Genomic DNA, 142120 nt, shown 5'->3' on the forward strand with positions numbered 1-142120 from the left:
TATGGATAAGGGGTCAGTTGTTGCAGCAGAAATGACTCAAAGACATCACCAAAATCCACCCTAGAATAGGTGACAGATCACAGAAGTTGGGAACCGGGGACACATTACACAGCCCTCAGGCAGTTCAACAGGTTGGAGAGTGTTCTCTCCAGGTAACGCAGTTGGTTTAGACTCTGCCCAGGCAGCTTGGCTGGTTTCTGCTTCTGCCACGCAGCTCCTTGAGTGCCGAGGTCCAGCTCAGCATGGGGAGAGCCCTGAGGAAGATGGGAATGGGAGTAGTGTTGATTCAATAATGACTCGGAGTCAGAAGTAGATGCCAGCTGCTGGTTCAGGTGCTCTTGCTGTTCCCTGACAGTTCTCACTATTCTTTATCCTTCAGTTTAATAACTCTTCAGCTTAATTGTTCTTCAGCTTACTAACCACAAAGAACTTCAACCCAGTTTTTTTTTATTTACTAAAGCTACATTATCAAGGCTTTGATCATTGTTAATAATCATCAAAAATTCTCAGATTTACATAAATTCTATAAAACCCAGATCAATAGTCCCTGTTGCCTTAGAACAGAAACTAAACTCAAAGCAAAAGCACATTTCCTTATAGGTGGACACAGCCTGTTCTTCATGGGTAGCTCTTGTGGTTTCCTGGTACCGCAGACAGCAGTCTTTAGTAACTATCTTCATGTGAGAACAGAAAAGTAACAGACCACTAAAATTAAAATGATTCCTCACAAAGTTTTGAATTTATGTAAATAAGATGGTTAGCTCTCTCTAATATATTTCCAAGCATTATCATCTCCAATTCTGCAAATAGCCAGGAGAATGAACACTAAATTTTTATATGCTTCTATAACATCTTTTAATTCTCTAATCTTCATTTCTTCATCCCAGCAATTCCATAGCCTCATTCACTCTCCTTCTAAATCATACATAAATTCCAATTTTTTCTCTCTGTATTTTTTCTCCCCGAGACCACTTTAATTCTCTATCTTGATGTCCCCAAGTTCACCCTGGCTAATTAATGCAGCACTAATTGGACCAGAGGGTACGTGAATCTCCTCATGATTTCAAATTCAAGGCCAAGTCTGGCAATGAACTGTGTCTACAAAGGACCATGTAGGCTTTTATGGCCTCTGTGGTTATGTTGTCTAGATACTTTCCTATGTCCCTGAAGGCCAAACAGAAGGCCTGTTCCTCATCCTCCACAGCCTTAGGACCATCTCCATTCCTCATTCCTGAGAACCACATTTGTTTCAGTTACTGTGGCGTGATTAGCTCTGAGGAATGGGGGAAGTATGTTCTCCAGAAAGAAAGATTGAAAGTAGAGTAGTAAAGACAACAGATCAGCTTCAGGGCAACCGCAGCCATCAACATATGGCTATCATAGGCATCAGTGGCCTGGCGATGCTCCAGGGTCAGGAACTGCGTTATACTTCCCCTTTCGCATTGTTGCCCAACCTGGCATTTGAGTCTTCTTTGTAGCTTAGCTTTTTTCCATCTGAAAGTGACTCTCAGCCTTTATCATTTACTCTGTCAGATAGGTAGTGAATCCTGTCCATTTCAGGGACTTCCTGAAGCTATTCCTTACAAGGTTTTGAATTTATGTAAAACAAACAAACAAACAAACAAACAAACCTGAAAAGTTGTTTACTTTTGTTTAAGGAGCTTCCTGCAAGATGGAATGTTTCAGTTTTGGAAGAAACTGTTGCACACCGTATACTCACTAGGTCGTAAATTAAAATTATTAGCACTTTTGAATTAAAAATCTTTGTTCTTCAAATACAATAAAATAAAATTTGAAAAAGGCCAAAGATTTGTGTTCCTTCTTCTCCCAGCCCTCGGTGATTGTGAAGGTGTCTTCTGTCTTTATAGATTTACCAGATCTGGACACGTCTTTTCTTTTTTTAATTTAATTTCATGAGTGTGAATGTTTTGTCTGCGTGTACATTATGTGCGCCACGTTTTTGTGCTTGGTGCCTGTAGAAGTCAGACGTTGTTAGATCTTCCAGAACTTGAGTAAAGGAAGAGGGTACACGTGGTTCTGATGTTAAGATCCTGCTTCCCAGTTGTTTCTTATCGATACAGATACCAGCACCTACTGACTGAAGACTGGGTGGACACTTAGAGTCTGGCTGGAGGACTCAGGGAGATTAGGGAGAACTGGAAAAGATGAAGGAGGAGTAGCAGCTGGAGATAAAGCCAACCAGCCTTGCGAGTTTTTGTGTGGAGTGTTGGAGTGGCCAATGGCCGCTTTATCTGGTTATGCCTGGGATGGCAGGGAGTTTTAGGAGTGCTCAGTCTTTGTTAGCAAAGGCATTTTAAGATTAACGTGTGTGTGTGTGTGTGTGTTGTTGTTGTTGTTGTTGCTGTTGTGTATCTGTGGATCAAAGGGAATCTGGGCTGGGCTGGTATAGAACAGTTCCCTCCCTCACCCCAGCTAAAAGCAGAGTAGTGAAATCTACAGGACACAATGTAACTACTGGGAACTAAACCTGAGTACTCTATAAAAGCGACAAGTACTTTAACAACAGAGCCATCTTTGGATAGCCCTGGACATTTCATATAAGGTCTATACACTAAATTTTCTCTAAAATCTATTAAAGCAAGTGCTTACCCCAGGTAGTCGTGGCTCACACCTTTAACCCCACCAGCACTTGTAAGGCAGAGAATCTCTGAGTTCAAGACCAACTTGGTCTACAGAGTCGACTCCAAGAAAGGCAGGGCTACACAGAGAAACCCTGTCTTGGAAAAACAGTAAAATAAAACAAGCACAAACAAAAAAACATGCTTAGCATACCCTAGACAGTGGCTTTAATCCCCTGAACAACAAATGTACATACACACATATATACATATAATACATGCAAAACCACAAGAACCAGTCCCAGCCTCAGTTGAAGACAGTATTGTTTAGGGCTGGGCTGTTGTCTTTTGCAGTCCTCTTTCCCCAGCCTGTGAGTGCCTGGGTCACAGGTCTGTCACTGAGGCTTTGTGGCTGACATCTCCCACTGAAGATAACCTTTTCAAGGCATAGCCTGTGTAAATATCCAACCCTAAAAGGGGTTGAACAGTTTTCCACAGCGTAGGAAAAGCTGTATACAGTTCTGTTTACGTATTAGTCAGGCAATGGTTATTTGGGTTTGGTCAAGCTCTTGGCTGTTATTAATTTTTGAGTGTGAATTGTTGATTTTCATTGTTTTCATACAAGACCTAAGCTCAAGCCAGCCTCAAAGTCACTATGTCCTATAAGCTCCCAGGATGCTAGAAATGTGGACATGTGGTGCCGTCTCCGTCTGAGGAAGTGCATCTGTAAAGTAAATATGCATGAATAAATAGGCTATATATGTATGCATTTAATTTTGTTTATTGAGGTAGAGTCTCAGGAGTTCAAGCTGGCCTTAAACTTATATAGCTGAGAATGACCTTGAATGTGTGGTCCTCCTGCCTCCCCTTTCTAAGTGCTAAGATTACAAGCATGTTTCATTGTTTTAGAAATTGTATATTTATTTTATTTTACATTTATATTTATTATGAGTATGTATGCTTTCTCTATCTGTCTGTATGTGTACCACTTCCATACCTTGTGCCCAAACTGAGCAGAAAAGGGCATGGGATCCTCTAGAGTTGGAGTTATAGGCTGTTGTGAGCCACTATTTGAGTGTGGGAATCAAACCCATATCCTCTGGAAGAGCAGTCAGTGCTTTTCACTGCTGAACCATGATTCTCTCCATCATATATATATATATATATATATATATATGTGTGTGTGTGTGTGTGTGTGTGTGTGTGTGTATATATATATATATGTACATATATATATATATATCCATTTTTCAGTACTTGAGATTATACCAGAGCTCTGTGCATATTAGGCCAACACCCTAACATTAAGTTATACACTAGTCCTAAGATATCTCTTCAGCTCAGGCTGGATCTGGCTACATGTATGCATGTCTATATGCTGTGTGTGTGTGCAGTGTGTGTATATATTGGTGCTAGAAATTGATCCCAGTGTCTGATGCATGCTAAACACCATGTTTATGGATTTTAGAGAACTCCTATTATACATGTCCTTGATATATACATACTATTTTGTTTTACTTAAACGTTTGACAGTGTGAACTCAGCAGGGATGTACGGGTGATTTCACTTGCTTTTTCCTGATGTGCATTGAACTTTGGTCATTGTTTACTAGGTAAATAGTAGCTTGTACTAGCCTAAAGCTTAGAATATGTGAAGGATTCTTTTTTTTCTTGCTTGCTAGGGACCAAACCAGCGTCTTTCCAATGCTAGACAGGGATTCTACTGTCCCGCGCTTCCGTCTCGCCAGCAAGAACGACGCGGCACACTCAGGATCCTTCTGCAGAAAGCTTTAATGCATCTTGAGAGGGAGAGCATAAGCTTACATGGCGGAGACCCCGAGGGAGCGTGAACCCAAGTCTTATATAGGCAGGTCCTCTCGCCTTGGACGTGGCGTACCCTGGTTGGCTGCGGCTCATCACCCCATATGACGCCACGAGGTAGGCAGAGACTCAGTGGCGGGAAATTCCGCTCGGGCATGCGCACTCAGCCTGTTTACGGCTCAGCAAGAACAGGATGTAGGCGCCATCTTGTAATGGAGGTCATAGGAGCGTTCGGGCGGCTCCCGACATTCTACCATCTGACAGACTCTTCCAATACCCCAGCATGAGCACTGACAAACCTCGCTGTGGATGTGCCCGCTGACAAGGTGATTATGTCTTGCTCAACTGTGTTGGTACCAGGCACCATTCTTTTGGAAAGGGTGACCTAAGACCTGTTTGAGATTTTGGTTTATTTAGGGACCAGACATGGAGTTAGGCTTGGTGGTCCCAACATTCAGGAGGCAGGCACATGGGAAACAAGTTCTGGGTCAACCTGGACTACACAGAGATTGCAAGGCCAGGCTCGACCACATAGAATCCAACAAACAAAAGACAGACTTTGGCAGGAATTTGCTTTCTAGGCTGAAACTGGAACCGGCTTGCTTTCGGGCTGTGCTAATGGATTCATCCTTGCCAATTCTTGATGCTGTGCTTGGGCCCTGTGATGGGAGGGAGGCCTTTTCACAGATCACAGAACAAGCACTTGTCTTGGAGATTTCTTCTTGCACTTAAAAGATGACTAAGCCCAATTTGGTTGCAAACTTCTGTTGGGAGAAAAGTATCTGATTGATTTGTGACATGTGAATGTTGTATTTTATTAAATTTATTTTGTGTGTGGTACTAGGGATCAGACTCAGAGCCCCATGTATGCTGGAACACTCTGCCACTGAGGCACACTCCTAGCCTGATGTCAAGCTTTTAAAAAGCCCTATGGTAGAGGCCTCTCCTTTTCTGAGAAAGGAAGGAGGAGGAGGTGAGGGGGAAGGGAGGTAAGAGGGAGGGACTGGGAGGAGAGGAGGGAGGAAAAAGCTGTGATGTAATGTAATTAATTTAAAAAATCCAATGGTAATGGCAGTGAGATAGATCATGGCCTTGCAGGTCTTGTGAACTCAACTTTGCCTTATTTTGATTTCCTTGTTTGTGTTGGAGCCTGGAGCTATTTTGGAAGGGAAGCAGAAGAATTAGTATCCGTATGAAATCAGTCTTCACCCAAACATGCCTCATACTTTTCTTCAGCACGGATTTGATCAAGAGAGGAAACAGCGCATCTGCTCCTTGGTTGTAACTGTTACTTCAGCTTTAGGGTCCTGGTGTCTTCAGAGTTTTGTGTATACAACAAGCTGCTTAGGAGAAGCACCGTTAAAGCTACCATCAAACTACCATAATAAGTCATTTGTGACTCCTCCCCTCTCCTTTCTCTCTATTTGCATGGCTTGACCTGATTGGAATAACAAAGGAATGAAGAATGGATGCACAGACCCAGACGTGAAAGCTGGGGTGGGCGGGCTGTGCTGACCATGGTGGAGCAGCACCAACCACTCGCTGACTTGAAAGCTTTGGCCCTCCCCTGGGTCTGAGGCACTGACCCTTGACATGGCTGGACCCATATCAGGCAATATACTTGGGACCTCATGTGCCTGTTATGCATCCGTTCAGGACTTCTTCAGATCTCCACACTTTCTCCCTCTCCCCCCTCTCCAGTTCCATTTCCCCTTCTGAGACAAGGTGTCCTGTGGCTCAAGATGATCTGCAACTTCTGATCCCCCTGCCTCTACCTCTGGAGCAGGAACACAGATGTGGACACCTCGGCCAACTTAGTCAGTGCTGGACATTGAGCCCAGGAGTTAGTGCATGTGAGACAAATGCTCTCCAACTGAACTCCATGCTTGGTACTATTATCACATCTTATTTTGATAATAAAAACTCCTCCTACATTACTCCCTCCCCCCAAAGACTCCAGCGTTAAAGGGGAAGGGCCACTAGGAATGCAGTTCATAAAGCTCAGAGGTAGTGTTGGTTTAGAATAAGCAAGGCTCTGGGTTTGATCTTTACCAACATAATATAGACAATAGATAAGTAAATAAATGAAGCACCAGTGTTTGGACTGTTGCGATGGGTAAAGGGGCCTGCCACCAAACCTGACTAGTTGGGTTCGATGCTCAGAAGCTACTTACCGGAAGGAAAGAGCCAACTCCTGAAAGTGTTATCCTTAGACCTTAGCAAGTATGCTATGGCATGAGGGTGTGTCCCTTCCCTGAAATAATTAAAAAAAAAAAAGAGAGATGCATGTATAATAATCTTGTGGTCTGCAACCTGTCCACCACATCCATGAGCGTTCACAGTTAGTTTTTGTGCATGGGTTCTTTAGACTTTTCTAGGTACAAGATCATGAGATCTTCGAATAGCCATAGTGGTAATTTTACTTCCTTCTTTTCTACCTGCATATATTTTCTGGTTCTGACCTGATTGTCTAAGTTCCCATTTCTTTTACCATTTTAGAGGAAGTGGCCGGGCAGAAATCCTTGATTTGTTCCCGACTTAGCCCCTTAGTGATGGTGTCAGCTCTGTCTGTTTATAGGCATCTCGGACCTTTGAGGAAGTTTCCGTCACTCCCAGTGTGCCCAGTGCTTTGCCATGGAGTGCTGTTGGCTGCCTTTCCCTTGGAGCAGGACTTTTATTTTTAGTTCATTCTTATTTTGGGTGCATCAGTGCCTCAGAGGCCAGAAGAGGGTGTTGCATCCCCTGGATCTGGAGTTACAGATGGTTGTGAGCCACCCTGTGGGTGCTGGAAATTGAACCCTGGACCTCTGTAAGAGCAACCAGTGCTGCTAGTAACAGCTGAGCCATCTCTTCAGGCCTCCTTTTTTTTTTTTTTAAACCAATTGAGGAGTCATTTATTTTTGTGTCCCCAGTAAGGCAGCTCGCTGATGGCTTTAGGCTACACACTATAACCTTTTGTGTTCAGCCCTCAATTGGGACTTGACTTGCAGTCCTAAGAAATCTGCATTGATGTTGAGTTCCTGCTCCTTCTAGCTTATATTTCCCATGTCATTTTAAAGTTGCGTTAAACTTGCACACAGCAAACTGCACTTTTTTTTACAGTTCTATTAGATTTTTCTCTCTACTTTTTGCGATTATAATATAATTACATTTTCTCATTCCCTTTCCTCCCTCTTAACCCTCCCCATATCCCTCCTAGTTCTTTTTCAAATTCATAGCCTCTTCTTTCTTTAACTGCTTTTGTATGTGTATGTGTGCACGAATGTGTGTGTGTGTGTGTGTGTGTGTGTATCCTGAGCTGTAACCTGCTCTTTCTCTATGATTTTACTCACACGTATGTTTTCAGTGCTGATCCTTTGGGACTGGATTGGTCTGTTCTTGCCTGGAGATGACTGTTCCTTCCATTCCATCCTTTCTTCGTTGCCCGTAGTTCTTTTTTTTTTTTTTTTTTTTTTTTTTGGTTTTTTGAGTCAGGGTTTCTCTGTGTAGTCCTGGCTGTCCTGCTGTCCTGGAACTCACTCTGTAGACTAGGCTGGCCTCGAACTCAGAAATCCAGCTGCCTCTGCCTCCCAAGTGCTGGGATTACAGGTGTGCGCCACCACTGCCCGGCCTTAAGTTATTTTATTTTATTTTAATTTTTATTTATTTATTTATTTATTTATTTATTTATTTATTTATTTATTTATTTGAGATAGGGTTTCTCTGTGTAACCCTAGCTATCCTGGAGCTCACTCTGTAGACCAGGCTGGCCTCGAACTCAGAAATCTGCCTGCCTCTGCCTCCCAAGTGCTGGGATTAAAGGCGTGCGCCACCACCGCCCAGCTCCTCCTGTAGTTCTTTTGTATAGGGTTGAGGCCTCATGGGCTTTCTCAGGTCCACTTTGGCATGTCTACCGGGATTGTCCTTGATCAGCTCAAGTTTAGGCAGTCATGTTGGTGAGAATTTGTGGGTGTAGCTTATCACATTTCTAGGAGACACAATCTTACAGCAAACTGCCCGATCCTCTGTCTCTGAGCATCCATCTCCTCTTCTGACATCTTTCCCAAGCCTTAGGTGCGGGAGTGTTTTATACTTGTATCCAGAGGGACTGGGCTCCACAAGTCTGCAGTTTGATTGGCTATAGTCTGCTGTAATGTCCTCTGTCTGTCTCAAAGAGAAGTTTCATTGCTGAGCGTCGAGGACAACCCTTATCTGTGGGTATACAGACAAATGTTTAGAATGCAATGAGAGATTAGGTTGGTTTTGGGAAAGTGGTTGTAGAGTCTCCGCCAAGATCCATGACTCCAGTTAACAGGCATGGCTTCCTTCTTGTGGAGTAGGTCTTAAGTCCACACAGAGAACTGTTGGTTACCACTAAGGTAACCATGGGCTACCATACCATGCTGGTCATCGCTGTGGTTCCTGGGCACCATAGCTGGGTAGGACTGATGGCTGCTTCTCACTTTCCAAGTTTGCATGGAGCCTTCTGATGGCAATCAGGGAGGAGGGATTTAGGTCAGCTCCAGCTCAGAGGCCTTTGACCCCTGTTTTGGAAGTGTGTGGTATGTTCAGTACCTGGGTCTTACCTCCTACCTCTGCCCCCACCCCCTTTTTGAGACAGAGTCTTATGTAGCTTAGGCTGAACTCAAACTTTTGTCATATAGCTAAGGATGGTATCAAACTCCTCCTGACTGACCTGCCGCCACCTCCCAAGTGCTGAGATTACAGGTGCCACCGTCGTATCACACCGGCTTCTTTCAGAACAGTTTTAAGAAGGGTCTCCTGACAGTAACACATCCATCCCATCCGAGATCTGCAGGTCCAGAGCTGTGTGGCTGCTCCTTGTTCCCATTTCACTCCCCTGACTCAAATTCTGTTATTAAAATAGTTATGTATAAAGGGATTGGGTACAAAGGATTAAAAAAAATCCATGGCCTGTCGGTAGAGACAAGGTCTTCCCCTTCAGGCTCCGATTCCTTTCCTCTGGTCAGCCCTGCAATACTCTTTTTTTTTTTTTTCAGTCAAGGTGCTTTCCAGGGACAAGGCTGTTTCTTATACTTGTTACCAAGAACTTATAGCCCACAAATCCTAAAATTTTGCATAGTCACTACCACCACCACCACCACCACCACCACAACCACTACTATCATCATCATCTCGTAGTTATCATTTTGAGGGTCTTACATAGCTCAAGTTGGATTCCCGATTCCTTGTCTAGCTGAGGACGATCTTGAATACCTGGTCTAATTTTTCCACTTCCCATGTGTTGAGATTTCAGGCCAGAAACTTTTAAAGAACTTTATCATATTATTATTATTGCCATCATTATCATTAGTGTGTATGTGGTGGCCACACGTGCCACTGGGTAGGTGTGGCGGTCAGAGGTCAGCTTTGTGGACTTGAGTTCTCAGCTTCTGTCTGCTTTCCCAAGGGATGTGTGGGGACTGAACTGAGGTGGCCACGCCAGATTTTTATTCTATTTATTTATTTATTTTTGAAATAGAGTCTCTCTGGTGGTCAGGGTAGCTGAAGACTCACTATGTTGTCCAAGCTGGCCTTGGGCTTTCTATAACAATCCAGAGCGCTGGGATTATAGGCTTGAAGCACCACACTGGCCAAAATCCTGAAATATTTCCTATTTGGAACTTTTGCACAAATTTGCCAATTCCTTTCAATTACTTTTTTTTTTTTTTTGGTCTTTTCATGGTTTCTTAAGACTTATGTCATGATGTCATCATGTCATTTTGAAGCAGATTTTTTATATCTAATGTGTGTGTGTGTGTGTTTTATCTAGAGTGTGCATCTCTGAGCACAATTGCTAAGTCTTAAGGTGTTCACATTTGTCATTTTGAAAGGTATTACCAACTAAAGAAGCTGAGCTGGCTTATACTCTGTCCAAGGTCCGCGTGCCTCAGCCTGTGGCCCCACAGCCTCCGCTGTTAACAGCCCGACTCTTGCCGATCTGATAAAGGAAACACAGTACTCATTGTAGCCTGAATGTGCTATTCTCTGATTACAAGTAAGAATTAGCATTTTAAGTCTAAACAGTTATTTTTAATTAACTAAACAACAAATAATCAATAAACAGATTTAGGAAACAGGGTCCCAGTCTAGCCTGGAACTCACTATGGATGGAGCCCACACTGGGGATCTGATCTGGAACTGCTGTCCATCCTCCTGATCCAGCGTCCTAAGTGTTAGGACTACACCACCACTCCTGGATTATTTTACTTTATTGATTTATCTTTGCTGTGTTGGGGATCGAATCCAGGGTCTCCAGCGTTCTTAGGGAAGCATTCCATCATCGAGCCACTTTTTAAAATTCCTCCTGAGCAATTTCCCCCTGTCCAGTCCATTCAGGAAGCTGGACCTGGCCTCAGGCTGAGGACTGGCAGCGGGATCAGGGCGTGGCTCGCCGAGAGGCTGAGGCACTGGACCCCCTCCCCCCCCCCCCCCGCCCCACATCAGCCCTCCCTCTTCCCACTGTGGTCTCGGAGCTCCGCCCAGAGTCTGCCTGGGGCTGTCCGGGGCGGAGCCCTTGGGCCAGTGGGCGGAGCTGAGTGCCTGATTTATTCCCGAGTGAGAGGAGCGGGCGCAGGAACTCTCGGGTCCCAGCATCGGAGCGCGTGGACCCTTTCCCGCGTCCAGCAGCATGCAGCTCTCCCGTGTGCTGGCCGCGCTGTGCGGCGTGCTGCTCTGCGCCTCTGGCCTCTTCGCCGCGTCTGGTGAGTCCCTCTGGCCTCGCCCTTGTTCTGCCCGCCGCTCGGAAGTTCTCTGTGGCGCCCTCCCTTTACCCCTACTGTTGACAAACTTAAGCAGAGCCTGGAGGGGGACGCTCTGGGGCCGCGTCGGGTTAGGAGAAGCGAACGTGCCTCTGCGCGCTCTGCCTTGGGGCCTTGAGGCTGTGATAGTAGCTTTTGCACTGAGCAGTGACCCTGGACACCCGGTGACAGCCCTGCCTCCCCCAGGGATGTGACTTACACATAACAAAGGAATCCGCTGCGTTGTGCCTCTTTTCTTTACCGCGTCTGTAAAGTGAGGCCACCGAACTGTGTCTGCTTTCCAATCCAAACAATTTGGGAGAGTCTAGGACTCTTGTGCGGGTAGCCGGTGCTCCAGCTAACTTCATCCTAAATTCTCTCCTGAATCCGCCTGGCTAGAGAATCCAATGAACTTTTGAGCCTCACTATTCGGTGTTTGATCAGATAAGGGAAGAAAGGACAGAGGGGCTGGTGCGAGACGCTAGCTGTAGGTGGGGCGGGTCTGAAAGTTAGAAAAGGGCTTCCTGCCCCGGCTGGCCTTGGCCGGCTGCCTTATCTCCCCTAACCCTCCTCCTCCGCTCTGAGGTCCCCGGGTAAAAGTGTGGGCCTCTTGCGGGATGCTGCTGGAGAGTTCATCATGAAAAAGCAGTGCCCACGTGGGGCTGTTGCGCTCTGCGGCTTCAAGCAGCCTCTTCACCGTTTCTCATAGAAATGGGACTAGCGCGATCACAGGCAGGAGAGATCACCGCTGTGCTCTGTCGCCTGGCACATGATCTGACCTGGCGGGGTTGGAGCTGAAGGCATTAGGTACCCCAAGCTTCCACGACCTGGGAACTCCTGGTCTGTCCCCTCAACTGGGAAGATGCTTGGGTCTCCACTGTCCCTTTCCACCCCTCCTCTTTGCCCTCCCCACAACCTGCACCCTGGCCAAAATGTTCCTGGAGACACTTCCCAGAGCAGAACCCTGAAATCCCATAGGATTTTTAGAGGAGCTGGCCTCTCCCGGCTTCATATACAGGTGGCCAGCCTCAGTCCCAGTGCAGCTGCTGTCCACCTTCGACTTTCTGATTTCCTCTCTGGACCCTTGGTCAGGTTCCAGGTGCAGCGGTAGGGAAGGCTGGAAGCCGGGCCCTCGTTGGTATGGGGTGCCCAGGCCTCCGCAGATCCGGAGCCTCAACATGAGGCTGTGACTGTGCCCTTCCAGGTCAGAGGGGATTAACCTGCTATTTAAAGCAAGTGACTAATAGGTCTGCCACAGCGCCTTAGGATCCCCAGGCCCTTGCTGAGGCGGAGCTGTGTGGGCTGGTGCTCATTAACGGTGTTGCCTGCCTCCAGCTTGGGAGCCTGAGCTGGGGGTGGGGGGGTGGGGGGAGGCTTGAGCTTTCAGGAGGGCCCTTGTGCCTAGGGTGGGCAGCTGTGGGGAGGAGAAGAGATCTCTTAGGTCCAATTCCGGTGCCTAGTTTGGGGTGGGGTCTAGTAGGACAAAGGGCCCTCTCCGGTAGTACAGCAGACCTGGGGTGTGGCTGTTCGCTGGCTGGTGCCAGTGTCAGGGTCCCCGGGACAGATGGGAGTAAGGTAAGTGTCTGAGACAGCGTGCTTCCAGTCCCTGTTTGGACATGAAGATGGGGTGGGGTTTGCCAGCCACTTGTCTGAGCTGCATATAGTCCATCAGATCTCAGGCCAGGTGATCTCAGCCCCAGCTTACCCCGCCCCTCTTCCTGTGTTCTCCTGTTCTGGTTGACAGTGCACATCTGTCACCCAAGGCACCCCCAAAGCTCCAGTGATCTCTCCAGCCTTCTTCCATCTCTTCAGTCCATGTTCCACGAAGCCTCTCAAATTCACCTGCTCATGTTCCCTTTGCCGTAACGTGCTTCCTTGTCGTTCAGCCTGTGAGCTGCAGCCGCCGCCACCGCCAGACCTGGCTTCGTAGCCTGCCAGCCTTGTGTGTGTGTGGGGTTTTCAGCCTTCCTCTGTTCAAACTTCAATCTGGCTTTAGTGAGAGGGAGAGGCAGAGACAGAGAAACACACACACAGAGACACACACACAGACACACAGAGACCCAGAGAGAGACATACATACACAGAGTGACAGACACACACAGAGACACACAGACACACAGACAGACAGATACATACAGACAGACACACACACAGAGACACACAGAGACCCAGAGAGAGACATACATACACAGAGTGACAGACACACACAGAGACACACAGACACACACACAGACAGATACACACAGACAGACACACACACAGAGACACAGAGAGAGACACACACACACATACACACAGACCATCAGACATAGAGAGGAGAGACACATACACACACAGAGACACACAGACAGACACACACACAGAGACACAGAGAGACGGACACACAGACTGACAGACACAGAGAGAGGAGAATGACATTACACACAGACACACACACACACACGCATTCACACACACACAGAGACAAACACATACACACACATACAGAGAGGCAAACACACACAAACACACACAGAGACACACACACACATGCACACACACAGAGGCAAACGCACAGAGAGACAAACACACACAGAGACACACACACATACACACATACACAGAGACAAACACACAAACACACATACACACATGCACACACACATAGAGTCAAACACACACACAGAGACAAACACACACACAGAGACACACACATACACAGAGACAAACACACACACAGAGACACACACAGAGACACACACATACACAGAGACAAACACACATGCACACACACACACACACACACACACACAGTGGTGAGGTGTCTGAGACTTGTCAGCCAGTTCCTGGGAGACTTAAGGAAGGTTGAAACGCTGTTGACAGACTGCAGCATACAAAGTCTAAACTTGTCAATCTTAAGGTCCCTCTGTTCTGAGTCCAGGCACACCTGACCCGTTCTCCTACATACCATGTCCTCAGTGTCCTCAGTGTCTACTTCTCTCTAGAATATCATCCCTTGCCATCCTTGCCATTCTGGCTTTTAAAAAATGTATTTGCTATAGTGTGTGTATATGTGTGTGAGGGTTTTCTGCTACAGCAGTCCGTGCTCTTAATCTCTGAGCCATCTCTCTAGCCGCACCTATAGAGTTTAAGATTTGTTTTTATTTATTTATTTAGTTAGTTATGTATTTATTTTACAAATTATGTGTGCATGTCTCTGTGTGGGCACGTGCACCTGAGTATAGGCACCCAAGGCTCTGCATGTGCTAGACACGTGCTACCATTGAGCTGTATCTCACTGGCTTCTTGAGGACAGGATAACAGCTAACTTCTGTCTTGGGAGCCCAGCGTGTGCACATGATAGCCGGACTCTTCAGTGCTTACCAGATGATTGTGTTTGGTCTGCGGTTGCAGGTGACTTCTGTGACTCCAGCCTGTGCCTGAATGGTGGGACCTGCTTGACGGGCCAAGACAATGACATCTACTGCCTCTGCCCCGAAGGCTTCACAGGCCTTGTATGCAACGAGACTGAGAAAGGTACCTGCTCCGGTGGCCTACCCGCCCTGTCTCTTCCCAAGTGGGTAGCCCTTGTTCCAGTAGAAACTCCCGGCCACTTGGAAAAGCCAGCGATTTCAGTATGTGGGCAAATTGATCCTCGCAGAGGCCCTCTTGGGTCCAGGATGATGGTGGGAGGGAAGAAAAGAGACTCGTTTGGACGGATGGTTTGAGGCTGGCTCACGTGCTGCTTTTTGCTGTGTTCTCAGCCCTTTTCAGACCACCTCTCCATCTGATTTGTCTCCTTGCTTCCAGGACCGTGCTCCCCAAACCCTTGCTACAATGATGCCAAGTGCCTGGTGACTCTGGACACACAGCGAGGGGACATCTTCACTGAATACACATGTCAGTGCCCCGTGGGCTACTCGGGCATCCATTGTGAAACGGGTAAGCACTGGGGGCCTGTTGCCGAGCGTGGGCACTTGTGGTGAGGCTGCCTCAGTGAAGACTGAGGAGTGGGCAGAGGTCAGTGAGCTTCCCATTACCCCGTACCAGGCTTCAGGCCTAGCTTTCTCTCGTGGGACTTCCGGTCAGGGCTGGTGGTGTTTGTGGGGAATGAGAGAGTGTGGGGACCAAGGTCATGGGAATGCCAGGTCCTGGAGACATGCAGTGTCACAGTTAAGTCTTGGGACTCTTTATTCACCAGTAAGAAGAAACAGGCGTGCTGTTTAACTTAGAGCTCATTCATGGAGGTCAGGGAGGAGGGGGAGGCTGTGCTGTCCTGAGCTATAGGAAGGCTAGAAGCCTGGTATGCAGGGAGGAGCTGACCTGTCTGACCTGTTTGGCTCTCTCGCCGGGGCTCCAGAGTGGCCTGGGTGAGTGCCAGCTAACATTGCTGGTGATAGTTCAACATACTGCCCCCAACTCTGCCCCAAGCACACCAGGGCTTTTCTTACCCTGTGTCACATGGGAATGGCTGTGTTTAGACAAGGGAGGGAGGAAGGTGAGTGTATGTGTGTGCATGCGTGTGTGTGTGTGTGTGTGTGTGATAGGGGCCCAGTTTTCAGCTATCTAAGTCAGGAAGTAGACATTCTGGAGGGCATAGCTGGGCCAGCTATGTGGGGCCTGGGCCCCGCATGAGAGAATATAGGTAGAGTGCCTAAGAGGAGACAGAGCAAAGGCCTGGTCTTTGAAGGCTGGACTAGAGCCAGGTGAGCTTGAGAGCCTTAGGGGGAGCATGGCGGAGCTCCTGATTGCTAAGACAGGTGGAAGGCTGGGTGGAGCCAGGCGAGCCTGCTAATTACCGAGTGGGAGCCTGGCTAACCATGGTGTATCTGGGTGTGAATTAGCTACGTAGTTTTCTCTGGGCTGCCAGCTCTGGAGCTGGCTCTAGGCTGGATGGTAACACCTGGAGCAGAGGGTAGGTGGTACCCACACAGGCTGCAGGGAGGGAGCGGGGCAGAGGAACCGCACTCTTCTTTGTTACACTGTTTCTGGTGCCAATGTCCAGCCTGTACCTTTGGGTCCCTTGGGGTGCGAGGCTTCAGGAGGCTGACCTGGCCCAGACCTCGGATGTCCAGCCCCATGTGACAGCTTACCCTCTCTGTAAGATTGGTAGTACCTGCTCAGGATGAGCCTTCACTATGAGAGTCCTGCAGGTTATCCCTGGGTCCCCTGTGGTAGCAGAAGCCTGGGCACCCACCGCTGGTGTGTGTGTGGGGATGGAAAGGTCCTCTTGCCAACCTTGATCACTATCCTGAGTTTCTGGTATCACGTTACTGGTTACGCAAAGGTGATGGGGCTATGGCTGGGGACGTGCTAACATGGGTGGGTGAGTAAGGACTTGGGGGTCAAAAGTGCAAAGGATACAGAAGAGAGCAGAATGGTCCTCATATTCTCCTCGGGAAACTGCTGAGGGGATTCTACAAAGTACCATGTCCAGTCAGGTGTGATGCCAAAAGCCTCTTATTGGAGCTGAGGCAGGAGAATTCACCGTCCAGCCTTCAAAGACGCTAGCACGGGCGACTGGGAGGGACCCTGTCTCAAAACAGTAAGGACTGGGGATGTAGCTCAGTGGTAGAAGCTTCACCTAGCTTGTTCAGGTTTAATCCCCAGCACTACACACACGCTAAGAAGATGGAGAACAGCCTGCCTTGTGTGGAGTTTCTGTAATGTCCAAGGCAACTCCTCTCCCAAAGCCACCCCTCCTGGGTGAGCCAGGGCTAGGGATGTGGAAGAAGAGGTTATCCTGCTTTTCTCTCCTACCAGAGATCATCTACTACAACCTGGATGGAGACTACCTGTCCACCACCGTCGTCCCCACCACCGCTGTCCCCACCACCGCTGTCCCCACCACCGTCGTCCCCACCACCGCCGTCCCCACCCCGGCCCCCACCCCCGATTTTTCCAACAACCTAGCCTCCCGTGAGTTAACTCTGCTGGCCCCTGTGTCTCCTGTGTCTCCTGTGTCGTCTTCTCTTCCATCTGGTGTCGGTGTCCCTTGGTGCTACCTGCTCTGAGTGAGGGTCTGAGGTTCTCCCTGTCTCTAGGTCCTCATCAGAGGCCACGTTGTTTTTTCTTCTCTTGTCCTGTGGACATAGCTGGGATATAGAACTTGGGGTTAGGTCCCTGATGGTCGCTTTTTCCCCCTGCAGGTTGTTTCACGAAGCTGGGCATGGAAGGGGGCGCCATTGCTGATTCACAGATTTCCGCCTCGTCAGTGTACATGGGCTTCATGGGTTTGCAGCGCTGGGGCCCGGAGCTGGCTCGTCTGCACCGCACAGGGATCGTCAATGCGTGGACAGCCAGCAACTATGATAGCAAGCCCTGGATCCAGGTAGGTAAAACACAGGGCAGGGTGATAGGGAGCACAGGGAGAGGTGACCACGAGTGAAGTGGCTGTATATGGAGGGCAGCCTTGGGGCTGGAGCCAGTGGGCAGATTATGAGAAGAGATGGCTTTCTCTGACGATGGGCTTTGGCTCCCACAGGCCTCTTTGGGTCTTGGAACTCAGGGACTTTTCAGAGCATAGGCTGCAGAACCTCAGGAGAGAAACCAGCCCCTTGGAGAAAGAACTAGTGAGCTAGCCAGTTGGATTTGAGTGGGAAGAAGTGGATGATGAGGAGACCACCTTTCTCACCCCGGGGTCCAGGTGAACCTTCTGCGGAAGATGCGGGTATCGGGTGTGATGACGCAGGGTGCCAGCCGTGCCGGGAGGGCGGAGTACCTGAAGACCTTCAAGGTGGCTTACAGCCTCGATGGACGCAAGTTCGAGTTCATCCAGGATGAAAACGGTACCGGAGACAAGGTGGGTCTAAAGAGGACTCTAAAGTCAGGGCCCCTGAGAGTCTAGCACTGATTGAGAAGCAAGAGAAACCTGAGTTGCTAGGGTTGGGGTGAATCTTCAAGTGTCCTTTGGTGTGTAGACATGGATAGACCTTGATCATATTTATGTTCTTTTGTTTTGTTTTTTGTTTTTTTGGTTTTTGGAGACAGGGTTTCTCTGTGCAGCCCTGGCTGTCCTGGAACTCACTCTGGAGACCAGGCTGGCCTCGAACTCAGAAATCCACCTGCCTCTGCCTCCCAAGTGCTGGAATTAAAGGCGTGTGCCACCACCGCCTGGCCATATTTACGTTCTGTGGTTGCAGGACGTAATCTCACCCAATAGCAACTCAGAGTAGCACCATGCCCTGGAAGGGGTGGTGGTTGTGGTGGATTTGGGCTCCATTCTGAACATTTCAGGGCTATAGTGTACAGCTGTGAAGGTGTGATTAACTAAGTGGGCACCGTTTACAGCACAGATGCCATACAGGTCTGTATTGCTGTTATCGTAAAGTCTTTTGAGGGTATACGCAGAGGCCCTCTAGATAGCCCCGGGTGAGCTGGGGTTTATGCCCGGGCCCTGTGATGACCTAGAGGAAGGTGACAAGGACCCTGTCCTGATGGTGGTGGTGGATAGTCAAAGCAAGGACTGCAGGCTGCGTCCATGTGGGCTCGGTGGAGCCGTCCACCCTTTGATGGCCTTTCAGGCGTGAAGAGGAAGAGGCAAACCCACTTCCTCCCCCAGCCCTACTCCTTCTCTTCTAGGAGTTTTTGGGTAACCTGGACAACAACAGCCTGAAGGTTAACATGTTCACCCCGACTCTGGAGGCACAGTACATAAGGCTGTACCCTGTTTCCTGCTACCGTGGCTGCACCCTCCGCTTCGAGCTCCTGGGCTGTGAGTTGCACGGTGAGTGTCCAGATGAAGCTTCGTCGGAGCTGCTCGGGGCTACTGTGGAGACTGACCCCTTGTGTCCCGCCTGGGGGTTCCAGTTCTGCGCTGTCTGCTGGTCCACTGCTCTGGGCGTTTTGGATGCTCATTTCACGTCTCAGTATTTCTGCTCATTTTGGTTCCTAGAACAAACAGGTTTCTAGAATAGGCAGTGAATTCCACCATTGCATGGGAATTGTCTGTTTTCTTTGTTGCTGGGTTCCCAGGGCCTCAAACACGTGGGTGCTTAGTGAATCTTTGATGAGGGATGAATGAATGAATGGAAGGACACCTAGCTGCATTATTCATCCAAGATGCCCAGCTGGGAGGTGCAAACCTAGTGCCTTCCCTTCTAGCAGCTGCCACCTGCATTGTGCCTTCATGCAGGTGCTTCTAGATCCATAGAGCTTGGAATTTGGTGCTTCTACAGACAGGGGCACTAGAAAGGGACAGATTTGCTGCCAAACCATAAAGATTACTCTCTGAAGAGTCCTGACCAATACTGCCATCTAGTTAAAGCCCACTGTCTTTTTTTTTTTTATTTTTTATTTTTTGAGGCCTGTTTCTCTTTGCAGCCATAGCTCCACCTGCTGGCCACATAGGGTAACTACAAGGCTGGCTCTGCTGGACTGGAGATCTTTACAGATCTGACAGAGTACCCTGCTGTGCCTTCTTTCCTTATCTATGGCACTGTTTCCTGTTTCTGCATTTTAGACCCCACCTAGAGCTGAGTTCTGGGTCTCAGTGTTTTTCCCCCCTTAAGTGCTAGCAACTCAGGACTTTGTGAATACCAGCCATAGGTGTCGCCACTGAGCCACACCCAAGCCCTGGTCTATTTTGTTTTGTTTTGTTTTTGAGACAGGATTGCTCTACATAGCCCTGGCTGTCCTGAGATTCACTGTGTAGACCAGGCTGTCTTGAACTCACAGAGATCCACCTGCCTCTGTCTCCCGAGTGCTGGGATTAAAGGCATGTGGCGTCATCCACTACTCCCTTCCTCTTTAAAAGTATAGATTTAGGCTAGTAAGAAGTCAAACTTGGCGCTCATTCTCAAGAAGCCAACTGAAACAGCTAAATTAATAGTCGAAAGTGGAAAGAGATTTATTCAGTGAGGCCATATAAGGGAAGTTAGACAGAGATCCAGTGGTTTCCCCCCACCACCACCAAGTCTATCTTTGGGGTCCTGAACCACATTGAAAGTTTAAATAGAGTACCAGGGACACGCAGGTCTAAGCAGTCCCGAGTTGTTGCCCCGCCCACTGCTGACTCATCATTGTCTGGGCTTCTTCTCATCCTGGACTGGAGTTGTTAGGGTGTATAAAATCTTCTGGGAGGCACATTCCCCTCTCATACCCTTTTCTGGGCATGGGATTCCTGGGTAAATTGGCATCTGTTGGTACCCGTTGTTTCAGTGGTCTGATAGTCAGAGGGAGAGAAACAAGCATCTTTTAGAATATTGATTTTTTGCCAGGAAGGTTTTCCTTCTCCCTGGGCCATTGCTTTTTGCATCATGTGACGTAGTATCCGGCAAAGGGCAGAACTATGTCTGGTGTGGCCACTGCTCCTTGGCCTCACCCAGCCTTCACTGCTGAGCTCTAAGTTGCCAGGAGAGTGAAGCCCTGAGTGTTTTAAGTCTTGGGGTGGGGCAAGCTGAACATTTTACCAGAGAGCAGAGCTGTGTCCCCTGCCTCCTTCCCGGCCTGGCCCACCTTTCTCTGTAATCCGGAGTGTGTACGTGCCTGTGTGTGTGCACATGTGCCTGTGTACTTACGTGTGGGTGGGGTGAGGCCCAGGTGTCCTGGGAGTCCACCAAACTTCCCAGACCAGGGTTGTTATTTTTAGTAGTGTCTTTGGTGAGTTAACTGTTTAATTTAGACAGTTTCTAAGTTTCCCCTAAATACTTAGATCTAAGGAACAAGTGAGACCTTTGACCTCATGAAATTTTTGTTCTTTCAAGGGAGTCAGAGAGAAGATTAGCAAATAAAAGGAAGGTCAGGGGGTGGGCAGGGCGGCTGAGTAGTTCAAAGCACCTGCTGCTTTCCCAGAGGACTTGGGTTGGTTTCTGGTGCCCACATCAGGTGGCTCACAGCCACGCGGAAGGCCAGTTCTGGGGGTCCCAGTGCTTTCTTCTGGCCTCCATGTCCTAACGCATGCAGTGCTTCTACAGCAACACAGGCAAACACACAAACAGTAAATGTGGTGTTTAAACACTCAGGCACATAGTATAAAGGAAGAAGAGAAGGAAGAAAGGACGATAGCAGCAAGAAGTCTGAAGGAGGAAGTGGTGGAGTTGGGGGGGGGGGCAGGGCGGGCGGGGATTCGTCAGCTGGAGAGCCAGTGCTAGGAAGATCTTGGAAAGAGTATTCTAGGTAGAGACTTGTGAGGACCAAGTCCTGGGCTTGTTGAAGGATAAGCTGGGCTTATCCTTCACTGTGGCTGTGTCCTAGAGTGTGCAGTGGGCTTGGAGAATGGCGATCTCCACAGACCAGCTGTGTCAGCATCTTCCAACTCTACATTGGACCTGCCGGGGCAGAGTTTTTTAATTTCCAGTTCTGGTGATTTCTTTTTTTTAAAAAAAATATTTATTCATGTGTTTTATGTGTATGAGTGCTGTCTGCAAATATACCTGCAAGATAGAAGAGGGCATCAGATCCCATTACAGATGGTTGTGAGCCACCATGTGGTTGCTGGGATTTGAACTCAGGACCTCTGGAAGAGTAGTCAGTGCTCTTGACTGCTGAGCCATCCCTCCAGCCCACTAGTTCTGGTGATTTAACCCAGGGTAGATACTCTGTCACTGAGCTAAATCTCCAGAGTCTGTCTCTTTAATTTTTAAGAGACAGGGTTTTGCTATACAGCCCAAATCACCAAAGATACTGTCTGTTAAAAATAACAACTCTTGTCTGGGGAGATTTATGACCTCCAGGACACCAGGACCTCATCCCAGGTTGGCGGAATCTTGCAATTCTCCTGCCTCAACCTGCTAGGATCGCAGAAAGGTATACCATGTGGAGAGCTACAGAGGGTCTCACTTCACAGAGGTGGGAGAAGTTGACCCCCAGAGAGGCAAGGACTTGTGCATGCATATCCGGAGGCCAAGGCCTTCTCTGCGAGGCCCGTGACAGGGATAGTTGTACAGGGTCCCACCCCAGGAGATGAGGAGAATGAGTAATGTCTGCAAAGTAATCCCAAGGTAGTGGCTGCCTCAGAATGTCCCTGTCCTGGACCCAAAGGATGAATGAGCTCACAGCCCAGGAACCTCTTTGGAAGCAGGGTGATGGCTTTCTGCCTTTTGTATTGGATAGCTCAGCAGGCACCTTTAGCAAGTTTGGGAGGCAGGCATCTGGGGGAACATGCTTCCCAGGTGAAAATGGGGCTCTTCATCCCCTCCTCCCAACTCTTCCACCTGTTAGGGGACTCAGTTAGTTGCGGGGTGGGGATGTGGCCAGGTATGAGAGACACATTATGAGCCTAGGCATAGGAGGTTTGCTTTCTACCTCGCATTACCTGTGCAGCCGCGAGCCGTATGAGTGCAAACTTGTCAGCCATTCCTGAGAGTGAACCTGGAGGCGTAGGGAGGGGACAAAGGCTATTCTCCCGGTATACATCCCAGCACGCCAGAAATGTTGGGGTGAGCCAAGGCCCCCCACTAGGTCTTAAGGAATGCTCTTGGGAAGGGCACCGAAGCAGTCCCCAAACTCCAGGGATCCCTGGGCTTCCGTAGCCTTTAAGGCCTGGAGGGTAAGGGTGATTGCTCTACGTTGCTGGCTGGCTTTCTCCAGGGCTTTACAGGTCCTGCATGGGGAGATGATGTCACATTTGGTGTGGCAGTCAGGATCAGGTGTGTGGGATGTGGGCACAATCTCTCTGTGGTTGTGGGCAACACTTCTCAGCCTCCTTTTTTTCTCATGCATAGACCGAGGTTGCTGATAGCGACTTACTCGTTCAGTGTGTTCTGTGGCTAAAGAACGTTGGTGATACCAGGAAGCACCCAGTTGTGTGAAGTGTCCTGAGAGGAAGGGAGAGGGTGCTGGGGGTCTGGCTGTGTCAGAGGGTCTCCGTGATCCTCTAGGTGCAAGTTGGGGTAGGGGTGGGGGTGGAGCTGAGTTCTGCTGACTGCAGTGAAGAGACAGTGGGGAGCAAGCGAGGATAAGCGAGCGCTTGGCCTTGGAAGGCAGGTAGGAAGTCCAGGAGGATGCCAGGCTGACATCATGGCCTAGACCGTGTTAGAAGCTGAGGCTGGAGGATCTTCTAATAGGTTTCGTTTTGTTGTGTTTTTGGTTTGGCTTTTTTTTTTTTTTTTGGAGACAGGGTTCTCTGTGCAGCCCTGGCTATCTTGGAAACTAGAGGATCTCTTGAGTCCAGGAGTTCAAAGGCCAGTCTGGGTGACACACAGCTAGACCCAGCTAAAAAAACAATGAGGCTGGGTGTTCACTCTGTTGGTAAGAGCACTCATGGGAAGTATTCAGCACCACACAACCTAGGTGTGGGGTGTGTGGCTGAAATCCCTTCACTCCGGTAGTATAGGTGAGGATCAGACGTCCAAGGTTATCCTTGACTGCATAGTGAGTTTAAGACAGCCTGGGCTACATAAAATACTGCCTTAAAAACCAAACCAAACCCTAAACCAAAAGAAAGGCCATTTAGGACCCACAGCCTTTATTGTCTTGTACCTTGTGACAGCCCCTTTTTGCACACAGGATGCTCTGAGCCCCTGGGCCTGAAGAATAACACGATTCCTGACAGCCAGATAACAGCCTCCAGCAGCTACAAGACGTGGAACCTGCGTGCCTTTGGCTGGTACCCCTACTTTGGGCGCCTAGACAATCAGGGCAAGATCAATGCCTGGACGGCTCAGAGCAACAGTGCCAAGGAGTGGCTGCAGGTGAGAGTGGGTGTGACCTGCGAGCCCTGCCCAGCCCCGCTGCTCTCCAAGGGGTTTCCTGAAAAGCCTTGGCTTTCTTTGTTTCTCTTTCTTCTTCCCAGGCTACCCTTTTTCTCTTGATCCTAGTTTGATGTGCTTACACACACACACACACACACACACACACACACACACACACACGCACATATACAGACACACATGTATATACATATACACATACACTCATACAAACATACTCACAGGCACATACATACTCACCCACATACATACTCACAGACACAAACACCTCCACACACATACATATACACAGTCACACACACTCATAAATATACATACATTCACATACACACACATGCACACATACATATTCACACATATACATACATACACATAACTCTTGCAATACATAAACACATATACACATAGACACACATATATACATGCACACATATATTTGTACACATGTGAGTGCACACACACACACACTCAAGAGTAGCACCACCCCATCAGCTGCCACCAAGTTGGCAAGGCTTGCCTGTGGGCATCAGGGCAGGATGGCAGAGGACACTTTAGGACTAAACCACTTCAGCAAAGCACGTGCTTTCCCACTCAGTGTAACTGGGAAATCTCAGAGAGAATGGAAAACCAGAGGTAGAGAATGAGAGAATGGAGAATGCAGATGGGGAAACTGAGTCCTGGAAGACTGTGTGGTGCTTACCTGCTGGTTGAGGGTGAGCCTAGATCTGGGGACTGCCTTTCCAGGGTTCACTTTCCAGAAGAGTCAGGGCAGGGACAAACCTAGGCCAGAGATGCTCAGTCGGAGTTGGGTTTATCAGGAGCCACTTGCTCCTGGACCTTGGGCTCTCAGGACTGTGTAAGGCTCCGGGCAGCCTGACAGGTTTCAGAAGCAATCCCCACTCCTAGAGGCCGTGGTCTCTTGGCCTGCTCATCATTCCCCAATACACATCTGATGCAGGAGCTGGCAGCATCGGCCGAGGCCTGGACCTCTCAGATGTCCCTCACCGCGCTTTGTTGTGCTGGAGTTTCTGGGTGTCAAAGTAGATTGTTTATGTGTCTTTATTTTTTACTTCACATTTTTGTGTTACTGGAGACAGAACTGAGGGTCTTGTGCGTTCCAGACCTGTGCTATGCCACTGAGCTGTTTCCCCTGTCCTTGGGATTTTGAGGCAGGGCGTTGCTCTGTAGCTGGGCTGGCCTACAGCTCCACTCAGCCTCCCGAGTGCTGGGGTTACAAGTGAGCACCACCATACGTGGCTTTATGCTTGTTTTATGGAAGCGTGTCTTAGTCAGGGTTCCTACTGCTGGGACGACACACCGTGACCAAAAAGCAAGTTGGGGAGGAAAAGGCTTTTTCAGCTTACACTTCCACGTCACTGTTCATCACTGAAGGAAGTCGGGACAGGGGCCTACCTAGAGGCAGGAACTGATGCAGAGGCCATGGAGGGGCGCTGCTTATTGGTTTGCTCCACATGGCTTGCTCATCCTCTTTCTTATAGAACCCAGGACCAGCAGCCTAGGGCTGGCACCGCCCACAGTGGTCTGGGCCTTCCCCCACAGATCACCAGCTGAGAAAATGCCTTGCAGCTGGGCCTTATGGAGACATTTTCCTCCTCACTTGAGATTCCCTCCTTTCAGATAACTCCTAGCTCGTGTCAAGTTAACGTCAGACTAGCCAGCAGGAGGAGGAAGCAGACTAACGGTCATCCCCGGTGTGTCTGCCTCTACACCCCGTTGAAGACGCTCCAACCTAGAACAATGTTGTTTTTTTTCCTGTAGGTTGACCTGGGCACTGAGAAGCGAGTGACAGGGATCATCACCCAGGGGGCCCGTGACTTTGGCCACATCCAGTATGTGGCGTCCTATAAGGTAGCCCACAGTGACGATGGTGTGCAGTGGACCGTATATGAGGAGCAAGGAACCCCCAAGGTGGGTGTCGGCCCAGCTGCAGTTCCTGGGATGGGTGGGGGGAGGTGGCAGACCGTGGGGCACTTCTGACACGCCGGTCGTTTCCAGGTCTTCCAGGGCAACTTGGACAACAACTCCCACAAGAAGAACATCTTTGAGAAACCTTTCATGGCTCGCTATGTGCGTGTCCTTCCGGTGTCCTGGCATAACCGCATCACACTGCGCCTGGAGCTGTTGGGCTGTTAGTGCTCAGTCCTTCCAGCCCAAGTGACGAGGACGGCCAGAGGCCGAGGGGCCTCCCGGGCCTGCCTCCCAGGCCCTGCTGTCTCCTGTGGCTGATGGCCTCCTCCGCCCGTTCTCCTGATTGCACTGGGGCTGGAGGCAGGAAGGGCAAGGGGGTTTCAGAGTTGCCCCTCACCCTTTTCCCTCACCCTGCAGCGCCCCTCCCCCCAGGCCTCCTGCTAGCCTCTTCTCTCAGGCATTCTGGGGGAGTTGGACAGGTCTGAGATGACTAGAGAAGAAGAGTGAAGATGGGGTGTGTGGTCTGTCTGTACCAACGACCCCAAGTCCTAAACTTCCTGCCAAGGGTTGACTCAAGACTGAAGAGAGCCTCTGGTTGCCCACCCCTCTCTGCAAACCACACATTCCTCCACCTTCCATTCCAGGAAGGAGATGCCCACGGCCGCTTGCTGCCCCTTGGGTCACCAGATCCTGCCTCTGAGCTCCTGAGACCCACCCCTCTTGCCCCTTGGTCTGGAGCCTCGGTTGACAAGGAGACGGGCAGGTCTGCAGAGCTAGGCGGGCTCTGGGTGGTTGGCAGGCTGGCTGTGGGTCTTCTGCTGGCTCGCTACCCAAGTTAACAAGCAGATTCCAAAATACATTTGTGCTCTCCACTGGACCTTCTGTGCTTCCTCATTACCCTGTCCAAGCCAGACTGCCCGGTGCTGCCCCCTGCCCTGACCCTTGCCCCTGTCCTCTAGAGCCTGACACTCTTAAGTCACTCACCAGACCGCAAATAGTTTAAGAACAGGAGACTGGGGGTGGGTACAGTTAGGAGCAGGCTTTCCTGTCCTCCGAGCCTGACTCATGGCTTCCCGTCTCTACCTCTATACTGCTCTGGGAGGTTCCATTTTCTTTGTATTGGGGAGTGCTGCATTGGGAACTTTTTTTTTTTTAATAGAAACCCAACAAACCTGGCTTTCAGAGAAAAAGGGCCATAATAGACTGGGCATGGTGGGTGGGGTGGGGGAGGGGGAGGGGAGGGTGCTGTGTGGAAAGGAAGGGAGGGGGAGGGGTTGCCAAATAGGATTGTGGGCAATAGCATGCTGCTTCCTTGAGTCCATTGGTGGCAGGAAAGGGGGGCTGTGCCCTGCTCTGCAGAAGTGGCCAGTAGGAGCTATGCGGGCCCGTGCCTTGGTCGCCTTGGAGAGGGGTGGCTAGCTGGCTGCGAGGAGACTGCATGAAACAGCCTCCCTGGCTTTCAAGGTTTAAGTCCCAGCCAAGCTCCGGGAGCCACACGATGGCTCTCTGGGATGCAGAAGGGTGGCTGCTAGGCTGCTAAAGGGAGAGCCAGGAGGTTTGTCTGGAAGCACAGCAGGGACACTCCGCTGAGAGTGCTTCTTCCTGAGAGCTGTCCACTGTGGCCAGGGCCTCTTGTGGGTAGGGCAGAGTGAGAGGCTCAGTGGTGCTCTCACCTTAAACGAGAGATGGGAGACTGCTGGGCCCTGTGGGCATGTCAGCCGGAAGAAGCCTTCCTTGAGCATTTCACTGGAGTTCAGTGTGTGGTTGGAACTCAGGAATCTAGTCTTCATAGCCTTTGCTGGCCTCTCTCCTGGGGGGGGGCACTACCCCAGCCCTGATCCTGGCCTTCCCTGGGGACCAGCAGGCAATGGGAGAAGCATCCTTTTAGACATACTGTTTGGGACGGCTTCGCCTCCTGGGACCCACTACACAGGAGAGGAAGTGACACCTCTCCCCACCTGGCTCACACCACACAGTCTTTTCTGTGGGCCAGACTTTTTATCTGGGCTGCTGGGCAGGTGGGTGGATGGTGTGGGAGACGAGTACTGCCCAAGCTTGCTTCTTGGTTTCCTCTATGTCATCTTGTAAGTGTTGGCTACAGCCTTGGCAACGGCTCCTTTCTGGGACCCTAACTTAGAGTTCCTCACTTTGACTTTGTTTTGTTTCGTTTTTTTTTCTTTCCCTGTCTACAGTCTAGACGGCCATACTTGATATTCTCTCTGCTTACAGACCACTTGCTGTGACAATAGAGACCCTTCTGGCTGACCACAAGTCTGCTTCCAAAACCAGAGGCTGTTAGCTCTGAGCCTGCCTCCCCTCCTCTGTTCCTGGTTGGAATATGGGCGAGAGGCCTGGAACCTAAAGCCTCAGGACGGACAGTCTGCTTGTGCCTTAGTTCAGAGTGACACTGGGCCCTGGTACCTATAAAGTGGAAACAGGAAGGCTGAATCTGTGACATTGCTGGGACCACAGGGGAGTACACAGCACAGATGCCAAGCCTGGCCCAGCCACAGCCTCAGAGGCTCCTGGGAAGTTTCCTCATTGGTACTCTTATCCTGTTTATTTCCTCATTAGTACCTCCAGGCCTCCACTTCCTCCCTAACCTGCTGGGGGACAGCTCCCTTTGCCAATGTGCCTGGTATTCATTTTAGAGGCAACTTAGTTTAGACCACAGAAGTGGTGTTTTGGTTTGTTCCTGGCTGGGACACACACATACATACACACACACACACACACACACATTCTCTCTCTCTCTCTCTCTCTCTCTCTCTCTCTCTCTCTCTCTCTCTCTCTCTCTCTCTCTCTCTTTCACACACACATACACACACACACACACACACACACACACACACACACACACACACACACGGAGTCAGGGCTATCTGGAGTTGTGTTTAGAAAACCCTGGGCTCCTGACCCTGCGACCTTTCTCTCAGCCCTCGCTGAAAGACCTCCTTAGATTTCTCTGTTGAAACAACTAGGCCATGCAGGCCAGGACCTGGTCATTTTGGACAGGAAAGAAAACACCCTGTCCAAACAGAAGCATCCTGAGCAGTGGCTGCAAGAGGCCTCTGTTGAGGAGCGCCCCTCCTATCCTTGCTTACCCCCTCCCCCAGGACCTCCTGGGGTCTGTGTGTGTGGCTAGCCTTTATCTCCGCTCAGCCTCTGGCGGAGGTGGTCCCTCAGCTCTGGAGAAGCAGGCACAGATAACTCACTCCTGAACTATCCTGGGCAGTCACAGGCCACCCGCAGAGTGCTGAAGGGGCTTCCCTTTTTAGAAGCCTGGGTATTTTAATGGGACCTCCCACCTCTATAAACAATTCTCTGCCATCTCTCTCTTTCAACTCCTCCTCCAAGATGTGACAGCTACGACTCCTGAGTCTCCATTTCCTTCCAACCAGCAGCTCCAGGTTTCAAGTCTGGACTCCAGCTCTAACAGCAGCTACTCCCTGGGGGCCAGGCCTTTGGGATTGGAGGGAAAGGGACCGTGTACCTTTAAGGGGCTGGTCCGGTGGGAGCGCGGTGTTTGTTGGAAGCAGCTTCCTCTGGGCCATTCAAGATCCCAAATTCTTCTGCTGCATCAGACCTGGATAGCCTGTGGCCCCAAGCGTTTGAGCCTTCGAAGAGCTTGCTGGGGACGGTACACGTGGCTGGGGGTGGCTGTGTTTCGGGGATCTATGCATGCATGTTTTTCATTTCTCGCCTAGGGGACCCCGCGGTTGCCGAGAGAAAGGTGGGGATAGGAGACAGGAAACAGAGGCAGAAGGGACTGAGGGACTCATCTGCCGTGTCACCAACAGCGTAAGGGTGGCTGACTTGCGAGCGACCCTTTTGGGAACTACCAAGAAGTAAAACCGCAGCGAACCTCCAGGACCTTGAGGTCTCTTACCTTCTTGTCCTTGTCCTGGGTCGCTGCTCGCAGAGCTGATACGTAGATCGTATCAGCTCTGTCCAGGCATCCGTGGGATGCAGCAGCAGCCACCAGAGACCTTGGCGGGTGAAGTGGGGGAACTGAGTCCAACCTGCGTTGGGCTGAGCAGAGGATGCAGTGCTTTTAGTCTATTTTAAATACTTGGGGATAAAAATGCAGGATGCCTGGCAAGCACCTGGAGCACGCGCCTTACGTCCAGGAGTGCACTGGGGCAAACTCTGGGTGCAAGCTGGTCACATCCAAAGAGAAGGCCAGGGAGGAAAGGCATAATCCCTTGGATCCAGTCCTACCCCCACCTCATTGGGTGGTCACCAGACACCTGCGATCCTGCTGGGACAAGGGCCTCCAGGGCTGACCCAGGGAGCACCTCTGCTTGGTCAGAAAGGGTGCTGACCCAAAGCGATCTGCTTCCCATCAGCGGCTGGCACCAGGAGGCCTGGAGTGCTGGTGGAAAACGCCCGTTCTGGCGGGTGATGGTGGCGGAACTTCAAAGGTTTGGTAAAGCCTATTATTCTTAAGGGGGCGTTGATGTCAAATTTCATCCTGAACTAGCCTAGTGTATCTGGGGGGCAATCCTGCCCTCTACCGGTGTCTAAGGGACTAATACTCAACAGTGGCTCAGTCGCAGCGAGACTAAGGTAGAGGTGGCATCTTGTCCCTTCCCTGTCAAGACTCAGTTTAATTTTGTTCTCTTTGGACGCTTCTTGGGCAGCAGTGTCCCAAAACGGCAGAGGCCTGGTGATCATGGCTCCCCGAATTTCCTCTACACCTCAGATAATAGCCAGAGATAAAAACAAAGCTGTGGATCCACAGCTTTTCCTCAGCTGTGAAGAGAAGCTAGCGTGGCTGCCTCTCTCCCAGTTGCTCAGAAAGAAGAAAGATCACCCGCTGTTAAGAACAGTCACTGCTGCTGAGGTTCCAAAGAGTGTTTTCTGAGTGGCAGTGTGGACCCTTTTATGAATGAAGAGAACGAGGCTCAGACACTTGTTCAGGGGCAGACTGGTTGTAAGTGCACAGAGCCAGAACAGAATCCAAGTGTCGAAGCTTTGGTGTCAACGTCAGAAGGAGCTGTTCGCTGAGACAGGGTGGAGTAGCTGCCTATTCCTGCAGTGATAGAGGTGGTTAGACATTGCTTCTGACGCCCACCCAGGCTTCTGCTCTGTGGTTAATCTTAGCATTTTGGGGCCACCCTTGTCTTCAGCCTCAGAATTGGGGAGGCCCCACACATTCCAAGAGGCCAAGTGACTTGCCCAGGTTTACTCAGAAGGTAGGAGAGCCTCAGTTCAAAGCCAGTAAAATGGAATCTTCGGGTTTTATGAATTCTCCCCTGCCATGTGGTTTTTGGGCGCTGGGCACATCTTCTCTTGCTAACTTCTTTTATTGGTCCTGACACCTCCCTGGTGGAAGAAGGCTGCAGGGTTAGCCTCAGACTCTCTTACTTGTATAGTGCTAATAAAGCCAGACTGGAGTGGGGTCGGGTGCTCAGGGAAGCTGAGGTCAGAAGGGCTCAGGGGAGACTGTTCTTTGTGTTTGGTGTGTGTGTGTGTGTGTGTGTGTGTGTGTGTGATTTGATGACACACATTTGATTGGAGGTCAGAAGTCACTCAGAGCCATCCTTGAAGGGTGTAAATAAGATTCACACAATGCCTCCTCTGAAGATTCTTTGTCCTTCCTTTTTAAAAAGTCCAAGGGAGAGATATATGACAGGGCGTCTGGCCACCACATCGGCATTGGTTGCTCCAGCCTCTTTGGCTTCTGAGCTCTCCCTGCAATGCTCTTCTCCCAGAATCCTCAAGGCTCCCATCTTCTTGGAAGTCTTCCTGACTACTGGTCAAGGAACACCCAGAGCTCAGATGATGGCTCAGTCGGCAGAGTGCTTGCCCGGCACTCACAAAGCCCTGGCTTTCATGCCAGGCACCCCCAAAACAGGACATGGTGGCACACACCTGTGATCCCAGGCAGAGTTAGGAGGATCAGAAGTTCAAGATCACCCTCAGCAACATGAAGAGTTCAAGGCCAGCCTGGCCTACATGACACCCTATTTTGAAAGTAAATAAATAAGTAAGCACTCATCTTCCTGCTCCATCTTCCCCTGTCACTTGCAGTCCCACCTGTGCCTGTCATCACCTTTGTGACTCCGAGGCCCAGCAGCACTCTGATTTCTTTATTGCTTAGAACTCTACCTAGCTTGTGGTGGTGACACAGGCAATATTTGTGTTCCTAGCTCTTCCCTAACGGGAGCCTTAAGACATACATCTCAGCTCTACTGAGCTCCAGTTTTCTTGTCTGTACCGTGGAGACGATGGTTTTGACACTGGTGTTACTGTAGTCAGGAAGGTGTGCTGACAGTCAGAGGACAGGTCATAATTCACATCAGACAAAAAAGAATTCTACTCTGTCATTTTCTGGCTGTGTGGCCTTGGGGTAGTTGATTCATGTCTCTGTTTACTTGTGGAATGAATGGAGAGAATAAAAATTTCCTCCACAGTTATGGTTTGGGACCTTTTAGGAGAAGGTGCTAGATGAGAAGTTCATTTAAAAAACCAGGGAGCTTGTCTGGGGCTCAGGCTGGAGGCTGTGAGTGTTTTCAAGGTCTCCGAGGCTGGAAAAGAACTCATTCTCTGTGTTATTGGAAGGGAAAGCTTGTCGTAGAATTCTAGTGTTTCTGAGCTGTGGCTACCTTCTCTTTGGCTGAGAGAATGAAGGGTTACCAGGTCAGTGTAGTGGGGAATCGCACTGGCGCGGGAGTGGCTCTCCCCAGTACTTGAGCCTCTGGAAATTTCTGACTTTTGAGGTACTCCTCAGATTGCTGTTTGTTGTGTGAATTCTGATAAAGGCTGGCACAAAGCACCTAACTTCATTCAGCACATCCTTAGGTGTGCCTCGGCACCCGGACTCTTGTGGGTTGCTGTCCAGAGCTCAGAAAGCAAACACATGGGACATGTTTCTGAATCCTTGCTAAATCGAATTCCCAAATCAGCTTTCACCATAGCAACACAAGGATACAGGCAGGGTGAAGGGTTATGACCCATGTGACTGGCCCAAGGGAGTTTAGCACAGGAAGCCGTCTCATAAACCCAGGGGTCAGATGAAGAAATTCCAAGGCAATCCTGAATTTAAAAGAAAAAAAAAATAGAGGCGGGAAGTTGAACCTAGGACATCCTGCATGCCAGGCGTGTGGTCTACCTGGACCTGGGCACACATCTCATTTGGACAAATTTAGCTCCTTCTTTTCCTCCTCCTCCTCCTCCTCCTCCTCCTCCTCCTCCTCCTCTCCATCTTCTTTTTAGAGATCTCTTTATTTCAGGTGTGTGAGTGTTTTGCTTGCATGTATCTCTGTGTAGCACATTTGCCAGAAGAAGGTGCTGGATTCCCTGGAGCTGGAGTTGTAAGTTACCATGTGTGCTGAAAACCGAGCTGACTTTTAATGATCTTAGAGCGCTTTAGGGAGTTCATCAGGAACGAGGAAGCCTTGTCCCATGACAGAAAGACCTGCCCTCTGTCCCCGAGTCCTTCGAGAATGTGATACTGTGGGTCTTTTGCTTGCTTGTCTAACCTTTTGACATGGAGATACGACGTGGTCATCTACAGAGTTCATGTTCGAGAACCATGCAATCAAATGAAAAATTAAATAATTAAATACATACATAAATAAAAGTCACAGGCCTGGAGAGATGGCTCATCAGTAAAGAGCACTTTCTCTCTTTCCAGAGGACCTAAGTTCAGTCCCCAGCACCCATCTTGAGTGTCTCACAACTTGAGTTGTCTCACATCTTGAGTAACTCAAACTATAGGGGATCCAACACCATCTCTGGCCTCCATGAACACCTGAACACATACGGCACAACAAACCCCCAAATCTCATAATGTCTTCAATTAGTTTTATGATTTTGTGCTTGAGCTTCATTCTACAATCTCCTAAGACAGCACCATCAAATGGGGACCAAGTATTTATACACAGAAGCCTATAAGATAATGTCATAGAGTATGAAGTTAAGAATCTTCAACACAGGACCGGGCAGGGGTGGCGCACGCCTTTAATCCCAGCACTTGGTAGGCAGAGGCAGGCGGATTTCTGAGTTCGAGGCCAGCCTGTTCTACAGAGTGAGTTCCAGGACAGCAAGGACTATATAGAGAAACCCTGTCTTGAAAAACGAAACAAAAAAGAGTCTTCAACACAGCAAGGCTGAACTGTGTTCACAGATACTCAGAATGTGGTGGTTTAAGTTCAAGGGGACTTGTTCCTAGACCATTGTAGGTAGAGGATGTCCAGGCTGGAGGGGGCTGTGGTTCCATCTCTACCTGCTATGGTCTTAGCAGGTTGGAGAAAGAACATCAGGACACGGCCTCTCCTGGAGTTCTCACTGCAGGCCTGGACATTGTTGCACAGGGTATTTCTGCTCTTAAGCTGGTTTGCCCACATCTAGAAGCCCATTGCTGCAGGAGGAAACTGAGACCTGCTGGGAAGAAGTAAGCCAGGTGAAGATTATCATGATCTCCACTTCACAGCTGCAGACATAGCTCAGACTCACACAGTGAGGAGCAGTGAGCCTCTGATACCTGCATCTGGACACTCAACCAACCACAGAGAGATAGCCAGGTGGAAAAAAAGGATAGACCTTTCCCCCCTTGTCAGTAGTCCCCGAACGACACAGTATAACAGTTATTATACAGAATTAGAAATCAGTGATCTAGAGAAGACCCCGCGGTGTGCAGGAGAATATGTAGAGGCTATATGCCAGTGTGATGCCCCTTTATCTCAGAGAGTCCTTGCATAGTGGCACCCATGAGGGTCCTGAGAAAAACTGTCCACTAATACAGAGGGATGGAGATGGTTTGGAACAGGGCTCTTCCAGGTCCTGATCAGGAGGCTTTGTAGGTGTCAGCCAGGGTCTGTCTGGCTCTGGTGCATAGCATAGCTGCCTATGTGGCTCATGCTTTTAATCCCAGCACTTGGGAGGCAGAGGCAGGCAGATTTCTGAATTTGAGGCCAGCCTGGTCTACAGAGTGAGTTCTAGGACAGCCAGGGCTACACAGAGAAACCCTGCCTCAGAGGGAAAAAAAAAAAAAAAAGAGTGGCTTTGATCTTCAGCTCCCTCTGCATCCATTCCTCCTTTCCAGCAGGAACTAATAGTTCAGGGACCAAGAATGTTCCCTCCAGAGTCTGATTGCCCTCACAGGTCAGTATTTACTTTGCCTGCCCCTCTCTCTCCTCTCTCCCCTCTCTCCTCTCCCCTCTCCCATTTCCCCTCTCTCCCTCTCTCCCCTCCCCTCTCTCCCCTTCCTCCTCTCCTTTCTCCCCTCTCTCCCCTCCCTCCTCTCCCCTCTCCCCTCTCTCTCCCTCTCTCCCCTCTTTCCCCTCCCCTCCTCTCTCCCCTCCCCTCCCCTCTCCCCTCTCTCTCCCTTCTCCCCTCTCTCCCCTCTCTCCTCTCTCCTCTCCCCCCTCTCTCCCCTCTCCCCCTCTCTCCCCTCTCCCCTCTCTCTCTCCTCTCCCTCCTCTCTTCTCCCGTCCTTTCTCCCTTCTCTGTCCTCTCCCCTCTCCCCTACCCCCTTCTTTTTGGAGCCCCTGCCTCCTCTGGTCTTGTACACAGACATTCCCATAAGGCCACATGTTTGCAATCAGTGTGGCAATTGTGTCTTGCTTTGTCGGCACAAATAACACCCTGAGCATCCTCCCACATTCCTCTGCTATAATCACAGTTCTATTTGCAACAGCCTGGGGGAACTCTGCACTGAAGCCTCCTGCCTGCCTCAGGAAGGCTGGCTCTAAGACGTGAGTCTGACCCTTCTGAAGCCTTTCTTCTGCATTATCGGGGTGGAGAGCAGGGCGTCTGGGTTCACCTCCTCCCAAGGCTTTCAGACAGCGTCCCTCTCAGCTCCTTCTTCTCCCGTGTCAGTTAGCGGCTGGGCAGGAAATAGAATCCACTCCAGATGGTTGCAACAAGGAGATTTTAATCAAAGGGTCACTACTAGAGAACTATTGGGGTAACAGAGAAGTTGGAGGCTGCTGAGAGACAACGAAGGATGTGATCGCTGGGGTGGGAGGGGTGGCATCTTCTTTCTTCCACATCTCATCACCGCCTCGCAGAAGGCTGGGGGAGGGGCAGGGCAAGGGACCCACCGGGACAGATACATGACAACAGCGGACCTGGGATGCATGGGAACAAGTGGAGAGCATTCCTCATGCCTATCCCTGGCTACCTTCTAGTGTCCACGCCCTCCTAAGAGGACCAGTCTGTTCATTCCACCTCAAAAACTTCCCAGCCCCAATGTTCCTTTGGGTGTTCCCATCTTTAGACAAGGTCTTGTGTAGCCCAGGTGGCCACAAACTCCATTTATGATCTAGGATAGCCTTGAACTCTTAATCCTTCTTGCTTCTACCTACCCAGTACTGGGATTATAGGTGTGCACAAAACAAAATAAAATAAAACAAAATAACCAAACAAACAAACAAACAAACAAACAAACACTTTTGGGGAACCATTCATGTTGGTGGGTACTCAAAAGATGCAGCTGGCCCATGAGCTGTAGGTTGTTTATTTTGTTTTTAAAATATTATTCTTTGATTGCTAAGATTTTTTGAGGTAGAGGTAGGAAGATCAAGAGTTCAAGACCACCCTCTGTTACATGCTCAGTTTGAGGCAAGCCTGCGCTGTACGAAACCCTGGTGTGCTTTCTATTTTTTGGTTTGTTTTTACACTTCTTAAAAGAGTATGTGTGTATGTGTTGATATGTATGTGTGCATGTGTGTGTGTTTGTGTTCATGTGTACATGTATGTGTGTATGTGTGCATGTGGAAGTATATATGTGTGTATGTGTGTGCATGCCCATGTGTTCGTGTGTATGTGTGTGCATTGTGTTTGTGTGTATGCATGTGCACCTGTGTATGTACCTGTGTTAAGGTTAGAAAACATTGTGGAATAGGTTCTCTTCCACCTTTGTGCGGCTGCCGGAGATTGAACTCAGGTTGTCACATCCACACAGCAAGCATCTTTACAACTGAGCCATCTTACGCCACAAATGATTTTTGACCTTGATCTAGTCTTTAAAGTAGACTGCCACAATGTTACAGTCCTCCCCTCTGAAGACATCAGACATTTCAGTGTTGAAACAAAGTTTCCAGTGCAGACTTATTGTTACTAAACATGAAACTCGCCCTGCCCTGTTCTGCTCTGGTCTCTGTTTTCCTTAAAAAGTGCTTGCTATTCGCAACCTTTGAAATTCAAACAGCTTGGGCACGCTTCTCCTGCGCTTCTGTCCATGGATGCAGTTTTCCCCACTAGGCAGACTCTCTTCTAGCTTGTTTTTGCTGCGTGCTGCACTGTGTCCTGGCACACGGAGCTGCTCTGTGATGTGCTATTGAGGGTGTGTGTGAAGGGTGCTGAACAGAGGGATCCTGGCCCTATAGAGCAGGGCTTCTCTAATTGGCTTGTTTTTCTTCTCTCTGCAGTTTTCCCAGGGCCCAGCCTTATTCAAGATACTCTGGCACTGCCACCATCCTGGCCAGGATGGGCCTGCTGTTCCTTGTCCTTCTCTCGCCACTTCCCTGGGTTTGGGGACTTCCATTCTACAATGGCTTCTACTATTCCAATGGTCTGCATGGCAGAACCCTGGGCAATGGCTATGGGGAAGGTGGGTGGCTCGTAGGCCTGAGTCCTGGCTTCTGCTGTGATATGCAGGTTCTAGAAAATGTTTTTCCTTCCCCCAGCAACTAACAAGTGCCAATAGCACCTCAATAAGGAGTTGGGCCTGGAGATCATTTCCTGCATTTATGCCAGAATTCTGGCTAGGTTTGATCTTGTGCAGGTGGCTCTTTTTGCATCCTACCACACTTGAGGCTTGGGAAGAGGGTATGGGTGGCTTTGTAAGACCATTGTCCCATCTGTTCCCCACCTTGTCCCCAGGCCTATTCAATGGCATGAAGTTAGTGGTGGAGACCACCGAGGAGTCCCTGTTCAGTCACCAAGGAGCCAGCGTGACCCTGCCCTGTCACTACCACTATGAGCCAGCCCTGGCATCCCCGCGACGTGTGCGTGTGAAGTGGTGGAAGTTGTCAGAGAATGGCGCCCCAGAGCAGGACGTGCTGGTGGCTATCGGGCAGAGACACCGCTCCTTTGGGGACTACCAAGGGCGAGTTCAACTGAGGCAGGACAAACAGCAGGAAGTCTCACTGGAGCTTCGAGACCTTCGACTGGAGGACTCTGGGCGCTACCGCTGTGAGGTCATTGATGGCCTGGAAGACGAGAGTGGCCTGGTAGAGCTGGAGCTTCGGGGTGAGACCCTGAATGGTGCCTCTGGGACCCGAGGGAGGGGGAAAGGACCCAGAGAAGGCATATAGGCCTTTGTACTTTACACAGGTAAGCATGGCTAAGTCTTAAAACAACCCTGAGAGGAAGCTGTCGTGGCATCATGACCCTTGTTTTTCAGAGGAGGAAATGAGGAGAGATCAAGGAATGTGTTTAAGGTCATGTAGCTGCTAGGTGGAAGAGCTGGGGTTTGAACTCGGGGAGCAACTTCCAGAAGCCACTGCGGCCTATTCCCTGTCATTTAGTCCTGTTCAGAAAGAAAGAAATAGGAGCTGGTTCCATAGCTCATAGGGACCAGAGCTGAGGTCCCAGTAAGGTTAATCAGCAAGACATATGAACAAGGCACTTGTCAGGTCAGGTGACATGTGGCACTTGGCACTTGTCAACAAGGCAACTTTGTCACCAGGGGTTGACAGTGTAGGGACTGGTAGAGCCTGGGGTACACTGCTGAACCCCAGTCCATGTAAAAGAATCCACTTAATTTAGGCTAGTTGTGATATCAATTAAAAATGCGGGCCTGTTGCTGTTAGATTTTCATATTTAAGTATGAAATTTTGTATGTGTGGTGTGGAGGGTAAGAACCCAGGGTCTTGGGCATGCTAGCTAGGTACATGGTCTATGGGTGAACTATATAACCAGCCATTGGATTCTCTGGATTTTTATGTAAAACCATGTGCTTTTAGAAGAAAATGTAGTGCTTTTTGAACCAGCCAGACCCAGTGAACCAGGTATCTGGTGGCCCCAGTCTGAGACCTCTTTGTAGCCTGGGCTCCTTTGTATCTTGGGTGGGGGAGCAGTGAGCTCCTTTAACTCCATTTCACCCCACCCCAACTTTGGCCCCTAAGCAGGGCTCATCCCTGGAACCATGGTTCCAACAAACAAGGAAATAAGTGGGCAAGTGATAGCAGTTCTTTTGTTACCTGCCTTTAGAACTGAGAATGAATTTGCCTCCTGGAAAAGATCCCCGCCCCTGCCACTTGCAGGGCCTAGCAAGGGCTAATCTGCTCATTTAGACGGCTGGGTTATCAGAGGGAACAGTCGTCAGGGCTAACCTAGAGAGACAGGGAGCCCTCATCCCTGGGGCTGCAAGGAATGAGAACTCAGGGTAGGACCAGGTGTACAGTCACTAACTGTTGTACCGTCCAACCCCCACCCAGTTGGGGCCCATGAGCTTCAGTGCCCCTCAGCCTGGCTGTGTCAGGTGTCTGGCCACAGGGTCACATTTATTCAAGGTTCTGCCTCTAAATAACATGTGCCAAGGAGGGTCTCCTCCTGGCCCCTTAGCTTCATCTGTCTTGATATGGACTGAATGATACTTATACATTTTAAATTGGGCTGGGGATATATACATCAATGGTAGAACGGCAGCTAGTGTGAATGAAACCCTGGGTTCAACCCAGCTCACAACAAAAACAAACACATAACTTTTTATAAAGTAAAATTTCAAACGTGCACGATAACATGTTTGTTTCGTTTGTTTCTTTTTTCTTTTCTTTTCTTTTCTTTTTTTTTTTTTTTTTTGAGTAATGTTTCTCTGTGCGGCTGTCCTAGAACTCACTTTGCAGACCAGGTTGGCTTTGAACTCACAGAGATCTGCCTGCCTCTGCCTCCTAAGCGCTGGAATTAAAGGTATGCACCACCACAGCCTGCTCTGTGTTTTTGTTTTCTGAGACAGGATCTCATGCTGTAGGCCAGAGTGGTCTTGAGCTCATGGTAATCCTTCTGCCTCAGTCTCCTGAGTTCTGGTATTACAGAGATGAACCATCACATAGTAATTTTTGAGGGGAACGTATGTGACTTTCTTTTTGTTTTTGTTTTTGTTTTGTTTTCTGAGACAGGGTTTCTCTGTATAGCCCTGACTATCCTGGAACTCACTTTGTAGACCAGGCTGGCCTCGAGCTCAGAGATCCACCTGCCTCTCTGCCTCCCAAGTGCTAGGATTAAAGGCGTGCGCCACCACAGCTCGGCTGTGTGCGACCTTAAGAAGAAAGCCCTAGGTGTCTGTTCTTGGCCTCAGGCTTCTTACTTAAGAGCTTTCCCCACCCCTTCCTGCAGTTTTTATGTGCCCCTCTATATCCTAGGATGACCTTAAACTCATGGCAATCCCCAGTCTTAGCTTTCCGACTGCTGGGATTCTAGGCATGAGCCACCATACCCGGCTTCTTTTATTCTCTTAAGACATTTCCCCATTAAGAAGCCAGGCTTGGTGGCACAAATCTCAATACTTTGAAGGCTGAAACAGGAGGGTTTCAAGTTTGTGGCCAGCTTGGGTGACATGGGAAGACTCTGTCTTTGTCTTAGTTAGGGTTCTTATTGGTCAAAAGGAAGGTGGGGAGGAAAGGGTTTATTTCACTTACTCTTCCATAGCTCTGTTCATCATCCAAGGAAGTCAGGACAGGAAGTCAAGCAGGGCAGGAACCTGGAGTCAGGAGCTGATGCGGAGGCCATGGAGGGTGCTGCTTACTGGCTTGCTCCTCACAGTTTGCTCAGTCTGCTTTTTTCTCTTTTTCATAGAACCCAGGACTGCCAGCCTAGGGGTGGCCCCACCCACAGTGGACTGGGTCCTTCTCATCCTTATCACTAATTAATAGATGCCTTACAGGCCTGATTACAGCCTGATCTTATTGAGGTTCCCTCTTCTCAGAAGATTTTAGCTTTGGTCAAGTTGACACGAAATTATTCAGCCCAATTCTTCAAAAACCAACCAACCAACCAATTAACCAACCAACCAACCAACCAACCAACCAACCAACCAACCAATGTGTGTTCACTAAATGACATACACAGCTGGCCTTTTCTGTCAGGTCTGAAAATGAAACTGCCTCAGAGGGGCCTGGGAGATGGCTCAGTGGGTAACGGTACTTGTGGCTAAGCCTGGTGATGTGAGTTCAATCCCCAGGACCCATATGATGGAAAGGGTAACTGATTTCTATAAGCTGTCTCTCGATTTTTATACATATGCCCTTTCCCCAACAAACAAACAAACAAACAAACAACAAATACAATTAGAGAGATGAACCAATTCATAAATCAAAAGTATTCACCTGTGTCCCAAATGCAGAACGTTTTAAAAGACTAAGCCTTGAGCTCACTACAGGCCCAGTACCACACAAAGCCATGAGGGTGAAGTGATTTATGGGCTTGGTGTCGGGAACTTAAGCAGTTAACAGGTAAATTAATGTATACTTGAGGATGTTCAGATGTAGCCTGCGGACACAGACAGCCTGTAGGACTGTGAGAGGAGCCAAGCCTCCCTCCTGGAGCCCAAAGCACAACTGCATGGTCTTGTCTTCTATCTTGTTCTACAGTCAGGGATGTCGCTTGATGGATTAATTGCAAGTCAATATATACTTTCTGGGAACTCTGCTCACATTTAGGAGAAAGGTGAGAGGCGGGGGAAGGCTCCTCTTGGGCTTAAGTAGTGGACAGGAACTCGGAGGTTTGCTGAGCTATCTGAGCCAGCAGAGTCTGTGTTTTGGATGCACAGTGCATCTTGGTGGGGGTGAGAAGCTCCTGCCTCTTCCTTCCGACTCCTCTGAGACCTTCCTTCCTTCCTTTCTAGGTGTGGTTTTCCCCTACCAGCCCCGCGAAGGTCGCTACCAGCTCAACTTCCACGAGGCCCAACAGGCCTGCCGGGAGCAGGGTGCTGTGGTAGCCACTTTTGAGCAGCTTTTCCGAGCATGGGAGGAAGGCCTAGACTGGTGCAATGCAGGCTGGCTACGGGATGCCTCCGTGCAGTACCCTATAGCGCTGCCCCGGCAGCCCTGTGGAGGCCTGGGTCTGGCGCCTGGAGTTCGCAGCTATGGCCAGCGCCATCCCCGCCTGCATCGTTATGACGTCTTCTGCTTTGCTGCTGCCCTTAAGGGTGAGTGGAATGGCCGGGCACAGGCCTGCCCTGCCTGAGGGAGGGCCTGTGGAGCTTCCAGAACCCTCTGCCCTTCTCTGCCTGCCTGACCTGGCCTGACTGGTTCACTTTGGGTGGGTGCCCACTCAGAATGCAATTGGGGCGTACAGAAATGACTAGAGCAACCCCAGTCCTACGGCCGGGATGATGGCGGGATGAGGCCTGCAAAGGTAGCCCTTCAAAGTGTCCAGTACAGATTCCCATAAGGCAATTCCTCCCTGCCCGTGGCAGGCTCTGCTGCTTTCTGTCCTGTATAGCAGCACTTAAATGGTCCATTTCCCACAGGGCAGGTGTACTACCTGGAGACCCCTGAGAAGCTGACTCTGCTGGAGGCCAGGCAGGCCTGTCAGCAGGATGACGCACAGATCTCCACGGTGGGCCAGCTCTTTGCTGCTTGGAAGTTCCGTGGCCTGGATCGTTGTGATGCTGGCTGGCTGGCAGACGGAAGTGCCCGCTACCCCATCGTTCACCCCAGACCTAACTGTGGCCCCCCTGAGCCTGGAGTACGGACCTTTGGCTTCCCAGATTCCCACACCCGCTATGGCGCCTACTGTTACCGCCAGCACTAGCATGGCGGCCAGCTGTGCATCTGTCCTGCCGCTGACTTCCTGGGCTGAGTGTTTATCAGGTGGACTGTTGTTCCTTCTGGGTTGGGGAATTGCTTGGATAGTTTTATACTTCCCGACTTAAACATTTTAAAAGTTATTATTATTATTATTTTAATAGATCCAACTCTTAATTCTCTTGGCATCCTTCTCTGGGGTATTTGAGGTCCACTGTGCCATGTTCTGGCACAGCTGACATCCCTACTTAAGAAAACTGATGCTCACCGTGGACAATGGCTACGACTAGCTCTCTTTCCTCAGCTTATAGGTGGCAGAAGGCTGAGCATTGACTCCTTAAATTTTTGCACAGGATCTTCAGACTTGTGGGTGAGGACTTAGGCAAGAGAGAACTTTTGTTCTCCTGGTTCCAAAGAGTCTAGGTATCCTTTCCATGTCCCCTGCTTGGGGACTCTCTGGGTGTGTGTAACCTTATCAGGCCAACAAATGGTGCTATGATTCCCTTCCTTCCTTTCCAGCTGAGCCCTGTATCTGACCCTTTGTCTCCTTAGTCTCAGGGACTGGGGATGCCAGCCCTGGGTCAGCATGGGATAACTTCTGCCCTCTGTCTTCCCCTGGGCTACCCGTGCATGCTAGTTTGGTTTGGCCTTGTCTAACCTACAGCATACCTGCCTCAGGTTGCTGGCCCAGTCGCTGGAGATCTGGTTCCCTTCTTCACTTTCTCCACCCCATGATGGCCCAGTTTTGAGGGTCTCAGGAGAAGAGAGTAGGAGGGGCCTTTCCTGAAACAGGGGCTCTTGTGCTTTTCTAGAGGATCTCAGAGGCTGAGGACCCGAGGAGTCTTTATTTCTCTCCCTCACAGTGCTTCCGGGAACCAGACCTGTATTTCATCCAGATGTCTCCTGGCGCTTAACCATCAGGGGATTCGTCAGTTTTTATTTTCTTCTTTTTTAAAATTGGTATGTGTGCATATGTGTATATATATCTTTTTGTGTGTATATGTGTGTGTGTCTCTGTATGTGTGTGCCTTTTTCTGTGTATGTGTGTGCATGCATGCATGTGTTTGTGTGTATGGACAAGTGTGTGCAGAAGCCTGCAGAGGCCAGAAAGGGCACTGGATCCCCGGGAACTAGAATTACCTGTGGGTTGTGAGCCACTTGACACGGATGCCCTGCGGGAGCAGCAACGCCCTCTTAGCCCCTTAGCCATCTCTCTGGCCCCTAAGTCGGTTTCCTTTTGGGGAAAGGGAGAGGAGCAGGGATTAAGACAGTCTCACATAACCTGTGCTGGTCTTGAGCTCTCTGCATAGTTAAGGATGGCCTTAGACTCCAATCCTCTTGTTCCCCAGTGCTGGGACTACATGTCTACACCATCATGCGTGATTAACAGCTTCTGGGAATTTGTTAAAAATTCAAGTTCCCCTGCCTCACTCCAGTGTGTTATCTCAGCCCTTCAGGCAACATGCTACCCCATTTTGCTCGTGGAGATCGAACCTAAGGTCTTACATATCTGTTAGTCAGGCACTCGCCCACCAAATTATTCAGACTATCTCACCACCCAAGTAGCTGGGATTACAGGCTATTTAAGTCTGGTGCATCTAGTCTCTCTGAGTACTTCTTTTGTTGTTTTGAGACAGGGTCCTACTATGTAGCCTAGGCTAGCTCCAGGCTTTCAGTCCTCCTGTCTCAGCTCATTGAGCCTCATGGCTTATCTTAAGTTTCCAGTGCGCCCATCTGCAAACCTGCTCCAAACCACCGAATAACACAGGGGGACAAGCACGTTCAGGCACACACACAAATAGGTCATATGTGTTCACACAAACACTCTGTATTCACACACTCTCAGAGTCCGAGAGAGGATCCATCAAACGTGTCATTTTGACAAGGCAACTAGCTGTTACTGAGCACACACACTCAGGTGTGTGTGACTCACACACCACTCTGGAGTCATGTGATCCAAGTGTGACTCCATAGAGGTCCCAGATCATGGTCACCTGTCGATTAAATAAGATGTAGAATAGATTTTATTTTATTTTATTTTTTTTTTAAAAAGGGAAAAGAAAAGAAATAGATCTCTTCCAATGTCTTTATTATTATAATTATCATAATCTTTAGTTTTCAAAAATATAAATAGGTGCACGGAACACTGGTGCCTGCACCGTCCCGGGGTGGGGAGAGGGAAGGGGACGGCGGAGCACCCTGGGAAGGAAGTGCCCCTACCCAGTCCAGCCGAGAAATGACACCTGCTAGGGTGGTTGACCCAGATGAAAGGTCCCTAGGAGAGGGGCCGGAGGGACTATGGCGTCCCTTCCCTTTGGCCAGCCTGCTCCCTGCCCCAGGCTCCTTCCCTCATAGATGGCACAGACCTCTGTTCCTTTTGTCCAGCACAATAAGCGGTACTTTGCCTCTTCTGAGTTCTTCAAGCGCTGTGGCCCGCCCTGCCCCTCCCTCCCTGGCCTTGCCTCCTTCCAGCTCCTCCTCTGCCCCCCTAGCTCTCCCTAGAGGAGAAGTAACCAACCGGTGTACTAATCTTGGGTAAAGTCAGGAAACAACAACAAAAAATAATCTTCTTTATTTAATTTAACCCCTTACTTCTCACCCTGTCCCTGCACTGGTCTCTGGAAAGGCACGGTGGGAAATCAAAGAAATGTCTCTAAACTCAGTCCACGGGTTACAGTGAATTTGCTTTGGCATTTTTTTTGGGGGGGGGGAGAGGGGGATAAATTAGATGCAGCTTGGGTGATACGGGGAGTGGGGCACACACAATGTGGGGTTTTTTCCTTCTTTAATGGATTCCTTATATGACAAAAAGCGACAAGAAGACACCATGTGGGTGGGATGCACGGTCAGCCTGGCTGGCCGCTGGGCTCAGCATCCTGGGCACATTATGGAAGCTCGTCTCAGTGGCCCATGCTGGGGCGGCTCCTCCGTGTGGGTCTCAAGCTCCGCTTCTGTAGCCTGTGCTTGTAGGTGTTGGCTGTAGCAAAAGGGAGGTGGGAAGAAAACGGTGAGAGGGGAGGAGGCAGGGCCAACCTTAGACTCTGCGCACGCACGCACGCACGCACGCAGCCTTTCCACGTGGACGGGAGCCCCTCCCTGTGCATTGTGGGCTTTGGAATGTAACTCAAAGCTGCTACCACCCTGCTCCCCTGGGATGAATTTCTCACTAAACCTCCTTAGGCTCAGGAGACAGTCCCAGCCCAGGCTACAGCTTTCTTATCTCCTGTCAGGGAACAGTAGCATTCTCTGTGGTGGGGACCAGTGTTCTTTTGATGGAGAGACCCTCCATACCTGCCCTGTGTGGCTTAGCCCCTAGCATGGTATGGCACCTGCAGAACAGTGCCAGCTCCCACTCTGCTCTGGGGAGAGCGAAGAAGGCCCTGTCGGTGGAACCTGACTCTGTGCCATGCGAGGGACCAGGGGGACAATGCTCACGGTCTGTGCAGGTGATTCGAGGCTCTTCCCAGTGCCCACTGGGCTGGCACCGGATGGTGGGCACGTGGCGCTGGACAAAGCCCTCAGTACACTGATACCGCACCAGGGAGCTGATCTCATAGCGATCCTTCTTCTGCCCGAGGGTTCTGGCATGCTCCACCACTGGGGGGTCTCCACAGGCCACTGGGGGCACAAATGTCTTTTAGGAAGGGATCTCATGAGATCTTCTGTGATGACCCGTGTAGGCAGAGACAAGGTTATCCCAGAACCCATGGTATGATGAGAAAGGAATTAGGTTGTGCTACCCAGTGCTGAGTCTGGTCTGCTGGAAAAATGCAGGACTAAGAATCCTGAGATACTCAGTTCTAGCATCTGGATTCCTTGGTGGCACTGGGAGGCAGGAAGAGGGTATAAAAGTAACCTTGAACAATGGGGAGAAGATGGGGAAAGAGGACAGTCCCATGAGACACCTGTGACTTCTTTATGAAAATGTCTAAAGCTGGGAAAAGTGGGGCCCAAAGGAGGCCCGAGGACACAGGCTGTGAGGAGAAGCCCCAGGCCAGGTTCTCTAAGCACTGTGATGCCCGTGGTCTTAAAGGGCAAGCATCCAGGCTTTGATTCTGTGATTAGCAATTGTGGCGCCCCAAAGAAAGGGTGGTCCACCCAGAGGCCATTATGGGTGACTTTCTGTTGCTGACATCTGAGGGACTGACATGCTGTGAGGAGCCTGCCCTCTAGCCCAGGACTCTCATCTCCTCTTTGTCCTCGTGAAAGGTCCCCAGGAGTCTCCTTGCTCTTGCCAGTGGCCCTAGGATGCTGATGCCATGAGAGGCCCTCACATGGGCATCCATGGGCCTCTTGAGGATGCTCCCACAGCCCCCAGTATCTAGGGGATGAGAGAACTCGCTCAGGTCACATAGCGAGCAGCTCCCTTGCAGCCGGGGTCTTATTCCTCCCCCCTCCTCCCGAGCCTTTCTTACCCGTGCCCTTTTTACACGTGAAGGGCAGCTGGTAATTGCAGGGGACGTCGTTCCATTCGCCTCTCTCATGCCAGATCATCACCACACAGTCCTCTCCGGTGGCAAAGAAGTTGTCAGGCTGGTTTGGACGCCACTTCTCAAATTGCTGTGGAAAGGCGAGGCAAAATGGTAAGGGAAGGGCTGACGTAGTATGGCTTGGCTTGACCACCTCACTTCCTTCCCAATCAGCTCCCCCATCTCCTTTTTCCTTTCCTTCACCGGACATCTGGGTTGTAAGGCACCCGCAAAGGCTGCTGGGAATCTGATCTGATCAGGGTCATCCTGGATGCTGTGGATCCTAGATTAGGCACCTGGTCACATAGCCTGACTCTGGTCCTTTTCAGGAGCTCATAACCCCCAAGGCTTCATTCCTCATAGGGTTCAGTGTTTCACTGACATTTACTGATTTCTCTTTTAAAAAAATTTTTTTTTACTTTATTTACATTTCAAGTGTTATCCCCTTACCCCGGTTTCCCCCCTCCCAGAAAAACACCTATCCCATCCCCCTCCCCCTGCTTCTATGAGGGTGTTCCTCTACCCACCCACCCACCCACTCCTGCCTTCTTGCTCTCAATTCTCCTATGCTGGGGCAGCTATAGATCCTTCATAGGACCAAGGACCTTTCCTCCCATTGATGCCTGACAAGGCCGTCCTCTACTACATATATAGCTGGAGCCTTGTGTACTCCTTGGTTGGTGGCTTAGTCCCTGGGAGCTCTGGGGGGGGGAGGGAGTCTGTTTGGTTGATATTGTTGTTCTATGAGGTTGTAAACTCCAGCAGTTCCTTCTGTCCTTTCTCTAACTCCTCCATTAGGGACCCTACACTCAGTGCAATGATTGGCTGCGAGCATTCTCCTCTGTATTTGTAAGGCTCTGGGAGGGCTCTCAGGAGACAGCTTTATCAGGCTCCTTTCAGCAAGCCTTTCTTAGCATCCACAATAGTGTCAGAGTTTAGGGCCTGTAACTGGGATGAATCCCCAGGTGAGAGAGTCTCTGGATGGCCTTTCCTTATTTACTGACTTCTTACACTGTCTAGTGATCTATATATTTTATGCTTTGAATAGATACTAGTCCTTTGCCCATAGGAAACTCAAATGTCACACACTTTTCACAGTGGCTTGCTGTCACACCTTCATTTCCTTCTGGCTCCTTCTCCCATCTTATACCTTCCTTCCTGAAGTCCTATCCTGAACCCATCCTATGGGTTCCTGCTTGCGCTCTCCTGATAGCCTCTGCACAGTGGGTTTGCATCAAGATTTGATGCATGTTGTTCCTGGGGTCTTCCTCCCACTCCTTATTCTCTGGGAACTCACCAGGGAGTGTCCGTCAGACCAGCGAAAGTCCCCTTCGATAGTCCTGTCATTCAGACCGATCCACTGGTAGTCTTGAGCATTTTCTGAAACAGGAAGATAGGCTTGCACTTGATGTGAGGTACTCTGCACTGTCTGGGGACTGGAACTCACGGAGAGAGAGAGGAAGGAGGCAAGTGGTTCCTAGCAGCATGCCACTAGCTTCTAGGGACTTTGAAAGGGCCTCAGGACGTGCATGTTTGTGGTATATATTGGAATACCTCCTCAGGCTGGTATAGACAGGAGATAGCTACAGGGTTAACCTGGGGTGGCTCTGACTGGCAGGGCCTGCCCTCCTGGGTCAGCTGGGACTGCTGTCTCAGTGACCTGTGCCTTTTCTGAGGAAAATGTGGGAACATTTGACCTTCTTCCAGCTCCCTGCCCCGCAGTGTAGCCAACCTGCACCCTCTTTCTCTGGCTCTGCCTCCCTCCCTCCCTCCCTCTTTTTCTGCCATGCTGGACCTTGTACATGCAAGGTTCGCGCTGACCACTGAGCTATGACCCTGACCTCCAGTCTGCTCAGTTCTGACTGGTAAGGTTCTTTTCTCTCAGTGCTGTGTCCCTCAGCCCCTGCCACACTCACTGTTGACGAACTCCTGTTCCTCAGGAGTGACAATGCTGCTCAGATGTGACTGCTGCTCCCGACACCGCCTCTCCGCATCCACCCAGGTCTCGCGGTCAGGAAAGTGGCGGTAACAGTGGCCCTGGAACTTGGTCCACCCCTCCTCACATTGCTCCTGGTCTGCAACACAGGTCATGGACTTGAACAGGGGGCAAAGCCAGTTGGGAGTGTGGTCACTGCCGGTCTTGTGGCATGGACTTCTATGTTTAGTATGCTGTGCCCTGGGTCTTATGTCATAGACCTTTCTGTTTAATGCCCCTTAAATGCTGTGCCCTGGAGGGACATGACGGGCTCAGCTAGAGAGAGGCTCAAGTAGGAAGCCAGTAGCATCTGAGTTTTGGAAGCCTCCGTGTGCATGCCACCTGGGAAAGGATCTTTTCTTTCTCTGAGATAGCGCCTTGGCTCCCAAGATTTCCTCCCATGGATGGATTCATGCCCTGCATGGGTGGGTAGAGGCCTGGCAGGGTCGAGCAAGCTTGTGGGGACAAAGGGACAGTCTGATGAGAGGTTTTGAAATTTCACTGAGGGGTTCTGGGAAAAGGAGCTGTGGGTGTTAGGGGGAGGTCAGAGAAGAGGATGGGCATAGAGGGGCTGGTACCCTCTTCCCCACAGAATCTTGTGTGAGGCCAGACACCCTCAAGAATAACTCTTGGGAGTCTAAAGAAGACCAAGCTTTAGGCCGCGGATCTGAGCTGGTTGCCGTTGTTATTAGTTTGATTCTAATTATTTTGTGCAGTGCTGGAATGAAATCCGGGACCTCAGGCATGCTTGCTAGGCAAGTGTTTCTGCCCCAGGTCCCTGAGTTGGCTCTTGCAGAGCTCCACCATGGTCTCATCTGGAACAGATGCTGTGTGCTGGAGGAGGGCCTGGTTTGGAGTCTTGGAGTGGTCTTTAGGGACAGAGGTGGGGACATCTTGGGGCAAGCTCATCAGGAGCAGAAGAGGAGATTGTGAACCAACTGCCTTCAGTGGCACATGGGTGACTGCAGGCTGGCCCTGGTGGAAGAGTTGCTACCTCAGGCCTGGAAAGAAGCCTCCTCGTTAGGACTCCTCCTCCTCTGTGAGAGCCAGTAGTTAAACATCTGTCAGTAGAACACTGGACAAAAGGAACTCTAAACCCATCTCTTGTTCCTTCTTTGCCTGGAGCTCCATGGAGGAGAGGGCCCTGGGACTCAGGGAGCTCATAGATATCTCAGGGTGAGAGGCAGCTTCCAATCTAGGTGGTTTCAAAGTCTACCTGTTCCAGGAGGACAGGGATTTTCCCCAAGGGGAAGGGGTCTTCTTGGGCAAAGGGGTACGTGCTTGGAAAGGCTGGAAAGGGAAAGAGGGGGAGCAGAAGGTTGGCCGTTGGAGAAGAAAGAGGCAGAGTAGGGGCCAGGAGGAAGAGGGTCCCCTTATACCAGTGCCTTCCTCAAGAGTCAAGATAAACATTTGGAAAGAGGCCAAGGAAGCCTCAGAGGATGCCCAACACTGAGACAGAGACACCATCCCGGGCCTGTGGGCCAGGACTTGTGCCACCTCAGAACCTGAGGGCTGAGCTGGGCATGTAGGGCTATGAAGGAGCTGGGCATGGTTGGGAGGACCATGCCAACACAGGCAGTGAACATAAGACAGACTTCCAAAAAGGCTGGAAAAAGCAGTGATACCCAAGACAAGGCACAAGATTCCATGAGGCATTGCATCCGGGTTGTGATAGAGCCTTGTCCTGCTGGGCACTCAGGCCTAGGGCTCAGGTGGGTGGCCCTGGAACCACTTTCCTGTCTATAAGGAGGTCTAGCCCGGCCCCTGCTGTTTCCCAAATGAGTTCCAGAGCTGTTGTCTGTGTGGATGTTCCAGACCTTTCTCCCAAGTGGCATCTTGGAGGGAAAATCCTTGTACTCTCTATTTCTGCCCAGCTGAGACCTCGTGCACCTGACTTCTTGGGGTGTAGACAGAAGGCAGGAGGCTGCAGGGAAGATGAGTGTCCCAGCCTTACCACAGAACCCTAAATTTGTCCATCAGACATACCCTCGGCAATGCCTCCAAGGAATGTGTAATTCTTATTACCCCCTCACACTGTTCAGGATCAAAGGGAGATTTACCAGGAGTTTCAGCTGCTTTCTGGAAGTTTCTCTAACAAGAGTTTGTTGAAAAGGGTTTTGAGTCCATGCACACTGCCAGCTTTCTGTGAACCATTTCCGCCAGTACCCTAATGCCCCAGGCTTCCTTTTCGGCACTGGGAATGCATGAGGCCAGAGAGGCTGGCGTGAACTTAGAAAGCACCAGCAGTGAGAATGCTGGGTGTCAGCCTGGTCCTGCCTAGGGCTCCTGGCTCACAGACTCAGAAGCAGAGGTGCTGACAAGGCCCATCAGAGGAAACTCAGCCCCTGAGCCTTGCAACCAGACTGCTCTTCCAGGCTAGCCTTTTGCTTTGTACGAGGGAGCCAGAAAGAAAGCACAGACCGGCGTAGTACTGGGAAGGCAGCCGCCATGGTGTGATGGAGAGAGAGTGACATGCACAGTCCCTGTTCATGCACGATTGGAGCGTACTGGTGACAGAAGTCCTCTCAGGTTGACCAACCACAGCCTCATGCCAGGAGAAGAGGAGGACATCTTGGTTAGCATGGTATTGTGGCTCCCCAGGGTCATGGAAAGGATGTGAAACTCCCACAGAGAACACAACGAGACAGTGCCCATGATCATGCTGAGAAGATCTGTGGCCATCAGTAGAGCGATAACCCACTGAGCCTACCCACAATTGTCTTCGGAACTGATGCTGGGTTGTTCTAGTAGGATGCATGCACTGAGCTCTGTGACTCCGCCTGCAAGTCTGCAAGCCCTGGAAAAGGTTAGTATACACAAGGTTCCCGAGCCCCACTTCCCAAATATACATGTCTCCTGCTGTCAGACCAGACAACATTTCAGGGGAGGGTCCCAAAGGGGAAAAAGCAAGAACAAGAGTTAAAAATCGGGAATGGGAGGCAGGCTTCTCAGTTGTGTCCCCAGAATGACTCTCCAGGTAGACGTGTGGGCCCCAGCCCAGGCCTGGAACCTGTGGTTAGAAGGAAAGAGTGAGGGATTAGGACTTGAGCAGTTAGTAACGTTAGCTGAAGCCGAGACGGCCGTACCGATCTCACACAGGTCCCCTCTGTAGCTCGGAAGGCATAAGCATGTGAAAGTGTCCAAGGTGTCCACGCAGGTGGCTCCATTCAGACAAGGGCTTGAGAGGCACTCATCAATGTCTGCAAGAAACCAAGGGCCGCCATTAGGACCTCTGCTGGCAATTCACGAGCACCATGGCTTCATTATGGGTAGCCAGCCCTGCTGCTCCCCAGAGGCTGGAAGGGGCCTAGCTGGATCTCCTGAGAACTGCTGCTGCTGCTGCTGCTGCTGCCGCCACCGTTGGCGCCACCATCTTGGACTGTTGAACCAAAGAGCCAGACAGTTTTCCTTGGATGTGTGTCATTCTTGATGGGCAATCTTGGAGCTTTGGAGCCATTTTTCTGGGTTGGAGAGAAACCCAGAAAGTCATTTTTCTGGTGCTTCTGAAGCCAAATGCCGTTTGTGAGCCCAAGCATGGAGTTCCTTCAGGATGCCGTCTCTTGTGAATATTTCAAGAAGCTGGGCATCTGGATTGGCCATGGCCATGGTAGTAGACAAAGAAGTTGGAAGTGAAATTCTTAAAGCTTGGTGAGAAGTCTTGCTTCGCCTGGTTTCCTCTCATGAGACAAGGACAAGCAGGCAAAACCATGTTCTGGAACGAACCATCTAGAAGTGGTCTGAGGGTATATAGAACTACAAGAAAAATGGCCACATGGGACTTTTGCATGAAATTCATTAGAATTCCCAAGTTGTAGATAGTGTCTTTGTCTTCAGTGAATAAGATTTGAGGGTATTTGTAAAAATGAAGCCTGAGCGGTTTTTTGGGGGTGGGGTGGGGTGGGGTGGGGTGGGGTGGGGTGGGGTGGGGCGGAGGAGTAGAGAACAAAACCTTGCCCAACATTTTCTCTTGTGATCTTCCAGCTTAAAGCCTCAGGTGGGCGTCTTCCATGAGTTCTGCTTTCTAGAGGGGCGTCTGGCTAAATGTGGGAAGCTGGCTGAGACTCGCTGGCTCCTCAGTTAGTGAATGCAGACTCTGGGATTCAGTTGGGTACCCAGGCCTCTTTGTCAGCGGCAGGCTCTTCCTCCTTTTGCTCTTCTGCTTCCAAGGCGTTCTTTTTGGATGAACTTCTTTGCAAGACCCAAATTAGTAAGTCATTAGCTTTTTCCTTAATTTATTAACAGCCACAGTGAGAACCGAATCTCTCAGACTTGTCTTTCTACACCTTTCTGGGAAGCCAGGAGGCCTGGGGTGGGGGTAGGGCTTCTGCTGTCTTCATTATATAAGGCTCCAGAGCTGCCCGTGAGCTTGCTGCATAGCCAATCTTGAGCTTCTGATTCTCCTGCCTCTACTTCCTGAGATCTGAACTTACAGGTGTGCATCTTCACGCTGGTGTATGTGGTGCTAGAAATCAAACTCAGGCCTTTGCAGATTCTAGGCAAACACTCTGTCAACTGAGCTACAGCCCCAACCTGGAGGAGCCTAATTCTTGGTATATGCAATTATGTTTACTTGAAATCCAGGATCCAATGGTATGCTGATGGGTGGCCTCCTTAGGATCAATCAGAGCCTTGGCTTCAGAATAGAACTTTAATTCATCATAGGATTTAGGTTTTGCTGACCATAACAGCAATCTAGACTTTTACATCAGTTCTATGCTAGATAGCAATGCACTTTCCTCTGGGTCTTCTTGGCCAACTCCATGCAGTTTGTGTTCTGAGCATCCCTGATTCTTAGGTACCTTGCTCAACTTGTGCTGCACCTCATCTCCATATCGCTGGCATCTCTTCTCTTCTCACGAAGTTCTTAGCTTCATTTCAAGAAGCGCACGCCATGGATTAGAAACTCACAGTTCCAAGCAACCCCAAAAATGCATGGAGGAACTGACTGAAATCCCGGCATGCACTTGGTTTCCCAGCATGCACCAGGATTCCCAGCAGCAGCAGTAGCAGCAATAGGTCAGGTCAGTTGGCAGGGTGGAAGCTGGGGGCAGCTCTCCAGCTTCAGGAAAGCTAATTGTGTTCTCTTTTGTCCATTAGCTTCATTATGGGGGACCGGAAGCACTAGGGCAGGGGGTTAAGCAAACGGAGGCGCTAAAGCAGTTGTATAGAGCAGGGATGGGGGTCACCTCAGAGGAAAAAAAGCCAGACATCAACTCTGGGGTCCTTGGCCCAATCTTGACACAAAGGGCATGAAAGGAAGAGGTCTGGTGGAAGTCAGGGCAAGTGGCTTCTGGTTGTCCCAGAAGCTTAGAGAGGGCTCTAGTCTGGCCAGGGATATAAGAAGTTGTGTTATTTTCCTTTTGTGTTTGGCCAGGGCATGAAGTTTGAGAATTGTTTCAAACCTGGATACCAAGATGAAGAAGAGTCATAGTCCCGAGAACTGTACAGTACCAGGGACTTCAGAGATGCCGTGTGAGCTTTACATTGTAGAGTGACAGCAATGGGGGAGGGTGGTGCCCCATGCACGGTTTGCTCAGAAGCACCTGAGCACCTTACTTCTCTGCCTCTTTTTGCAAGAACCATGCTGAACCTGATTGCATAGCTCTTTCCTCACCAGGCATCTGGGACATCTGTTGGTTATTGGGACTAAGAGGTAGCTGGGACCTTTAAGGGTGGAGTTTCTCAACCTGTGTGTCATAAGCCTGTGGTGGTGGTGGTAGGGTTGAATGATCCTTTGTTACAGGGGTAACAAATCAGATATCCTGCACACCAGAGATTTACATTACAATTCATAACAGTAGCAAAATTAAAGTCTTGAAGTAGCAATGGAAATAATTTTATGGTTGGGGTAACCATAACATGAGGAACTGTATTAAAGGGGTCTCAGCGCTAGGAAAGTTGAGAACCACTGCTCTAGGGGGCTCTGGACAAGGCAGTAGCAGATGGGGAGGGATGGCTCTGGGTAATGGCAGCCTCTATAGAATGAGAGGGAATGAGGGGACTGATATTTGGTGAGATTGGATGCTGTGGACCCCCCTTTCGGTTATGATTCTCACAGTGTAGTAAGATGGACACTATCATGCTGCTGGCAGGCAGAGAAACAAGAGGCTTGCCCACACTGGCAAGTTTGGGAGACAGATTGGAAGAGATGGAGAAGAGACAGAATTGAAACAGGAAGCTGAGTGTCTGTCCCAGGTGGAAGGGAGACCTGGCTCCCGGACTGTCAGTGTCTTGTTTCTAATTATGCTTTTGTCCCCAAGAACTTATGTATAGTCACTGAATATAGAACTGGGGGGCACTGTTTGCCTCTTGAGCAAGGCCCCCAAACAACATCTCTAATTTGGGAAGTACAAAACTTGGGGTCTCCTAGTAAAGCCTGAAGGAGCCAGGCTTGCAAATGACCTCCACAGCACCTAAACCAGACACATTAGGCCACTGCTCTGAGTAGGTCTTATCCAGGTTTGGCTGAAATCAGAGTTCATGACCTCCAAGGAACAAGAGGTTTTTATGGCTCACAGGAAATGTTGAATGGAGAGTGACAGCTGGTGTTTTTCCTCAGGTGACAGCTCAACTAGATGATTCATCACTCAACAAACAAACAAAAAAGCCAACCAACCAACCAACCAACAGACAAACCCCTACAGTAGCCAAAGCACTCTCCAAGTTACTCAGTGCATAGCTTGTACAGTTGTGTTGGATGATCTGGGGCCTTTCCAGAGACAAGGATGGGAGAACTGTCAAGCATAGAAGAATTCTGACCTAATAAATATTCTTAGATTCTGACTTTCTGGTTGGGTGTCTCACACAGAAGAAATTATAAAAATGTATTTGTCAATCTCAAATTGCATTTTAAAAGAATGATCTTTACATTTAAAAGTAGGGTATTGCTACTTATGCATTTCAAGACTGCTCTATTTTAAAAGTTGATCTTAAATGTATCTTCAATATACTGCTTTTTCAATTCAGCTAGTTACTAGCTGAAATAGTTAATAACTGCCTATGAACTTTTCAGTGAAATGAAGTCATGGAGGTATATATTATTACAGTTCTTATTATATTATCAACCACTGTACCTGTTTGTTGAGTGTGGTGGTTCATACCTGTGATTTCAACACTCAAGGAGGATTGCCATGAGTTCGAGGCCAGTGTGGGTAGCGCAGTGAGAACCGTTGTGAAATCTGGTTAGAGCAGTATTTTTCAACCATGGCTACATTTTATAGCCACTGGAGTAGTTAAAAGTTAAAAGACCTTTGAAAAGATGTCAGTGGTGGAGTTCCTCTCCAGACCAACTGCCTCAGAATACCTTGCTGCGGGGCTCAGGCAGGATCCATCTTGGGAGTTTCTCAGGTGATACTAAGCTGCACCAAAAAATGGAGGCCCCACAAGCTGGGGAGAGGCTTCTTAGCATGAGTGTGGTGGGGGCAGGTGCTCGCTATGGTGAGAGTGTAGAGGTCAGAGGACACCTGGTCGGGGTGGGTTATTTCCTCCCACCAGGTGGGTCCTGGAGATTGAAGTCACGTGGTCAGGTTTGGCAGCAAATGCCTTTATCTGCTAAGCCATCTTACCAGCCCTGAGGCTGCTGATTTTTAACTGGACCAGATTAAGAACCTGAGCATTCATGAAGCCAATGCCAATGTATTATTGTTATTACTATTACTATTACTGTTACTATATCTATTTTGAGATTGCGTAGCTTAGGATGACCTTGAACTTCTGGTCTTTCTGCCTCAGTATCCTAAGTACTACTCTCATAGGCATGCATCACCACACAAGGTTTTAGATATTTAATCTGATGTCAAAAGTACTGGTTCCTAATTTATCAAGAACTTGTTTATGGACAGACTACCAGCTAAGCCGGTGATAGTTACTACTGATTTTTTTTTTAAGGACTGAATTAAGTTCCTCTCCTTGGGAGAGGATCCCTGGGGTACTCAAATATCATAGGAATAGTGTTGCATCTTGGTACCTGTGGCTCTTGGAAAGATCTAGGCTGTGGAGGTGGAGTGATGGGGATACAGGTAGCCAGGAAGACTGTCCCCATGACAATTGCTAATGTCTACCTTTTTCCTTCCTTCCCTCCTTTCTTTTATTTTGAAACAGTGTCTCACTCCATAGCCCAAGCTGGCCTGGAACTCTTGGAAATCCTCCTGTCTCAGCCTCCTGAGTGCTAGGATTGAGGTTTTAGACAAGAGCCACTATCCTGGGAAGAATAAAGAATAAATTCTACTGTTACTTTTTATTAATTTTAGGGCTCCTGAGGTCCATTCTGTTTTCCCCCAACCCCTCCCCAGAATCTCACTACATAGCTGAAGCTGGCCTCCTCCTCCCTCCCCTTCCTACGAGTTAGGATTACAGGTGTATACCACGATTGCCCAACTGACGTCACAAGTCTTGCCTGTAACTTTTACAGGTTGGAAAGAGTTGCTGAGGATGGTACGACCATGTGTAGAGGGATTTGGTCACTTGGTTATTAGATCCTTATGGTTCTTGTTTCTTGAGCAGGAAGAAAAGTCCACATTGTTTGTCCTTGGGGTTAGGCGCCTATAGGTTCTGGTCTGTAGAGAGTGACCCCAGCGAGGAAAGAGTGGGCAGAGAGCCTGCACCATCTGTACACACATGCATTTACTATGTCTGTGCTAAGTATGAAGCATGTTCACTATTACGAGGCTGCACTCTACAGTGAGGTGTTAATATGCTTGTATGTTAATATCTAAGAATACAGAATCTTCTGTGTCTGATATAAACGCTTCTGAGGCATGGGACCTGGCCATCAGTTAAATCTAGTTGGATTTCCCCTAGGATTCATTTCTCCAGTTTTGAATGTGTCCCAGGAATAAGGCTCCTTTATGAGAGACCCTGCCTTGGTAGAGAGAGGATGCTTCTGCATGACTCCTCCTCTGGAGACGGTGGGAGTCAGTCTCTCTAGCACCTCTCTGCCCCCTCATGGCTAGTGAGAGCTTTCCTATGTCACAGTGATGGCCATTGTGGTCAGTGGGCCACAAACATGTTCCCAGATATGTCCCTGGGCCACAGGGCTCCTCTATACAGAACCTAGAGGACAGGTATCAAGAACCCAGCTGCCCTGAGACCGGAACAGCCTCTGAGCTCCGATGGCCCGGTGCTGAGATGCTCCACACCCTTGAGGATGGATGGCTTAGAGTCAGCTCACTCTTGGGGGTTCTGCTATCCTGCTCCCTCAGTCCCCAGTATGTGGGTACTTTTTCTCTGATTGTGAAAATGGTCCCAGTACAGTGGGAGAATCAAGATGCCCTGCCCCGTCTAAAGCTGCTGGAGCTTGGTGTCTGGATGAGGCGCTGGGACAGTCCTGGGAAGTTCTGGTGGCCTGGGATGGGTAGGGAACACAGTCTAGAGTCAAGAGGGAGCCAAAGTAAGACTTCAGAGTTCCTTAAACTATGCAGGTTTTAGCCCCACACAAAATAAATATTTGGACATAAATTAGCATGTACTCTGTCATCTCACATTTACTTGGGAACAGCTTTGCAAACATAATTTCTATCGCTATCTAAATAGGTACTTTCTCCCTGTGCCAAGCACAGATGGTGACACCCAAGAACGAGTGTTCGTGGATCTAACACCAGCAGAAGGAAGTCACTCATCTCCACAAGGTCATGCTGTGAAGAACATGGCATGACACCCGGTGCGTGCTTTGTTCATGGTTCTATCCTATTTAGTCTTCTCGGGTACCATTCTCACTTCATGGATAAGGCTCAGAGGGATTTGGACTATTATCTGACACTGTCCAGCTGAGCTTTGAATTTTAAAGCGATCATGCCTCCTTCTGGATTACACTTGCCTACATCCCAAACACATTTAAAAAGAAAATAACCCCATACCTGCAGTGGTTGACTCTGTTTCCCCTGACCCTTCTGGAGAAGAGAGCGTGGGGGCATCTGTCAGGGACGTGGTTGTTTCTGCTGTCTGGGTCTCCTCCCCTGAGTACGAGGGATCTGGGGATTCGATTTCTTGAAGTGTCTCTGTAGGGTGCGGGGTAGGTTGGGCCCACTCAGACTCTGCAGTGGTGGATCTGATGGCAACATTCACCTCTGAGGTGTGACCAGACCATTCTCCACTGGTTTCAGTCCTGTCTCCAGAAGCCATGGGTGTGGCAGAAGGCACACCCGAAGCGCCCGTGTCTACGTCGGAGGTAGTGCTAGTTTCTCCACTCACTTCTGGAGCAGCTGATCCCTCCCTGGTGCCTTCCTGAAAGGTCCATGGGTTGCTGCTCACCTCCGTGTCTGGGGTTGTCATCTCCAAATCTGCTTCATGGAAGGCAGAGGTAATTCCATGCAGATCTGGGAACTCAGGCAATTTACTGCTGGCCTCGGGGGCAGCAGATACGCCCATTCCAGCCTCAGGATAAGCAGATGGGTCACTGCTGGCTTCTGGGACTGAAGCTTCTGTCCCAGACCCAGGGAAGTTTGTTACAGCTCCACCAAAGTCCCCAGATGCTGAGGCTTCCCCACTGGCCTCAAAGAGCCGGGGAGTGTATGTCATAGAAGGACCACGGCCAAGTTCCTGGGAAACAGTTGGTTCAGTCACACCCTCCACTAACTCTGAAGTGATTAAAGTGACTTCCGGAAGCCCCGAGCTTTCCCCACTGCCCGTTGTGGCAGCTATGGATTCTCCACTTATATCAGTGGTGCTGGAAAAATCTCCACTAAAATATGGAGAGCTTGGTGTCTCCGTGCTGGGTTCCATCTGCCCAGACTGCAAGGTGCTTAGGTCCAAAGACCCAGAAAGGTCTCCAGATATGTCTGGTGTTCCAGAATGGGCACCACTGAATTCCAAAATGCCCGAAGGTCCTTCTCCAGCTTCTTGAGCAGTAGGAGCCTGGGTTATAGATTCCACCAAAGTTCTGTCTACGAGAGACACAGTAGGGAAACCTGAGACAAGTCCACTGCCATCAAATGCTCCTGAGGGCAAGCTGCTCCCAGTCTCAACTCCAGAGAATTCGCCACTGACCTCAGCTACTCCACTTGGGAGGCCACTGAATTCTGGAGTGGGGGATGTGAATCCGCTGGAATCGATTGCTCCAGAAGATTGTCCACTGACATCCACCCTCCCAGATGTGCCAGACAGATCCGTCTCCCCAGAAGGGAAGCCACTGAGTTCCACAGATCCTAACCCCTCTTCTTCTTTGAATGTGGTAGGGGTCACTTCAACAAGACTGGTGTCCACAAATGTAATGCCAGAAGAATCTCCGCTGCCACTCATGGTGCCAGAAGTCAGGTCAGGGGTTCCAGGTGCTGTTCCACTGAACACTGGGAACCCTGAGGGTTGCCCACTGAGATCGGAAATCCCAGAGGTCTCTCCACTCACAGTTGTTACGCCAGAGGACTGGCCACTGCCAAAGAGAATTCCAGACCCTTCTCCACTGACATCTGGTTGTCCAGAGGGCAGTCCACTAATCTCAGTCACTCCAGATGTCTCAGTGGTGTCAGGAATTCCTGATGGCTGCCCACTGACTTCAGGAATCCCAGATGTTCCCTCACTGGTGCCAGAAGACCCAAATGGCTGTCCACTCACATCAAAAAATCCAGATGTTTCTCCACTGATATCAGGAGATCCAGATGCTTGGCCACTGAGTTCAGTTCCTGAAGGGAGACCACTAATATCCACACTACTGTCCAATTCACCAAAGGGCAGCCCTGATACTTCTCCTGAACCACTAATGCCAATGGTCCCTCTTCCTTCCAGTTCACTGGCAGTGGTGGCTGTGATCACTTCCACTAAGGTACTGTCCACAAGGGAGACAGTTGGGAAGCCAGATGGAAGTCCACTAAAGTCAGGCAGACCAGAGGATGGGCCACTTCCAATGTCCACTCCAGAATACTCACCACTAAATCCAGAGGGAAAGCCACTTGCTTCTGGAGTTTGACCACTTCCTAGAGTTCCAGAAGGTAGCTTTCCAAAGTCCAGGGCTCCAGAAGCAGACCCTACCAAGTCTTCTTTTCCAGAAGGCAAGCCACCAAGGTCCTCAGCTCCAGAAGCTGAGGTCTCTAGGCCTTCTTTTCCAGAAGGAAGTCCACTGAGGTCATCACCTACCCCAGAAACAGAGGTTTCTGGGTCCCCTCTTCCAGAAGGAAACCCAGTAGCATCTACTCCTGAAGCAGATGTCTCTAGACTATCTCTAGTAGAAAGACCAAGATCTTCCACTCCAGAGGCAGAAGTTTCTATACCCTCTCCTCCAGAAGGAAGACCACTCACATCCTCTACTCCAGAAGCAGAGGTTTCTGTAACATCTTCTCCAGAAGGAATCCCACTAACATATTCCCCAGAGGCAGAAGTTTCTAGACCTTCTGCTTCAGTAGGGAACACACTAATGTCCTCTATTCCAGAGGCAGAAGTCTCTAGACCTTCTCTTCCAGAAGGAAGTCCACTGACATCCTCTACTCCAGAGGCAGAAGTCTCTAGACCTTCTCTTCCAGAAGGAAGTCCACTGACATCCTCTACTCCAGAGGCAGAAGTCTCTAGACCTTCTCTTCCAGAAGGAAGTCCACTGACATCCTCTGCTCCAGAGGCAGAAGTTTCTAGATTTTCTCTTCCAGTAGGAAGCACAGTGATGTCCTCTATTCCAGAGGCAGAAGTCTCTAGACCTCCTCTTTCAGTAGGAAGCTGGGTGACATCCTCTGCACCTGAAGCAGATGTTTCTAGACTTTCTCCTCCTGAGGGAAGTCCACTCAAGTCTCCCACTCCAGAAGCAGAAGTTTCTAGACTTTCTCCTCCAGTTGGAAGTACACTGATGTCCTCTATTCCAGAGGTAGATGTTTCTGAACCTTTTTCTCCAGAAGAAAGTCCACTGAAGTCCTCTACTCCAGAGGCAGAAGTCTCTAGACCTTCTCTTCCAGTAGGAATTACACTGACAGCATCTACTCCAGAGGTAGAAGTTTCTAGACTGTCTCCTCCAGAAGGAAGCCCGCTGATTTCTTCTGCTCCAGAAACAGAAGTTTCTGTAATTTCCCCTCCTGAAGGCAGCCCACTAAGATCTCCTGTTCCAGAGGCAGAGGCAGAGCCTTCAGGGATCTCCCCTCCAGAGGGCAGCCTGCCAACTGTGGGAGTGCGGGACCAGGGGACTTCTCCATCTCCTGAGGTGGACCCACTTTCTACAGGCAGGCCTGAGCTCACTGTGGGACTGAGGCCACTGGAGTCAAGGTCACCCGAGGGAAGACCACTTTCAATGCCTCCTGATGACTGCCCACTTGAGTCAACATGTCCTGAAGCATCTCCGCTACCTGTGAAGTCACCACTGAGGTCAGGGGCCCCTGATGCCTCCCCTGAGCCTGGCAGCTCTGTTCCGCTTGGCACTGCAAGTGAAGATGTGTATGGTTCCTCTGAGGTGGAAGGCACTTCTGGGGCAGAGGGCTCTTCAGAGGCAGAGGGGCTTTCCGTGTGTTCCTCTGCTGCTGGGATGGTGGGAAGCCATGTGGGAGGGATCTCTGGAGGAAATAAGGAAGCCAAGGTGACGTGTGTTATAGTGAACTCTGCTCCATTTCAAAGTCATACATGGACCGGTACTCCCCACTTCCACAGAAAATGCCTTTCAAGAGTGTGGGAACATGTCTGATGATCGCTAAGGGATATGCTTTAAGTGTTATGACAAAGGAGGTAGAAAGGGGAGAGAAGAATGAAGGATAAAGAGATGGAAGGAGAGAGGAAGAAGGGGAAGGAAATTAAAGGAGAATGGCCTGCAAGCCCCCTTACAGCCTCAGGGACTCAGGCTATATGAACTGTGCTTTGTGGGGTTCCAAGGGGTTCCAAGGGTGACATGTACGTTGCTCACTGGAACTGGGGGGTGTGCCCCTGACAAAACCAAGTTCCCCTTTCAAGTGCTTCCATATCCAAGAGATATAAGTGTTTCTTGTATCCGACTCTTGGGTTTCATTTGTGGGCTACGAGGGTCTTGGTCCACAAGTGAAGTCCAAGCCCCTAGCAAAGCCCAATGCTGGTAGAGGAATCGGCTGTTCCGGCTAAGGAACTGTCTGACAAGCTCTCCTGGCAATGCTGGTGCTGTTTGAGTGGGAGCACCCGTCCCCAGGTCAGCAGGGCCAGGCAGTGCTGTTTATAAAGACGCCTCAGTTTTCAAGCTGAGGTCCTTGTTACTGGGACCCTGAGAAGTAGAGTAAGTCAAAACATCCCACCGTTTGAGACGTGATTACACTCCACTTGCCTCGTTGTTGGTATTTTTCAACACAACTTATACCTGGGTTTGGGTGCAGACCTGTCACTACTTAGGAGGCCGAGGCAGGAGGATTCCAAGTTCAAGACCTACCTGGGCTATATAGTGAGTTCAAACCCCACCCTCCCCAGACTCCCACCGTCGCCTGGCATTTCATAGCCGCCAGGAGTGTGGGGCTAGTGCACACGGCTTCGGGGCATGTCCCAGAGCCCAGCTTTACCCACCTGGCAGTGGGGATGTGCCCACTGGAGTGGAGGCTGGCTCCCATTCAGTCTGGTTTTCTGGCTCAGTGGTGAAATATGACACTTCTGTTGTCTCTGGCTCCAAGGGAACAGCATCCACACCAGGCCCTACCCGAGTGACGATCCAGTCCTCGATGTCAGAGGGCGACGTGGGTGTCCCACCTTCTTCTTCTTTCCCTGGAGAGGGCGCTGTTGACACACCTGTAGAAGATGTGGGAGATGAGGTTCCGCCCTTTGGCCGGAGTCCATTCTGCCTTGCCCTTCAGCAACAGAGGAGCAAGGGGACCCTGAGGTACACCTGGCCTGTACAAGAACCTTGACAACCCACCCCGATCTCGAAGTCATCGAGACAGCCGTTTGCCATCTGTGTTTACCGGATAAGGACACCATGAGCCCTCTACCCCCGGCAGCTTAGGACAGAGTGCTCTGGGGTATCTCTTCCCCACAGTCTATCCTATATCCCGGACCTAAAACCTTTATGCTCATAAATCTATTTTACCTCAACAGAGAAGAGAGTCCATCTAACAAATAGCGACTTGTTGCTGTGACTTGCCCAAGGTCAATGGCTTAGAAGTACTGGGGCGAGATAACAGCTCAAGATCCATCAGGGTCCTGTCTGCCTTGAGGGCAGAGCTAGGTTCTGAGCGTCGGTTCCCTGAACAGGAGGTTCATCTTTACAGTCCGCACAACTCTCCCGGCATTTGCAGTGGACAGGATTCATAGAATAGGGATCATTTCTGATTTGGGGGAAGCCAGCAGCCTAGAGAAGGTCAGGAAGGAACCAGACTTCTCTACAATCTGATAAAAGGTTTAGAGCCTGGCAGTGGTGGGCCAGTTAAGCATGTAGGAGGCTGGCTTGACAAGGGACAGCAGGCTTATTTGATTACACTTATTACAAAGATAGTTACAAGTAGAAGAGAACTGACAAGAACATAGAAATAAAACAGTATATAACATTACACATAAACACAGATGGAGTGTTTCATGTATACTACCCTAATTAATATTTGTATGTAACTTCCTTTGAAGTAGGAACCATTTGTCACTGTTCATAGAGGAAGCTGTAAGGGGTCCTCCCAGGCAGATGGGGTGACTACAGTACCTCGGAAGCAGAAGGCATGGTGCTTGGACAGTGGGTCAGGGAGGCCGGTCTGGTTGGGGTAGAGGTAGACAGTTCTCACGCCCGGTTTGTCCCCACCACAGGCAGGCCGAGGGGTGACGATGGGGTATCGGAGGGTGCCATCTGCCAGCCAGCCAGCATAGCACTTGTCCAGACCCTGGCTCCAGGCGGCATAGAGCTGGCCAGTGGAGGCCAGGGTGGCATTTTGAGCTGCACAGAAGGCCTGCGCTTCCAGGAAGGTGAACTGCTCGAGGCGTGTGGCGAAGAACACTTCCCCTGGGGACAGAGGCAATGGTGGTGTGACGATTCACGAGTGTCATAGTCCTGTCCCCCTGCTCTGAAGCAGAACTCCTGGCACCCCAACCCTAATCACCAGGGCTGTTCATATACGCCATATAGGAGTATGTGGCAATATTCCTACAGACCCCAGCCTTACTCTGTCACCTCCTCCAACCCCAAGGGATCCTGGGTAATAGAGACCGATTTCTCCACTTTGTATTGAGGAGGAATTTCCTGGGACTTGGGACATCCCTTACTGAAAAAAGACAATGTCACAGTTGAGCTGGGCTGAGCTAGTCCATCTATGAGGAATTGGCTTCTACCCCTGACATGACCCCTTTTTAGGTTCTCCCTTCCCTTCCCTCCCCTCCCCTTTGCTTCCCTTCCCTTCCCTCCCCTTCGCTTCCCTTCCCTCCCCTCCCCTTCCCCTCCCTTCCCTTCTTTCCCCTCCCTTCCCTTCTTTCCCCTCCCTTCCCTTCCTTCCCCTCCCTTCCCTTCCTTCCCCTCCCTTCCCTTCTTTCCCCTCCCTTCCCTTCCTTCCCCTCCCTTCCCTTCTTTCCCCTCCCTTCCCTTCCTTCCCCTCCCCTCCTCTCCCCTTCCCTCCTCTCCCCTCCCCTTCACTTCCCTTCTCTTCCTTCCCCTCCCTTCCCTTCCTTCCCCTCCCCTCCTCTCCTCTCCCCTTCCCTCCCCCCTCCCTTCCCTTTCCTCTCCTCCCCTCCCTTCCCTTTACTCCCCTCTCCTCCCCTCCCCTCCCTTCCCTCCCCTCTCCTTCACTTCCCTTCCCTTCCTTCCCTTCCCCTTCCCCTCCCCTTCCCTCCCCTCCCTTTCCTCTCCCCCCTCCCCTCCCGTTGACTAGCAGTGGTGGTTCAGCTGGCAACCCCAACCCCTCAAGCACTCTTAGCTTCTTGCTCTCTCATGGAGCCCGGTGATTGCTGTGGACCTGATTCCCATTCCTTTGGGGTTTTAGCACCCACATATTACCCAGGGCCCTGTCTGGGTCAGGGAGATGGAAGCTCGTATCTACCCAGCGTTTGTTTGTGCCAGGCACTTTTTATGTGTCTCAACTAATACTCAGAAGACCCTCCTATGTGAGTTTTAAGCAGATATGTTTTACAGATGGGGGAACTGAGGCTAGCAGAGGTTATGTGAGTGGCTATACTTAAGCTTTTCTAATTTGGGCTCAGTGGAAAGGGAATCTGGTGATATTCATGGCAATTAAAAGAAATGAGACAAAACGGGTTGAATAAGCTTGGGTGATGCTGAGTTGCAGAGTTGAAAAGGTTTTAAGGACTTCCCAGGGCCTTTGACTTGCTCATGGGCACTGGGAGGGGATGTCTAACATTTATTGATAATAAATTGATCAATTTAGTCACTGAACTCTTGGCTTTCTAAAGGACCACTGTCACCCTACAATACAAGGGGGAAGTCATATGAGCCTTTGGTGGGGAGAAGGCACTTGAATTGAAAGAGGTTAGGGGTGGGCCTGCTTTCCACCTGGAAAGCTGTGTGTGAGCAGGCCAGGGTAGGTGGTGACGATTCTATCCCTCCCTTTTGTGACTCTCCCTTAGTCCCTGCTGGTCTGGGGATGCAATAACATGGCCTGTACCCTCGAGCTTGTCCACGTAGCAGTAGACATCATAGGTTTCTGATGATGGGCGCACACCGTAGGTCCTGACTCCTGGGCTGCTGTCTTTGTCACCCACACATGGGGTCCGTGGACTCACAATGGGGTATCTGTGAAAGAGGATGGGAAGGGGGTGATGGGCTGTTCTGGGGGTTAGGAAAGGCATATCTTACCCCTTACTAGTACACAAAGCTGTGGGACCCTGTCCCATCCTGCATGCTGTGTCAGGCTGGGGCTTCTTGGTTGGGTTTGGAAATGGCAGGCTTGTCTTTTTACCTGACTGTCTGGTCCTGCAGCCAGCCAGCGTCACACTGCTCATAGCCTGCCTCATAGGCAGCCTGGAGCTGCTCAGGAGAGGCAATGACAGCCCCGGTGTGCATACAGGCCTGCTGTGCCTCCTCAAATGTCAGAGAGTATCTGGTGGAGCCCGGGCGGTAGTGGAATACAACTCCTGGTGGTGGGGGAAGAGGAGAGGGGGGGAAAGAGACAGAGGTGAGACGGATGCTCATGCAGTCCGTTCTAGGCTTAGCTCCTTCATTTAAACAGATCTGGGCAGTTCCACCTGAGGTTCTACTTGGTGATATCATGAGAATCATGGCAGATGACAGTGTCATCCCAGGTGGGGACACCATCAAGACCCTATACCAGAATGTAGATTTGCATTTGGGGATCAGCTGGGCTCTGTGCTGAGTGACATCCCTGCCTGGGTATAGGAACATCAACCACCTACACTAAGAGCTGCAAGCGGTTTCCAGAGAGCACCCAATAACTATATCAGGGTTTCCCCTCCACCTCCTTTTCCTTCTCCTCCTTCTTCTTTTTGAGATAGAATCTTGCTATATAAACCAGACTGGCCTTGAACTCACAACTCTCCTGCCTCATCCTCTTCCCATTCTAGCATGCAGATGTGTATGTAGCATCATACCTGGTCTCTAGACCAGGTTCTGTGGGACACATGATTTTGTCCAAGTGCTTAACTCAGCCACAACTGTCCTAAATTAGGCACAAAGTCTTCAACAAGCAGACATGGCCTTGATCCAATCAAACTTTATTCCTGAGCACTGAAATTTGAACATATTTTCATTACACAATTTTCACGTATCACAAAACACCTTTCTCCTTTTAACTCCTCCCCCTCCTCAGTTATTTAGGACTGTGAGGCACTGTCAGCTCACTGCTCCCTCAGACCAGCTGCGCTCAGCCTGCTCACTAAACTTGGTTGATTTTCTGTCCTGGTGAGAGGACAAGGCCAGGCAAGGCCAGCAGGTCACCTGGAGCAATGGTTTTCAAATGGGTCTGTTTTGTGGTGAACCATGGGTACTTTCATCTGCTTGATATATACCCTGTTTTCCACAGGCAACTTCCCTTGAGGTTAATGATTTGTGACCAAAGAGTGGATGTAATTGCCCTGCCTGTTCCCCGGGAGCGTACTTACCCCCTGGCAAGCGGGGCTGACCAGGAACTTCAGATGCCCCTGGAGAGATGGTCACTCGCACCACCAGGTCCTCACTGGCGAAGGCAGTGGCAGAGTCTGGCCCACGCGTGGCTTCCTCAGGAAAGCCCCAGGGCCTGGTGGCTTCTTCAGTTCCCTCCTCAGCCTCGGGGAAGGCTCTGGTCCCTACTTCAGGGGCAAGTGTGAGGACCTCCCCAGGTTCTGAGATAGTGGGGGACAGGTCGAAGATGGGCTTTGCCGTGAGGATCACGTTGCCCAGGGCTTCTCCCTCTGTGATATTACGGGGCAGGGGCAGCTCCAGGTCTGGCCAGGTCACCGTCTGGATGGTGATGTCATCTTCACCACTGACCCCGAAGAAGTTTTCTGGGATGTCTACAAAGTCTTCACCTGGGACAGGAGGCAAAGACAGGCTTTAGTGCTTAGCTCACGGCTGTTCTGCGGGGACGAGAGCTGAATGCGCCCCATTTCCTTCTACTTGACTGGAGCCAGGCACCTGGCCCTGCCCACCCCAAGGGCCTCAGGTATCTGAGTTCTGTGGCTCTTTCTTTCCTGAGGTTCCTGAGGTTCATGCCTCAACCTCAGGATGGTTCCAAACCTCCCACAGATACCAAACTCTGTGAACGCTAGATTCCTTTATATAATAACTGGGCCCCTGCTGGAATCTAATGTTATTTTTTGGTTGCTTATAATTCCTCATAGAGTATATGCACCATTTCCATAGCTGTTATAGTGTATTGTTTGTGTAACAATGGCAAGACAAATTCTGCACCTATTCAGTAACGATGCAATTAAATTATTAGTAAGAGTCTGAGGTTGGGGAAGGCTCTGGTCCCTACTTCAGGGGCAAGTGTGAGGACCTCCCCATCGGTGAGGAAGGGGGAAGCCTGAATCTTACAGAGGTGCTTTGTGTAATCGATGCAGGCGTTGTTGAAGAACTGCCTCCTCAGAGTCCTGGACAATGAGGGGCTGGCAGATACAAGGTAGTTATTAATACAGAAAATATTCGTGAGGGTGATACTTCCAAAGGGTGGGCAGATCATCAAAAAGAGAAGAGAGACTTTTGGGAGAGAGGGTGTCCCTCTTCTCATAAGATTGGGACTGTAGAAGTGAAATGAGCCGTCATTGTATGGAAGAGCTGGGATTCAAACCCAAGAAAACAGGGGCTCCAAAGCGTTTACTTTAAACGCTGTTCTGTGTGAATCTGATGAAACCGAGCTGGATACATTGTGACTCCATCGTCTATACATTAAGAAGCAGTAAAAACGGAAGACGGGGTTCAGGAACTCAGTGGTCCCTTCCCAAGACCTTATCGGGATCTGATTTTGGTGGTGAGAACCCCTTTCCCACCTTCAGCCCCAGCCCCACCTGTGTAACAGATGGCGTCATAGCGGGATGAGGGATCAGGATAGCCTGTCTGGTTGGCGTGCAGATAGACAGTCCTCACACCCAAGAGGTTGCCTCCGCAGTTGGGCCGAGCCTTGGAGATCGGGTAGCGTACGCTGCGGTCCGCCAGCCAGCCAGCGCTGCACATGTCCATACCGCCCTGCCAGGCCAGGTAGAGCTGGCCCGTGGTGGCCAACCGTGCCCCCAGCCTCCGGCACTCGTCGGCTGCCTCCTGGAAGGTGAATTTCTCCGGGGATGTGGCATAAAAGACCTCGCCTGTGAAGAACACATCACATTGGGTGACCACTCCCATCCCAAGCTGCCTGTGTCCTAGAGATCCACATCTTATCCCGGAGATATCTCTTTTTATCTTTGGCTCTGCGTTAGTATCTCACGGCTTGTCTGTCACTCCATTCCTCTCAGAACTTTTGGGTAGGATGACACTAATCTCCTAACAAGGACCGCTCCCTCTCCCTCCTCCCCCCACATTAAAAGAAAAAAAAAAAAAGCTGCCCAAAGAGCAAGGGGTGGAGCAATCGCGAAATCAGAAGCCCAGTTGGTTGCTATTCACCCTCCCACCACTAGGGGAGCTTTCCTTTAATACAGGCACTACCCTTTCCTAGGAAAGCACCCCAAATTAAAAATCTGATGAGAAAAGCAAGCCTCACCTTTTGATCCCTTAGAGTACTACTTTCCAAACTAGGGTCAGTAGCACCCAAAGAGGCCATTATAGGGTAATTTGGGATCTTCTAGCTTTTAAACAATATTTCCTAAAACCTAGCAAGGTTGTGCTTGAGGATGGGGTGGAGTCTCTGATCGTTTATTGGGTAGTTTTAAGGGTCTTTGCTTAGTGGTAGCTCAGACAAAAGGGCTGTTGTATTTGTCTTGGGTTAGTCAAACTCGGGGACACAAATGTTTGTTACTTAATAGAGGCTTTGGCTCCTGAGATGAGAACTAGAAGGTGGTCACATGGCGAGAAAGGCGGGGTATACCACCACCAGTTTTTCTCCCAGCCGGAGGAGCTTGGGAGCTATGAGAAGTATCTTCAGAGAGTGTGTGGGATTTCCAGAGAGGTGGATGGGAAAGGGGTGTCATCTACAGACCAGGGTAACTCTATATTCAAAATTAGTATCCTCATAAAAGAAAGAAACAACCCAGGTTTCTCTCTCAAACAACCCAACAAAAGGCCCAGGGTAGGACTTCAAGCTGGGGCCAGGAAGTGGAGAGAGGGTAGCTGGGATGTATGTGAGTGTGTCTGATGTGTCTGCCTTAGAGTGGTGTAGGGATGGAAGCCAGGGTCTGCACTGAGCTACACCCCAGACCTGAGCATGGCTTTGATGGCACCATGAACCTTAAGACAGGTATGGGTTGGCCAGAGATGGTGAGATCCTGGATGAGAGGGGCAGTCCCAGAGGACTTTGGACTTTGGGGTTTGGTGGTAGCAGCAAATGGTTTACAGATGCCTGTGGCCACTGAGAACCCCTTCAAAGTGAATAGCATGGATTCCAGCAAGAGACCATTCCTGTTCATAGCAGGAGACGACTGAGGGAAGGGCCATGGCCTGGACAAGGCCTTGTGTAGCTATCCCACATGTGATCAAGGTGATGGTGATGGGAAAATCATCTTGGAGGGAACCAGCTTTCTCACCCTCCATCTCCTCAGCGAAGCAGTACACATCATAGGTCTCATTGGTGTCCCGGATTCCATAGGTTCTCACTCCAGGGAACTCATCCTTGTCACCATAGCAACCTTCCCGGGGAGTGTGGATGGGGTATCTGTTGGGAAGTCAAGGTTGGAGTGTGACATAGAGGGGACCCCAAAGTCATTGTTCTTGTAGCCTTCACCTCCATAGGAGGAGACAGAGGCACAAAACTACCTCTGTCCAAGTCTGCTCTGCATGCTAGCTGCCCCTCCAGGCTCAATGCTGCTCACGCGTCTAGCTGCCTTTGCTACCAAGTGCTCTTGGTAACAAACACTCTTTCCCTGAAGGCACTTTCCACGTAAAAGGCCAGAATCTTGTGGATTTTGCAAACCATAGGCCCCTATGATGATCATCTGTACTGCAGCAGTGTGGAGCAGCTACCGACAACGTGTAATCAGGTGAGTGTGACTAGGCTTCAGCACAATGATACTTACAGAAACGAAGAATGGGTTGGTTTGGATTTGGCCATGGTGCCTACTTGGTACCGCTTGAGACTTATGTCCACTAAGTGAAAGAGGGGCTGGACTCTATTTATACTTAAACTAAGGTCCAGAAATGTTAACTCATTTGTTGATAGACACACAGCTTCCAAATCCCAGGGTTTGGATTTGAGTCTAGCTCTTCCTGAGACCAATATGTGGACTCTTGCCATATTAGACTGTTGCCTTTCTTATTTTTTTTTTTTTGTTTGTCTACTAATTTTGGTAGAAAGTGCCAGTCGCAGTTAGCGCCAGCTGTTAACTGGGCACAGTCTAGAGTCATCTGAAGGGGTCTCAGTTGAGGATTGCTCAGATTAGCTTGTGGCCGGGTTTGCGAGGTCTTGAGCTTTGCTCAGTGTAGGAGAGCCGAGACTACCATGGATGATGACATCATCCCTAGAGGGAGGGGCCTGGGCTGTGTAAGAAAGCTAACTGAGCATGAGCCTGCGGGTGAGGCACAGCAGCACTCTTCCCTGGTTCCTGCCTCCAAGCGCTTCTGCCCTCACTTACCTCAGTGATGGACCGTGACCTGGAAGAAGCTGGAATAAATTGTTTCCTCCCCAACTTGCTTTTGATCAGCGTTTAATCTCAACAGCAGAGGTGAAACTGTAATAGCGCTGTGTGAACTTGTGACCTAAGATCCAGCTTGTGCAGTTGTCTTCCTGAGGTCTTATGTGCTGGCTTTGGGGCTAGCCTTAGGATGCTCATGGGGTGGACAGTCTGTCTTCACAGGCTCGCTACACTGTACTGGAATGCTTGAGGCAGGCCTCTGTCTGCTCTGCCACGTGGTTCTTAGGATTCACTCAGAAAAGATGTTTCTAGACACTTGATGTATGTATGTGTTGTCTTACAAAAAAGGTATGTAAATAAGCAGGCAATATAAATATATTTTTATATATTATGCAATATATATTATTATACGTATTATAATATGATATATAATATACAAACAGGTAATATAAATATAAATAAAAAGGCAATAAGCAAAAATAAAATAAAACTCCAAGTTAAAAAACTGACAAACAAACCAGAAGCAGAGAAGCATCAAGACGAAAAACAGGCAAAGAGGGCAGTGGAGTTCAGAACAAGGGCGCTGGTAATGTGTTCTCCTGGGAGAGTGAATAATGGGGGCCTGGGATGGGACACTGGGTATGTATGTTGACAAGGCTAGACCCTAGACTGGCCAGAGGATCATGTTCACACCAGCTCAGTGCAGGACACTGTCCCATCCCATTGTCTGCCTCATTTTACTCGGCCCTCCGCTCTGACAGTTTTTCCTCTGGGGGTCGGGGCCTCACCTGACTGTCTGGTCGGCCAGCCAGCCCGCATCGCACTGGTGGAAGCCATCCTCATAGGCAGCCTGCAGTTGCTCCGGGGTGGCGATGATGGCGCTGTTCTGAAGACAAGCCCGCTGTGCTCGGTCAAAGTCCAGCGTGTAGCGTGTGGAAATAGCTCTGTAGTGGAACACAATACCTGTGGGACACACGGACCAGAGGGAGAGCAGGTTAGGTGTGAGCTCTGGTTATTGAAGCCCTTGAGAAATGGTGACGAGGATCCTGGGAACCCTGGACTTGGGCACTCTCTGGTCCAGGCTGACACAGTTTTCTTCTTTGAATTTTTATTACAATCTTTTTTTTATTAATTTGAGCATTTCATACATACTTAAAACATATTTTGATTATATGTACTTCAATATCTCTTACTAACTCCTTCCAGCTCTACCCCTAACCCTCTACCCCCCACCCCCACTGAGTCCAGCTTGTGCTGCCTGTGTACTCCTGGGTGTGGGGCCAGCTACGGGGTCGTGGCCGACCTACCAGGGGCTGTACCCTTAAAGAAAACTGGCATGCCCTCCCCCAGAAGCCATCAGAATATCTGCCAATAGATCCTCAGCGACTGAAGTTTGCTCTTGTTGGAACCCTGTCTCCTCTTCACCTCACCCCACCACCTTAACCGGGTGCTCACCACCTCCCTGCAAGGCGCTCCTTTTTAAACACCTAAAATAATCCTGACAATGAGAAAGCTATTGGAACTAAGGCAAAAGCTGTCCCCTGGCGATTTTTCCTTTTGTCATTCCTGGGCTCTCTGATCCCTACTCCACTCCCCAATCCAGGGACAGGACTCGGAGGGTTCCAGGTCTCCAGTAGCTCAGGGGCAGCCTAACCAGACCTCTTAGAGACAAGAGAGACCAGGAAGTGAATCTTTAGTCATTTCTTTGGACTCTGAAGTGGAGTATAAAGGGTAAGGAGGAGGGGCGGGGAAGATGCCTGGATGATGTGTTAGGAATCCACTTCCACTCATTCCTAGGGTCACGGCAGACATGCCATTTAACTCATTTGCTTATACAAGGCCTGCTGTGGGTAGGAGACATACCTCTGGGTATGTCTGTGAGAGTTTAACTGAAGAGGGGAGACCCACCCTCATGGTAAGTGGTACCATCCCATGTCTGGGGTCCCAGAGTGGAGAAGGAGAAGAAGGAGAAGAAGGAGAAGGAGGAGAAGAAGGAGAAGGAGGAGAAGAAGGAGAAGAAGAAAAGACAAAGGAGAAAGTGAGCAGGGTGAGCCTCGGATCCGTCTCTGCCTCCCGACTGTCGATGGAGTATGTTCAGCTGCCTCACACGCCACCTACTGTCATCCTGTGCCCATCATGGTGGACTGTATCCCCTCAAACTGTGAGCCAGAGCAACACCTTCCTCCCTCACGTGGACTCCTGTTAGGTATCCGATCACAGCGGCAAGAGATGCTGATATACCCACTGAGTGAAAGATTGTTGGCAAAGAAGCTGCCGATAGATACCAGGATGAAACATTTATGTGTCCCAGTCCTAGAGTCCCAGTCCCCCAGAGAGCAGCGTTTGCCAGTCAGTCCCACATTAGGGGGCCGTGAGGAGAAAATGGGCGTGCAGAGGGACTGCATGGGAGAACTAGTCACCAAGGTCCACACTGCCGAGGACATCATTCTAGTTCTTTCTACAGGCCACATGGCGTCCCAGTAGCAGACCCTTCACCTTTTACTATGACCTCCAGGGTGGCTTCACTGTCCTCAATGCCGTGCATCACTTCACACCGATAGATCCCGGAGTCGTTGGAGCGAAGGTTCTGGATTTCCAGGGTGGCATCGCTGGGGATGGCTGGATAGTTGGGTAGTGAGACCTTGTCTTGGTAGATGCTGTTGACCCGAACCTGCCCTTCGGTGGCCACCAGCAGTACCACCTCTTTTTCCTTGGAAACACGGCTCCACTTGATTCTTGGGGTGAGGGGGGCAGTGGAGGGGGCAGTGGTCACTGGATGCATGGGGTCGATGAAGTAGCAGGGGATGGTGAGGGAAGTCCCTAGGAGGACCTTTAATGGGGATGGCTGCGGGATGCTCACACTCAGTGAGTTGTCATGGTCTGTGGGAAGGGTGGGAGGACAGACAAACGTGTTAGGAGTTATAGAGACCACCAGGCTCTGCCTCCCTCCCCAGGCCTAGAAATGCGGCCATCCCGGAGGCCCACATGCAGTCCACCATGTGGAAACCTGGGGATTCCCAGGGAGCCTCAAACACCCTCTCCAGATCAGCATCCCCAAAGACCTCTGGTCCCCTCCCCCAAGACAAAATTCAGAGCCAAAAAAGAATTTCAGACGAGCATAAGAGAGATCTCAGACCTTGGACACCTAGAGGGGATGCCAAGCCATAGATAAACAGGACCCCTGTTCTTAGAGTAGTGACATGCTGGATCCAGAGACTTTAGAGAAATATATTGGGGTATTTATTTTGAATATGATGAGTTCTCCACAGAAGGTTCATGTGTGGAAGGTATGGTGGTGTTATGAGGTGACTGGATTGGGATGTGCTGCCTTGTTGGAGAGATAAATCACTGCAGGTGCGACTTTGAAAGGGATATCTTGTTCATGGCTCCTCCCCCAGTCTCCCTGCCTCCTTGTCTCCTCTGTCTCTGTCTCTGTCATTCTGTCTCTTTCTGTCTCTCTTTGCCTCTGTCTTTCTCTGTCTCTGTTTCTTTGTCCCCGCCCTTCCTTTCTCTCCCTTTCTCTCCCTCTGTTTCCAGGCATGAGGTAAACTTCTCCCCTCCTCTACCTCCATGCATGGTGTTTCTGCCTTGCCACAGATAAGCTGTTTTCCTGAGACATTTTCTCATAAAGGCAGAGACTGTCCTACACGTTGGGTGTAATAATTATTAGAATTACAAAATTCTCCACAGCCTTTAAACTTGAGGCACAGAACTTCAAAGATAGACAGATCCCATTCTGGGAGGTCTGCTTTGGTTTTAGCTGGACCTTGTAGAAGGGCAAGGCTTTTGAAGTAAAGGGCAAGAAGGCTGAGGAGAACAGGAGGTCAGACTTTTTTTTTTTTTTTTTTTTTTGGCCTGTAGAGTCAGATCTGGAAATATGGGAATGGGTAAGACTAGACAACATAAAAATTATGGAGTGTGTCAATAAAGAAGACATAGTGTTTCCTGAATTCTGTTGGAATGGGAGAGAAACAGCCTTCCACACAGTGCCTTTCATGGTAGGTCTTAAATTTTTAGAACCCTTCCTTTCAAGGGATGTACAGGTTGAAGTAAAAATGTTTCAGATAGTTGTGGGTGGTAAGAATAGGGGAGCCAGGAATGTCTGGAGTCCAGCCTGAACCTTTTGATGTCTGGACAGATTCCACCATCTCTCCACAAACACCTCCATCTGCTGCCCAGCCCTGACGCCACTGGCCACAGCCTGGCTCTGTAGTGGTGGTCCTCAGGGGATAGCCAGAGGCCACTGTTGAGTTCAGCTTGGTGGCTGTCGAAGCTCTCAGCCAACCCTAGTGGACTGTTTTGCCGATGTGGACATATCTCCCCAGGTGATGGCTAGGGTCTGGATATTCATGGCTCTCTGAGCATCATTGGAGGTCCAGATAACCACATCTACATATTCAAAAGCTGTGAATCAGGCCAGTGTGTGAGTGAATAAAACACTGTGTCTTTCCTTTTGACCATGGAAATTTTTTTCTGTGACCCTGAAGTCCTGGAGTTTTTTTGCATTGCCATACAGTAGATTGGGGGAAAGAAGGGTGCCCAAGCCTGCTCTTGTTACCGCCCCCAACCATGAGCAAGCCCCCTCTTATCCCTCTGCACTGTTTGGGAGGCCTCACAGATGTGTTCAGACCTTGAATCCCCACACCATGTGTAAAGTTCTTCACCTGACCCTTAAGTGGGGAGCTCACACCAGGTGTGCCCTCATTTCTAGAGGAAAACCAGCCTTTTCACTGTTGTTCTTTTCTCCTCTTCGGTGGTCCCACCCATGCTCCCTCTCTGGCTCCCCATATCTTCTCTCTACCCCATTCACACTGTGCAGTGGTTCTGAATGGGATCCCCGAGGGCTCTGTGAAGGAGGCTGAGCAAATCTCCTTGCTGAGAGCATCTAGGAGTGGGTGTGTTTGTAACAGGTTGAGTGTGTGTGTGTATGTTTATGTGCGTGCACGCACATGCGTGCACACATGTGTGCATGTGCATGTATGTGTGCCTGTGTTTGTTCCTATTACATTTTGAAAGGGCCAAGAAAAGGCCAAAGAAAGGGGTAGCAGGCCCTGTGTCCCAAAATTAAGTTGTATCCTGTACTCGGCACCCTACGCAATAAAGGAGTTGTTCTCACCTGGAACTTCTTCTGAGATCACTGCAGCGATGACCCTCAGAGCCACAAAGACCAAGAGTGAAGTGGTCATAGTTCAGCTGGAAGAGATAGCAGAGGTGCTATTGGGACAGTTAAGGCACAGGATAGTTAAGGAAGAGATACTGTAATAACATTTGTGCCCAAGGCTCTGAAATCACATTGTACAGCAGGAGGTTGCCATGGCGTGGACACTTTTCACTGAGAAATCCTTTCCTCAGAAACCTTCAACCTTTCTTAGCTTCATTCCAAGATGGTTGGTACACTGGTCCTCCCATCTTCTGGCCAGTGAAGACTCATCCTAATGAATTGCAGTGTTGGCTAATGATATGTGCCAGGTGGACCACGGAGGCTCAGGTTTACACACTATTCTGCATGCATCTGTGAGGGCTTTTGCATAAACACCAGAATCTGTAGACCTAGATGGCCTCCCCTCCTCAGTGTGGGTGGGTCACAGCCAGGCACTCCCGAAGGCTTGAACAAAAATGGACCCTCTCTAGAGGGAGAGAGGTCTTCCCGGTGGCCTTCCAGCTGACTTTCTTCTCCCTTTGGACTTGACCTGAAGAACCAGCTTTGTCTGGGGCTTGAACATGTGGATTGTCGAACTGAAGACATGCCACCAGCTGCCCTGGCCTCCTGTGAGTCTCTGCAGCTCACGTGTGTGTGTGTGTGTGTGTGTGTGTGTGTGTGTGTGTGTGTCACAGCCTCCATTGGTATTTATTCTCTTCTGCTCCCTCTGACACACACAGACACACAGTGTCATCATGCAAGGGGATGGATGCCCTCTGCTGAAATGAAATGATTGGCCAATGGCGGAGCACACATAGAACGATAAGATTATATATATAGGGGAGGCAGAAAGCTCGCCATTGCCTAGAAACACTGTATTGTCCCAGTACAACACATTTCTCACTTGTCTGCAATGGTGACGGCGCAAACCAATCTACTGCATGCCAATCATATGAAAGTACAGGGAACATAATTATGTATATGGTGCATGAGACTTGGTAATAACAATAAATGGGAGTTACAATGTATTTCTCACACTATACTTTGTGTCATTATTTTAGCATGCATCACTGCTTATCAGAAACATTATAATTGAAAGAGTCCACTGTGGACTCACTAAACAGCCCCAGACCCTTAGCATTTACAGTGCATCTTAATTGCACCAGTGCTCAAGTGTTTTCCTACCATACTTGTTACCCAGTGATTCACATGTAGACATGTGCACACATATGTATACATGGTGTGGGGAGAAAGGGAAGAGGGACAGAGAGTTGTTTCTTTAAAGAACCCTAACACAACCCTTCAGACGCAGAGAAATGACAAACAATATAGCTTCCCTGACAGAATCTGGGGATGACACACCCACTTCAAATTCAGGATGAATATTTTAGTGAGGATCATGCATTGAGGTTTTAGGCAGGATTCAAGACCCTGGCTAGAATCAGGAAGACGTCTCTTGATCACGCTGTGAGAGGAACAACTAAGAACACCAAGCGGTGAGAACCTCGGACTCCTGTGGCCTTCTTATGGCTACGTGAATTAGACGGCAAGCTTTCCTGATTGCCATCAGCTGGTCAGTGGCCACTTACGTACACAGATCTGTTGCAACCACCACCCAAATCTCTCCCCTGAATCGTAGGGACCCCCAACTCCAGCCAGCAAGCATAACTGAATTTATTAAGCTATAGTCTGGAGGAGTGGCTTCCGGCCAGCTGCATGTAGAAACAGTTCGGACCTCATGGTACCACTGCCCTGGAGAGCACACAGCCGTGTCAAACACACACCTTCTGAGACCTGTACTGTGTGACGCCGTGCCCCACATTCAGAGGTGGTAGCGTTTACTTTTGGTCTAAGAAGAAGAAAGAAAGCCTTAGGGATGGGGCAGTGGTAAACTGCAGATGGGGTGTGCAGCCCCCCACAGAGAGCATCCTTCATGAAGACAGGACCCCTGGCCTCCACACCTCAACCTCAACTCTGTCAGAGTTCGAAAGTCCAGCAGGTGTCGCTCTCTGCTTACTCACCATAGGCTTGGCCGGGTCAGCGCAGGGATGAGGGTACAGCACCCTTAGGAGCTTCAAGATTGGAGATCTTAATCAAGAGAGGGGAAACTGACATTTCCACTCAGGGTGCCTGGGGAGGACCAGTCTGGGTCCAGGACAAGGTGGACCTTTCCTGTCTCTGGAGCTGGGCATTTTTGACCATCCATCCCTTGACCCATGCCTGAGAAATGAAAGGCCTGTCTGTGTGGCTGAGGGCATAGAGGCACATCACCCCCATGCTGTAGCAAGTCTGGAAAGTTCCAGCGTTCTGAGAAATGGCCCCCTGCTTCTCCTTAGGGATTTTCTGACTTAGATACTAACTTTAAAAAATAAATTTCTGGGGCCCCAGGTCTGGCACTTTGAGGAGACAGAGAGTTGGAGAGGGGTTCTTGTTCAAGGTCAGTCGACCAGTCAGGGCTAGGAAATGGTTTCCTGGAGGGTCAAGGAAGATCAGCCTGAGCTGTGTTTGCAGAGGGACCTTTACCCAAGACCCAGACACAAAGCTAGCCTGTTCCTCCCTCAGAGCACCCTTCTCTTGGAAGTCTTGTGTGTGTTTCGGAGTTGTGTTTCTTCCCTCGCTCTCTGAACAAGCTGAGCATTGTCTGGGATGTAATGGCGCTCTGTGGGCTTGGGTTGGCTCTGTTTTTCTCCCTGGCTTAGACCAGGAAATGTGAAGGAGTGAAAGGGAGGGGTTGGTGTGGAGTGTGCAGCAAGACTGATTTTATTTCTTCTTCTTCTTCTTAAAAACTTTGGGATAGAATTATCGCAATAAATATGCTCTTGTGTTTGTGTGTGTTTTCTCAGTTGTAAAGAAAATAGGGAGCGATTCCATTCTGTCTGGGTTCCAAGGCCCTCAGAGGCTCAGTGAGGCTTTTATGCAAGGATACTGACTTTGCCAGCCCACCCTCACTCGTGGACAGAGAGACTGTTCTCAATGGGAAGGAAAGTGAAGCTGTGGGAATGGATGGTACATGGAGGATGTGGAGGATGGGGAGAGAGAGGAAGGCCTGAGACGACACCAGTGGGGGGCTCAGAGGCAGGGAGATGGTCCAGCAGAAAGTCCCAGGATCCCTGTGTGCCAGGGATCGACCAATTGGTAGGAAACTTGACCAGGAAAAGCAGCAGGCTCCTGCTTCTCAGCAGTGTGTGTGTGTGTGTGTGTGTGTGTGTGTGTACATGTGCACGCGCATCTGTCTGTCTGTTCTCTCTGTGTTTCTGTCTTTCTCCATGTATGTGTGCCTGCATGCATGCATGTGCCTCTGTTTGTCTTTGTGTGTATGTCTCTGTATGTGTGTGCCTGTGTGCTTGTGTGCATGCATGTGCCTGTGGTCTAGAGTCGGAGGCAGGGTCTTCATCAGATCATGTCATTGAAAGTGTAGCTCATTTTCTCACTCTGCATCCCTTTTTTTAGCAGCTCTGTCAAGACTCAGACTCAGGTCCTGGTCCTGCCGGGTCACTTACTGCCAATTAACACAAGACCTCTTCTTGCTGTTTCACAGATGGAGTGAGATGTCTTGCCAGCCAGTTCTTCTCATCTGGGCTGGGCACCGTGCCTTTGGCACTGTACATGCACAGGCTGTAGCATCAGCAGGGACCCACCAGTGTCACTCTCTCCCACCACCCACTTGTCAGCCTGTGTGAGCCACTTAGAACCAGTTGGAAGCCATGGAAATGGTTGTGGGAGGGGAGGCTTCCTACCTGACAGGAGGATTGGACTAGGTGAATTTCCATAAAGAAGAGAACTGTTTGCATTTCAAAAGCAACAACACCGTCCTTCCAAAGGCTAGAGAGACAGGGGACAGGAAAAAGGAGGAGGAGGAGGAGGAGGGGGGGGGGAGGAGGAGGAGGAGGAGGAGGAGGAAGAAGAATCGTAGTTCTCCTACATCCCAATCCAACCAGTGCTTATTTTCGTTTGTTTGGTTTTGCTTTCTTGTTGTTTTTGTTTTGTGGGGGTTTTTTGTTGTTGTTTTTTGCTACCTATCTTCTGCTTCCACAGAACTCAGCTGATCAAGGACAGTTTTGTTCTTTCGGAAAAGAGCATGATGGGGTTTTACAGTGTGACCTTCCTTCCAGGAGACCTGCACAGGTAGCTTGGGCAGGGAGACCTTAGTCTGTTCCTGGATGGGACCGGAGGTTCCAGTCTCACCGTGCATCCATTCTTTGACCAGTGGTCTATTCCACTGCCAATGGCTCTTGTGATTTTTCTGTGACTTCTACCATCCAATCCACATAAAACCTGGGACACAACTTCAGGGACCTGCGTGTTCGCCCACTACTGTTCTGTGTGGTCACTCTCAGTTCTCCACACTGCAGCTCCCAGAACTTTTCCTCCTTGGAGCCACAGAAGGTCAGAGTTGGGACTGACCACCGTGAGCTTCAAATCTAATGCGTTAAATTTACAGCTGAAGAAACCAAGGCTCAAAGATGTTCAGTATTTTGTTGAAGACCATGCAGAAGGTTAAAAGTGGACCTATAGCTGGACTCAAATTCCATGCATTGGTTCTTCCTAATTCCCAGACTTTGTGAGCTTCACAAAGTAGTAATCATGGCTAGCATCCTCCCTGCTGTCTTCCGAATACTTACTGTAGTTATACTCTCTCTCTCTCTCTCTCTCACACACACACACACACACACAAAGAGAAATAGACAGAGAAACACACATACAGATAGAGAGACAGAGAGAGATACACACAGAGATAAAAATAGATAGATAGATAGATAGATAGATAGATAGATAGATAGATAGATAGATAGATAGATAGATAGACAGACAGAGGGTGCTGGGCATCTTGGGAGTCACCTCCTTCAGCCTGAGGTCTTAGGGGTGGGGAGGAAGCACTGGAGACTTACAATGGTTCAGCATTCTTGTGTGCAGAACCCTCAGAAATAGATCTTCGCCCCCATTTCACATCGGTAGGTCTCAGCTAGAGTAGCACAGCTTGCTCACAGTGCATATAGCTGAATTGGCACATCAGCATGGCATGTGACTTCAGAAGGCCAGTCCAGGCACAGCTCAGAGGCGTAAAACCCAGGGCCTTTCCCTCCCAGGGAAACGAAGGCAGTGCTGCCCTCAATTCAGACTAGCTCACCACAGCCAGTGTAAAGCATCTCTTTTCAATCCCACATCCAGCAACTGTTACAGCTCAAGTTTGCACTTGGGTGTTATATGGGAGTGTCTGTCTATCCTATGGTAATCAGCAAACACCCATGAGGTGAAAGTTCTTGTTTTTTTTTCTGAGAGTGAATTTGCCAGTTCACTGGAAATAACTTATGCTAAATATAAAAGGAATCTGGGAGGAAGACAAGAGGTGCTTCTAACAAAACTTCATTCAATGTTCACTTCTCTGTCCTGTGTATTTTCTAGCATTATAGGGCTGGACCGCATTCACTTGCATGCCCACTGGAGTTCTCTTAATGGTGGACAGATTATGTGATTGGACAAAAGCCCCTTACCTTCTCTGACCCTGGACACTCCCACTTCCTGCACAGAGCCTTGTCAGTCAGCGGGGCCGTGCTGTGGTTCTGCCTCTCAGTCACACCTGCATTCACACTGTCTCAGCATTTCATTTTCTCCTCGATTTTACATGCGCTAGCTTTGCCCCATCGTGCTGAACACAACTTCCTTAAGGCTGAAAAGCAACACTTGGTGGGCAGTGTTAACTTGTATGGGGGCCCGGACCCACACAAAACAGTCTGTAGCATCTCCTCACTGAATGGATCAGTGGAGACTGGATTTGGCAGATTGGGGAGCCAGGAAGACTTGCAGTGGACCGAGGTGTTCAGTGTCTTTAATGTAAGTCTTGGAGAAAGGAGCGAGGTTACTGATTCCCCCAGCCTCCATCCTCTATTTAGCCCCCTCTGCAGGCTAATCTCCAAAGGAGCCTTTCCAGTTGTCACCCACTCATGGATGAAACCTACCCTGAGATCTGTGCATGACTGTGGTGGCATTTCTAATCTTGCACAGGGAAGGGCCCTGTGAAAGACGGCCCCAACCTTAGTTGGTTCATTTCTTCTGTATCTCAGACAGGGTGGGATGGCGGGTGAAAGGGGGGCAGGAAGCAGACCTCAGCTCAGTCTTAGCTCACTGTGGAACACACAGAAGGACAGTTTGCAGTCCTCACATGCGTGGGGTGAAGACATTAAGTGCATGTGCACACGTGCACACACTCGAAGTTAAAGTTATTTTCCTTGTGTGTCCTTTTTCTTTCAATACTTCCCTTTCTCTCTTTCTCTCGCTTTCTCCTTCCTTCCCTCCTTCCATCCTTCTCTCATCTTCGATTTCCTTATTCCCAATTTATTATGTGTGCTATTCCCACCGAAACATCCTAAATCTTACTCCACAGATCCATCCTGCTCTCTAGCTAATTAAATGAGGCCTCTTGCAAAGGCATCATCTATGGCTGGGGGCGACTGCAGATAAACCACTCAAGGCCACAATTTGGTCTCCCTTGAGAAGCTCTGGACTGAGAGGGTCTGGTGAATGGGAAGGAGGGGCTTTTTCTACGTCAGAATAGCTGATAGCATATGGATCAGGCAAACCTGAACCTAGAGGATGCAGGGGTTTGTGGGAGGCTGTTCAGAGTTTCGAGAGTGTGGCACTGGAGTCAGATAGATCTTGTTAAGTCACAGCTGTGACACACAGGAACACATGGCGCTGCTGCAATTATTTGGTCTTCCTGAGGCTCTACTTCCTATCTTTGTAGTGCTGACAAGGCAGGGTGTAGCGTCCAACGCAGGACAGTTGTGGGAATCTAATGAGAGAAGTGCTGTGGCCTCCAGTGGAGTGTCTCCTTAAATCTTAGAATCCTGTCTGACAGGATTCTCCCTGACAGAGAGCCCCACAGTGCATCCCCCTCCCCCATTGCTGCATTTTAGCTCACTGCCCTGACTACTTACTGTGGGCCTCCAGCCTCGGGCCTCTGGATCTAGGAAGCTCTCACCCTGGTGTGTGGCCACTGGAGTGTGAGGCATGCCTGGTTTGAATTTAAAGGGTGCCTGCAAGTGCCTGGCCATTTAGCCCTCAATGACAGCAGGGAATGGGAACACCCCTCCTGCTTGGCTCAGGATTGTGACATTCATTCAGGCTGGGTATAGGATGTGACTTCAAGTAAAACCCTAGGCCATAAATTAGGAGCCAACTGCTGCCACCCCTGTCTCCAGGACTTCCTTGGTTACTGAGAATGGCCATCTTTTCTCCATCTTCAAGGAATAGGGAGCATTTTCCAATGAGAATCCACTTACATGATGGTTTCATGAGCAGTTTGAAGAGCTTCAAAGGGCCTGCTGTGTGTCAGGAATTGTGTTCTTAGCTATACCAAGACTATTTCTCATCCTTAAGGCCACCTTCCAAGCCAGGCATGGTGGAACATCATAAGACAGTGGTAAGAAGATCATGAGTTCAAGGTCATCCTTGGCTACACAGTAAAATCTAGTTCAGTCTGGGCTCTACGAGACTCAGAAAATAAAACAAAAATCAAACAGACAAGGCACCTTGCAAAAGGTAAGCACTGCCGTCCTCTATAAATAGCTGATATCTGGTCAGAGAGGTGGGTTAACTTGATCAGAGTCACACAGTTGTGAGTGGCTGGGCTTGGCCTGAAGTAAGATCCCATGGTTCTAAATGTTCCCTTCAAGATTCCCAGTCCAGCTGTGTTTTTCTGTCTCACTTGTTAGTCAGTCAGCAAACAGATTTCAATCAATGAGGAGATAAGGGAATGCCATGGTTAGAAGAAGGGGGATTCTGGGTAAGATGGCAGTCTGGAGGCTGCCTCTATGCGAGCAGTGGAGGAGAGAGTCAGGATAAGGAAACAGACTATATTCCAAAGAGAGACATAGGAGAGCTCAGAAACCCACAGAGGAAACAGAAGGAAACAGGAAACAGCAGGACAAAAAGACATGCACCACAGAGAATATGCAAATATATCCCCAGTCAGCTCATACAACAGAGAAATCGATAGGAATCCCAGCTGGTCTCCAGGCTGAAGGATGCAGGGTTACGGGAGCCTGCTCCTGTGGTCACCACTCCATGTCTGGCAAGCTGGATTCCCAGCTCGCTCTGGGACCATCAACTCATACACAGGGGTCTTGCTGGGCTCTTTCCCTGCACTTAAGTGCAAGTCAGAAATCCACTGTAGGACCACATCTGTCCTCCCAACGTGGTGGCTCTTGCCAGCGTCCACCAGGCTCTTTGTTCAAGAGCTAGGAGGTAGATGACCACCATCCCCACCAACAGAAGCTGAGCTGCATACAGACAGGCCTTGCTGCTTTCTTTCTAGGGATGCTTTGTCTGTGGAGGGAGGACAATGGAAGGCTGACGGAACAGACCCTCAGTGTTTGAGAAGATAACATTGACTTCTTTTGACTTCCTCCATCCCACAGATACATCCCACTACTAATATCTCTTGACTTGGCTACACTGTGATAAGGCATAGGATGGGCTTCGCCTTTGCAGGGTCCACCCTGAATCCAGGCTCCATACAATTTCCTAAGCCAGCCTCTTTTGCAGTTTCCCAGGAGACGGTGCAGTATGGTGGGAGATGGGTGCCTGTAGAACCTACCATGGGTTCATACCTTGTCTCCAAATCTGCTTCCTTTGTGGTCTTGGGCAAGTTTCTTATTCTCACTGGCTGGAATTTCCATAGGTGGGAGGCAGGGGAATGACTTCCTGTAATAACCTGCTCTAAGATCATCCTTTCAAACTACCCCCGAGTCTCTACGGCCCCTGGGTAATCAGATGCTGCTGGGAAGGGGACAGGGCCATTGGGAAAAAGGGAGTTCTCTTAAATGAGTGTGAGGTGCTGAGCATAGGACAGATTGTGTCCACTCAGAGAGAACTTGGCCTAGAGGCTTCTTGGATAAGGATGAGTGTCCCCGGAACAAAGTGCAGCATCTTCTCATGTTCCCTGCTTCTGCTTGGACTCCATGTCCCCCCCCCTCCCCCGCACCCGCACATGTGCCCCTGACTCCAGTTGCCTTCTAGCTGTGCATTCTGCAAACGGAATGCTGTTCTTTCTTCCTCCTGATACACTCGTCCGGAACCTTCCATGCCTGTCCCTTTTTCAGTGTTCAGTTTCAGTCCAGATGTCCCCTTCCTTATGTATTCCTTCTTTACCACATCTACCTGTTACACCCCATTTATTCAATACATGTGAGACACCCCAAAACTGACACATCCCATGTGGAGTGCCCCTAATCTACAGCACCACATGTGGGGTGCTTCTAATCTGAACAATCCAAAAAGCTCACAGACCCCAAACTGAGTACCAACGCAAATTCTACAGGTGTCAAATTTCTCATCATGAAACTTTGATCCATGCCCAGAGTCAGTATCACCCTCAGGCCATGCATAAGGCAGAAATGAAATGAATGAATTTACTGTTTAGATTGAAGACCCATTTTCTAGACACCTCATTATGCATATGCAAATACTCCAACAAATCTGAGATCAGAAACTCTTTGAATCTTAAGCATCCTCCATCGGTGCCATCACTTCAAACCATTGTCTTTTCTTGGTTTTTTAATTGTCTATTTCTCTTACTAGACTTATGTTTGATGAACGTTTTGTCTGCTCTGCCGCCTATGCTATTCCTTTTTTTAAAAATTTTTAAAAAAATTTTATTTGATATATTTTTTATTTACATTTCAAATGATTTCCCCTTTTCTGGTCCCCCACTCCCCAAAAGTCACATAAGCCCCCTTCCCTCCCCCTATTCTCCCACCCACCCCTTCCCACTTCCCTGTTCTGGTTTTGTCTTATACTGCTACACTGAGTCTTTCCAGAACCAGGGGCCATTCCTCTGTTCTTCTTGTACCTCATTTGATGTGTGGATTATGTTTTGGGTATTCCAGTTTTCCAGGCTAATATCCACTTATTAGTGAGTGCATACCATGATTGATCTTTTGTGACTAGGTTACCTCACTTAGTATGATGTTCTCCAGCTCCATCCATTTGCCTAAGAATTTCATGAATTCATTGTTTCTAATGGCTGAATAGTACTCCATTGTGTAGATATACCACATTTTTTGCATCCACTCTTCTGTTGAGGGATACTGTACAGAGCCATATTGGGGCAGTCTTGCACTTGGTCAGAGTTTGACTTTGGTCAAGGTTAACTTCTCCCAGTTAGCCAGGATCCTGCTCCACCTAGGGTGGAGTGCACGTAGTAAAGGTCAAGTTCATTGTTCCTCCAGGTATAGGGAGTCCTGAATTAAACAGGTGACCCACCCAGCTGCCGGAGCAGTCAAGACGAAGACCTCCAAGAGAAGCTAGACAACTTCCACCGGAACTCAGCCTGGAGTCTGGGGGGAAGGGTTTGCCCGAACTGTTAAAAGGTCCGGCGCCATTAAAGTTGACGGCTTTGATCAGTGAACATTGACTTAGCCGTACTTTCTTTTCGCCGCTCTTCCCTATGACCCCAAAATTCTCTCAACAGGTAACCCAGTTCACATGTAGCCGCTGGCGGCTACATAGTGGCGCCTGAACGTGGGACGACCTGGCACGAGAGAATTTCTTGAGGTAGCCCTATCCAGCGAAGCTTCGCAGAAAAAGGTGAAAATTAATGGTGTCCGCACGGTAAGCAACATAGAGGGCAAAACTAGCGCTAGTGAATTCGTGTCTATGGTTGTGAGTGCAAGGAATGGATACAGTTTTTCAAGCATACTGCGTGGACCCAGCGCAGAGACTGCTTGGGTTGATAAGATAGGGAAATATGGGGAAGGAATTTGGTAGGCATTTGCCCAAAGCTCGTAAGAGCTGATTTCGGCGAAAAGAAAGGGGTTTTTAAAAATAGGCATATGTCCACAGCTTCTAAGAGCTGTTTAAAGAGGAAAATGGATGCAATTGCTTAACAAGCACGCTTAACTTTCTGTGTATCTTTCCGTGTTTGTCCCGGTGCACCGACTGTCTATGTGTATGTTTATGTCCTCTCTGTGTCTTTGTGTGAATGACTGTTTCATGTTAAAAAGGAAAAATTGGTAAAGATTACATCTGCTGGTAACCTCTTGAGCTAGCCACAGTTTGTGTGGGGATTGATTCAAAGCCACGCTGCAGCAGCGTAGCTCACTCACCCAAGAGGCAAGCATGGCTGGGGAAAAAGCCGCTCTTAAAGCCCAGAAACCTCAAGATTTGGGAAGACCTTGGTTTGGCTTGTGAAATTCATGTAGTCGCTTTATACTTGTTTCTAATTGGTTTTAATGATATAAGGCTTTACATTTCTTGACTAAAGAGTTATAAATTAATTGGTTATTATGTAAAAGGTATAGTGTTATTAAGAAAAGGTTAGTTTAAAACTGGTGATTCAGTGTTAGAGCTATCTTAACTAACTACACGTGGCCTAACGCCACTCATGCTTTGTTCTTGTTTATAATTGGATTTAAAGGTATATTTTGCATGTCTTGACTATAGAGTATTGGCTTAAGTCACTGCACATGATTTAAAAGGTATAATGTTATTAACAAAAGTTAGGTTAAGGCTGGTAGTTTAGGGTAGTCGCCATTTTGAACACGTGGCATGACGATTAAGGCTGGTAGTTTAGGGTAGTCGCCATTTTGAACACCACGTGGCATGACGCAATCCAGGAAATACAGGCCTTTGGGACGCTCCTAAATTGGCATGGTGTTTCATGTGAATCTTGGCCTGGAGATTAGACTTAATGAAGATTAAGATTTAAAATATTGTCTCTTTAATAAGTTACACTGTTATACACTTGAACATAAGAACTGGCATACAAACCTTGTGCTGTAAATATGTGTTTGCCATTAATTTTAAAGAAAATAGATTGTTTAAAATTGAGATTTGCTTCCAAAATTACAATTGTGCTCTAATATTGCAACAAAACATTGAGTTACAATAAAAATCAGTGTGTCATTGGCTACAGTTTTCAGTTTACAGGCTCGTAATTGTTAACATTTTGTAATTAAGATAATTTTGAGAGTGATACAGCTATGGGTTTTAGGGGCCCATTGCCTCTTTTCCACAAGTTTATAGGCTACAATGGTAGGAGCAAAATTTAACCCTCCAAGATTAAAAAGGATATCTCTGTAGAAATGTATTTGATATCAAGTAGGTTCCCTTGACCATGGAATTACTGGTTTCTTTTGTTTAATCCTTAAATTGTCCTTGTAGGTTTGGGTCTGGTCTTAGATAAAAGGCTCAGATTAGAAGATATTTACATTTGAGGAATCTCATACAATGTCCTTGCCAAGGACTCAAGGTGGATCCTAGGGCAGATAAAAAAATTTACATTTGAGTTAATGCAAAGCTTAGAGCTGCCTCAGGGGAAGCTAGTGAGGAAGTTTTGAGAAATTGTTTCTGCCTTACAGGCCCCACCTAGGGAGTGTTTGGCTTAAAAAAAAAAAAAAAAAAGGTTTTTGACTTATCCAGGTGTGGGTTAAAATGCAGTTCAAATCTATGAAAGGTCAAGGAGGCTATAAAAGCATTAACATTTGGCCTGTCTACTCCCTACAAAATTATTGTAAATTTAAAGGGTTGCTTTTTTGCTTTACATTCTGATAATTATAAAAGCATTTGCTTCTAATTTTAAAGAGACAACAAAACAATTTCATTAGAAAGTTTTGCCTCAAGGAATGGCTAACAGCCTTATGTCTTGTGAGAAAAAGTGTTTTGTCTCTGTTTCAATACTAGAAGTTAAGATCTTAAAATTTTCAGTGTATAATGTTCATAGAATGTTTGTTACAGGCCCTTGCTCCTATAGACTTTTAGAATTTTTAGGTAAATGGCTTTCAAAGGTTGTTAGGATATATTAATTGGCTTTATCTTATTTACCTCATTTTAAGCTTGCCACAGAAGGTCTTAAACCTCTGTTTTCAAGGTAGGAAACGTTTGTTCCTTGCTTCAAGCAACAATCAAATTTATTATTAATGGTTGGTCTATTACATGGTAAGCATTTTTAGGCAAAATTAATAACTGTTATCCAAAAGATAATTTGTACTATCAGATCACATGTTTATTCCTTTAAGTTTCTCCCTGCTTCAACACAGATACCTGAATTGGGTGCTATAGCAGCTATTTTTAAGATGTTAAAGGTCAAGCTTTTAATAATAGTAGATATATATATAGCTCATGGTTTATAATTGCTTAAAATTGGTCCATTTTTAATACTGCTAATTCTTAATTTCCACAGTTTATACAAATGTGATTCAAATTTCTAAGAACAAAGGATATGTTCTCTAAATGACTGTCCTTTAGGTATTTGAAATAATTTTATATTTTGTGCACATCAAATTATAAAGATTTGTTCTTGATGTCCTCAATTTCTACCTCTACCACGTAATGGTGTTAATCCTAGAGGACTTAGGTATTACAGATAAATGATATTCATATTTCTAATTTAAAAGATTAAAAAAATATGTACATGTGACTAATGATTCATTTTTAGGCTGTCTAGTTGCAACTGCTCTAACAGAAAAAGCAACTATATTTTATATAATTACATAGTTATTGCCTATGTTATGGTTTATACTTTGTGTTCCAACTTAAATTAATAAAACAATATCTTCTTGGAAGAAAGAAGAGAGGGGAAATTGTGTCCCTGTGCATATAATTTAAATTATGCTTACATGTTTTTAAAAAAAAAAAAAAAAATTTTAAAATTTAGATGCCAAGAAACTCCTTGCTAAATGTATATGACATCTTGTAATTAGACATATTGATGTCTAGGTGAAATGAAGGAATTCACTTACTAACATATGCCATGATCCTGATTTAATATTGGGGGAGAAGGCATGTCCTCTGTTTTTTCCACAGAATGCTGCAGAAGATATGCTGATTGTGCTTGCTGAATGCCCAGACCATGGTAACATAAGAGCTATATTGGGTATATGTTCTTGACTTACCTCAATTGTTAAATGTCCCAGGTTAGATAAATTGCCTAGCTTCAAGCTTTTAGACTTTGTGGGACAGAACATGGAGACTGTTATGCTAGCTTAGGAAAAATTAATCTAAAGAAGAGTTAAAATGACTCTTCTCCTTATTGTGTTCAGCTGACTTAACCATAGACTAGTCTAGAAATAATCCCAATATTGAAGATTCCAATTTTGAAGATGGCTAACAATCTTCAGCCAGCTGTGTTAATTTAACATATAGTCTCCACTTTTCCTGAGAAGTAACAGCTTAATTCTTGATTCACAAGGCTACCTCTCCCACCTCAGAGGCCAAGCTTTGGATCCTTAAAGTTGTTAATTTACAACTGAATTGGATACTTCTGGGACAAGTTAATCCTATTCCACCTTTAACTCTTGACCTTGTCTGTTAAGCAGACTGGCTGTCTCCACCCAGGCTCACCTGGATGGAGAGATTACATGTCTGTTAAAGACACTTGCAGACCCCCCTGGCTTCAAAACTTACACAAGTGGATCTCCAAAGAGGGAGCCACATAGAACTCAGATCTATGTGTGTTTGTTTATGAACAAACATGGGTACCAGCGAGACGTGCGAGGCAAAGCACTGCATGGGGAGGTGAATTTCTGCTTCTGAGTCCCCAGGAAGTACACCTAATTGCATAGGGGTTAACGTCGAGAGGCTGTCCTTAAAATAATAAGGGAGCCTATTACCCCTCCTCTGAAAAAGACGTTATACAATATTTAAGAGGAATTACGGTCAATGCTTCCCCTCCTGGTTAAGGCCCGCCTTCTTATGAAGGATATTTATCCACTTGTTTTCTACCTCCTCGTGTTCAAATTAATAAAAAAAGGGAGGACATGTACAGAGCCATATTGGGGCAGTCTTGCACTTGGTCAGAGTTTGACTTTGGTCAAGGTTAACTTCTCCCAGTTAGCCAGGATCCTGCTCCACCTAGGGTGGAGTGCACGTAGTAAAGGTCAAGTTCATTGTTCCTCCAGGTATAGGGAGTCCTGAATTAAACAGGTGACCCACCCAGCTGCCGGAGCAGTCAAGACGAAGACCTCCAAGAGAAGCTAGACAACTTCCACCGGAACTCAGCCTGGAGTCTGGGGGGAAGGGTTTGCCCGAACTGTTAAAAGGTCCGGCGCCATTAAAGTTGACGGCTTTGATCAGTGAACATTGACTTAGCCGTACTTTCTTTTCGCCGCTCTTCCCTATGACCCCAAAATTCTCTCAACAGGTAACCCAGTTCACATGTAGCCGCTGGCGGCTACAGGATACCTGGGAGCCTGTGCTATTCCTAGCGTCTAGAACAATGTTTGGCATATTAGGGGAATTCAGTATTTGTTGGATGAATGAATGGCCCCTCTAGACTCACTCAGGGAATGGAAGTAGTGCTAAGCTCAAGGATGGTTGTTACTGCTGAGTGTCACCTGTATACCTTGGCCTGGGGGAGCTTCAAAAGCCTCTAAGAGCGTAAGCAGGAAAAAGCCTGTCAAAAAGCCTGGAACACACACGTGGCCTAGGGACGATCACTCTTGCTCCTCCCCCACTCAAAGAGGAACAGGAATCAGCAGGGTGGGTCAGGGGTCACAAAGCAGCATTGAGAAGAGGGCTCTATCCTGACTAAGGCTGTCTTTCTGAGGAGTGGGAGGTCACGTCCAGGCGCTGGTCAGGAGGACTTCTGGAGGTCCGGACACGGGAGAACTGGCTATAGCCAAGTATGACTCCCTAGTGAATGCCTGGAGGAAAGTGGGCACAGACCCAGCTCATCAGCTACTCCCCACTGTTCCCACCCTCCCTGCGCTCACTTTCAGAGTCCGAGGAATTTCCTGTTGAATTAGAGGCGCTCTGGGCACGATTCTGGCCCCTGGCTTACCCACCCAGGGCCACTCAGCTCTGCCCTATTCTGTCTTTGGAAAGGGCCTCAGTATTCGGGACCTGCCTCTTCCTGTCTCAGCCTTCCATTCCAACCTGGGGAACTCAGACGTTTTTGCTGCATTAATTTCAGACTTTGTGTAAATACGAGACTTGGGTCTTTGCAAAGGAGTGTCTTTCAGCCTAAACTTTCCGTTAGGAATGAGCTCCTTTCCCGGAGCAGGGATCTTGGGCCAAGAACTCAATTCCTGCTACTCAGTGTTCACTGCCAACCTGGCAAGACTAGGAGGTGTTGGGGGAGGGGCTGGGACCCAGAGTGACAACACTCTTGATGGCCTTTCTCAGTGGCAATTGGGCCCATACTTCCAAGATGATGTTTAATAAAGATTAATAAAAGCTGAGGGTCTTGGTAGAAATACCTGCTTGAAAGAAGCTGCTACCAAAGGACAGCCAAGCTCCTGGGAAAAGCAGAGGCCACGTGCCTGGGACGTAATTAAAGGAAAATTAGGGCCAATCAAACCAGTTTCTTCAGCATTTGGAACAGGTATGCATAATCATGTTTAGTTAAGGGATCCAGGAGAGGGTGGGGGGGGGGCCTTATGTCGACTCAAACCTCCTTCTGTGGATCCTAAGTTTTTTAAAGATTTATTTATTTTATGTATACGAGTACACTGTCATTGTCTTCAGACACACCAGAAAAGAGCATCAGATCCCATTATAGATGGTTGTGAGCCACCATGTAGTTCCTGGGAATTGAACTCAGGACTTCAGGAAGAGAAATCACTGCTCTTAACTACTGAGATATTTCTCCAGCCCCTGTGGACCCTAATTTGCACCTCTGATTCCAGATGCTGAGAAAGACTTCACATAGAGCATCTACCAAGCTTCTTTTGGGTCATATCTTCCCTTGGGAACTGATGGGAGTCATAGACAATCTTATAGATTACAATGCTTGTGCTCATGGGATTTTGTATAGCTGATCAGGGAAATAATACAGGGTGACCCCTTTGAGCAGCAGAGAATTGGCTCCGTCTAAGACAAAGTTTAGTTCTTGCTCCCAGCTCCCATGAGGTGAGCTCTGAGCCATTAGAACACCCTGCCTGATAAGAGAAAATTGCCTGGGGGCCTTGGGTCAGGCTGTATTAACAGTGGGGATTTGTATTGGAGATTTTGTGCCATGAGCTATCAACTTGATTTCTGGAGGGACTGGAGACAGAAGTAAGCCACCTCTATACGACCAATCCTAACAAAAGTCCTGGACTCTTCCCCGGTGCACCAGTTATATCATGTCAATGGTGGACAGTGGGCAGGATCTCTACATCCCAAGATGGCCCTGGGGTGAGGCTGCTTTCTGGTCTTGGCTGAGCCGGCTTTCTGGTCCTCATGTGTCAGGGATAGCTGCCTTTCATTCAGAAAGTGCCAAGCCCTTCTTGGGTATCTTTGCGCCCTCCCTTTCTCTTTCCTTTACCTGGCATCGACTATGTACAGGGATCTACACAGACAGGTAAATCTGTAGGAGGATGTAAGATTAGAAACTACACTGGGCAGGGCTCTGAAATCTGGTGACATGAAGACATAGCATTTCAGAGGATGACCCGGTCCCAGCTGTGGGCAGGGAGGATACACAGCCAGGTAGGTTTCCATCTTTGCCATTCCATTTTCTCCTATCTGAAGTTCCCAAAGAACTGCTCTCCTGATCAACCACTGATCTTAGTCACGGCAGGAGCACATGCTGCTTAGAGCGTCTGTTTGCCCTGGCAAAGGAGGCTTCATGGAGGACAGGGACTGGATCTTATCCTTGGAACCCAACTCTGCCCTCAGAGTGTTCTTAGATGGAGGTTAGACTGCATGTTTGGTTAAAATACTCACAGTATAAAGTGAGTTCTATTAACCACTTTAAGGACACAAATTAACAGCCTCAAGTAGCCATCCTGTTGAGTTCCCACTAGCTTCCTCCATCACCTGGACCGGTATCCTCTCACAGAGCGGAAAGTCTGTATTGATTAAACAACCAACCCACATGTCTCCCTCCTCCTGGCTCCTGGCAGCCACCCTTTACCATGGTGCTTGAATAGAAATTAGTCTCGAGAGAGGCTCACCGTCATAAGTTCTATTTTGGAATCGAGGGGACAGAGAGAGGTGTGGAGAGGTGATTAATCTGACATCCCACAGAGGAGGAGCAGCAGAGTCAGAGTATAAATCAGATGGTTCTGATTCCATCAGGTTAAACACGCTGACCAACTCCTTGCTTCCCACATATGCAGGGAGGTTGTTGATGAAGATGCTGTTGAGGAGGAGTCATTAAAGGGCCTCTGGCCAAGTGTCACCCTGGATCTGCTTGTTTGCTTATTTTATATGTATGTATGCATGTATGCATGCATGTATGTATGTATGTATGTATGTATGCACATATGTATGTATGCACGTATGTATCTATGTATGTATGTATGTATGTATGTTTGTATGTATGAATGTGGAGGTCAGAGGACGACTTGTAAACGTCAGTTCTCTCCTTTGGCCACGTGAGTTCCAGGGACGAAACTCAGATCGTCAGGTTTGGAGGCAAGCAATTATACAAGCTGAGCTGTCTCATAGACCCCCACTTTTGTTTAAATCATGAATAAAGGTAGAGGAGCCTGGAGAGATGGCTCAGTCCTTAGGAGCAATGGCTGTTCTTCCAGAAGACCTAGGTTGGATTCCCAGCAACAGTACTGTGGCTCACAACCATCTGTAATTTTTAGTTTTAGGGAGTCTGACCTCCACAGGCATCAGGAGGCATCAGGTACATACATGATGGGCAGACACACATGCAGGCAAAACACTCAAAACACATAGAATTAAAATAAGAATTGAAAATAAAACAATGGATTAAAGAGGTGAGCCTCTAGCCTAGGTGAGGATGAGGGAAGCACAGGGTGAGAGACACACGTTGAGCTCCTGCTACAGTGTTTTCAGATTGGTCTCTTTTAAAGTTGGAGGACCAACTCACCTTGCACCTTGGAGAGCAGGGGAGGCCTGTGCCCTTAAAGGGGCGGAGCTTATCCCTGAGTCCTTCAGGAGAATTAGGGGTTGAAGAGGTGTCGGGAGCCACAAGCACTCATAAGCTGTCTGCTCCTTGCGTCTCCCTGCCCAGCTATCCCCAGCATAGCCTGTCCTCTGGCGGCCTGCTTAGACTCGTGACCATCCTTAGAGAGGCTCTCAGGACTATAACGTCCAAGAACCTGTCAGCAGGATGTCAGGTCTGCTCCTCTCATCACTGCTGCCTCCTTCTCTTCTCAAATCTTGTTTCATCCCTGAAGTTGGGCTCAGACACAAAGCTGACTCTCCTCTCCTCTCCCCTCCCCTCTTCTTTTTTTTTTCTTTTTAAGATTTTTTTATTTTATGTATATGAGTGCACTGTAGCTGTACAGATGGTTGTGAGCCATCACGTGGTTGCTGGGAATTGAACTCAGGACCTCTGCTCACTCCGGCCTGAAGATTTACTTATTATTATATGCAAGTACACTGTAGTTGTCTTCAGACACACCAGAAGAGGGTGTCAGATATCATTACAGATGGTTGTGAGCCACCATGTGGTTGCTGGGATTTGAACTCGGGACCTTCGGAAGAGCAGTCGGTGCTCTAACCGCTGAGCCATCTCTCCAGCCCTCCCCTCTTCTTTTAAGACAGGGACTCACACTGGTCTAGGACTCAATCTGTAGCTAAGAAAGGCCTTCGGAGTCCCTGTCTCTGCCTTCCAAGGGAACACTGGTGTGGACCTCCACACCTTGCCTATGTGGTGCTGGGGGTTGAACTCAGGGCTTTTCACATGCTAGACAAGCACTTCTCCAACTAACTCTCCTTTGCTAAAATGACCCCTCAGAATTGGGTTACAATTCACATACTATGAAATGAGTTATTTCAGCCACTTTAAGTCACAAGTTTATAGCCTCAAGTAGCCATCCTGTTGAGGTCCCACTAGCTCCATCCATCTCCTAGACTGTTTTCTTCTCACAGAGCTGAAAGTCTGTATTTATTAAACAACCAGCCCACATTTCTCCCTCCTCCCGGCTCCTGGCAGGCACCATTTACTTTCCTGTCTATGTGAATTTGGCTCCTACCTCTTCTCCTGCAGAGAAACATCGATAGCTCCCCCAACACAGTTTCGAGGTCTCCTCCCATCCTATCTCAATTGGACAACTGTCACATCTTTCTGGAGTCCTTTATATAACCAAGGGAGATGCCTCTCCCCCACAAGCAGGGCCTTCTCGGGTGTTGTACTGCCAGCTGCACACACCAGCAAGGGATCTCACACACATTTCACAGAGGGGCTGTTTCTTTGACAACATTGGTTCTAAAGTACCACAGAAGGCAGAAAGGAAGTTGATCAAAAATTTCCCCTCAGAAATCTGCCAGGCATGTGCCATATCGGGCACCATCACGCTGTCTGTCAGTGAGTCCATCACAATTCATCTTTCTTCCATTGTGATGTCAGGCTATTGATTCTTTATCTAAGCATCATATAAATTAGTTGATTTATTTTAAGGGCCATTAATTCATTCAGCACTGGATGCTCACAGAAGAACCAGGGAGCCAGAGCCTATTAAAAGCAGCAAGTCTGGCGCTTTGGTTTACAGAGACACATCCCCTGGGAGAAGCTGAGCCCTACAGAGCTCAATGACACCAAAGTGTATTTCAGCCGAGTCTCGGATCCGTTCGAACTGGATGGGAGCAGCTGTGATCTTTTTTTCTCAGTGGAAAAATTCACTGGTCATTGCAGCATCAGCAGCACGACTTGGGCAAAGAGCTAGAACTCCCCGCACCGTGCTGACGAGGAGAATTCCCTGCGGATGGTCTCTCACCCACACCACAGGCTCCTTGAGGACAAGGAAAACTCTGTTCCTCTCAAATGTGTCCTCCACTGTGACCAGAAAGAAGTGTGGTATAGAAAACTATTCAAGTACAGAAACTGGCATGGAGACATGTTCATGCTTGTATGTTAACCACAAGAAGCAAGCCGCATGATAATATGTAGGCTATAACCTCATTTTATTCTCATGCATATTCATGAGAAAGAAAGAAATGGACAGGAATGTGACATTGGTTATCTTTGGGGTGGAAAGTTTAGAATATATATATATATGAATATATATATGTATATGTACATACACACACACACACACACACACACACACACACACACACACATATATATATTCACTTCAGTATTTATCTTCCCCAAAGTTTCTACATGATCCTTTACTAGTTTTGATAGGGAAAAGTTTCTAAAAATGAAATAAAATTTTAAATCCTTTGAAAATTTTGCAGCCAATGTAATGACAGGAGGAAATCAATTCTAGCCCTGAGGGGTAGGAGAACTGGAGTTTGCATGTCAAAGCCAGTGGACTTTTCAGTGACCAAGGTGGCAGCCAGCAGGGGACGGTGGGGGACAGAGAGCCTTGGTGGGTAAGGAAGCATGCTCTCTATGGCTTAAAATGCAATCTGGCCTGGGAGATAGCTCAGTGGGGAAAGCCAAGAATGATGGGCTGAGTTCAAGGCCCAAACCCACCTAAAAAAGCCAGGTGTGGTGGTGCATACCTCCAATCCCAGTGCTGGTGGAGGGGGGTGGGTAGGGTACGGGTACACCCCTGGGGCTCACTGGCCAGTCAGTATAGCTGAACCTGTTAACCCCAGGCCAAAGACAGACCCTGCTCAAATAACAAGTTGGCTGGCAACTGAAGAATGATACCTATTGCTGACCTCTGGAATCCAGATGCTAGGTACACACATGGAATCTCTGTCTTGCTCTCTCTGTCTGTCTCTGTCATACATACACATACACACACACACACACACACACACACACACACACACACACACACACACACCTTCTGGGAATCTGCTGGGAAATAGAACTTTTTAATCAGAGTCCAGCAGATTCTGGGTCCAAGGCCTTCCTAGCTTATAGAGGGACTTTGACTCTGTTCCACATGGATATGAAGTTCTTAGCCACATAAAAGGGCTTCCCAAACACCCTGACTGATGTGACCCAGAATGGGGACAGGCCCCTGCTTCTTTCTGCTGTGTGAGAACCAGCTTGAGACTGAGAAATTCGTCACTTCCCTTGAGTGGAATGCTGAGTAGCATGAGCTTTGGGGTGTCAGTTGGTAAAGAGTTCACATCCTGATCCTACTGCCCACCAGCTCTGCCTCAGATTCACCATCTGTAAAATGGGACACTTAGCCTTGCACTTCTAGTTTCCCTGCTTCATGGGTGGTAATATGCACATGAGAATAACAGGTGAGAACATTTGAAGATATTTCTGTCCTTGCTCAATCTTCTTTTAGCATTACAATATGGGATCCGTCCCCCTACAAAGAATTTCCCCTAACTCTCTGGGCTTAAAGGTCTCAATCATAGTAGCAAACCGATCAAGAATATTGCATACTGACTGGTGCCCACCCTCCAAACAGGTGTATTAAGATTCTCTTCCTTTGTAACTATGAATATGAACTAATTAGAAAACAGGGTCTTTAAAGATGTAATTAAGTTCAGATGAGGCTAATGGGATACAGCCTTAATGCAATATGACTGATGTTCTTAGAAGAGGGAGAGATCTAGACACTGAAGTGACACTAGGCTAGACACTGGAGTGACACTAGGCTAGACATTGGAGCAGAGCCTTGACAGGGACACAAGGCATGCCATGGGCCCCTGAGCTCAGAAGAGCACTGGAGGGTTGTCCCTCAGAAGGAGCATATCTATTCTTGTCTTCATCTTAGGCCATCTAGTTCTCAAAAATTTATGAGATGATAAATTTTTGTCATTTAAATTGTCAAACTTTTGTGGCACGCTGTTATGCAGCTCTAGGGAATGAACAGGAGGGAACACTTTTGATCGCACTCCTGGGACTGAGTTAAACCTTGCTTCATGAGGGGATACAGCCCTCTCATTTGGCAATTTGAGCTTAGCGTCACTTAGATTGGGAGGTTATGCTGTTTCTTATACTTTACCTAATCTCTTTATTGTCTTTCTTTTCCTAGTAGAGACAAAACTTTCTGGTTTGGGGATTGTTCTTAGTGCTCTTCCTGAAACTGTATGCCAGTCCTGCTACAGGAATCCAATCTTTGGGATTTTCTTAGACGGACTCCCTAACTCTCAGGCTTTGATGGAACCTTTCCAATTCCTTGTGGCTCTCTGTAGAAACAAAGAGGAAGACACCCCGGATACTATAGGGAAAACTCTAGAATGGAAGTCCTGGATTCCTTAAGGTTTCTGTCTTATCTGGGTTCAGAGTCGCCCCCATCCCTGGGGTTCACACAGGGCATGGTGGTTAAAGGCAGAGACATGCTCAGCTGCCTCAACTTAGTAAATGTCATCAGCTGTTCTCCTGGGATAGTTAGAATCCTCTAAAACCCAGTCCCTGGAGAAGGGACCGGAGGAAACAAGGAGTGATCTGGGGGTCCGGAGGCAGCTCCAGAATGACACCAGTCCCTTGCCACTCGCTTTGACCGTCCTGATGGCACAGCCATGCTGACCTCAGCGACAACACCAGCGTTCTCGATTGCCCATCTTTTGCAGCATCTGCAGCACATTCCTAAGAGAATGGCTGAAGGGGTGAAAGGTCACCAGGCATGAGGGGGAAGGCTGTAAAAGTTGTTCACTGGACCATTCCAGGTGTTACTGTCCTCACGAACTGCAGAGGGATCCTCGGGAGCCACCAAGTGTAGGGAGCTTGGGTACAAGACCTACTGTAGTTACTAGTAATGAAGGAGCTGGACTGTTTTTCCATCTACATTGTTCCCAGTTAGCTCTGGGTTGGTAGACTGCAAATAGCTCTTCTGTTCTTATTCTAAGATGGCTAAGCATCTGTCTTAAGAGCCTGAGTGGACAGGAAAGCAGTTTCAGTTTGAACCACTGAAGACAGCCATGCTCTGAGATGCCAGGCATGAAGCCAGGCTCATCAGGGCTAGCAGCAGCTAGTGCTTGGAGAACATCTACTCAGTATAGAGCACCATGACTTAGATGTATCACTTCACTTTACCCTACTACCCAACCTGGGTGTATGTGTGCACAACTGATTATACCCAATTCATAGATAATGTGGTAATTGGACTAAAAGTGGTCCCATAGGCCCATAGAGGGTGGCACTATTGGGAAGTGTGGCTTGTGGAGGTAGGTATGGCTTTGTTGGAGGAGGTGTGTCACTGCGGGTGGGCTTTGAGGTCTCAGAAGCTCAAAGCTGGCCCAATGTCTCTGGGTCTGCCTGCAGACCCAGTGTGGAACTCTCAACTATCTCTCCAGCACCGTGTCTGCCTGCATGCTGCCATGCTTCCTTCCAGCCCCAATTGAATGCTTTTCTTTATAGGAGTTGCTGTGGTCATGGTATCTCTTCACAGCAACAAAGCCCCAAGCAAGACAGATAAGGAGCTTCGGGTATGGTGTGATGAATCAACACCGCTGGCAGAGGCTATGCTGGGCTTGGGACCCCTCTAACCATCCATGTTTGGATGACAATGGCGTCTGGGATTCTTTTGTAAACTCATCAGGACAGGAGCTGCCAACAAGACTAGAGTCTATCTCAACAGAAGGATGACAAGATGGTGCTATGGTCCTAGGAGGACCCCAGGGGTGGAGCTTGGAGATGAAGCTGGAGGGGAGCCTGGGGCATGCCTTGGTAAAGACATGAAAAGCAAGGCTCTTCAGCATCTATGGAGTCATCAATGCTGAACGTGGAGGGGCGGGGGAGCCATGTCCCGTCTCCTTCCTAGTCTTAGGACCCAACCTGCTTCTTATCTGCCATGTCCACATGGCACAGGGACCCTGAACCCACAAGGCTGTAAAAACTACTGGAGGGAAGATGTTCCATGGCAAGTGTGGTATGGGTGGCCTGAGCCCCAAAGGTGGTGACAATGTAGAAGGACAACCGATCCCTTAAAACAGGTAGTTCCCATGTTGCTGAGTCTGTAGGAGCTGCTAAGGAGATGTGGGGAAGAAGGCTGCTGGAGTATGAGGGTGACCATCCATCTTTGGGTCATTGGTACCCTCCACTGATGGCAGGACATGTCCAGGTGACTGTGCAGAGTCCCTGAGCTGTGGCTAGTCTGGAGAAACATTCTTTTCTGGGTCCTAGTTTTCTTATCTATTACAAGAATAGAACGCATCTTATTGGTGGGTTTCAAAAGACAGAAAATTGAGGTGGTCCTGATAGAGTCTGACAGAGGGATCCGCCAAATTCTTGACTCAATCCAAATTCTTGAGGCCATTTGTCTCTCGTATGGGGGATGGAAGGGGACAGATTCATCAGAGAAACTTGCGGACAGTGATCAACTACAAAAGCTACAACAAAAAAAGTAGCCAGGGTAGGAGAACAGGAATATTTGTGTTCTTTCAGTGGGGTGGACAAAATGAAAGCAACCTGTGAATCTGAATAACTAAGTGGGCAGAACATGTAGGCTGCATAACAGAAAGGGCAAGCCCTGAGGACAGAGGTAGAGCACGGGGGCCACTGAGCCATGGGGAAATTAACCTAGTAGGCATGTCTCTACACCAGCTCCCTAGGGCCCATGGGCTTCAGAAGAGGATTTGGTCTGACACCATTCATGGTGGTTTGGATATGCTTGGCTCATAGGGAGTGGCACTATTAGGAGGTGTGGCCTTGTTGCAGTAGGCGTGGCCTTGTTGGAGGAAGTGTGTCACAGTGGGGGTGGGCTGTGAGGTCTCCTAGTGCTCAAGCTTCACCCAGTGAGGAAGAGTGCCCCCTTCTGGCTACCTGCACATCAAGATGTAGAACTTGCAGCTCCTCCAGCACCGTGTCTGCCTGCACACTGCCATGCTTCCTGCCATGGGGACAGTGGACTCAACCTCCGAAACTGTAAGCCAGCCCCAATTAGATGTTGTCCTTTATAAAAGTTGCCTTGGTCATGGTGTCTCTTCACAGCAATAAAACTCTAAGACGGAATTTATGGCAGGACCACTCTTGAGTCTTTTGGGAGCTTCTGCAATGCAGTGCTGAGAAGGGGCCATGATGTTTGATTGCTGCACACATCGAAGGGTAGACCATTCCACATAGGGCTTTTAGTGCATTGGTTATCCTTTCCCAACCATCACACCTTGCTAGCTAAGGCTAGAGCCTTATCTAGATGTCAGAGGAGCATCTTCCTAGTTGGGCTTCTGGTAGACCAGAAGCCCCTAAGTAACTGAGACAATAGGTAGTGCTCCAAAGAGGAGGACAGAAGGCTCAGGGAAGGTCCACCCATCTCAGGCCACAACCCAGTGCCAAGCTTTTCCTTGGTTACAGCCTTCCCCATCCTCATATCTCCAGTCTGAGTCAATACCCTCATTACACTGGAATGGAGGTGAAACCCACAAGCAAGCATCCAGCTCCTACAGACATGGAAGACTCTCTCTGCTAAGATATCACAACTCGCTACAGAAGCCAATGTGGGTTGGTTTGGAGGAACCAAGTGAGCATCCCAGGGTGAGACTACTGGGGAGGAGACAGATGACTTGAGATGTGGTGGCAGCTCCTGGCTGGACCCTGTGGGCCTGGGTGAGGGAGATGTTATGTGTGGGGTGATAGAGGCCAGTGCTGACAGGACAGCTCCTTACTGGACTCCAGAGCCACTGCTTACCTCCCAGAGGTGCCATCCACAGACACATGGCCTCTGGTGCCACCGGACAGGGAGATGAAACACACAGGGTTCTACCTCATTTAGGAGTTCTGGAGGGAGTTCAATCCTGCAGCAGGACTGGCCTGAGGCTTCCACACCACCGTCCACTCATGAACAACAAAACAACCTCCCTTTACTCCAGTAAATAAGAAGCAGCAAAAGAGCCAAAGGGAGAGTCACACAGACCTTTAAACAGAAGGTGGCTGATGGGAAAAGAGGCTGGACCCGGCCCGCAGGAGGGTGGAAAGGGCTTCTGCACGGTGATGGGAGAAGGCTGAGAATTTCTATTTGTTTCCATGTTTGAGAAAGGGTCTCCTGTAGCCCTGGCTGACCTCATCATGTGACCAAGTGCAACCTTGAAGTTCCTGTCTTCTGCCTCTGGTTGGCTGGGATTACAAGCGCACACTATCAAATACAGGGCTGTGTGCACACTACACAGGCACTCTGCCGACTGAGCTCTACTCTCAGCTGCAGGAGACAGGATTTTAAGGCATCCTGCTGGGTTTGCCTCTTCCCTGGTCTGGCCCTGGGTTCCAGCACAGCATCCTTTCTTTCCCCAGGTCTGCCAGATCAGCATCTCCCTAAATTGAGTCTCTCCGCCTGCTGTAGGAGGAAGGAGCTTCTAGTTTGCTCCATTCTGCTTGAGAGACTTGAAGGAGATTCCAGTCCACTGGAAAGGAACTTGTTTAACAAATCAGTCTCCCTAAGAGATGACACCCTCTTTACACTTTATTATCCTCGAAGGTATGTTTTTTAGAAGCTGGGGTTTTTTTTTGGGGGGGGGGTCTTCTTCTTGCTCCTAGGGACAAAAGTACTCATTTAAATCCAAGGTCAAGAGCAGCTGTGTTCGAAAACGAGGCTCTGTCTGAGGCATGGGGGAGGGGCAGGTGGAGCAGTTCTTGACTCTCTGCTCCTGCAGAGCAGAGCTGCAGCATTGGCCACCACTAACCTCTCAAGGAGAGGCTCAGGCTAGGAGAATCAGTAGAAAATCCGATTCCTGTCCCCATCCCCCATCCCACAGAGGAGGCTGGCTCACCATCTACAGCGTTCACTCGCTCTGACTTCCAATCTGAAGGTTACCCTCCTCTCTACAACAGTTCTCTTTCAGTGTCTGTTCAGGTTATACAACTTCCTGCAAGTTTTAGAGTCATCCTAAAGTCTAGCTGCTCCCCTCAGCCATCTACACATAGAGGCAGAGGCAGGAAGGCCGGAAAGTGAGGCAGCCCCGGTGTGGGAGATCAAGATGGAGGTGGGGTGCTGTGATGAAGAATGCCAGGCTAAGAGTTCAGGCTCTGGGCAAACCATCTTCCATAGGGCTAAGGTGTGGCTGGGGCCAGGGAGACACGCTCTCTAAGGCAGGTAAGAGCCTGCGACATTCTGCTTGGACACTCCTCTCATAAAAGGCTTTATTCCTAAGTGTGGCCCTGGGGCCAGGTAGGCTATGGAGGGCAGAGCCATAAGGTGACCCAAGGGTGGATGATGGATGGCGGGTGACCCGGGACTGTCTGTTAGGTTCTTTTCCCTACACCTTGATTATCTGAGACACGAACTTGCGTAACCCAAGCTGTTCTCACATTTGCTATGTAACTGACGGAGATCTTTAACTCCGGATCCTCCCGCTTCTACCTTCTGAGTGTTTGGATTACAGGTGTGCACTGCCCCACTCTGTGGAACCCAGGACATCATGATGCCAGGCAAATACTCTATATCAGTTTTAAAAAGATAAGATCTTACTATCTAGTCCAGGCTGACTTCAAACTCAAGATCCTCTTGGGATTAGAGTCTTGAAGCTGGGACTGTAGACCTGTGACACCACACCCAGCTATGGCTGAGTTCTTCTTTTCTTTTTTTTTCTTCTTTGAGACAGGATTTCTCTGTGTAGCCCTGGCTGTCCTGAACTCACTTTGTAGACCAGGCTGGCCTCGAACTCAGAAAGCTGCCTGCCTCTGCCTCCTAAGTGCTGGGATTAAAGGTGTGTGCTACTACCACCCAGCTTTATAGCTGAATTCTGATTGGATGACACAGTGCTTCAATGATGCCTCCCCCGCCCCCGCAACACTGCCTTTCAGCTGGCTTGGGGAATGGCCCGAGAGGACTCAGAAAGCTGTTTAAGTTGAGGCGGTGCTGAGAGAAGCCCCCCTTCATGTGCCCCCTCCCACCTCTCTGACAGCTTACTTAAGGAGAAATGGTCAATATAAATACCTTTCTGCTTTAATGTCTTAAGACCCTATAAAATGCAGGTTCAGGGACACTGGGTGAGCTATGAAAATGCATCCCTTTGGCTAGTAGCTCTCAGTTGGGCTTTAATTTAGTGTAGAGGAACTTTATTCCTCAAAGTAGAGGCTTGGATAGGAGTTCCTGTTTCCTGTTCAGTTTTCTTCTCTGGAGCTGGGCTGGCCTCAGCTCTGGTGCCTCCCTCCCTGACCAGCTCACTCCCCACAGGGATCCAACTTCTGTGTCTTTGCTGGGCTCTAGAGGGCGCTGCCTCCCAGAGAAGTAGAGTGAATTTATGGGCTATCAGAAGCTGCCATTTTTCAGGGGTGGGGGTGGGTGGGAAGGGGTGGGGGGTGGGGTGGGGAGTGGGAAGGGGTGGGGTGGGGGTGGGGCATGGGAAGGGGTGGGAAGGGGTGGGGTGGGGGTGGGGCATGGGAAGGGGTGGGAAGGGGTGGGGTGGGGGTGGGGCATGGGAAGGGGTGGGAAGGGGTGGGGTGGGGGTGGGGTGGGGGTGGGAGGTGGGAAGGGGTGGGGTGGGGGTGGGGCTAGAGAGGAAGAACCGGGCAAGTGAAAGGCTGCCCATCTGGGTGTTATGGGTCTTCTCTTTATCAATAAAGAATTTTGAAGTAGTCCATTTGCTCATGGGCTTATTCATTCATTCACCCCCTCACTCATTCAGTCAACTAGTCTCTCGTGTGTGCCTCGAACTGAGTTAGACGCAGACATAGAAAATCCCTGCCTTGGCTCCCAGACAACTCTATAAGGGATTTCATAGACATTGGCTTCTTTCGGGGTCTCCATTTCATGGAGAAGTAAGACAAGGCTCAGAGAGGTGAAGCTACTTCTGACACACAGCGCTAGTGTCTGGTGACTTCCAGGTCTGCCGACCCTGGTCACCTCTGGCTTCTTCTCAAGCTATAGTGGCCTCCTCACTCTCTGCTGAGAGCTGTGTGTGAGGGAGGTGCTGATCACACACACACACACACACACACACACACACACACACACACACACACACACACTGCCCTTCCCCAGCAGAAAGCATCGCTATGGCAACCAGCCCCAAACAGAAACCTCCTTTGGTTTGGAGATCATACATTCTCACCTGCCCCCGAGGTCGCACCTTCCCAAAGCAGGACCTTGAAAAGCCTCGAAGATATTAATGCCTAAGATTTTACTGAAGGTCTACCTTGGGTCAGCATCTTTATGCTTTCTTGGACCCACAGGCCCATTTCATAGATGCAGAAACAGGCCCACGGGGATAAGCACATTTCTGCAGCTACACAGACAAGATTTCAACTTCCACATGGGCCACACTCTTTCCATTGGACCATTGAGACCCTACCTTCTCCTCCCTCCCCATTTGTGGCCTGCTATTGGCTGCTACCCAGACCCTGCTGCCTCTTGCTTCTGGTTGACTCGATCTACTCCATTGGTTTGCAGCTTCACCCTGGGACTGAATAAGGGTCTGGAGCCATTTTTTTTTCCTCTCTCAGGTTTGGCACTAATGACATTTTGGATTCTGTGCTGCGTGTGTGTGTGTGTGTGTGTGTGTGTGTGTGTGTGTGTGTGTGCTGGGGGGATGACATTCTGTACATTCAAAAGTGTTTGGCAATTTTGCTGGCCTTTCTCCATAGAACGCAGGTAGCCTTTCAATAATGGCAGCGGGAAGTGTCTTTAGGCATGTGCAGGTAAGGGGAACGCAGCTTCCAGTTGAGAACCACTCTTATACAGAAATGAGGAGCCAGGGTCAAGCTGATAACAGCTCCAGCTCCCATTAGACATGAGGAAGAGGAGGCAGGATCAGCTACATACAGAGCCCAATATGTAGCAAGTACCGGTGAATAAATGAATGTTGGCTGTGGCTGTGGAATGTTCTAGATAAAATCCTGGTGCTCTGGGTTCCTATACAGATCCTCACAAGTTTGGGCCTGGGTGACCCAGGTTCAGTCCTTCCCCTCCCTAAGTCCTCTTGGCAATCTCTTAATAGAGGATCATTACAGGCCTTGAAGACCCTGGGCATTCATCATCTGTGGAGATCCAGAAAGAGCAGAAGGCTGAAGATGGGCTTCCGTCAGGCACTGCAGAACTGTCTAGCTCTGATCCTTTCCTCTTCTTGCTTCTCAAGTCAAATCAGTTACAGAGACAGGCAGCCCCTCTCCCTATAGAGGACCCCCCAAGAGACATGACTCCTTTTCTGGGTGGAAGTCTTAAAAGGAAAAACAGGGAGTCTCAAAGGTAAGCAAATAGTCAATTGGTGATGTCCAGCCTCCCCTTCCCCCCCCAATCCACCTATTCAGGAGTTTAACAAAAAGCTTCTTTAGGATACACTGTAAGGCCATTGAGGGAGCAGAGCTGCCTTCACACACTCCAGCCAGCCCACAGGGCCCGCCCTCCAACACACACACACACACACACACACACACACACACACACACACACACAGCTGCATACAAGGAGGCTCTGAGTTTTTCAAAGTAAACTCAACCATTTCCGTTCTTGCCCTGGATTCAACTTTTTGAAAAAAAAAAAAAGGAACCGTTTTACCAGCTTCCCTACAAATTTCCTCTCTGGTCCAGTCCTCCTCTTGCCTGCACTCTCTCTCTCCAGCTTACCCCCAACCTTTCTCTAGCCAGTTCTAACAGGCGGTTAGTCCCAAGGAAGGAGGACACCTTCCTTAAAGGAACCTCTACATCGATTGTCTTCCTATTCCTGCAACACAGGAGCCCAGTTCTGTGACTCCCTGACAGCAGAAGAGAAACACCCCTGTATCTAAGATGTGCGTCTATACTTCAACCTACTTCTCAAGATAGCACTTACCTGTATATATATATATATATATATATATATATATATATATATATATATATATATATATGGCTGTCTTCCAGCCGTGGGTTCTGTCTGACACTGAGACCTCTCTTTATTGAACTTGTTCTTCCCTCTCCCCCCAGGTTCTATCTCCAGCTGCCTCCAGTATGGCCAGGTGCTGGTACAGTTGCGGCAAGGACACTCTAGTACCTGCCACCTGGAGTCATGAGGTCTTTTTTCCCCTCCCTTTTCCTTTCTGTTTTTGAGTTATATTTGTAACTCCTAGCTTTTGACAAAGGTTCTCACAATGTAGCTCAGGCTTTCCTTTAACATACTATGTACTGGCTGGCTTTTGATTTCCAAATGATGAGATTACAGTGTGCCATCACTGTGGGCTGCAACGGATATCTTCCAAATTTTTATGGACTATAGCTTGCAATTATAAAATGTATGTCTACTTGCATACATTATTGTGAATATACATACCCCCATAGAGTGCTGCAAAATGGATAAGAGAAACAAAAGTTTCCAAAAACAATACTTGTCCTTACTACATGGGAGGCTCTCTAATATTATCTACTGTTTCATTAAAGTCTCTGCTGTTACAGTATTAGGTTGGATAAAATCTTGTAGTCAGTCATGGACTCACAATCGCACTCCAAGTCAAAGTCTGTGGGCTTCCCTAGGCTCAGCCAAGGCGCCCTTGATACCCAACCAGCAGGGCCTGGGAAGGATCCAGTTTTAAAAGGTATCATTAAAAAATCCACACCAAACCCCTAGACACACAGTCTCTAAGAATGGTCAAAACTGGCACTACCAAGAATTTATCTTCTCCAGTAAAGGAGGAGAACTAAGAAAGGTCTGTAGAGGGTTTCAAAAGGCACCCACAGTGTGTCTTTTAATCTTTGAAGACATCTTCTCCTGCAGGTCCCTCTTCATATCCTTTTTAGAAACATGAAACTGAGCCCCAGGGCAGCTCAGAGTCTCAGCAACTCATTAGGTGGCTGGGTTCCGACACTAATCTGCCTCCCCACCTTCTCAGGAGGTGAGCCACCTCTTAGAGTCCCCTTTGCTGTTTGGGATAAGGGTCCCCTTTACATGCCAGGGTGGAGTAATGCCGGGATGCAAGGGGGGGCATTCAGGGTACCCCGAGTGTCCAGGGGTAATGGTAGCTTTCAAACATAAGAGTCCCATTGTGAACATGATCAAGCATGCTCTTCATGAAAAATTTGGGAAAAGCACAATTACTTAGTACTAAAATGAAGAATAAAAAACATTCGCCAAGTTCTTGTGGGGTGGTGGGTGGGTGAGTACTGGTCCGTTGCTGGGGTCTTCTCAGCTATTTACTGGGTGCCTGTTGAACCACCACAGAGCCCAGAGTCTGGCCTCCTCTGAGTAGCACTCTGGAGAAAGTACACAACGAATGAACAAACCAGACTTGGCTCTAGAAACACCACATAATTATATTTAAATTCAACAGGACTTCAGGAATTCCAGCATTTCTAAACGAGATTTTTTTCCCTCCCCTTTGATAATTCCTTCATATAAAATGTTTGAAATGGGGCAGGAGGGGTTGCTCATTCTGTAATGTTTTCTTTAGGTGAGTAGAATCTCCTTGGGCTTGGTGACTGGCTGGCCAGCTACCTCCAGAGCCCCCCCCCCCCCCCCCCCCTACCTAGCCTTGCCAGGACAAATAGGCAGCTAGATGACTCCTTGTCATGGTAACCAGAGACAAGGAAGAGAGAGGATTAGGGTGGCGACTTCTCTTCCCTTAAATCTGCAGAGGAGCTGACTTCAGCCTCAAAAATCTAGACCCTAATCCTGACTCTGTCCCTAAATCAATGACCTGTAAAAAGTCATTGTGCTGTTCTAGGTTTCCTTCCCTAAGGGGAGATGCCATAGGTGCTTTTCAGGGTCTAGGACTACAGACGCCAGCCCACTGCAACACCCAGAGGCAGAAGCCCCAAGGTGAGCTACCTCACATAAGATCTTCCCATTGCCTCTGGCTGCCACTCCCCACCCCACAGAACTGGAATTAGCATGCCCACCAGACCTCTGGGACCTGGGATGCTCCATTGGGAGACAGACTAGTGAATGCCTGCTTCAGAGCCTAGCTCCGGATTGCGGGCAGCAGCCAGCAGCATGTCCGAAAACTGGGCGGGATCCTTCCTCCTGAGGCAGACAACCCTCCACACCCACAGCTTACTGACACGCTGTCACCCTCCCACCCAGCCCTGGTATTGGAAGGCTTGCAGAGAAGCCCAGAAATGGAAAAACTTCGGGACAGACAGAGATGCATTCCCATCTCTCCCCCTTCCACCTCCACAAAGGCTGACCTCCCCTGGGAGCAGTAGCCCTGTCCCAGGTTCAGCTGACGCCTTCCCTCCGCTTTCCCACCCCCTTTGAGTGCCCTGAGATCCCTGTCATTAGCCAAATGGGATCCAGGAGTTTTCTCATACTTTCTCAGGTATTTACCGCCTATCTGACCAGCTGTCCTAACGTTGTTGATTCTCTGGTCAGTTGGCCTTCCTAAGAGAAGATGAAAACCTCGTGGAGTGCCCAGAGGAACCGGGGGTGGGGGTGTGGGAGTGGGATTTGAACCTACATTTCCTTAGCTTTAAAACGGCTTCTAGCTCTACACTTCAGTTTAGCGTCCCCATACCTTTAACTTGAAATTTTTCTGGTCTTAATTCTGTGTACTCGGAACAGGAGCCCCTCCACGTGCTCCATTCACTTTGAGTCAGGGCATCAGTTGAGTTTGCTCAACTTCCGTGTGCATGCTGCTGAGGTCGTGAGTCCCAACACACATACCCAATGTGGCCACCAAGGCACACCACCCCGAGCACCTAGGCGCGTGTCCTCCCTCAGTAGCATTCCCAGATGCCCTGGGACAGAGCTCCTCTGGAGAGAAGGAGCCCTTTCTTTACCTTGAAGAGTTGGACTTGCTTCTCCAAGAACTTCAGTCCGTTATCCCTGCGAAGCAGCTAGGGATTCCTGGGGGCTGCCAGCCCCGGGTCTTGCTGCGCTGCAGCAGGGATGCTCTGCGCGGGAGGGCCCTGCGAACCCCTCCTCCCGCCGGCGTCTTCTCCGCAAGTCCCCTCGGGCGGTGGCCTCAGTGGTAGCTGGCTGACTGGGTTTCGGAGCAGGGTCGATGAAGGGAAGGGACACAGAAAGGTGCCCGAGCTCCCCCGGCACCTGCGTCAGATGCTAGCCGGCGAGGATGCGGAGAGAGAGTGAGGGACCTTGAGAGGTACTGCACGCGTCCTCAGCTCTGTGAGCCCCTCTGGCACCGCGGGGAGGTAGGTGGGCGGGAATGGTGCGCGGTGACACATACATAGGGGCGGGCGGGGGAGGGGAGGGCATAGATGAGGGGTGGGGGCGAGCGCACAGGGAAACCCCACCCCCGGGGCCGGTCCGCAGGGGGAGGGGAAGGCAGAGACGTCCGGAGCGCACTGGACCCGGGCTGGGGACCGCGCTCGGCTGGAGAAGGCGCCGGGAGCGCAGGGCACGAGAGGAGCACGGAGCCCGCAGCTCCTGGGGCCGCGGAGGAAAGCTGTGCGGGGAGCGCTGGAGGGCCCGCGTCTGCATTGCGGTCGGCAGCTCCGCAGTTTAGGCAGCCCCGGAGGGCTGCACCCGCAGAGTGCCGAAAGCACCCGGCTCAGGCTGTCAGGGTGGCAGTCCGGGGGTGGGGGTGGGGGTGGGCTTTCCCCTGGTACCTGGAGGCGATCTGCAGCTGATACCCAGAAAGATGTGATCGCGCAGGACGACCCCCTACTCTGAGACTGCCATTTGAAAGAAACCTCACAGAACACTGTTGGAAAGTTTTGGGGTTGGTGTACCCGGAGACACAAGGGTGGAGAGAGCAGATGAGGCAGCCACAGAGGCATAAGTCACAAGGCTGGGGGAGGGGGGTCTTCAGAACGCACCATAGACCAAGGACATCTCAAGTAGGAATTCACTATGGGCCTCTACAGCACTCATTAATGAATTTGTTCTCCTGTAAAAGAAAATCTGAAAGTCTTTGGATACCTTCTATAAGCTAGTTGCAGCATATAGTGGTTTTAATTTCTCTAGTGAGTCTCTATCGAGTTGAAGTTAAATATTACAACACCACTTCTCACCTCCCAACGATGCTCACTCATGCCATGGGGCTCAGAATGGGGGAGTTGTCCAGCAAGTCGGGGGCTAAATTCAAGTCAAGGTCACCCCTCTGTGCCACAGGAGCAGCTGGTCAAACTGCAGTGCCTTTGGGGGCAGGGGATTCAGTTCGCTGCTGGCCTTGAGAGGAAGCACGTGTTCTTCTCATTAAAACACAGTGGCCTCAGGCAGTGTAGTGGAAATCTCCTGAATCTCTCACTGGGCAAGAAGTGGGTTCTTTGCAGACTAAAGAGAGAATTGATGAAGTTTTTCCTTCAGAAGTGTTGTGCCTCAGTTTCCCCAGGTTGACTATGCTGGAATTGAGTGCAGCCTTGGCCAGGGGCATTCTCTGTTTCTTTCTTATACAGGGGGTGAAGCCCAGGGTGGGCTGTGGTACTCAGTCCTCCCTCAGTGTCTGAGAGTTGAGCTGTGGCTCAGGTGTTCTGTTGGGTGGCTACCTTTTTTCTGACCTGTACATACCCTGTCTGCTCTGGGTCACAGTCAGCAAGTTTCAATGGTAGTCAACACTGCTCAGAGATTAGTGTGTTCCCTTTTAGAAGAATAGAGCGGGATCTTATGAGTTACTTTCTAGAAACATCAATCTCCTTGTTAAAGATTTAAATTAAAAAACATTGTCTTAGGAAACAATAGTCTCTTACTCTGGATGACAACAGACTGTCCTCATCTGCAAAGTAGGATCATATTTGACATATATCCTGGAGGGGCTTGTGTTGATGAAGAGCAATTCAAGTCAAGGACAAATATTCATTAGGTAATTCATCTTTGTAAAGGAGGGAGCGAATGCTTACTGATTGTCTAATAGTTTATTATATGTAAGTACACTGTAGCTGTCTTCAGACACTCCAGAAGAGGGTGTTAGATCTCATTAAGGATGGTTGTGAGCCACCATGTGGTTGCTGGGATTTGAACTCAGGACCTTCGGAAGAGCAGTCTGTGCTCTTAACCACTGAGCCATCTCTCCAGCCCCCTAATAGTCTTAATGAACAGACAGCTATTTTGTATTTGCCTCATGATGCTCCGTGACACCACAGACTCCCAGGCACACACTAAGACGTTGAGATTCTGAGTCACCCAGGCAGTGAAGGGCTGTGGGGACAGATTGATATGACACCAAAATGTCTTCTGGAGGCACACAGCGCAGGATAATGTTCATACGCTTTGAAGACTGGATTCTGAGAACTAAAGTCACAACTTCAGAGAGCCCTGAGTGGCACATAGACACTTGTCCCATCCTGTTCAGGAGTCCCATTCTGAGCAGCCCTTCTGGTTCTGTTCATCTGTTCTCTGCTAGAATACTTTCTAATTTTCTAAACTACTCTGCAGTCACTTGGTGTCTTTGACAAGCCACCTGATTCCCCCTTACTGGTAAGTTCTGACCTTTCTCTGCAACGTGTGGTCCATAGACTCATGACAGCTGGGAGCTTGGGAGAAACACAGAGTCTCAGGCCCATCCTAGAGCTGTTGACTCAAAACTTTCACTTTCCCAAGGTTCCCCAGGGCATTTCGCATGCTAACTGGGGAAGTGGTATTGTAATGATGCCACTCAGCCATCCATGCAATCACAGAACCATAGAAGGAGGCGCTGTGTGTGGTGAAGGGCCCTGACAGAGTACTCAGCGCTGTGTGTGGTGAAGGGCCCTGACAGAGTACTCAGAAGACATCCCCTCTGATAGCATCGAGCAGTTTCCATGACACCCCCACAGACCGGCAGCACACTTTGCTCAGACTTACCCATGGACTTGACCTTCAGAGGCCATGCCCTAGTTTCTTATGGTTTCTAGTACTTAGGACGCTCTGGGGTTATGTAGCATCCTGTGATCCTGTCTCGGGGTGAAATCAGGAACAAAGTGGGTCCATTTCCACCCTCTGTCAGTGTCCATTGAACCTCTTGTACATGGCAAGTCTCTCCATGGGTCCATTCCACCCTCCATATTTAAACCAGTCTATCCATTTATCCCGCACCAGCTCCTTCTTTTGGGATGGGCATCCTTGTTTCTTTCCATTCTTTCTTGTTTGTCTCAACCAATAGCTCTTGACTGGTCCATAGAAAACTTCACTAATCGAGTTTGCACTGCCCATGAAAGAGTGGTTTAAAGTGGAATTCAAGCTTGTTGAATTCAGTCTTGTTAAAACCACCCACAGGGGAAAAGGACGGGGGACACTCCTTTGTCTGAATCCTGAGCTTTTAATTTATGCAACTTAGGTCTTTGGCTCTTCTGATAGTCTCATCGAGGCTGAGCCTGCTACTTTTTTCACCTGTCCCACGGTGACCCTGTGCCTCCTCTAGCTTGTCCCGGTGTGATGGATGGGTGGGGCTTCATCTTTGCTGTTGATTACTCTCATATATCTAGCTCACCTCTCCAGAGAACTAGAGATGGAGCTCTAGTAGCAGACCTTCTAATGAAGCTCACCAGCATTCCACACTAAGGTTCAGCTCTACCCAGGATAGCACCTAGGGCCGAAGCCTAGAGCGGGATCCTAGAGGCAGCCCTCCCAGGACGGCACAGCTCCATATTCCAGTTGCTATGGTAGTGTCATAAAAAACCTGCCCCATATTTAGTGGCTTAAAACAGCAGTCATAGTTCCCCATTGCCCGTGGTGTCTACAGGCAGGAGTTTGGGAGAAACTCAGCTGGGTACTTCTTCTGGCTTTGATTGTCTCATGAGATAACACTTGGATGTCAGTACAAATGCAGTGAGCTGGCAGCTTTCCAGAGGCTTGGAGGTCCACAGCTGAGGTGGCTGGCTCACATGATTGGCAGGTTGGGGCTGGCTGTTGGTTAGCAGCCGTAGTTCTTCTCCATAGGGGTCTCCTTTTTGTAGTTGCTGAGTATCCTCATGACACGGTGACTGACTCCCACCACGGTAAATGAGGTAGAGGCCAGACAGGAATGGAATAGTTCTGTATCCTTTTGAGATTTGGGAGTTGTGCATGTCACCTCCACTGTATGGGATTTGTCCCAAAGGCCATCCCTGTCGTGAGGAATAAAGATGGCTGGAGGCATGCTGGTGGCTCTCTCCATTGACTCTTAGAATACAGGCAATCTTGCAGGACACTGAACTGTGTCACCGTGGAATACTTGCTTCTGCCTTGCTAAGTGTGGGTCTGAGCTCCTAACAGAATTATGTGGTTGTATCCATCCAGGTTCTCAGTGTAAGCAAGTAGTCCAGTTTGTCTCTTTGGAGCAATGCTATCTGTCCCAGTGTCTACAGGACAGGTGTCCTTAGTGAGGTATACTGCACTATCGTTAGAGCTCTCTGTGCCTCTCTTAAGGCTGCTGGGTCCTTCACTGTTTTCTCAAGGAGATTTGCTTGTGGATCCTTGGTCTTGGGCAATGCTTACTTGTGGCTGCCTCTCCAGAGTAAAGCTTCCAGGGCTGTCCGCTGAGCGTAGGTGTGGACTGGCCAGGGAGGAGCAAAGGCTGCGCTTTCTTCTTACCTCTTGGACATTCAAAGGGCTCACATCTCAGAGCAGTGTGGCACCTTTTAGTTGACATTAAAACTTGGAGGGGATTAAAGTCAGACTATTGGGACTGGGGAGATAGCTCAGTTGGTAAAGTGTGGAGGGGGGCAGCATCAGGATCTGAGTCCAATCTCAAGAATCCATTTATACAACCCAAGTCTGTCAGGGCTGGGGTGGGTAGAGACAAGAGGATCTCTGGAGTGCACCAGCCAGATAACCTTCCCTACTTGGGGGGCTCCAGGGCAGTGAAAGACTGTCTCAAAAGAACAAGGTGGGTGGTGTTTGAGGGGTGACTGACATCTAGCACTAGCTTTTAGTAGCACTTTGCCTTTGGAGCGTGTGTGTGTGTGTGTGTGTGTGTGTGTGTGTGCACGCACACAACAACAAGCTATAAATAAGAGCACCATAATGATAAACATTGGCTGTAATGAGAGGGGGGATGGGGGATGGGGGATGGGTTGCCATCTTTCTGGAGGGGAAAAGCCATGGAAATATAATAAAGAAAACTCCTTTCAGGCGGAATAGTGCCAGAAAATGGTGCCTCTTGGTCCCCAGTAGCATGTTTGAAAAGTGCCACTTATTGCTTTAGCACTGCACAAGGGACAACTGAAGAGGGAAATGGTCTAAAATTAAAGAACAAGGGGTGACAATGAAACATGTCCCCATATACCTGTGTGGCAGGGTGACACGTGGGGACAGGAAAGCATTGTGTCACTTAAGACACAGACCTGCAAGGTCACGTTTAGGGGAACAGGTGTTTTTGGAAGCTCTAGCGTGCACTTTCTCCCTGAATTCATGTTAGGTTGGCATTTCAGTCAAACCCTGCCGTTTATAAATGGAAACCACAGTCAATGTTCTTTCTACTCACGCCTCCTCCGTGTATTTACTACTGAGAATCCACATGTAGGGAGGGGCTGAGTGGGAGGCTGCTGTATTGGTTTATGTAGCATCACCGTCACCACCCGCAGCATCATCGGCAACACTTCCCAGGCAGGCCTGGGGGAGGAGGATTGAAGTTCTGGAGCCCTCAATTTTCCATTGAGAATCCACTCAGAGGGAGGGGCTGAGTGGGGCGTGGCTGAGTGGCTGACTTGGTTTATAGCATCGCCATCATCCTCCCCCCAATCATCATCACCATCACCATCACCATCATCATCAACAGCAACATCATTATCATCATCATCATTTCCCAAGCAGGTCTAGAGGGGGAGGACTGGGGTCCTGAAGTCTCAAGTTGCTCACTTCATAGGCAGTGCCTGCCCCCCCTGCTCCTGGGATCCCACTTCCTCTGCCCTGGAGTCTAAGGGTCTGCCTTCCGCAGCTGAAGCTAAGCTTGCTCTGCACTAGTGTTTCCTGAATTGTACTCATCAGAGTCTCGTTACAGATTTTCACAAGCAATAACGTAGATACAGACTACACACTGAAAACACAAAGTGGTATAAATATGCACTTCCACCTATGGGAAGCATAGGCAGTAACTCAGTAGTATAAAAACAGCCTGCTAATTGTGCAGGTGGCACATGTCTATGATCTCAGCACTTGGAAGGCTGGAGCAGGAGGAGCAGGAGGAGTTCAAGGCCAGCGTGGGTGACATGAGATCCTGTCTTTACAGCGGTAGCAATGACAAATACCCGAAGCAGAGTCTAACAATAGCATGCAGACCTGCGAGTGCCTATTCTCTTCACAAAACTTGGCATTTATCTCATTTTACAGTTCCTATACATTTTAGTTGTTGCTGCTGCATTCAGATTTTTCCTATGTATTCTTCTAAAGGGAGGGGGGGAAAGGAAAAACAGCAGTGTTAAACAGGATTTTCTTTTATTCTTAGGATATTGACTTGTTAGTGTTAGTTTGCCTGCCTGCCTGCCTTCTCACCTCCCTCCCTCCCGCTCTCCCTTTCCCTCTCCCTCCCTCCCCCCCCCCCCCCCCCCCCTCTCTCTCTCTCTCTCTCTCTCTCTCTCTCTCTCTCTCTCTCTCTCTCTCTCTCTCGCTGTCTCTCTCTCTCCCCGTCTCTCTCTCTCCCCTCTCTCCTTTTCTCTCCCTTTCCCCTCCCCATCTCCCTCTCCTTCTCACCCCCTCTGACACACACACACACACACACACACACACACACACACACACACACACACGGTTTCTCTATGTAGCCCAGGAAAGCCTTGAACTTATGATCCTCCCGGTTTAGCTTTCCGATTGATAGAGTGAAAGGAATTCACCACCAAACCCAGATCGTGCCTTAGTATTTTTAGTCGTAGCTATTTACTGAGTACTTACTAGACTCGCAGTAACAAGGTAGGGGATGTACCAGCCCCTTCCTTTCCTTTTCTATTACTGAGATTACTATTGCATGCCCTGTGGGTAGAGATCACCATAGTCCTTTTACTAAGACTGGAGTCAAACAGAAAAGTGAAACCTGCCACTCAAAGGGGACGCCACAACGCAGCTCTCACTAAATCCACCACCATTGAGGACCTCAGGCTCCCTGTCACCACACTGCACAGTTTCTGTAGAAGCAGAAGCTACCTGGGCTCTCTCTCTGTGAGAAGGCAAAGATAGGGACTTTTAGAAAAGCCCAGATGATGACTAATCAAAAAGCTCATCTATGTTGTCGGCTCCCTGAAAGATGAGCAGCGTGGTCTAGGTACCACTGGGATGATGGCGGAGACAATAGACCGGAAGAGACAGGAGAGGAGGGTGGCTTCGAGCTTCTGACCCTGGGTGACTGGGAGATCAGAATAGCAACAAGGGAGGCTAGGAGGAGTGACTGGCTGCGGGTGTGATTTAGAGGCAGTGAGTTCCACTGTAGACAAGGAGGGTTTCAAAAGCAGAGGGTGAGTAGAAGACCCTGTGCAGACAGAGACAGAGTCCGGAACCTGGGAGACAGTCAGCCTGAAGCACGGCCAGAGGACATTACGTTCTACTCAGCAAATGTGGAGGGGTATTCTGACTGAACAGAGGAATGAAGGGAGAATATGGAAGAGGCAGAAAAGACAGATAAAGAGAAATGGTTGACCATAATGTAAGGATGGAGAGAGGGAGAGAGAAAGGGACAGAGAGAATATGAATCTTAGAAATATGAAGAGCAAGCTTCACAGGCCCTCTCATAATCAAGGAAATTGATCTGCATCTTAGTGTGGGTAACTATTGGTGTGATGAAATACCATGACCAAAGGCAACATGGAGAGGGAGGGGTTTATTTGAAGGAAGTTGGAACAGGGATTCAAGCAGAGCAGAACCCTGGAGGCAGGAGCTGAAGCAGAGGCCCTGAAGGGAGGTTGCTTACTAGCTTGCTCCCCATGGCTTGCTCAGCCTGCTTTCTTATAGAACCCAGGACCACCAGCCCAGGGATGGCCCCACCCACAATGGGCTGGGCCTTCTCCCATCAATCGCTGATTAAGAAAATGCCTACAGCACAGCTTTATGGAAACATTTTCTCAGTTGAAGCTCCCTCCTCTCTGATGACTCTGGCTTGTTTCAAGTTGACATAAAACTAGCCAGCACGATAGGAAATACAGGTCCTGTAAAGGGGCAGACCTGCGTTAGAACTGGGGTTCAAGTGCTGTAAAGGGGCAAAGCTGAGTTAGACCTGGGGTTCTATCCTATTACATGGACGACTTCTTTCGTTGCTGAGGTGTTTTCGGAGCTGCTGAGGTTTGCAGTCATAGATGCTGATAGAGCTGAAGATTCCTGACATTTACCCATGCCCTTTACCCAAGGAAACAAGATACAGCTGTGATCTGATGTGCTTTGAATGTCACAGCAAGGTAAAAGTCTCCCCCAGCACCCATCCCCACCTTTCTGAGAACCTTGCTACCTAGCAAGATCCACATGCAGTCTGACCTAGGATATATAGAGCTATGCCAAAGCCCCCTTTAACCTCTGAAGACTGATAGAAGAAAGCAGATGTGGTATTCATTTAGCTGGGCTGTGTTTGATCCCATGACTGACAACCCTCCTCACTTCCTATTTCCCATGATTGAACGAAAAACATTCATCAGGCATGGTGGTCCACACCTGTTACCCCAGCACTGCGAAGTTAAAGACAGTGATAAACATTTCAAGGACAGCCTTTACTTGGTGAGTATGAGGCTAGCCCAGGCTAAGATAGTCATGGCATAACATTTATGGAATGAAGCCTCTAGCCAGCACCTACGTTTTGTGTGCATTACTAAGGTTTTACGACTATGTAAGGAACTCTTACAGTTCAATTAAGAAGTAGAAAATGATTAGAGTGACTGAGAGCTCCCCAAAGGTGTGTCTACAAGGAAGCCAATACTAAGTAAGCATCTCACTGATTGGAGACCGGTGACAGAGCGGAGTGGAGAGCCCTAAGAAGTGACTGGGGCTGGTGACATAAGAAACAAAGGAAAAATACTCAGGCGTCAATGTGGGAGCCATAAAGAGAAGTGCTATTGGGGGGCAGAAGGATTTCCTAGCAAAGCACCCCCAGTCTGAGATCAGTTGATCCCCCCCAGTCAGGTGAACTGAGTCTCCATCCATCCCAAATCTCACACGTGGGCATTTGCCCCCGCCCGAGGCCCCTCTTCGTGCCATGGGTTGAGTAGCTTTTCCAGAGTCATAACCCTGAACACAAGGCACCTATTCACCCTGCCAGGTTTGAAATTCTCTGAAATTCCTTTCCCTGCAACGCCTTCTCCCAAGTACACTGTGCATCTTTTCAAATTTCAGACATAAACAGCGGCGTGGCCCTGCCTGGCAACCCCCTTCTCGATCTCCAGATAAAAATAGCAAGGGCTGAGGGAGGGAAGCCTGGGGACAGTGGGGTTTTGTGGATGCGCTGTTTATATGGGTGTTTCTAGCCCTCTTTGCCTATTCTGGGGAAGGGTGTCTCCAGGGAGGAGCTTCTAGAAGGATTCTTGAGGCATTGGTCATCCCTGGCACCTTGGTCCCTTCCATTCTGGACCCAGGTCACATCTCCGTGATTGTGTAATTAACTCTGCGTGCCAGGGTGCCAGGGAGAGACACGTTTACCTGTGGCTGTTGGTTTGGGTGTCACCCCAGTGGTTGTGGAGGATGGAATGAGTGGGGGGAGGGAGCACTGGGGCTCCTTTGCCAGTGAAAAGAAACTTTCTCGAGGGGCACAAGGTTGTATATGGTGATACCCAGGGATAAGGGTGATGTCATATGGGCTCTGTGTCCCTGTGGGCAGGGGATGGGCTTCAAGGGGGTTGCCAGGTGCAGCTCAGGTTGCTGTATCTCGTTCAGGGCAGTGGGCAATGAGGAACAGTGAGCTGTAAGTATTTGAGTGAGGGCTTATAAGAACTGTTCTGGGGAGTCAGTAAAACCGTGGAGGCTCGCTCACTGTCCTCCTCATTAGAGGGGAGCGGCAGCATCTCCCTTGGAAATTTTTCTATGAGATCTTGCTGCTGCTCTGTCTACATGCACCCAAGCTCTCCCTCTCATCCTTTCTTCCTGTGTTCACCCAGACTCTCAGGGGGCTCCTGTAATGCTCGCTTTAATGTGACCAAGCAGGCTATGCCATTGTACTGTAAACAATAGCAGCCTTCCGTGACCTCCTCTCCTCTAGTTCTACCCTGTTCTATCCTGGCATCTTCTTCCCTTCCCTTGTGTAAGCCACATTTTGCCACTTATGTCTGTCTTGCATCTTACTAGACAGTGGGCCTCACGGCAACAGGAATACGTATCCCGGATCCCATCCAAGTGTAAGACAAATGCGATCTTCCAGTAAATAGCGAGTGGATGAATTTGACTGTTTTGTGTCCCTTGTGTCTGGTACAAGGTGATGCTCTTGGTGAATCATAATTACCCACATGTACTGAGTACTGTGTGCTAGAGGTTGTGCTGAACATTTTATGTTTAGAAACCCATTCAGTAACCATAGTAACTTCATGACTTGTAAATATCACGAATTATTCCCATTTTTTTGTTTTGTTTTGTTTTTTTGTTTTTGGAAATTGAGAGGTCAAATACTTTGCCCAAGATCTCACAGGTAATGAGAGGCTGAGCTGAGATTTGGTACCAGACAACATGGCTCTCTGGGTGGTTGACCCCTCCCCCACCACGCTCACAGGTGTTTACAAATGTGCGTTTGTTCTCCCTTACCCTCCCGCCCGTTTGATGGACATGATCAAGCTTGGGCTTTATAAAATGCTGAAAGGTGTGAGTCAGGAGTGGGAACTTGTACGGACACCCAGGGTAGGTGGGGAGACGTTGGTACCCTCAGCCAGCATCTGTGACCATCTGGGGATGGCAGAGATGTGGCTTACATGGCGGTCAAGACCTGGCATCAGGAAGGTCTGACTGGAGTGGTGAGTGGAGCCCGAGGCTCAGGAGACAGCAATTCCCCGCCATGCTGGCTCTCTACAGCAGAGCTGTCCTCGTGCATCACAAAACAAAACAAAACAAAACAAAACAAAACAAAAACAAACCACCCCCCAAAAGAAAAAAACAACAACAAAACCTCCGTCTTTTTAAAAGTTTATTTATTGGTGGCGCGGAGTTGGTTCCTTCTTTCCACCTCCACTTTAAGTGAGCTCCTGGAATCGAACTCAGGTGGCCGGGCTTACACAGCCAGCACTGTACCTGCGGCCCCATCCTCCTCACGGTGCCTCACCCAAGGCCACATCTCACTGGTGTGATTGGCACAGGGCCTTGGGCAAAAGATGGCAAAAGCTTTCTCCCAGTGTCAGGGCAGTGTGGCCTTGGTGACACCTTGGTTTTGGATGTCTGGCTTCCAAAAACTGCAAAAGAATAAATTACTGTTGTTTTAACCCAACTTCTCTTGCTAGACTTGATTTTACCATTTCTCTGTGTCATTCACCCTACCTTTACCACAGACACATCTTGACAGTTCATCTTCTTTTTTGTTTTGGGTTTTTTTTTTTTTTTTGGAGATTTTTTGTAGTTTTAAAAGAAACACTTTTATGTGTATAATGGGTCGTTTTGGGTTACTTCTGGTGTGTGTGTGTAGTATGAGTTATATCCCCTGCTATCATAGATATTCAATACTGTTGATTGGATTGCTACACGTGTGCTGAATCAGCACTTTTAAAAGACCCAACATTTGGATCTATTTCTGTCCTCTCCATTCTGATGCACTAATGTCTGTTCATACCGCCTTAGTTTTACAGTTTGATTTCAAAATGAAGGCTTCTTTTCTTCTCTCTCTTTCCCTCTCAACCACTCTCTCCTTCTCTCTTTCTCTCTCCTTCCCTGTGACAATCCTCCCACGTGTCTTGTGCGTGCACAGGGACTGACCCAAAGGTCTTGCACACACCAGGGATGCCTCACTACTATTCTGACTTTTCAACCCCAAGTGCCTCTATTTTAAAAGTGTTTGGGTTACTTAAGGCCACTTACCCACACAAATTTGAAAAACACTGCAACAGTTCAGAAAATGACTTTGCTTTTATGATGATTGAGCTGAAAGCATTTGATAGATTGACATTTGAGTAATATCCAACTATCCCCATCAGTGAATACAGTACATTCCTCATCTGTTTAGATTTTCTTTAAGTTTGTCTCAGTAGTGTTAGTGTTCTGTGGTTTATAGAGTTTTGGTTGTCTTGTAGAAGCTTCAATTTCAACTCCACATTTCACCCTGACAGTTTTGAGCTTCTTGAGGTCCCAAAGTCCTAAGCATGAGCCCCTTTGCTCCCCTCAAATAGACTCCCCACAAAAATAAAAGAGACTCCATGTGGCTGGCTCCATATTACCTTCAATCTACTAGGTCCTCAATTCCTCAAATACCAGTTTGCTGCCAGCCTACAGCATAATTCAAGCAAACTGATTACATCCACTCGACAGGCCACCTCACTCTCATGGCTGGTTATCTCTGTTCTCAAGCATGACACTTGGCTGGCCCCGTGTAGCATGGTATTCTTCCCCCTTGTGCTGTGAGACCACAGAAACTACTAAATTTCTGCCATCATATCTCCGCAGGATTGGGTGTCACACATAACTGTCTCATATTCTTTGGGAGACATGAAGGGTGGAATCCTTCCTTCACCAGCAGAGTAAACAGGACGTGATCAGTGGCTTTCCTTAAGTATATTCCTAAAAACATAAATAAATATTTAAAAAGTCACGGTAAGATAAACATCATGCAATGTAGCACTTTAACCCTTTGTAGTACCTTGTTTGTGATAAGCACTTAACCTTTGTTGTTCATAGGACTCTTTCTCGTCCATCCCTAGAATTTTTTTTCAACTTGTAAGAGAGAAACTCTATGCTAATTAAACTTTAACTCTCCATTCCTATGGTCCTTGGGGGCTGATGCTCTGCTTTCTGTCTCAGTGAATCTGATGTATTTGGGTGGCTCAGGTAGTGAAACTGTGTACTATTTAGGTTTTTTTTTTTTTCTTCTTTTTTTTTGTGTGTGTTTGTGATTGGCTTTTTTCACACTTTTTATCACTAAGATTCACCCATGTTGTACCCCATACCACTTTCCTTCATTCTTAAGATGCTGTTTTAGTTAGGGTTTTATTGCTGTGAACAGACACCATGACCAGAGCAGCTCTTATAAAGGAAAATATTTACTTGGGGCTGACTTACAGGTTCAGAAGTTAAGTTGGTTGTCTTCATGGCCACACACAGGCAGACATGGGGCTGGAGAGGTAGCTGAGAGTTCTACATCTGGATCTGCAGGCAGCAGGAAGAGAGAACCACTGGCCTGGCTTGAGCATCTGAGACCTCAATGTCTTCCCCCTAGTCACACATACTCCAACAAGGCCACACCTCCTAGTAGTGCCACTCCCTATGTGCCCATAAGGACCATTTCTATTCAAACGATCACAGATAGAATAACATTTCATTTACCACAGTTGATTGATTTATCTGCTAATGGATCATATTTTAGATCCTTTTGGATTGTGTGTGTGTGTGTGTGTGATTCAGAATTGAACCCAGAGACTTGATTATAATCTTCAAAATACATATTACATCCCTAATCCAAGGCATCACTCTTTTTAATGGATTATTTGGGACTCTCTCACATCATGCACCCTGACTACACTCATTTCTTAGATCTCCCATGTCTGTCCCCTCTACCCCAGGGTTCCTCCCTCCAAAAAAAGAATAAAGGAAAGAAAAAGAAACAAGCTCATTTTGTGTTAATCATATACTCACTGGAGCATAGTCAAATTCCTAATGTTCTGTCCCACCAAGGGAGAATGAGTCTTTCTCCATCTGCATCCACACTAGAAGCCAGAAGCCATCAACTGAGGAGAGGCGTGGCTAGGCCAGAGGGGCGGGGCCAGCTCTGCCTTGAGGGGTGGGGTTAGCTCTCCTGAGCTCACACCACTGCCTGCACCTTTTACTGTGGGGCCTGTAAGGGACAGGGCACTTTTTATAGTTCTTTTCCCAACTGTTTTATTTGTTCAGTTCTACGCTTTAAAAACTCAACACCTCTTTTGACTCTTACTCTATTATAGGAGGACCTTTGATTGGCAGGGCAGCGATCTTTTTAAAGATATGTTTGTTTTATTTTATGTGTATGAGTATTTTGCTTCCACGTATAAATGTGTACCATGAACATGCCTGAGAGATCGGAAGAAGGCATCAGATCCTCTGAAACTGTTACAGTGGGTAGGTCAGGAGCTGCAATGTGGGTGCTGGGAATCACATCGGAATCTTTTGCAAGAACGGCGATTGCTTTTAACTAGGGAGCTGTCTCTCCAGCCCCAGGATCCACGATTCTCAATGAAGAATGCTAGGAAAGTCTCCAGTACCAAGGTCTCACTTTTGGGTCTGGATAAAGTTCCCAGACTAGCGGCACACTTTGAGAGGACGAGGTCCCCGGATTAAAAGCAGTGGAGTCTTTGCTTACAAACAGCAAATACTCCCCCTTTTCATTCATGAACCCAGTACATCTTTGCACTCAGCTCTGAGGCATCAGGAGTGAGTAAGGACCGGAAGTTGCACTAGAGAATCAAGAAGACACTGCATTCTTATGCAGGGTGACCATGGGGGCTGACAGCTTTGTGAGGAGAGTGGGTCGATTGTGGGGTCCTGGGTGTCTCTGTGGTGGTTATGGTCTGGATATCTGGAGTGCCTCCTCAGAAGGCTTGGTCTCCAAGTATGCAGCTCCTTCCTGAGGTTTACTATCCCTACTGTCCTGGATTTTTCTGGCGTTGTCTTGGTAGGGGCTATGTCATACCGTCTCCAAATGCTCTGTCCCTAGTGGAAAGTTTTGGACTCTGGACACAGAGAGAGGTGGCCCTGTTCCTTGAGCGTGTTTCATGGCTGCTGAGCCGTTCACATTACTTGGTCTCGGTCCACCTTGCCTTGTTTGTTTACTGTCTGGGTTTCTTCTAGAGGTATTGCCCGTCCCTCCTCCCTTCACACCACACCAGAATCGTTTGTCCCTCTTCTCTGCACTCCTCTACCTGACCAGCGCTTCTGGAAGCATTGTCTTCCTGATTCTCTAGAAGCTGCAACCCAGTTTACAAACCAGGGCCTGGGGCCCAGGGAGATGGGAAAGAATCTTGGGGAGATGTATACTTTACTTCCTAAAAGTTCAGTAAGGATTCTAAGACTCTGCCCATCTTTCTCCAGCATAGCTCCGGAGGCTTCCAGATGGCAAGTAGAAGGTACAAACAGGGGGATCAGAAGTTCAGAGTCATCCTCCACTACACAGCTGGGCTAGCCTGGAATATGTGACATTTTGTCTTACAAACCAAAACCAACAAACACCACCCTTCCCCCCCCCCAACTCCCCAAATCAGCTCCTGTTTACTTTCTCCTGCCCCTGGAAATCATCCTTGTACCGTCCGTCTCTCAGTATGAAGTTAACTCCTCTCGGTGCTCCGTGTCAGTAGAATCATATAGTATTTGTCTTTCATGAGTCTTTGTTCCCCCCGTGGAGAATGTAATCAAATTTCATTCATGTGGTAGCATTTGTCAGAACTTCCTTTTTCTTTAAAGCTAAATTATATTTCACTGTATGATACCTCATGTTTCATTTCTCTATCTATCCACCAATAGACTCCAGTTGCTTTTGCTCTTGGGCAGTTCTGGACAGTGTCATGGTGGATGTGGGCCTGCAAGCATCTCTCTGATCCTGTGGTTCTGCTTGCAGTTGTTTTATATGTCCATCTGGAAGCAGAGGGAAGGAACTGTAGATAGCCCCTACCAATTTGTCATAGCAGCCACAGCATTCAGCATTCCCACCAACAATGCCCAAGGATGCCAGATTCTCCATGACTTACCCACACTGGCAGTTTCTGTAGTGACTCTCCTAATTGGGTGTGAGGCAATGTCATCAGACTTTGTAGTTGCTTTTTTTTCTTGTAAAAAAATCTCAGGCCTTCTCTTATCATGACTACTGTTGAGTTGCAGGACCGTTTTACATTACCTAAACATTAACCCCTTATCTATCAGATACATGGCTTGCAGATGTTTTCTCTCATCCTGGAGATGGTGCTTTCCCCTTGTTGGCTGTGACCTTTGCTGTGTGGAAATGTTAAGTATCTAATTCATCTGTTTCATTTTTGATGCTGCTGTGCAGCTGTTTCTCCAGGCTGGACATGACCATCACCATCTTGGATCAGGGCAACCGTGGTACCTGCCTGTTAACATACCCTCACGGAGGGAGAGAGACACCAGAGACTCACAGGGCTCATGAAGCCCTCTCTATACCCTGAAGTCATATAAGTGGCAAACAGCTGTTGGGAAGAGACTCTTTGTAGTATACTTGCCTACAAATTGTGTGTAGGACTTCCCAGTGGTGACTGCCCTCACCTCAAATTACCTGTGTTTTTGTAAAGCAAAACAAAATAAATAAGAACATAATGAACTCTCTAGTTCATCAAGACAGACCTGGAGAGAATCACTTCTAACTGGGGTAAATAGTCTCCCCAGGAAAATATATGCAACAGGTGTCACCACTTGGGTGTCACATCTTTGGAATCCTTGCCAATTCAGGGCCATAAAGATTCCTCTGTAGTTTTATAGTTTCATGTCTCAGATCTATTTTGAGCTAAATTTTGAGCTAATTTTAGTGTAAGGTCCAGTTCCACTCTTTTGTATGCTGATAATAATTTTGTTTTTCAAGCCAGGGTTTCTCCGTGTAATAGCCTTGACTGTCCTTGACTCACTTGGTAAACCAGGCTGGCCTTGGACTTACAGAGATCAGCCTGCCTCTGCTTCCCAGGTGCTGGGATTAAGTATGGGCACTACTACATCTGGCTAGATATTAAAATGTAAAAGCATGGGATCATCTTTGAAGGTTCATTTCTAGGGTCTTTATTTTATATGTAAGATCCACCTGGGGAAAGAGTGTGGTATCTGTCTGAGTATGACCTGTTTCATCTAACAATGTTCCATGCATTTCATCTATTTCCCTGCCAATGTCATGAGTTCAGTTTCCCTTATAGCTGAATACAATTCCACATGTGGCACATTTTCTCGAGCTATTTCTCTGTTGACATATATCTAGAATTTTTCTGTATCTTGGTTATCGTGAATGCTATAACAGATAATACAAATATGAACCTATTGCTGTTGATTCAGAGTCCTTTGGATACAGACCCAGAGGCAGTACAATGGGATAAAAGGCCTGCTTTTAGATTTTCAAACAATCTTCATACTGATTTCCACAGTGACTAGACCAGTTTGTACTCCCAGTAACAGCAAGTAATTGTTCCTTTTCCTCTCAGTCTTCCTGGGCATACTTGTTTGCTTACCTGGGATTGAGACAAAATCTTAAAGCAGTTTAATTAGTATTTTCTTGATTGCTAAGGAAGTTGAATGTTTATTCTTTTTCTTTCAAATTTTTACTGGCCACATGTTTCTTCTTCTTTTGAGAACTCTTTATATAATTAAAACAATGAATAAGGAGATTGAAGAAAACACTGAACGGTGGGGGAACCTTACATGCGCATGGATCGGCAGAATTAGTATTGTGGAAATGGCTGAAAGTAGACTATAAGCTCAACATAAGTCCCTTTAATTTTCCAATGACTCCTCACAGAGTCAGATAAAGCAATCTTAAAATTCATATGGAAACAAACAACAAAAACACGGTAGTCCAAACAGTTCTGAGAAACAAGAATAATGCTGGAGGTATCGTAACTCTTGACTTCAAACAATACCACAGAGCCATAGTAACAAAGACAGCAGGGCACTGTCGCATGCTTGTGCACACACATACACACTCACTCACACACAGAGAGGGTGGGGAGAGACTGGAGGAATAGAGCAGAGGGCCAAGAAATGAACTCACAGTTAGAGCCATCTTATTTTGACAATAGTGTAGAAAACAAACATTGGAGGAAAACATTGGGCAGCCATATGCAGAAGGATGATACTAGATCCGTATCTCTCACCCTGCACAGAAATACGTTAAGAACAGATCAAAGATCTTAGTATATATTCTGAAATGTTAAAACTGCTAAAGAAAAACAACAGAAAAAAATGCTTCAAAATTCAGGCTTAAGAGCTTTTTGAAAGGACTTCAATAGCACAAGAAATAATCCCAAAGACTGATAAAATAGAGTTACATGAGATTGAAAAATGAAAAGACAGCCCACAGAATAGATAGAAAAACACTGTGTCTGCAGCTGGGAGCAGAAAGACAGACAGGCTGCTATGTAGCTTTTCTCTTCTCCACATTTTTCTATTTACTTCAGTACCTTAGCCCATGAGATGGTGTGGTCCACACTGAGGCTGTCTTTTCCTTCCAAGGTTAAATCCCTCTAAAAGCACCCTTAGAGAAATATCTCCCACAGGATTCCAAATCTAGTCAAGTAGACAATGAAGATTAACCATCGTAGAGGTATTTTGAGGGATGTTGTGTAATCATTTCCTATGAGGTTTAAACCTCCCATCTTGGAGAAAATCTCCCAAAGACACAGGGTGTTAGAAAGGAGGAACAACAGGATGTTCTAAGGGGAGGTGAAACATTGCCACTAGCAGGGAAACTCAGTAAGTTCAGGAAGTAAACACTCAAAGGTTTCAGGAAGTCCCTGAAACTGACCAGTCAGTAGGTTCTTTCTTCCCATATAAACAGTAAGCACTGCTGAAGGATACCCTCAGACAAGCTGGAAAACTCTGACTAGCTGAGCTGAGCTGCCCAGCATGTCTGCAGGCTGTGCAGTTCACTCATTTCCCACTTTTATGAGCCGCCACCACCTGGGCTGAAGTGGGCTTTGGTGCTGCAGCTTGTTTTTCCTTCTAAATAACCACACAGCCATATTCCTGTAAGTAACTCCAATAAAACTCATCGGCTCCGGAAGTTGTACTTTGGTGGAATCTTTCCTTTGTTCTGTTGTCAGTTCCCTGTCTGTCCTGAGAGTCATTTGCTCATGTTCTCCTCAGTGATCATGTCACACAATGAGGGAGAAGTGTTTGAGAGGACTTAAGATGTCTGTGGGAAGACTGACAAGTCAGAGAGAAGAGATAAGGAGATGCAGTAGGACTCAAGGAAGGGAACATGCTATGTCTATAGATGTGGGTGGAGAATGCATCCTGGCTTGTATTGGCCAGAGCTTGGCTTTTTATAGACTTCCTATGAGAGGGTCTCGACCTGTCATGGCCTGGGAGCTGTTGGAAATGCAAACCTTGGAGGCCCGCAGAGACTCACTGCATTAGGGACTCTGGGAGTAGGAGGAGCAAGCACTCCTTCCAGAGGAGGAGGAAACTGTCTCTAGGAAGATCGGCAACTCCTCAAAGTCCAGTCAGGTGCTGCAGCCAGCCTGCCTTGGATCTCAAAAGCCAGTTTGAACATCTCTTCGTAACTCTGAATTTAGTGACACCAGGGGTAGCTTAAAATTGGCCATTGTGGTAGCTGGCTGTCATGGTGTGCACCTGTGATCCTATGCTCAGAGGCCGAGCCTGTGAATTTGAGGCATCCAAGGCTACATAGTAAGTTTAAGGACAGCCTGAGCTATATAGGAAGACAGACCCTCTTAAAATGGAAATTGGCCACCAAGTGTGAGGGCATACACCTCCCAGCACATTGGTATCAGACAAAGGAAGTTCTTTGTGATTTCAAGGCTGCTAGCCTAGTCTACACATCTCAAACGATTAGAAATAATAACAAATATAATGAACAAAAGAAACTGATCAAAGTGAAAGGATATGGAAATTGGAAAACTGCACATTTGTAAAGACTTTAAGCCTGCCCTGAGAACCAGCTGTCGAATATTCACCAGAACACCAGTGTTCTGGTCATTGTAGAAAGAGGTCTGAACACCAGATGGCCTGGCTTGAGAGCACATACTCTTAACTCCTAGAAAAACCTAGTCTGGAAGGCTAGGCAGACAATCTGGGGGCTGCTGTGTGGAAATCTCATAAGTGTATGTCAAGAATGCCATTACACTGTGTACACTGACTGGAGTTCTCAGAGTTTCTGATACGTAAGTGGTAGGACTGTATGTTTAGGCAGAAGAACTCAATTGGTGGCAATGATTTTTTCATTTTAAAAATATGTGAGAAATGAAATGAGGGTGCATTGTAAGGAGATTGAACCGCTCGCTTCACTGAGAAGGGCTTGCACAGCTGGTGACTGCCCTTGGGCAGAAGAGGCTGTAAAGTTGTGTAGAGTAAATACCTCATGTCTCACAAACTGTCCTTGTTCTTCAAGTAGGGGACCCTGTCCCCTACTCTAACCTTCTTCCACAATGTGTATAGAACTTCTGCAACATTTTCTGGGCAGAATTGTTCAGGGCATCCTCAGTTCACGTCAGAATTCACTCTGCGATGGTGACACCAGACTGCTTAGTACCTATGAAGACTTGTCTCTCATTCTTCAGAGAACACTGGATTTTCCAGGTTCTTTTACTTGGATGCTTCAGGGGAGGCTGAACCCATATTTGATCCTAGAAGATGAATTCTGCCTGGATTTAAGGAAGTGGTGCTCAGACCTTTCTGTCTTATGATGCTCTTGAACATTTGATAGCCTAGGCTGAGGAGGCAGGTCAGTAGTACAGCACTTGCTTAGCATAAGCAACACCTTTGACTCCGTCCCCATCACGGAAAAGTAAATGAATGTAATGAAAGACCTTGAACCTTTTTGTGCCACATAAACATACAACTGTGGTTTCATGCCACTATGTGAGAAGCATCTCCTTCATACTTGGTTCGGATGTAAGCTTATTACTATCTGGAATGAAATTGAAGTCTCCCTAAAAACTTTTCTTTATATGTGCTATATCAACTGATATTGCCTCTTGGAGATTGGTTCTAATGCTTTGTCTTAATTTGGCTCACAATTCCCAAATCACACAGCAATCTAAGTGTCCAGATGATGAGGGTCCCTGTCCCCAATTGATTTTTGATTAATTAATAAAGAGGTAGTGGCTAGTGACTGGGCAGGGGGACAGAGCAGGACTTCTAGGATACCCAGGCAAGGAACACAGAGAAGAGAAGAAGGAATTCTGTCACAAGAAGGGCAAATAGGGAAGCAGAGAGATCAATCAGACTTAAGAGCCCGCCACCATGTAAGAATCCAGGAAAGTGGCCCCAGGAGCCACTCCCCTGATTGGGTTTGGGATAGCAGAGATAAAATGTAGATTTAGAAAGTGTTAACTCAGGAATACCAGAGGAGTGTGCGCTAGCCACGGAGAGAGGTTCAGGAGTGGCCCAGCCATTGAGTTAGTAAGGCATATTAAATATAAAGGTTGCGTGTGTGGGTCTTTCATTCGTGAATCCAGAGCTCTTGGGTGGGTGCAGACACAAGTGCCCACCCTCCTGGAGCTCAGAGCAGCTTAATGATTTACCGCTGCAATCACCACGTCAGAAACTAAACCTGAGAATAAGCTTTTATTTATTACTTTGAACATAATGCTAGATCCTTTATCTCTTAATGGAAATTATACATATATATATATATATATATATATACATACATATAATCAATGAGTACTATATTTTCTTTTTTAAAAAAAATCACATGTATGTATTTATTTTTGTGAGGCAGTGGAGGTTAGGGGAAAATCAGCTGGGATCAATTCTTTCCACCACATTGGCTCTGGGGATCTAACTCAAGTTGGCAAGCACCTTTATCTAATGAGCTACCTCACAGATCAAAGTAATTACCTTGCTTCATAGCAAAAAATATTTGTAATGTTATGCAATTATAAAAGAGAGGATAACCCTTTTAATAGCTATTTTATATAACTACAGATATTTTCTTTAATACCTTAAAAATCAAGAAGTAGTTTCTTTTTTAATAATTTATTTTCATTTTTATGTGCATGGGTGTTTTGCCTGCGTGTATGTATGTGTATGTCTGTGTATATATATGTGAGGGCATCAGATCTTGGAGTTACAGACAGTTGTGAGCTGCCATGTGGGCACTGGGAATTGAGCCTGGGTCCTTGAGGAGAGCAGTCAGTGCCTCCGAGTGCTGAACCATCTCTCCAGCCCCAAGAAGTAGTTTCTCAAAGGTTAATTGTAATTTGATGCCTAACATGAGAACAATGAAAATGTCTTCTTATTGATGTTTTTAGTTAACATACAAGATGCTAGGGAGAGAGGTGTAAAGGTTTGCCTAGTTCCTACAATAAAGTCTGCTTTTGCCACTTGCCTGGCTCTGGAGTCTGCATCATTGACTCTGCATCTTCTTTCCCCTGCCCCAAGGGTCTTGGTTGGGACAGCAAAAAACAGCTTTCATTAAGACATTTTCTTAATGTGTGTTATTGTACTTCATTTATATTCACTCTATGTCCTAAAGCACTGAATAACTCAGAGCTACAGTAAAATATGTATGTATATTTTACATATTACAGTTATATATATATATTTCTTTAGGTGGATCTTCTACTCATTGGGACCATTGGAAAACTGACTCACTGACCTTACACATCTTTTAGATTTTGACCCATCTTTTACAAACCATTAAAGTAACCATCTTTCTTAATGTCACCACTAAAAATCTTCACTGGGAAGCTAACAGGATATAGCTCATGATGCCAGAAATAAGGTTGCTTTTTGTTTTTTTTTTGTTTTTTTGTTTTTTGTTTTTTTTTTTTTTGGTGTTTTGGATTTTTTTTTTTCCGAGACAGGGTTTCTCTGTATAGCCCTGGCTATCCTGGAACTCACTCTGTAGACCAGGCTGGCCTCGATCTCAGAAATCTGCCTGCCTCTGCCTCCCAGAGTGCTGGGATTACAGGCGTGTGCCACCACCACCCAGCTCAGAAATAAGTTTTAAAATAAAGGTTTTGTTTGAAAGATTTAATGTTATAATCAGCCACAAACTGGCAGGCTCACTTTATTTTCAAGAAAATGTCTACTAAATACCTAAGTTGTAATAACAGTTTTTGGTTTTGTTATAGGGTCTACTTATATTCAACACAACTCAGACACCAGGTCAAAACTGAAAACAAAAATGTATTGTAATCAAGCCTGTACCCATCAGTTAGGGACACAGAATAGACTGAGGAGCTGAACTGCAACCCTGAGCTAGGATGTTACAGAGCCTTTAAACCTGAAACCACACAAATCTGTGCCAACTTACAATTCTATTTTCCCACCAATCAGGATTTTGGGATAGGGGCTTTCCTAGGAACATTTCTCTATGTGGTACACATATCCTGTTCTCATCGGTTGATTTATCACCTGTGACCAGGTGATTTGCCTAGCATTCATATTTCAACTTGACAACCAGGATGTGGGTCTTAGGGATTTGAACTTTATTTGACCCCTATTCAAAATGGAAGCTTTGCTCAAAATGGCTTTAGTTTGGCTCCTTCCTACACTTCATTGTTCTTTCATGTAAAAAATGATGTTCTCTGAAAAAAGTAGATAGTTTAGCTGGAAACTCAGACAGAAAATCAAATGCTTTTTTTTAGGAGGGTGGGGTTGACCATTGACTCTGTGTGTGTTTCTATAGATGGAACCCAGAAACTTTATGCTGGCTAAAGACACTACCACTGAGCCATGTCTTAATTAAGGTTACTATGGCTGTGATGAAACATCATGACCAAAAGCAAGCTGGAGTAGAAAGGGTTAATTTTGCTTATACTTTCACATCACTGTCCATCATCAAAGGCTGTTGGGGTATGGATCTCAAACAGGGTTGGAACCTGGAGGGAGGAACTGGAACAGAGGCCATGGAGAGGCATGCTACTTACTAGCTTGCTCCTCATGGCTGCTTAGCTTGCTTTCTTATAGAACTCAGGACCACCAGCTCAGTGGTGTCCCTACCTGAAGTAGGCGGAGCACTCCCCTATCAATCACTAATTAAGAAAGTGCCCAATAGGCTTGCCTATCTTCTCAATAGAGGTTCTCACCTCTCAAATGATGATGATGAGCAGTCAGCCATTGCCTAGATGCTGAGGCCTCAACTCCTTTATGTGTGCACACCTCAACACCACTGATCTAAGATGAACTGTGAGATTCACAATAATCTGTGATGCTGCAAATGTCAGCATAACTTTACTTACTGCCAAATTATTTACACACATTAAGAGTGTTTTCAATGTTTTGTTAGTGCTGGAGTGGGACTGGATCATTTGGATCTAACTGTCTCCAAAGGTCCATATATCAAAGGCTTAGTTTCCATGCTCTCTGAAAAAAGTAAATAGTTTAGCTGGAAACTCAGACAGAAAATCGAATGCTTTTTTTAGAGGGGTGGGGGTTGTGGGAGGTCTTCAGGTCATTGGTGATGTAACTGAAGACGATATTGAGGTTCTAGCTCTCTGCATTTCCTTTCTCTCTTTCACATCCCAACCTGGGATGCTCAGCTTTGCTTCCTGACCTGTTCCTCCCGTGATGCACTGCCTCACCACCTTAGTTTACTAAAGACCTAAAAGCAATGGGACTGCCTGATATTGGATTGGAAACTCTAAAGAAGTGAACCCAAATAAACGTTTCTTTGTAAGTCGGTGTTCTGGGGCATTTTTTTTATAGTCATGGAAAGCTGACCAAGAAAAGAACAAAACAAAGCAAAACAACAAGTGTGGCTTCCTCTGTGCCTCCACCCATTACCGAGGCAGGAGTGAGATTCAGCCAGGGAGAGATGGACTCAGTCTTGTTTACAGCACACTCTGTAGTATGATGAGTTGCTTTCAAACCGGGAAGTGACAGGCATAGTGTTTCTTTTATTGAGTTTTGACTCAGCAGGCATTCAGCAGTGCCAACAGCATGAGACTTTATTACTCTTGCGGCTAAGGAAGTTTGATTATGTACTCTGTAAAATGCTTCCATAGGTTTTTATTGCTAGCATTAAAGGCTGTAAGAAACTTTTTTTTAAAAGAGTTTATAACATCTACACTTAAATACTTAATTCCATTCTCTTTAAACTCTCTGAAGTGATGCCCCAACTTAAATGGCCACATTCGGACTGAGGCAAGGCCGCAGCAGGGAGCTCCTGGGAAGCAAGACTTATAGAAAGATGACAGTGCCCAAGCCTTAGCTCCAGCTGAGCCTGACGCGGCCTTCTGTTTCACATTGTGTGAGCCTCACTCTGTGTCTTAGTCTCTTTTCCTGCTGTTGTGAAAAAGGATTCTGACAAAAGCAGCTTAGGGGAGGATGGTTGATTTTGGCTCTCAGTTTGAGGGTACAGTCCATTGCGTCCTCGGGAAGTCCTGGCTGCAGGAGCTAGAGACACATTGAATCTGCAGTCAGCGAGTAGAGAATGACAGACACTCCTGCTTTCTCCTTTTTGTGCCAGTTCAGACCCTAGGCCATCCCTGGTGCTGCCCAAGGTTGAGTGTGTGTGTGTGTGTGTGTGTGTGTGTGTGTGTGTGTCTTCTTACTTTAAGTAGTCTAATCCGGATAATCCCTTCCAGGCATGATCGGGGGCCTGTCTCCTGGGTGATTCTGGATCCTGGCGAATTGAGAGCAACTTAGTTCCCTGAGAACTGCTGCTGACCACCATGACACCCCTCAGAGGTGCCCTGGTATGTGCTGGCAACATGGCCAGTGGTAGAGTACTTGTTGAACATGCGTGAAGCCTCCATTTCATCCCCAACACCACAAACAAAACATGCGAAGAATGTAAGTGCAAGATGTTCTGTTGCCTGGGACACAGTTAGCAGACTCAGTCCTAGCCACCTTCCTGCTTCTCCAAGTCCCCAGCCAGGCCCAGCTGCTACCAGTTCTTGCTGTTTACTGAAAAGTTTTTCTAATTTTGTTGTCACCCTTGGTCCCTGAAGGGTCCACAGCATAGCTAAGATCAGTGTTTTCAAATGAAAAACAAAAACAAAAGGAAAAATAACAGGGTTGGCAAGATAGTTTAGAAGGTAAGAGTGATTGCTGTCCAGCCCAGTGATTTGAGTTCAGTCCCTGGAACCCAATTCTCCACCTGCCTCCCCCGCTTCCCCATAAAAAATAATAGATAGATAGATAGATAAAATTTGATTAATTGGTTACTTAAAAAGAAAGCTCTTTGTGTCACTCTTCTGTTCAGAACCTCACAAATCATTATATATGCATCTGTGTGTGTTATATGTGTGATGTGTGTGTGTTTGTGTGTAAGTAGTGTGTACACACATGCATGGGTGCATGGTGGTGGAGGTCAGAGGATGACAATTGAGAGTCTCCTTTCATCATACGGATCTTGGTGATCAAACCGAAGTCTGTAGGCTAGGAGGCAGGTACTTTACCAATGAGCCATCTGCTGGGTCTCTGGTCACAACATTTTTCTGGCTTTCCCTTTCCCCATATTTTTATTGTGACCATGAGGACTCATTTGGCTTTCTTGAAATTATGTCTCTGCTGCTCTGCCACTCCCACCCACCCTTTCCTCCCCGGTCTTAGCCCAGACATGCTCTGGTGTCTGCGCCCTAGACCTGGCTTCTCTCTCCTCCTGCAGATAGTGCATGGCACACTCCTGGACGCTTTGGCACCACTGCTCAGATATGTCTTCCAGTCAGCCTTCAGCCCCACCTGGGGGCCTGTCCCTCTCTCACCTGCTCTGATAAACCTTCGAGGCACGTCTCTCTTTGACACATGATTACCCATGTATCACTGATCTTCTGGTACCACGTACATGCTCCAGGCTTTGCCTGGTGAGATAATCCCCATCATCATTTAGGAAAGCTCATTAAATAAGAATTCCAGGTAGAAAAAAATAAAGCATATGGGAGAGAGGAAATCGTTACTAAGAATTTCATACATAGCATTGAAGAAAGGGGGAAAAACTTGTATTTTAAAAGTTCATAGGGTACAAGTTCAGGGGACAAAATGACTCAAGATAAACACTCAAGTCAGACATGACAGAGAAGTCTCGGGCACTAACCACTAGAGTAAAGTCTGAATTTATGGAAAGCAAAAGCAGGTTGCATACACAGAAGGCCTGCACTAACATCAGATTGTAGCAGCAGGAAGCAGTGAGGCTTAGTAAGTAAAGTCTCATAAATAACTTAATAAGGTTGGCTATTGTTTAAAAAGGACATCCTGGATAAATGAAGAAAAATGGTTTGTATGTGACTACGCTGAGTCATTTCTGCATCATACCTCTGAAGCAGGGAGGGTGTGATGCTGGGGGTCGGAGTGACAAGGAGGGTGCGGAGAGAGAGGCAGCTGTGGAGAGAGAGGCAGCTGTAAGGAGCAACAATAAGGTGGCTGAGATAAGGCTGATATATAGGAGGGGGTCGTTGCCTAGAGGACGGACAGATGGTTTTTGTTGGTGTTGTTTTCTTTTTCTTTCTTTTCTAATTTTTACTTTTTAAGTTAACTTTTGGTGAGGGTGGAAGAACTGAGAGAGGAGTGCGATTGGGGTGCATGATGTGAAATTCCCAAAGAGCCAATAAAAAATTATATTAACGCAAATGAGCCAAAGTCACCGATTGGATCCCGAACAAAATGAAATAAAAACAGGAGCAAGCAGTGTGCTGTGGTCTAGACTGGGAGACGTCAGGGCCATTCCCAGCCCACCCTTTCTGGCTTCTCTCTATAGGCTGAAGCATCGTGTTGTTAGTGTCTTAATCGCCATTACAAGAGGGTGACCCAGTACACGCCTGCTGGAACACACTGGAGCAATAAATAATAGAGCACAGTTAAAGTAGTAATCAAAGACTTTAATTCATTCATCATAAAACCTTGAATTAGATGATTATATCACACATTTTTGGTTTGTTTGTTTTTGAGACAGTCTCACAACAGTCCAGGCTGGTCTTCAATTCATTATCCTCCTGCCTCCACTACCTTAAAATTGTAGGCATGCGCTACCTTGACAAGGTCAGTCTAATTGTGATTGCAAAGCTAATAAATGCACCACAAGAAAAAAAAATTATAGAGCCTTTTCATTTATGGACCTATGTGTAAAAATTTTACATGAGATATCAATTGAACTAATCTAGCTATGCATTTTTTTTCAAAATAAAACATTGTGTTGAAGTTGAATATATCTGACAAAAGTAAGAAAAATTGAACTTAAAAAGCAAGAAAAAAGTAAGTTTAATTGGTTTTAGTAATAGACCAAAGGAAGAAAGAGCACAGAGACAATTCTATCCTACCAATAGCTCTAGGACGGGTTGGATAAAGTATACAGCTGTTTATGTTCCTTTTAATTCTTACAGCATTAAGAATTAATGGGAACTGTCTTGATGAAAATTATCTACCCAGAACTTCATAGTTTGGGTGCAGCTGGAAGTGCTGAGACATCAGGGAACATGCTCAGAAGCAAGCAAGTATGCGATAGAAAGATTGGCGAGGAAGAGAAGCAGAACGGCTTGTGGGGTATGAAAAGAGGCAACACTGGAGATAGAAGGGTGGTGAGAACCGCCTGATGTGACAGGCCTGTGCAGCCACCAGAGGCCATGGCAATGTCCAGCCGTGCTGCAGAGGAGGGCCATGTCTGAGTCCATGGTCCTGCTGTATCCCGGGTCTGTACTGGTGTCTGTGGCCTGTACTACCACCAAAGGCTATGAGGATTTCTGTGATGTATACTGCAGCTGGCAACCATGTTGAAGTCCGAGGGGTACAGTGAGCTGGCTCAGCTCAGTGATGTGAGCTTGGGAGAGCTGACCCAGCATCTTTCTTGGCCTGAAGGAGAGCCTGCTCTGGGGGCACTGGATCTGGAAAGCTGGCAGCGTGGCCAGCTCAACTACCAACTGGGCCTAAATCCAAGGCTTTGCGTTGGCCTACCCAACACCTACCTCATCTATGAGCCGCTGGAGCCCATGAAGGGCCTGGTCCTGCGGATCCATAGATGTAGGATCTCTGCCACTTGGGCCAATGGCAGGCCACTTGAGGGTCTCTACTGGGACCCAGTACTGATGTTGTAGTAAAAATCAGAGGCCTCAGACCTCTATTGGTCTATTCTAATGACTCATGGCAATAAACACTTGCAAATAAAGCTGTTCAGACAAAAGAGACCTTGCTGCACATGCATGAGGACCTGAATTTGGGTCCCTAGCACCCATGTAAAAACTGAGCCCTGTGGTGGCCATCCATAACACAGTACTGGGAGGTGGAGATGGGAGGGTCGCCTGAGCTAGCTGGCCAGTCATCCTAGACAATATATGAGAGTTCCTGACTCAAGAAATAGGATGGAGAGGTGATAGAATTCATGTAATTTTGACCTTTGACCTACACACATACACACACATACACACACACACATATACACACACACTCGTGTTCACATAGGAATATACACAAACATACAGAGTTAGAAATAAGAAAATGTTTATTTGATACAGCATTTGGGGTATGGCCAACTTCATAACACAAGAAAAATAATAAGCAGAATAAGAAAAGGAAGAGAAAAATTGTCATTATTGTTTTAACATCTTATGAGTACAGGCATGTGATACCTGGAGTGAGTTCATGAACTTAGAACAATTTAGGCAGTATAATCTAATTATATCAACTTAATTTTCTGAATTTCATGTTGTTTTGATTTCTTTTGGATGCAGATTAACTCTTTCAATTCTAAAAGCTACAAAGAACACAGTGCAGAACCTTCAGATACAAACTAACAAATTCAAACCTAGACCTCCCTATCTTGTTAGAAGGCAGCATTTCCAAACCTTTACTTGGCCATAGTCAGGTATGGGCCCACTGTGGATCACTGCTAGAGCCTGCATGGTGGACTTGTTTCCTTTTTCCAAGACACCCCAGTATAACAAACCCATTTTTGTTAAAACAAAACAAGACAACAACAACAACAACAAAAAGAGTCTATGCATGTTTTTTGATGTATGGTAGGCTAAGAATTATTTTACTTGTCATGGTGCTAAGAAATAAATCTAGGCCCTTGGTGTAGCAGGCAAGTGGTTTACCATTGAGCTGTGTTTACAGGCCTCAATTCCTTGATATAGAATCTTGAAGTAGAAACTTGAGGGTTCTTTGGAAAGTTGGTTAGATGGTGTTTTGCTGGCGCAAACATGTGAAGGAACATTTTGTTAAAGTGGACACAGGTGTGAAAGGCTGAGGCCTACTCATGAAGGAATGCTTAGCTGAAGCAGACACAGAGAGGACGTTCTTTGTAGCTTTTAGAATTGAAAGAGTTAATCTGCATCCAAAAGAAATCAAAACAACATGAAATTCAGAAAATTAAGTTGATATAATTAGATTATACTGCCTAAATTGTTCTAACTTCATGAACTCACTCCAGGTATCACATGCCTGTACTCATAACAAGATTGCTTGACTAGAGCAAGCATGATGAAGGATTCTTTGCTAACAGCACACATGTATTGGTCCGCCTCACATCGCATAGTTGAGCTGCATTTGTCAGGACTCCATAGAGAGAAATGCACCAAAAAACTCCTGGTGGTGTGCTGCAGTTTCTTGCTGCTTCCAAGGACTGGGGCTGACTGGATGCAGATGCTGAGGCGAGGCATGGGCTGAGGCAAGAGCCGTGGAGGACACATGGTGTTTAGAGGGTATAAATTGGACTCAACGAACAGTGATGGAGGCTGAGCGAGGCTTGCTTTTAGAGCTAGCTGTGCCACACTGTGGCTCTTGAGTCTTCGCTGATCTTTGCTTCCTTAAGAGAGGCACAGCTGAGAACTTCTCCTGGTGTCCCTCCAGATCCCTCCTGCTGACTAGAGCCGAGACTAAGGCCTAGCTGTCTCTGTTAGGACATGTCACCACTGTTGCTGACCGGACTCTATCGAACTGGACTGCTGGAGTATCCGTGAGGTGTTTGTAAGTGGACTGAGCTGCCGCTGCCTGCTGACCTGTGAACTGAACTGCTGA

At 48.2% G+C, this 142120-nt stretch overlaps 3 protein-coding genes and 1 long non-coding RNA gene across 6 annotated transcripts; 3 read left to right on the forward strand and 1 right to left on the reverse strand.

The window, feature by feature from the left end:
- Positions 1-10940: 10940 nt before the first annotated feature.
- Positions 10941-26574, forward strand: Mfge8 (milk fat globule EGF and factor V/VIII domain containing). Of its 2 annotated transcripts, XM_052160334.1 has the most exons (10): positions 10941-11103; positions 14533-14655; positions 14929-15060; positions 16882-17037; positions 17268-17449; positions 17765-17920; positions 18700-18844; positions 23566-23750; positions 25548-25697; positions 25785-26574. In XM_052160334.1, exons 1-10 carry the CDS (start codon positions 11031-11033, stop codon positions 25920-25922), a joined length of 1440 nt encoding a protein of 479 aa, XP_052016294.1. In that variant the 5' UTR covers positions 10941-11030; the 3' UTR covers positions 25923-26574. The 2 variants fall into 2 exon arrangements, with proteins under 2 accessions (XP_052016294.1, XP_052016304.1); XM_052160344.1 differs by lacking the exon at positions 16882-17037 and having other exon boundaries at positions 10943-11103.
- A 402-nt stretch (positions 26575-26976) lies between these two features.
- Positions 26977-42516, forward strand: Hapln3 (hyaluronan and proteoglycan link protein 3). Its single transcript, XM_052160351.1, has 5 exons — positions 26977-29337; positions 37079-37260; positions 37533-37901; positions 41497-41799; positions 42124-42516. The coding sequence occupies exons 2-5, from the start codon at positions 37137-37139 to the stop codon at positions 42405-42407; spliced, it is 1080 nt and encodes a 359-aa protein (XP_052016311.1). The 5' UTR covers positions 26977-29337; positions 37079-37136; the 3' UTR covers positions 42408-42516.
- A 2784-nt stretch (positions 42517-45300) lies between these two features.
- Positions 45301-77019, reverse strand: Acan (aggrecan). 2 transcript variants are annotated; one of them, XM_052178344.1, is made up of 18 exons: positions 76950-77019; positions 74330-74713; positions 72622-72796; positions 70790-70917; positions 69125-69418; positions 67742-68146; positions 66583-66757; positions 66289-66416; positions 64386-64679; positions 63266-63484; positions 61342-62301; positions 58699-61221; positions 51931-52044; positions 48786-48944; positions 48167-48249; positions 46816-46960; positions 45836-46018; positions 45301-45377 (listed from the first exon to the last, which is right to left on the reverse strand). In XM_052178344.1, exons 1-18 carry the CDS (start codon positions 77017-77019, stop codon positions 45301-45303), a joined length of 6516 nt encoding a protein of 2171 aa, XP_052034304.1. The 2 variants fall into 2 exon arrangements, with proteins under 2 accessions (XP_052034304.1, XP_052034312.1); XM_052178352.1 differs by lacking the exon at positions 51931-52044.
- A 10045-nt stretch (positions 77020-87064) lies between these two features.
- LOC127667354 (uncharacterized) lies at positions 87065-92049 on the forward strand. Its single transcript, XR_007973875.1, has 2 exons — positions 87065-87322; positions 91990-92049. It is a non-coding gene; the product is annotated as an uncharacterized LOC127667354 (long non-coding RNA).
- Positions 92050-142120: the final 50071 nt, after the last annotated feature.

Source organism: Apodemus sylvaticus, chromosome 1, assembly GCF_947179515.1.
Source record: "Apodemus sylvaticus chromosome 1, mApoSyl1.1, whole genome shotgun sequence".
NCBI lineage: Eukaryota > Metazoa > Chordata > Mammalia > Rodentia > Muridae > Apodemus > Apodemus sylvaticus.

Excerpts from the sequence above, each read along its gene's own strand:
- Mfge8 (XM_052160334.1), top strand. The coding sequence starts at position 11,031 with ATGCAGCTCTCCCGTGTGCTGGCCGCGCTGTGCGGCGTGCTGCTCTGC. Across the intron at positions 14,656-14,928 it reads ATGCAACGAGACTGAGAAAG|GACCGTGCTCCCCAAACCCT; the intron begins GTACCTGCTCCG and ends CCTTGCTTCCAG. Across the intron at positions 17,921-18,699 it reads AAAACGGTACCGGAGACAAG|GAGTTTTTGGGTAACCTGGA; the intron begins GTGGGTCTAAAG and ends CTTCTCTTCTAG.
- Hapln3 (XM_052160351.1), top strand. The coding sequence starts at position 37,137 with ATGGGCCTGCTGTTCCTTGTCCTTCTCTCGCCACTTCCCTGGGTTTGG. Across the intron at positions 37,902-41,496 it reads GGTAGAGCTGGAGCTTCGGG|GTGTGGTTTTCCCCTACCAG; the intron begins GTGAGACCCTGA and ends CTTCCTTTCTAG. Across the intron at positions 41,800-42,123 it reads CTTTGCTGCTGCCCTTAAGG|GGCAGGTGTACTACCTGGAG; the intron begins GTGAGTGGAATG and ends CATTTCCCACAG.
- Acan (XM_052178344.1), bottom strand. The coding sequence starts at position 77,019 with ATGACCACTTCACTCTTGGTCTTTGTGGCTCTGAGGGTCATCGCTGCA. Across the intron at positions 69,419-70,789 it reads CTTCGCTGAGGAGATGGAGG|GCGAGGTCTTTTATGCCACA; the intron begins GTGAGAAAGCTG and ends TGTTCTTCACAG. Across the intron at positions 63,485-64,385 it reads CCATGCCTTCTGCTTCCGAG|GTGTGTCAACAGCGCCCTCT; the intron begins GTACTGTAGTCA and ends CATCTTCTACAG.